Source organism: Canis lupus, chromosome 20 (genome assembly GCF_048164855.1).
Source record: "Canis lupus baileyi chromosome 20, mCanLup2.hap1, whole genome shotgun sequence".
Lineage (NCBI taxonomy): Eukaryota > Metazoa > Chordata > Mammalia > Carnivora > Canidae > Canis > Canis lupus.
Window position 1 is genome coordinate 25,528,257 of NC_132857.1, and position 137,320 is coordinate 25,665,576.

At 41.0% G+C, this 137,320-nt stretch overlaps 1 protein-coding gene across 11 annotated transcripts; it reads left to right on the plus strand.

Moving 5' to 3' along the window:
- Nucleotides 1–17,115: 17,115 nt before the first annotated feature.
- On the plus strand, nt 17,116–98,812 carry LOC140611785 (cryptic protein-like). Of its 11 annotated transcripts, none has more exons than XM_072788668.1 (16): nt 17,116–17,215; nt 22,082–22,304; nt 26,056–26,316; nt 30,162–30,296; nt 31,606–31,729; nt 32,393–32,471; nt 33,293–33,409; nt 61,807–61,915; nt 63,059–63,234; nt 89,147–89,236; nt 89,619–89,772; nt 90,099–90,151; nt 90,237–90,386; nt 91,131–91,248; nt 91,462–91,571; nt 98,471–98,812. In XM_072788668.1, the coding sequence occupies exons 9-16, from the start codon at nt 63,222–63,224 to the stop codon at nt 98,602–98,604; spliced, it is 822 nt and encodes a 273-aa protein (XP_072644769.1). In that variant the 5' UTR covers nt 17,116–17,215; nt 22,082–22,304; nt 26,056–26,316; nt 30,162–30,296; nt 31,606–31,729; nt 32,393–32,471; nt 33,293–33,409; nt 61,807–61,915; nt 63,059–63,221; the 3' UTR covers nt 98,605–98,812. The 11 variants fall into 11 exon arrangements, 8 of the variants coding, with proteins under 8 accessions (XP_072644769.1, XP_072644770.1, XP_072644775.1 ...); XM_072788669.1 differs by having other exon boundaries at nt 63,135–63,234; XM_072788674.1 differs by lacking the exon at nt 89,147–89,236.
- The last annotated feature ends 38,508 nt before the right edge of the window (nt 98,813–137,320 follow it).

Consider the following 137,320-nt stretch of genomic DNA (forward strand, 5'->3'; position numbering starts at 1 on the left):
AAACAACCCCCACCGAGCCCTGCACCAGGCAGGGGCACAGCAGCTCCCCCAACTGCTAACACCTGAAAATCAGCACAACAGGCCCCTCCCCCAGAACACCAGCTAGACGGACAACTTCCAGGAGAAGCCAAGGGACTTAAAGTACACAGAATCAGAAGATACTCCCCGGTGGTTCTTTTTTTGTTTGTTTGTTTTTGTTTTTGTTTTTGTTTTGTTTTGCTTTTTGATTTGTTTCCTTCCCCCACCCCCTTTTTTTTTTCTCCTTTCTTTTTCTTTCTCTTTTTCTTCTTTTTTTTTTTTTTCGTTTTTTTTTCTTTTTCTTCCCTTTTTTTTTCTCTTTCTCTTTTCTTTCCTTCTTTCTCTCCTCTCTTTTTCTCTTTTTCCCAATACAACTTGCTTTTGGCCACTCTGCACTGAGCAAAATGACTAGAAGGAAAACCTCACCTCAAAAGAAAGAATCAGAAACAGTCCTCTCTCCCACAGAGTTACAAAATCTGGATTACAATTCAATGTCAGAAAGCCAATTCAGAAGCACTATTATACAGCTACTGGTGGCTCTAGAAAAAAGCATAAAGGACTCAAGAGACTTCATGACTGCAGAATTTAGAGCTAATCAGGCAGAAATTAAAAATCAATTGAATGAGATGCAATCCAAACTAGAAGTCCTAACGACGAGGGTTAACGAGGTGGAAGAACGAGTGAGTGACCTAGAAGACAAGTTGATAGCAAAGAGGGAAACTGAGGAAAAAAGAGACAAACAATTAAAAGACCATGAAGATAGATTAAGGGAAATAAACGACAGCCTGAGGAAGAAAAACCTACGTTTAATTGGGGTTCCCGAGGGCGCCGAAAAGGACAGAGGGCCAGAATATGTATTTGAACAAATTCTAGCTGAAAACTTTCCTAATCTGGGAAGGGAAACAGGCATTCAGATCCAGGAAATAGAGAGATCCCCCCCTAAAATCAATAAAAACCGTTCAACACCTCGACATTTAATTGTGAAGCTTGCAAATTCCAAAGATAAGGAGAAGATCCTTAAAGCAGCAAGAGACAAGAAATCCCTGACTTTTATGGGGAGGAGTATTAGGGTAACAGCAGACCTCTCCACAGAGACCTGGCAGGCCAGAAAGGGCTGGCAGGATATATTCAGGGTCCTAAATGAGAAGAACATGCAACCAAGAATACTTTATCCAGCAAGGCTCTCATTCAAAATGGAAGGAGAGATAAAGAGCTTCCAAGACAGGCAGCAACTAAAAGAATATGTGACCTCCAAACCAGCTCTGCAAGAAATTTTAAGGGGGCCTCTTAAAATTCCCCTTTAAGAAGAAGTTCAGTGGAACAGTCCACAAAAACAAGGACTGAATAGATATCATGATGACACTAAACTCATATCTCTCAATAGTAACTCTGAATGTGAACGGGCTTAATGACCCCATCAAAAGGCGCAGGGTTTCAGACTGGATAAAAAAGCAGGACCCATCTATTTGCTGTCTACAAGAGACTCATTTTAGACAGAAGGACACCTACAGCCTGAAAATAAAAGGTTGGAGAACCATTTACCATTCGAATGGTCCTCAAAAGAAAGCAGGGGTAGCCATCCTTATATCAGATAAACTAAAATTTACCCCAAAGACTGTAGTGAGAGATGAAGAGGGACACTATATCATACTTAAAGGATCTATTCAACAAGAGGACTTAACAATCCTCAATATATATGCTCCGAATGTGGGAGCTGCCAAATATATAAATCAATTATTAACCAAAGTGAAGAAATACTTAGATAATAATACACTTATACTTGGTGACTTCAATCTAGCTCTTTCTATACTCGATAGGTCTTCTAAGCAAAACATCTCCAAAGAAACGAGAGCTTTAAATGATACACTGGACCAGATGGATTTCACAGATATCTACAGAACTTTACATCCAAACTCAACTGAATACACATTCTTCTCAAGGGCACATGGAACTTTCTCCAGAATAGACCACATATTGGGTCACAAATCGGGTCTGAACCGATACCAAAAGATTGGGATTGTCCCCTGCATATTCTCGGACCATAATGCCTTGAAATTAGAACTAAATCACAACAAGAAGTTTGGAAGGACCTCAAACACATGGAGGTTAAGGACCATCCTGCTAAAAGATAAAAGGGTCAACCAGGAAATGAAGGAAGAATTAAAAAGATTCATGGAAACTAATGAGAATGAAGATACAACCGTTCAAAATCTTTGGGATGCAGCAAAAGCAGTCCTAAGGGGGAAATACATCGCAATACAAGCATCCATTCAAAAACTGGAAAGAACTCAAATACAAAAGCTAACCTTACACATAAAGGAGCTAGAGAAAAAACAGCAAATAGATCCTACACCCAAGAGAAGAAGGGAGTTAATAAAGATTCGAGCAGAACTCAACGAAATCGAGACCAGAAGAACTGTGGAACAGATCAACAGAACCAGGAGTTGGTTCTTTGAAAGAATTAATAAGATAGATAAACCATTAGCCAGCCTTATTAAAAAGAAGAGAGAGAAGACTCAAATTAATAAAATCATGAATGAGAAAGGAGAGATCACTACCAACACCAAGGAAATACAAACGATTTTAAAAACATATTATGAACAGCTATACGCCAATAAATTAGGCAATCTAGAAGAAATGGACGCATTCCTGGAAAGCCACAAACTACCAAAACTGGAACAGGAAGAAATAGAAAACCTGAACAGGCCAATAACCAGGGAGGAAATTGAAGCAGTCATCAAAAACCTCCCAAGACACAAGAGTCCAGGGCCAGATGGCTTCCCAGGAGAATTTTATCAAACGTTTAAAGAAGAAATCATACCTATTCTCCTAAAGCTGTTTGGAAAGATAGAAAGAGATGGAGTACTTCCAAATTCGTTCTATGAAGCCAGCATCACCTTAATTCCAAAGCCAGACAAAGACCCCACCAAAAAGGAGAATTACAGACCAATATCCCTGATGAACATGGATGCAAAAATTCTCAACAAGATACTGGCCAATAGGATCCAACAGTACATTAAGAAAATTATTCATCATGACCAAGTAGGATTTATCCCTGGGACACAAGGCTGGTTCAACACCCGTAAAACAATCAATGTGATTCATCATATCAGCAAGAGAAAAACCAAGAACCATATGATCCTCTCATTGGATGCAGAGAAAGCATTTGACAAAATACAGCATCCATTCCTGATCAAAACTCTTCAGAGTGTAGGGATAGAGGGAACATTCCTCGACATCTTAAAAGCCATCTACCAAAAGCCCACAGCAAATATCATTCTCAATGGGGAAGCACTGGGAGCCTTTCCCCTAAGATCAGGAACAAGACAGGGATGTCCACTCTCACCACTGCTATTCAACATAGTACTGGAAGTCCTAGCCTCAGCAATCAGACAACAAAAAGACATTAAAGGCATTCAAATTGGCAAAGAAGAAGTCAAACTCTCTCTCTTCGCCGATGACATGATACTCTACATAGAAAACCCAAAAGTCTCCACCCCAAGATTGCTAGAACTCATACAGCAATTCGGTAGCGTGGCAGGATACAAAATCAATGCCCAGAAGTCAGTGGCATTTCTATACACTAACAATGAGACTGAAGAAAGAGAAATTAAGGAGTCAATCCCATTTACAATTGCACCCAAAAGCATAAGATACCTAGGAATAAACCTCACCAAAGATGTAAAGGATCTATACCCTCAAAACTATAGAACACTTCTGAAAGAAATTGAGGAAGACACAAAGAGATGGAAAAATATTCCATGCTCATGGATTGGCAGAATTAATATTGTGAAAATGTCAATGTTACCCAGGGCAATATACATGTTTAATGCAATCCCTATCAAAATACCATGGACTTTCTTCAGAGAGTTAGAACAAATTATTTTAAGATTTGTGTGGAATCAGAAAAGACCCCGAATAGCCAGGGGAATTTTAAAAAAGAAAACCATATCTGGGGGCATCACAATGCCAGATTTCAGGTTGTACTACAAAGCTGTGGTCATCAAGACAGTGTGGTACTGGCACAAAAACAGACACATAGATCAGTGGAACAGAATAGAGAATCCAGAAGTGGACCCTGAACTTTATGGGCAACTAATATTCGATAAAGGAGGAAAGACTATCCATTGGAAGAAAGACAGTCTCTTCAATAAATGGTGCTGGGAAAATTGGACATCCACATGCAGAAGAATGAAACTAGACCACTCTCTTTCACCATACACAAAGATAAACTCAAAATGGATGAAAGATCTAAATGTGAGACAAGATTCCATCAAAATCCTAGAGAAGAACACAGGCAACACCCTTTTTGAACTCGGCCATAGTAACTTCTTGCAAGATACATCCACAAAGGCAAAAGAAACAAAAGCAAAAATGAACTATTGGGACTTCATCAAGATAAGAAGCTTTTGCACAGCAAAGGATACAGTCAACAAAACTCAAAGACAACCTACAGAATGGGAGAAGATATTTGCAAATGACATATCAGATAAAGGGCTAGTTTCCAAGATCTATAAAGAACTTATTAAACTCAACACCAAAGAAACAAACAATCCAATCATGAAATGGGCAAAAGACATGAACAGAAATCTCACAGAGGAAGACATAGACATGGCCAACATGCATATGAGAAAATGCTCTGCATCACTTGCCATCAGGGAAATACAAATCAAAACTACAATGAGATACCACCTCACACCAGTGAGAATGGGGAAAATTAACAAGGCAGGAAACAACAAATGTTGGAGAGGATGCGGAGAAAAGGGAACCCTCTTACACTGTTGGTGGGAATGTGAACTGGTGCAGCCACTCTGGAAAACTGTGTGGAGGTTCCTCAAACAGTTAAAAATATACCTGCCCTACGACCCAGCAATTGCACTGTTGGGGATTTACCCCAAAGATACAAATGCAATGAAACGCCGGGACACCTGCACCCCGATGTTTCTAGCAGCAATGGCCACTATAGCCAAACTGTGGAAGGAGCCTCGGTGTCCAACGAAAGATGAATGGATAAAGAAGATGTGGTTTATGTATACAATGGAATATTACTCAGCTATTAGAAATGACAAATACCCACCATTTGCTTCAACGTGGATGGAACTGGAGGGTATTATGCTGAGTGAAGTAAGTCAGTCGGAGAAGGACAAACATTATATGTTCTCATTCATTTGGGGAATATAAATAATAGTGAAAGGGAAAATAAGGGAAGGGAGAAGAAATGTGTGGGAAATATCAGAAGGGGAGACAGAACGTAAAGACTGCTAACTCTGGGAAACGAACTAGGGGTGGTAGAAGGGGAGGAGGGCGGGGGGTGGGAGTGAATGGGTGACGGGCACTGGGTGTTATTCTGTATGTTAGTAAATTGAACACCAATAAAAAAAAAAAAAAAACAAATAAAGGAAGATAGTGGAAAAAAAAATGAATATGGCTTAATAATTTTCTTCTAAGAATGAGAAACTGAGTAAACTTGAGTAATGCTTCTTTTTTTTTTTTTTTTTTTTTTGAGCCACGGAGAAAGAGAGAGCGTGATAACTGGAGGTGGAGAGGAAAGGGGGAAGAGAATCTTTACAGATTCCATATGCAATACAAATCTATGGCCAAAGCTACCTCTCATGGAAATGAGAATATGATCTAGTGCAAAATCAAGAGTTGGACACTTGAATGACTGAATCAACCAGGTGTCCCTAGAAGAGTGATATTTGAATCCATGATTGACTTTCCATAATACCTTCAATTGGGCCATTTATTCGATGTCTTTTTGCTTTCCCAGATGAAATATTCTGGCTCACCTGAGTAGGTACATAGATTTACAGCTTTGGCTATGTGTTTCTTTTGGAGGCTCTGGAATATAGACTCATTGAAATGGACTGAAATAGAATGATATGTTGACAGCTTAATGTCAGAACACCAAAAGAAGGACTGATAACCTTACTGAGCTCAAAAGTTTGATCCCATTCCTAATTGTTTTCCTAGCAGAGCCACCTGATTCAGGGAATCTGATTCACTGGGGCTTTACATAGGACACAGAATTGCTCTATACCTAAAATATCCAAGAGAGAATGTAAATTGATGCAGTTACTAGGACATAAAATATGGAATTCCCTCAAAAAAATTAAAAAATCAACTTCTGTATACATCAATATAATGACTTTTGGTAAACACATCCCAAAATTGAAATCTGAACTTTAGACAGATATCTGTGCATGTTCCTCTGTGCTAATCACAAAAGGTAATATTACAGAAAGAAACTCATGTCTACTAATGATCAAATGGATAAAGAAAATGGAGTCTATGCATGCAGTGGGATATTATTCTGCTTCATGGAAGGAAATCTTAACATTGTTGACAACATGGATGGCCCTGGAAGCCATTATGTTAAATGAAATAAACCAGGAGTTGTATGACAAATACTGCATGGTGTCATGTGTATTTGGAATCTCAAATACTCAAAGACAAAGAAGGAGAAATTCAAACAGTCCCTTGGGGAAAGAAATATAGAGAAAAAGTTGGGGATAGGAAATTAAACATGTTCAGGAAGGCCTCTTTACCACATAGATCTCTTGATTAAACAAGGGCTCACACTATTTCTGAAAGTCATTGGGATAATATTTCCAAAGGTGTGGTGCCTAAATTGAACAAGAGCAGCTCTAGCAGAAACTGTGTGAGCAAAACCTTCTATTAGCTGAAAAATAGAGAATGATGGAAAAACAGATTCATTAAGAGCATGATGTGGGTGACTTACCAAGTGTTAACAAACTGATGGCTGGTGGGTCCCAGAGGAAGAATGGAAGTGTTTCGGTTTGAAGAAGGTTCTCATAACACCTGACATGTCCCTGAGGCACCTGAGTTCACACCAAATACCCCTGAGCCTTGATCTCTGTCGGTCTCTCCATCAAATCCTCCTGCACTAGGTTCACTGTGGGAGATATCAATATCCTGGGGGAGGTCTGTGAGCAAAAAGAAGGTGAAATCTAACTCAGGTTCCACCTCACATGCTGACCAAAACCACCATGCACCTACCCAAATAAAGCCTCTTAGAATGGCCAGACAAGCTGTTGCCAGCCTCCCCAGCATTCACAACTGTTGCCAGCCTGTTGCCAGCCTCCCCAGCATTCACACTACCAGCTCTCTCCCATAGAGTTCTTCTGGGGACCAGCTGACAACTCTCAGTGACCAAGACCAGTGAGTGGTCTGCCCATCTTCCAGACTGATTCAGAATCCATGACATTCCAAACCATCTGTCACATGGCAGCTCTGCCTGCAGATGGCTTCCCTTCAACTGAAGAACTCTTGATGAGCACTTACTATAAATTAATTAGGAAAGTGGTTACTTGGCTGTAGATTAGGTGGTTTAATGGATAAAATATAAGCCACACAAGGTTCCACTGTCTGTGGGTCTCAGTATCTTCATAAGCAGCTAAGAATAAGGACTGCCAGGTAGTGGCCATTGGCTGAGCTTGCTCTAAGTGGGCCCCTTTCATGTTCCTTCCTTTTCTCTCCTATTCCAGCCTCTACAGACTTCTCATCCTTCTTTTGACCCTACTGTGTCAGGGTTTTAAGTCCAATTCTTTGAACAGGACCCTTCCTGGAGGTCTGTGTGTCTCAGGAAATTTAACATCTGACTCTGTCTCAGTACATCAACTCAGGTTCTGGAATCCAGTCCTGTATTGGACCCACACACGATTAGGAATAGAAGTGCCCACTCATATTGGGCCATATTTAAGCAGCTCGCAAACCCAAGCAAAGAATTCCCCCTTGCCATCATCTAAAGACCAAATAAACCATGGCACTTAGTAAATGTACTCATGTGTCAGTTCATATTTCAGGTGACCACATTGCTTTCCTAAAACAAAATTAGGATCTTATATAAAGGAAGAAGAAGTCATAGAGGAAGGGGTCAGAATTTCTTATAAACTCCATTAGATTATAAAACCACCTTTTTAATTTATACGTGGATATATCCTGAAAATGCACTACTTCCAAAAAGGCAGTATCTTACTACAGTCATGCAAAATTAAAAAAATACAAAGCAAACTAATTAAATAATCAGGCATAAAAATTCTAGGCAGACTAGGAAATGGCTTTCCATTTCATTCATGAGTAAAGAGAGGTGCTCTTGAAATAGCAATTCTTTCATCTCCTGCAGTCAACTGAGCTAAAATCAAAACTGCAGACTTTACTTATAAACATATATAAAAATGGAAATGGAGCCCTTACGTGGACCACAAGACACTCATAGAACATTTGCAAAGGTCTTTATTACAAAAAGGAGACAAGAGGAGCATTGGAAGGGCCTGCAGGTGACACATCTTGGTGTACCACACCCCAATTGAAGTACCCAGGTCATCTGTAAACAGTGAAAACAAAATAAATACTAAAGAAAAGATACGTCTTCCTGGCAAAAGAACACCAACACTTAGAAAAATCCTCCATTTCAAAGAAATGAAGGTGTTACAAGGAAAGAGGAAGCACTCAGATTCCTCTGTTGGCTTATGGATTTAAGATAAATTATCTAGAAATAAACAGTCATTCCCATCCAATTTCTGGTAAATCCTGGTACTCCTAGTTGTTTCTGAATGCTATCCGTGTTTCTCATGCTCATCTTTGGAGTAGATATATCCTGTAAGTTGTAGGTATCAAATAGCACACAGATTTTCCTTGAATCACCCCTGTGTCACCATACCCTGTGACCCCTGAACTGAAACAACTATTCTATGATTCTGTGTGTCTCCTGCCCTGCAGATTTACTTTGGAGAGACTTTGCAAATTTAATTGTATTATTGAATGTACACCACGAGGACAATGACTTGAGGTCCCATGGGTCTATTCATAACTGATATATATCTGCTCTGCATATGATTTTGCCTCCTCCATTGAAGGGAACACATAACTTTCACAAGGATTTGGCAGTGTACCTGACATTCCCAGGCTACAAATCACATCTACATAAGTAAAAGAATCAGAGCACAAAGCACAACATAGAAATGATAAGAGCCATCCAACATAACAATTACCTAAACTTCCCCAATAACTTATGATGTGGAAAATAAGGATCAGACTTGTAATTAAAAGCCTTTTAAATAAGATTTCATATACCTTCCACTTGTGCTAGTACCATTTTTGTATTGTTAGGAAAGGCACCAAATGAAGAAAGATAGTGATTTGTTCAAGACCTCAGGATCATCAACAATTTACTTTTTCTTCCTGGTAGGTCCTCACCAGGATGCTGAACTGTTATCAATTCTTCCAAAGCTACTTGCTTCGCTATACTGAATATTTGGTCTCGTTTCTCCATTTGTCTTTGGATCAGAGGGTTAATCCATTTCCCTCTCTCCAGAACAGCACAAAGGTGTTCCTGGACAATCATGGCCTAGGAGTTTACCGAAGGCCCCTTTGGTTTTCCCCTGGGCCTAGTCAAGACTTAAAATAATTTAAGGTTCCCTTGTAATTCAGTTGTTTTCATGTTTAAAGATCTTATTTATTTATCCATGAGAGAGACAGAGACATTGACATAGGCAAAAGGAGAGGCTGGGTCCCTCTAGGTAGCCTAATGTGGGATCCCGTGATCATGAACTAAGCTAAAGGCAGATGCTCAACCAGTGAACTACTGAGCCACCCAGGCAATCCTGTCATTCTTTTCTTATACAATAAGTGGACCTTCATCTGCTTTGTCCAGAGAACAAGAAAAAAAAAAGTAATAAGGATCCACATATTTGCTCCCAAACAACACAGAAAGAAATATAGACATTCAAAGGAAATTACAGTTTTGCTAAATAATTCATTAATCGTGACATAACTTATTTAAAGAGAGGAAATTATTTTTAGACCCATTAAAATAGGCAAAATTTCAAAAACTTGTGAGTTCCCTTCGTGCAAACTGACAGTAGCAAGGACGGCTATCCAGTACATTCACTTCAGTACATACTGATTCTTTTTCTAAAAGAGTTTATTTTTTTTATTATGACAGTCACAGGGTGAGAGAGAGAGAGAGAGACAGCCAGAAACACAGGCAGTGGGAGTAGTGGGCTCCATGCCGGGAGCCCAATGCGAGACTCAGGTATCCCAGGTGTCCAGGATTACACCCTGGACTGAAGGCAGCACTAACCCGCTGAGCCACCTGGGCTGTCCCATAGTGGTTCTTTTATTGTAAATTAGGAGTTGGAAGATACATAAGTCTAGGAATTTCAGCACTCAGACTTGAAGACACTACCTTACTACATGCAAATATGGTATCATTTTAAAGAACTCTTAGGATATTACCCACATTTTTCACCACCAAGTTAAGGCAAATGTTCTGCAAATAGTCCTAGCAGCCTCTCCCTACTCCTCAACAGGAGATGTTTCTGAAGGAAGAGACAAATATCAAAAACTACCCTGACACATCACTGAAAGGGAACTTGTCATGCCTATTTAAAACAAAGCAATAAAATTCTTGGAAATTCCACCTTTAATTACATTTTTAAAAAATTCAGAATTAGGGGAGGGGCAAGATGGCGGAAGAGTAGGGTCTCCAAATCACCTGTCTCCACCAAATTACCTAGAAAACCTTCCAATCATCCTGAAAATCTATGAATTCGGCCTGAGAATTAAAGAGAGACCAGCTGGAATGCTACAGTGAGAAGAGTTCGCGCTTCTATCAAGGTAGGAAGACGGGGAAAAAGAAGTAAAGAAACAAAGGCCTCCAAGGGGGAGGGGCCCCGCGAGGAGCCGGGCTGAGGCCGGGGCGAGTGTCCCCAGGACAGGAGAGCCCCGTCCCGGAGGAGCAGGAGCTGCACCAACCTTCCCGGGCGGAAGGGGGCTCCCGGGGAGGTGGAGCAGGACCCAGGAGGGCGAGGATGCCCTCGGGTTCCCTGAGACAGTAACAGCAACTGCGCGCCCAGGAGAGTGCGCCGAGCTCCCTAAGGGCTGCAGCGCGCACGGCGGGACCCGGCGGGACCAGGAGCAGCTCGGAGGGGCTCGGGGGCGGCTCCGCGGAGGGGGCTGCGGGGCCCCGGGAGCAGCTCGGAGGGGCTCGGGCAGAGGAAGAGGCTCCGTGCGGAGGGGGCTGCGCGGTTCCAGGAGCAGCTCGGGGGGGCTCGGGCGGCAGCTCCGCGGAGGGGGTTGCGTGGCCCGGGAGCGCGAATCCAACAGCGTGGACGCCCGGACACAGCCCAGGATCCCGCCTCCCCGGGACAGGCAGAGGCCAGGAGGGCCCAGGACAGCGAGGACGCTCCTGCCCCGAGCTGAGCAGATCAGCGGCCCCGCCCCGGAGCCTCCAGGCCCTGCAGACAAGAGTTCCTGCCGGAGCTGAATCCAGGTTTCCAGAGCTGGCCCCGCCACTGGGGCTGATCCTCCTGCGGCCTCACGGGGTAAACAACCCCCACTGAGCCCTGCACCAGGCAGGGGCACAGCAGCTCCCCCAAGTGCTCACACCTGAAAATCAGCACAGCAGGCCCCTCCCCCAGAACACCAGCTAGACTGACAACTTCCAGGAGAAGCCAAGGGACTTTTAAGGATCAGAAGATACTCCCCGGTGGTTCCTTTTTTTTTTTGTTTTTGTTTTTGTTTTGTTTTGTTTTGTTTTGCTTTTTGATTTGTTTCCTTCCCCCACCCCCTTTTTTTTCTCCTTTCTTTTTCTTTCTCTTTTTCTTCTTTTTTTTTTCCGTTTTTTTTTCTTCCCCTTTTTTTCTCTTTCTCTTTTCTTTCCTTCTTTCTCTCCTCTCTTTTTCTCTTTTTCCCAATACAACTTGCTTTTGGCCACTCTGCACTGAGCAAAATGACTAGAAGGAAAACCTCACCTCAAAAGAAAGAATCAGAAACAGTCCTCTCTCCCACAGAGTTACAAAATCTGGATTACAATTCAATGTCAGAAAGCCAATTCAGAAGCACTATTATACAGCTACTGGTGGCTCTAGAAAAAAGTATAAAGGACTCAAGAGACTTCATGACTGCAGAATTTAGAGCTAATCAGGCAGAAATTAAAAATCAATTGAATGAGATGCAATCCAAACTAGAAGTCCTAACGACGAGGGTTAACGAGGTGGAAGAACGAGTGAGTGACCTAGAAGACAAGTTGATAGCAAAGAGGGAAACTGAGGAAAAAAGAGACAAACAATTAAAAGACCATGAGGATAGATTAAGGGAAATAAACGACAGCCTGAGAAAGAAAAACCTACGTTTAATTGGCGTTCCCGAGGGTGCCGAAAGGGACAGAGGGCCAGAATATGTATTTGAACAAATTCTAGCTGAAAACTTTCCTAATCTGGGAAGGGAAACAGGCATTCAGATCCAGGAAATAGAGAGATCCCCCCCTAAAATCAATAAAAACCGTTCAACACCTCGACATTTAATTGTGAAGCTTGCAAATTCCAAAGATAAGGAGAAGATCCTTAAAGCAGCAAGAGACAAGAAATCCCTGACTTTTATGGGGAGGAGTATTAGGGTAACAGCTGACCTCTCCACAGAGACCTGGCAGGCCAGAAAGGGCTGGCAGGATATATTCAGCGTCCTAAATGAGAAGAACATGCAACCAAGAATCCTTTATCCAGCAAGGCTCTCATTCAAAATGGAAGGAGAGATAAAGAGCTTCCAAGACAGGCAGCAACTAAAAGAATATGTGACCTCCAAACCAGCTCTGCAAGAAATTTTAAGGGGGCCTCTTAAAATTCCCCTTTAAGAAGAAGTTCAGTGGAACAGTCCACAAAAACAAGGACTGAATAGATATCATGATGACACTAAACTCATATCTCTCAATAGCAACTCTGAACGTGAATGGCCTTAATGACCCCATCAAAAGGTGCAGGGTTTCAGACTGGATAAAAAAGCAGGACCCATCTATTTGCTGTCTACAAGAGACTCATTTTAGACAGAAGGACACCTACAGCCTGAAAATAAAAGGTTGGAGAACCATTTACCATTCGAATGGTCCTCAAAAGAAAGCAGGGGTAGCCATCCTTATATCAGATAAACTAAAATTTACCCCAAAGACTGTAGTGAGAGATGAAGAGGGACACTATATCATACTTAAAGGATCTATTCAACAAGAGGACTTAACAATCCTCAATATATATGCTCCGAATGTGGGAGCTGCCAAATATATCAATCAATTATTAACCAAAGTGAAGAAATACTTAGATAATAATACACTTATACTTGGTGACTTCAATCTAGCTCTTTCTATACTCAATAGGTCTTCTAAGCACAACATCTCCAAAGAAACGAGAGCTTTAAATGATACACTGGACCAGATGGATTTCACAGATATCTACAGAACTTTACATCCAAACTCAACTGAATACACATTCTTCTCAAGCGCACATGGAACTTTCTCCAGAATAGACCACATATTGGGTCACAAATCGGGTCTGAACCGATACCAAAAGATTGGGATTGTCCCCTGCATATTCTCAGACCATAATGCCTTGAAATTAGAACTAAATCACAACAAGAAGTTTGGAAGGACCTCAAACACGAGGAGGTTAAGGACCATCCTGCTAAAAGATAAAAGGGTCAACCAGGAAATTAAGGAAGAATTAAAAAGATTCATGGAAACTAATGAGAATGAAGATACAACTGTTCAAAATCTTTGGGATGCAGCAAAAGCAGTCCTAAGGGGGAAATACATCGCAATACAAGCATGCATTCAAAAACTGGAAAGAACTCAAATACAAAAGCTAACCTTACACATAAAGGAGCTAGAGAAAAAACAGCAAATAGATCCTACACCCAGGAGAAGAAGGGAGTTAATAAAGATTAGAGCAGAACACAACCAAATCGAGACCAGAAGAACTGTGGAACAGATCAACAGAACCAGGAGTTGGTTCTTTGAAAGAATTAATAAGATAGATAAACCATTAGCCAGCCTTATTAAAAAGAAGAGAGAGAAGACTCAAATTAATAAAATCATGAATGAGAAAGGAGAGATCACTACCAACACCAAGGAAATACAAACGATTTTAAAAACATATTATGAACAGCTATACGCCAATAAATTAGGCAATCTAGAAGAAATGGACGCATTCCTGGAAAGCCACAAACTACCAAAACTGGAACAGGAAGAAATAGAAAACCTGAACAGGCCAATAACCAGGGAGGAAATTGAAGCAGTCATCAAAAACCTCCCAAGACACAAGAGTCCAGGGCCAGATGGCTTCCCAGGGGAATTTTATCAAACGTTTAAAGAAGAAACCATACCTATTCTCCTAAAGCTGTTTGGAAAGATAGAAAGAGATGGAGTACTTCCAAATTCGTTCTATGAGGCCAGCATCACCTTAATTCCAAAACCAGACAAAGACCCCACCAAAAAGGAGAATTACAGACCAATATCCCTGATGAACATGGATGCAAAAATTCTCAACAAGATACTGGCCAATAGGATCCAACAGTACATTAAGAAAATTATTCACCATGACCAAGTAGGATTTATCCCTGGGACACAAGGCTGGTTCAACACCCGTAAAACAATCAATGTGATTCATCATATCAGCAAGAGAAAAAGCAAGAACCATATGATCCTCTCATTGGATGCAGAGAAAGCATTTGACAAAATACAGCATCCATTCCTGATCAAAACTCTTCAGAGTGTAGGGATAGAGGGAACATTCCTCGACATCTTAAAAGCCATCTACCAAAAGCCCACAGCAAATATCATTCTCAATGGGGAAGCACTGGGAGCCTTTCCCCTAAGATCAGGAACAAGACAGGGATGTCCACTCTCACCACTGCTGTTCAACATAGTACTGGAAGTCCTAGCCTCAGCAATCAGACAACAAAAAGACATTAAAGGCATTCAAATTGGCAAAGAAGAAGTCAAACTCTCCCTCTTCGCTGATGACATGATACTCTACATAGAAAACCCAAAAGTCTCCACCCCAAGATTGCTAGAACTCATACAGCAATTCGGTAGCGTGGCAGGATACAAAATCAATGCCCAGAAGTCAGTGGCATTTCTATACACTAACAATGAGACTGAAGAAAGAGAAATTAAGGAGTCAATCCCATTTACAATTGCACCCAAAAGCATAAGATACCTAGGAATAAACCTAACCAAAGATGTAAAGGATCTATACCCTCAAAACTATAGAACACTTCTGAAAGAAATTGAGGAAGACACAAAGAGATGGAAAAATATTCCATGCTCATGGATTGGCAGAATTAATATTGTGAAAATGTCAATGTTACCCAGGGCAATATACACGTTTAATCCAATCCCTATCAAAATACCATGGACTTTCTTCAGAGAGTTAGAACAAATTATTTTAAGATTTGTGTGGAATCAGAAAAGACCCCGAATAGCCAGGGGAATTTTAAAAAAGAAAACCATATCTGGGGGCATCACAATGCCAGATTTCAGGTTGTACTACAAAGCTGTGGTCATCAAGACAGTGTGGTACTGGCACAAAAACAGACACATAGATCAGTGGAACAGAATAGAGAATCCAGAAGTGGACCCTGAACTTTATGGGCAACTAATATTCGATAAAGGAGGAAAGACTATCCATTGGTAGAAAGACAGTCTCTTCAATAAATGGTGCTGGGAAAATTGGACATCCACATGCAGAAGAATGAAACTAGACCACTCTCTTGCACCATACACAAAGATAAACTCAAAATGGATGAAATATCTAAATGTGAGACAAGATTCCATCAAAATCCTAGAGAAGAACACAGGCAACACCCTTTTTGAGCTCGGCCACAGTAACTTCTTGCAAGATACATCCACGAAGGCAAAAGAAACAAAAGCAAAAATGAACTATTGGGACTTCATCAAGATAAGAAGCTTTTGCACAGCAAAGGATACAGTCAACAAAACTCAAAGACAACCTACAGAATGGGAGAAGATATTTGCAAATGACGTATCAGATAAAGGGCTAGTTTCCAAGATCTATAAAGAACTTATCAAACTCAACACCAAAGAAACAAACATGATTCCAATCATGAAATGGGCAAAAGACATGAACAGAAATCTCACAGAGGAAGACATAGACATGGCCAACATGCACATGAGAAAATGCTCTGCATCACTTGCCATCAGGGAAATACAAATCAAAACCACAATGAGATACCACCTCACACCAGTGAGAATGGGGAAAATTAACAAGGCAGGAAACAACAAATGTTGGAGAGGATGCGGAGAAAAGGGAACCCTCATACACTGTTGGTGGGAATGTGAACTTGTGCAGCCAGCTGGAAAACTGTGTGGAGGTTCCTCAAACAGTTAAAAATAGACCTGCCCTACGACCCAGCAATTGCACTGTTGGGGATTTACCCCAAAGATACAAATGCAATGAAACGCCGGGACCCCTGCACCCCGATGTTTATAGCAGCAATGGCCACGATAGCCAAACTGTGGAAGGAGCCTCGGTGTCCAACGAAAGATGAATGGATAAAGAAGATGTGGTTTATGTATACAATGGAATATTACTCAGCTATTAGAAATGACAAATACCCACCATTTGCTTCAAGGTGGATGGAACTGGAGGGTATTATGCTGAGTGATTTAAGCCAGTCAAAGAAGGACAAACATTATATGTTCTCATTCATTTGGGGAATATAAATAATAGTGAAAGGGAAAATAAGGGAAGGGGGAAGAAATGTGTGGGAAATATCAGAAAGGGAGACAGAACGTAAAGACTGCTAACTCTGGGAAACGAACTAGGGGTGGTAGAAGGGGAGGAGGGCGGGGGGTGGGAGTGAATGGGTGACGGGCACTGGGGGTTATTCTGTATGTTAGTAAATTGAACACCAATAAAAAATAAATTAAAAAAAATTTCAGAATTAGACAAAATAATAAGGCTCTCAACCTCCTCAGAGATCTTTTGAAACAGTCAGTCTTTGGAAAAGGCAGTTGATACAAGACTTCTAAGATAGGCAAATGATGATAGATAGTGGGCAGCTTCCACCCAAGATAATGTCCAAGATTCTTATCTAAATCTTTCTCCGTTTTCTATCCACTCAGTAAAAATAATTCTTCTCTTTCCACAGATCCCTTTTGGCCCTTCACCCAGATCTCCCCTTTCACTCCTTATCTTCTCTTATACTTTTTATGCTAATTATAATCATTGTTAGGTCAGAACATAGCCAAACAGGTGCCATGACTCCCTGTCTTTCTGACTGCTGGACATGTCATCCACTAGGGAAACTCGTGGTAAATCCCTCAGGGAAGTGTGGATTTCATCTAATGAAATGAATCACCAACGCTGGAATTTCCAACTTATATGTGAGTTCCCAAATAAGACCACAATTTTTTTTTAAGGCACAGTACTCAGGGGAATTACCCATTATGCCAAAGATTGGAAAAATATTCCCATGTGTGAAGATTGCACAAATCGGAAAGCCTGTATACCAGCGACCTCCAATTTTGGTAATTGGTCACATGTTACTGATGATACAATATATGTCCGACATGGAATATGGATCCATCAAATCCTATTGTCATGAATAGTGACGGACTGTCACATTGCCCTAGATTTCTTAATGGGTGCGTAGTGTCATATCTATCATTGTTAACACCTTCTCTTCTGGGACCAATAAAATCACAGGGCAGAACAGGATGTGCAGTGCCATAGGAATAACCTGTCTAGCTTTCAGGTTGATTTTTTTTCAGGCTGATTTTCATGGCTTCCAGGAACAAATATATTGGTCTAGGTTGAGAAAATGCAGTTCCCCAGTATGAGGTAAATTTTCTTCATTCTTAACTTTTCTTTTTGTTTGTTTAATTTCATAATGGTCATAGCCCTGATCCTTTGTCTTCTATATGGAGACTTAACAGTTTTAATAGAGATGTTCTCACATGACATGAATGGTCAAGAAGATCTTATACTTCAGTTGAATATGAAGAAGACTAGACCATGTGCAGCAGCAAAGCATGGGATCTCTTGTTTTCTCTGAATATGTCAACCCCTCGCAAGTGAGAAAAGGACCATCAGGGACTGTGAATGGAAGTCACAAATTGGCAATGGACTGACTACAGATAAACTTGGACTCTGTTGTGAAGTTATCAGCAACCCTCCAAGGATACCAGCAGATAATCTAGATTTTCCTACTAGTAGAAATTCATAACAGTACCTTGAGCAAGCATCCTAAAGAGGCAACCAATAATTCCTCTCATTATTTTCCTAGTCAGAGTATTATTTGTCCCTTAGACAGTCCTTGACTGTTCTATCTTGACAACAAACAACCACCATTAAAATAGCCCAACCTGTGACATGGGATGCCCTGAAGGAAGGGTGTACAAGAAATTTTACACTGGGGAGCTGAGAAGTGGCACCATACTCCCATGATACAGGGGAGAGGGCCTGAAAAGATGAGGCATTAAGAAAAAAGACGATTTGGAATTGGGGTGAGTGGTGGAAGGAGAGGGAGGGAGAGCAAGAGATGGATGATAAGAAGGTCAAACACCATTTTTGCTATTTAGGTTCCTAGTGTGGATGAGACAGAGAAGCGATCTGGTCAGTCCCAAATTTTCCAGACTGTGTATGTAGAACACAATATTTACCAGAGCTGTTTGAAATTTGGTGACAACTGCAAGTCCAGAGTCCTAATACACTTAGGATGTATCATGCTCTGTACTCAGTTAGCTACTTAAGACCCCACAGGATACTTGACAGATTGTAAGTGAAACTCCACTTTTTGGGACAACATTCCTAAAGTTCAAAGAGATCTGTTATCTCCTTGGGGATGTGGGCCAAGGAATTCTGTATCTTGCGATAACAAAGGACATACTATACAAATGATTCAATTGAAGATTCCGTGGAGATTCATTCAGTTAGTTGATTCAAGATTAATTATTCAAGGGGTACCTGGATGGCTTTGTCAGTTAAGTGTTTATTGATTTTTACTCAGGTCATGATCTACGGGTCTTGAAATCCAGTCCTATGTCGGACTCCGTATTGGCTATGGCAGCTGCTAAGATGTTCTCTTTTTCCTTCTACCCTTCCTCTTTTCCTTCTCTCTCTTCCTGTCTTAAACATAATAAAATGAATTATTATCCTAGTTTACTCAGTATGGCATAATTAAGAGCAACAGAACAAGGCATCTTATTTTTGTTTCATGTGTGTATATTTTAATTTTATGACGATTCATTAGTTTATAACCACACTAGTAAAATTTAATTTCCAACTCATATTTGATCTCATTCCATGATAGATATTTTGCAGCCACCATTTGAGTATTAGTTGGTTGTTAAATCTTAGCAAAAATTGAGGCCATTACTTTCTAGTGAATATAATTTATTATTTAGAATAACTCAGAATACTTGAACAAGTAGTATAAACCGTATCCCTATATCCCTATTCCCTGGCACAGATTTGCCACAATTATTAAAACTTGCATCATTGTGGAACATTTGTCATGAAGAAGAAATCAGTGGAGTGATTTTGTTTTTCATTGAAGCCTACCATTTCTATGAAGGTCAGCTCTGTATTGTGCCAATAGTGCAGGGTTTGACAAATGAATATCATTCATGCACCATGTGCATTGTAGTTTCACTGCCTTAATTCCCATTATTCAACTATTCATGCTGTTGCACTTTCTGTAGAAATCTTAGCAACCATTTAGCTTTTGTCATCCATATAGATCTTTTTTCAGAAATGGAGCCATAAAAAGTGTTGTTGTTTTTGAAGTCCCTACATTTTTCAATTTTATCTATTATTTAACATTCATCCATGTCTTTTTGTGGCTTAATAGGTCAAATATTTTTATATTAATATTTTTAGAGGGATAGACTGCAATGTATGGGGAAAGCAGAGGAAGAGAGAGAGAGGATCTTAAGCAGGCTCCAGGCACAGCACATGGCTGTCACGAAGCCTGATCTCATGAACCAGAGGTCATGAACCTGAGGCATAATCAAGAGTCAGAAGCTTAACACACTGAAACACATAGGCTCTCTAGGAGCTTAATTGCTTTTTATTACAGAATAGTATTTCTTTGTATGGTTTAAATTGAAGTTTCTTTTTCATTCCTTTAAGAGTGACTGCTTAGCTGTCTCTAGTTTCAGTAATCCTAAATAAAGCTGAATTTATTTGCAAAACATACTGGAATACCTTGGGGGAAAGCCAGTTTCAGGGGATCCCTGGGTGGCTCAGCAGTTTGGCTCCTGCCTTTGGCCCAGGGCATGAACCTGGAGTCCCGGGATCAAGTCCCACATCAGGCCCCCAGAATGGAGCCTGCTTCTCCCTCCTCCTGTGTCTCTGCCTCTTTCTCTCTCCCTGGGAGTCTTTCATAAATATAAATAAATAAATATTTTTTTTAAAAAAAATGAAAGAAAGCCAGTTTCATAGGCTAACCTCCTGAATCAGTTTGGATTAGGTCCATTAAAAATCTAATTTTCAAAGGGATGTAAGATTGTGGAGTATAATTCCTGTCAGCTTGTCCCCTAAATTTACCTACATAACATAAGCCATCCCAAACAACATTGAATTCAAGCTGAGATATAAGCAAGAACGGCTGTCTCTGCAAATAAAAAGTTGAAAACATGCATGGTGGAGTATGGAGAAATAAAACATAAGTGATATATGGGAGAATAATGGGCAGGTTGGGGGTGGGTTCATGTGTTAGCCAGCTGCAGGATAGTTAAAGAACACTGAAGTTCAAAATATGGAACTTTAGAAATCTGCTCCTCAATAGACTTCCCTGGCTGAAAGAGCTCATTGGTAAAAAGGAAAGGAACCACAGGTAATTGAGTGGGGTCTCAATTTCCTGGAGGCCAGAAGGACTGGGTGCCTGAGCCAACAGAGTTCCCATGTATTGGTTCAGGGCAATTGGTTTAGATCAGCAAGAGTTGGAGCATGCTTAGCTTGTGGTGCCGTCAACCAGGTTCCCAGGCTGGGCCTGAACTGCAGTCCATGTTGGGTCCATACAAGGGACTGGAACACAGCCTACATCTTCCTCTTAGGCAGAGCAGGTATCCATTGGGCTGATTGAATGTTCACTTACGGTGCCCAGCAAGCACAGAAAGGGACAAAACTTCCCTTCATCCAGGAAGAGGAGGTGAGAAGAGTGGCTAAGACTCTGAGGAAACCTAAACATTGCTCATTTCAGTGTCCCCCCCGCCAGATACCCTAGGGGACAATTGGGGTAGGCAGGCACCATCGGAGACTGCAGGTTTGTTAATCACCACATCACACATCTCCAGGCCTGGAGATGGAGGTGTGGCCTTCTTTCCACTCAGACCGAAAAAAGGCATAAGGGGTTTTAAGGAACAAACAGCTTATAATGTGCCTGGCCTCCTGACAAGGTTAGGGCAACACCACCCAGGCAGAGACCCTTGAGAATCTGTGCAGCAGGACCTTCCTTGGGGCATCATTTGGAAGAACAGGTGACCAGAACATTTCCTGATGGAAATAACAGAAAACTCCAGCCAGGGGGAACATTGCATAGCAACTCAAGGTTTTCCATTCTTGATTCGTTTGTTTATTGTTTGTTTGTTTGTTTGTTTGTTTTTTCAAGATAAAATTGTCCTTTATTTTTTAGTTTATTACAATCTCACCTATTTTCTTGTTTTATCAACTCTTCTTTTTAAAACTTTAATGACATATTTTAATATCACCTGAGAAATAAGCAGAGCATACGAGCAGGCATTTTTTGGAAGAGGACGATATGTGGTCAAAAGGCATGTGAAACAATGTCCTCCCTCACTTGTAAACAGTAAAATAAAAATCAAAACCACCATGAGGGCAGCGCCTGTGGCTCAGCAGTTTAGCACTGCCTTCAGCTCAGGGTGTGTGATTCTGGAGACTCAGGATACAGTCTCATGTTGGGCTCCCTCTGTGGAGCCTCCTTCTCCCTCTGCCTGTGTCTGTGCTCTCCCGATCTCTCTTGTGTCTCTCATAAACAAACAAAAACAAACAAATGATAATAAATAAATAAATAAATAAATAAATAAATAAAATCTTAAAAAAAAAAAAAACACAATGAGGCACCAAATCACACTGGTGAGAATGGCTAAATTTACAGCTAACGATGACAAGGATGACACTGATGGGAATGAAACTTGAAACAGCCACTCTGGAAAATAGTTTGGAGGGTCCTACAAAAGCTTCTGATACAAAGTAATTGCTCTGAAATACCTCCCTTGTCTCCCCAGATACACCCCCGTCTAGACAGCAGAAGTTGGTTGCTGTGCAGCTGCATTCACTATGAAAGGACTATGATGTCACACATTGCCAAGGTGACAAGAAATATACCTGTGCCTCTCTTTCCAAATGACACCCTTGAGCTTAGTAGATCAAAGTTGATATTGAGGGAGTTCTCCGCTCTCTACCTAACTTATTTGAAAATGGGCAAACTCAATTGTTACTGCTGTGAAGGTATGTTCATAAAGATCTTCTGAATGCTCTTTGTTACTAACTGGATACTTAACTGTTTCTCAAACTTTTTTTCTCATTGTTTGAAGTTTCCTCTCCCTGTATTGTCATGGGGACTTTACCTATGTGTTTTCATTTGTTCTAGTCCCTCATTTCTATTTTTGATTATTCTACCAAACTAGTTGCCTTGAAAATTTGGCCTCCATTTAAAAAAAAATGTCTTACTCACTATTATATCTTGCATCCCTCATTTGTCACTACAAAGATCCTCACAGGGGGAAATATGGTTATGTTTATTTTCAGGATTTGTTAGTGTCCAAATTTATATATTCAATTTATTCATTTTAATAATTCAGTGTGAATCCAGAAAGGTTGATATGGAGGATATTTGTCATTGTTTTATCAATGGTTCACAATGTCTTCCTTACTGTTTCTCCCAAATTGGGGATCAAATTCTGTATTTGCAGGGACATGTTGCTACCTTCATCTGAATGGTTGCCCAAAAGTCACTCTGTGAATATGTGTGTCTATGTTTCAATGTATGTCCTCTAATACACATTTCCTTTTACACTTTGGGCATTATCCAAAATAAGACTTTATAGAGATATCAATTTTATCCTAACCCTAATCAAATAATTCCTCCCCTCTTCAGGTGTAAGCATGGTGAGAGTATAGTGATAGTTTTCTCGATTATGCTGCAAATAGTCAGTCTTTCTATTTGCACTGAAGATTGGATAATTGGTTAATAAATTAATGATTAATTAAGAGATAAACATGTAAACATTTATTAGTCATACTAAAAAATAGGTGATGTACACATATGAGTAGAGAAAGGACATCTTACAGAAGTGGAGAATGGCAAGTATTTACATTTGGAAGGCCAGTAGAAAACAGGAGAGTTCATTAGAGTGGTTTTTATGTAAAGTATTACGCAGTTCTCCTGAACTGCCCTCCAGAACTCTGTCCAAAGCTAAGCTATGGTTTATTCTAGGACATGTCAAGGTCTCAGGCACAGTTTTGAAGCACGTATATGTGAGTGAGGAATAAATAATGCATAATGACATTGTTTCATAGGTTTTAAAACACAGGACTTGATACTAGTGAGTCTACTTTCCTGCAACTACTATTCATCACATTTGATGTGCTGATCATGACTCAAGAATTGGAACGTTCTACAGGATAGTCATGTATATTTTGATCAAGGGTCCCAAGAGTATATTTGGGGAGGTAGCAAACAATTTCCCTTTCTTTATTTTTTGAGACCTTAATTCTGTCAATAATACATTGTTTTAAGGTAAAATACTTGTATTTAGGCAAAGCCACTTTGCGTAAAAGACAATAGTCTGGGAAGTCATATTCTTAGATTTTAATCCAGCTCTGGAAGTTGTGAAATGTGAGATCTCAGACATGATATTTAGCTTCTACTTAGACTTCGTGATCACTATCCATACATTTATTCATTCAATGCTCATCAAACACATATGTAATGTTTTGTTGACTCCATCCTCCTCAGGTGGATAAATAGAGGCACAGTAATGAGTTTCATGAACTCTGAATTCAGGAGCTAGGATATGAATCCAAGCTTGTAGTGTGAAATCTCATACTTTTATTATTGAATTACATTGCAGTGATTACTCAGTCATAGGATTATTGGTTACTGTGTAAAGGAGCTTTAGCTTCTGTGTGTATATCAGGAACAACCTGTGCCAAGGGAAATCCCAAAATTTTCACCATTATGAGGTCATTTCAGTAGTTATATAGCTCAGGGAAGCTCTTGAGCTGTAGTGGGAGAGATCTTTCCATAGTCACTAATAGGAACGTGCACAGAAGCCTGGTCAGTCCTAAGTCACAGATCTGGTCAGTTCAAAGCATTATTATGGTCCGTTTAAAGCTATGATAGTGTCAATTCAAGCCATGGTTTGGTTTGCAGATTCTGAGGGTTTGGAGGCACCATTAGAAACCCTGGTCAGGAAGAGAAGTCTGTCATTGTTGAGCTGTCCCTCAGCACATGACCTCAATCTGCTCAGAATTGAGGAGTTTCTTTCATGATGGCTTTGTCTGTATGGTGAGGCTAGTAATGCTGAAATCCTGTAAGCCTACTCCTGGGACAATGAAAGATAGACAAAAGGGCCAGTTTATGGTTAGCTTGCTATCATCACACCTTTGCCATTCACTTGTACAGGTGAGATACAATGCTGATCAATGCCTGGCCAATCAGTGTCATGGCACGGTCTGACTTCAGGATGTGGCCCAAAAATACTAAGAATTGGAATCAGAATGGCGAGTGCCTGGATGGCTCATTGATGAAGAATGCGACTCTTGATCTAGAGTCATGTGCCCTTGTCTATGTTGGGCATGGTGCCTTATTAAGAAAAAAAACAGTATCGGACACATATGGTAATATGTCTGAAAATACATTCAACCTGAGACCTAAAACATGCCTGAATGACATGAATTAACAATAACTGTTCATCATGGCTGGTTAGTTTAAGGGAAGCTGCGTCTTGGCAGAGCCCTCATGGGACAGTATGCTTGGAAGCTCCTGGGTTCTGAATCACCTTGTGAGCAGTCCACTTGTAATTGGGGCTAGTCCCCTGGTGTCCAGGAAGGCTCCACTTGAGACAACTGGCAGTATGAATGCTTGAGGAGGTTGACCACATTTTGGGTTCCCATTGCCATTCCAGAGCTTGACTTGGGGACAACTGCTTTGTGTTTTTGGTCAGGGATTGAAACCAGGATTGGATGATTTAGATAGGATTTGTACTTTACTATTCGCTCAGGCCATCTCCATGTTATGAAATGTCATGCACAGAGAACTTAGGGCAGGAGGATTTGAGAAAGAGACTGAGGCAGCCCTTGGTTCAGGCGTGCAGAGCATGATCTTTGGGACCTTAGGCAATTCACAGACCTCTCTCCACTGCGATCCAACTCACGTCATGTCTCAGTCCCCTTATTCATCAGTTATGTAACTCTTGGCATAATCAACATCATGTCTTGTGCTCTCAAAGACTGTGTTGTTCTGTCTTTCTATATTGTCTCACCTAAAGAAAGGTATGTCCCCACATAGTGTCTGCTAGCTATTTTCTTGTTTTCTGACATTAAGTGCATTTGATATCATCTAATCTCTTCATGATTTTCAAACATATAATACAGTGTTGCTTATCACAGGCCCTTGTCTGCAGATGGAATTTCAGAACACATTGAATTTGTATCACTGAAACTTTGGACCCTACCTGCAACATTTCCCCCTTTGTCCCTCCTTCAGGCTCCTACTCTTTTCTCTTATGCCGTGTATTGGCTTTCCTAGGTTAGGAACATAAGTATCATTCAGTATTTGTCTCACACTACCTGCTTATTCCTCTTAATATAAGGGCCTCCAGGCCCATCCATGTTATCATTATTATTGTGATTTCCTTCCTTTTAAAGTGGGATAATATTTACCACTTTAGTGGGAAAGTGTGATAAGAAATAATATTTCCTTGTGGAGATAGACTAATTTTTTTATCCTTTTGTTCATCAATGGAAGTGAAATCCTTTCTTTTTTTCTTGGGTGTTGTGAATGATGTTGCAGATCATGTGCAGATAACTCTGTGACAGTCAGATTTCAACTCTTTGAGACATATTTGCCAAAACTCAGATTACTAGATTATATAACAGATCTTTTTAAATATTAGAGGGGGGACTCCATGTTTTTTCATCGTGGCTTTATCTGTTTATTTTTTTATTATTATTATTTTTTACTTTATCTGTTTAGACTCTCAGTTGGATACTTTAAGAATATGGCTTCTCTGAAGATTTTCTGCACCCCACTGTGACTCAGGTTTCTCTGCAAGGCAAATGACCAGTATTGGAATCAAATTTTGAATTTTGATAATCTTATCACTCTTTTTGGATGGTCTTCTCACATAAAGATATCAACAGCTCTTACTATGGTCATCCATTTCCCAGGATCTAGAGTTAAAAACCAAAACCCAAAACTATTTATGAAACCAGCTGGATACATCTGAACTGAGAAGTAAGCAAAAATATTTCAAGTTTTCAGAAACAGAAAAATTCACCCATAAAAGACATCAATGGAAGATACAATGAAAATTCATTCATTAAATTGACTCAAGAAATATTGTCATTGGGGCATCTAGGTGTTTATGTCAGTTAAATTTCCTCCTCCTGGTTTTCACCTCTGGTCATGATCTCAAGGTCATCATATTAACCCATATTCAGCATGGAGCCTGCTTGGTATTCTCTCTTCCTTTCCCTCTGCCCCTCTCCTCCTTACACTTTCTCTTTTGCTTTCTTTACAGAAAAAAAGAACCATTATGCAATTTTGCTCAGGGTGCTATTATAAAGACAAATATACCAAGCCATATTCTTTATATTTTTTGTTTGAAAATCTTAATTTAAATGGTCAGTCATTAGTTTATACCCAAAATAGTAAAGAACTCTATGTTGGTCAGACATAATGGTAGGTGTTGTGAAGCTAACATTTGCATACTTAATCCGTGTTAAATGTTTGCAAATAAACCTCTTATTGTATTTTAATAAATAGACCGTGTTACTGACATTGCGGTTAGGGTGATGTCATAATGCAGCATATAATATTAAAATAACCCTATCACCCTATGCCTTGGCACATAATCTCCACAATTATTCACACCTACACCTGTGTGGAGCATTTATCACATTTAACAAACTGGTGTAAAGATATTATCAACATTGACCACTCATATTAAGGACTGCTCTGCATTAGGGAATGTTTTGACACATGCATAGTAGTATGTAACTCAGGATCCTGGGAACATGACCTGAGCCAAAGGTAGTTGCTGATCCAAAGGAGCCACCCTCCTGACCACATATTACTGATTTTAATTCAGGTGAAGATGACCCACTAGGTTACATTAGTTTTAGGTGTACCTCCTGTAATTGTCACTTATGTTTATTGAAAATGCACTCACCCCAAACATAGATACCATGTGTCCCCATAGAGCACTATTACCATTCCACTGATCATATTCCTTTCACCCTCTCTCTTTTTTAATGGACGTGGAAGTCTGTCCCCTGTACTCTTCTTCACAACTATGACTATTTGTAAATTATATAAATTCAGTTTTTAAATCTCTCACATACTGGATGATTTTGTAACAATAGATTAGAGAATAAATACAATAGACTAATAGACTAAATAGAACAGAAAAAAATTTCCCTATGGGGCATTCGATACTGGGACTCCAGGATCACACCCTGAATCAAAGATAGATGCTCAACTGCTGAGCAACCCCGGCATCCCTTGCTCTTTTTTTTTTTTTTTTAGTTTTATAAAGCTTATTTCTGACACTACACTACAGGTAAGTACCGTGCTACTAGTTCAACACAGCAGCCCATTTTATCTTTCTTGTCTGGGACCTCAGTTGTCCAGTTTTTTTTTTTTTTAGTTGTCCAGTTTTGTACTGCACTCACTGATGTGCTACCAGAATGGAAAGTCTACCAACTGCTCTCACAGTCATCAATTGCACCTGATGTGGACTTTGTGAGGTCCACAAAGTGTGTTTTGTGTGTGACAATCCGTGTGTTTCCCATTCTGCACACAAGGAAACTTAGGTCCATGAAATGGAGTAAGGACTGACATATCTGAGGTTACAGAGCCAGGGAGGACACAAAAGCAGAAGGAAAAACACACAAGGAGCTCAGATGCGACCACCAGCATGATGCATTTGGAGAATTGCATGTTGTTGTGGAAAGACTTGAATATTGGGGTATGGGGTACTGGGGTGGTCTAGGGAGATGTGGAGCCCAGTAAGAAAGGCAGCACCACGTGGTGGTTAAGATCACAGTCTCTGGTCAGACATACACATAACTGAACCTCATCCCTGCTACTTCCTCACTGTGTAACCTTCATCTTGACCCTTATAATTCCTGGCCTTTTTGCTTGTATATAAATGGGGATAACAATGATCACACTAACCTGTTGTGAGGATGAGATGGACACCAAGTTACTTGGTGTCATTCCCAAAATTTAGAAAATGCTCCAGAAATAGGAGCCTCTAGAATGTGGACCCCCCAATTCTGAATGGCCTAGCACAACCATTGAGTTGAGGCTGTGCTGGGTCACCTGACTACATCTGCTCCAATAAACTGCAGCCAGAGGGCAGAGGTTACTTGCTTCTATGGTCATTGCTGTTCCCAAGACTGATGGAGGGAGTCTCCCTGGAATGAGTCCATAGCTCCTGGTGTCTCCCTACGGAGGCCAAGAGAGCACATGAGAAAAATATTTCTTTCCAGGGATCCGTTTGAGCCCCATATGTCCTTGATGATTGGTCTTGGACACTCTACCACATCCACTCTCTCCACGCTGGATTATATGCAAGGGCATTCTTGTGAATTATGTGAAAGAAAAAGAACAGAGGCTTTGTTTATAAAACACGCAGAAGACAGACGAGGGTTACAGGAGGAAAACAAGGGGGAAGCAGAAGAACCGTAGGTGTCAGGGGGAATCCACCTGTTCCAGGTTTGCAGAGAAATGGGCCCAGAGCCTCCTTCTCAAGTTACATTAGATCCATGGGTTCTCACACTCGCCAAACCTGGGGCAAAACCTCAGGGAAGGCAGTGTGAGTGGAATGCTGTGTGTCTGACCATATGTGGTGGGAGGAGTGGGTCTATTGTAGCAGCACCCTGGGATCCCCAAGCAGAGTTCCCAGGGCTAGGCTGGATTTTGGGCATCTCCCCAGATATTCCATCGAGGACCTGGTGAGCAACATACACCTGAACCTGAGGAAGAAGGCCAAGGGATGGGGCACAGAGGAAGGAGACTTTCTCTATATGAGGTCAAGCAAGGCAGAAGTTAAGACAGGCTCATGTCCTCCTTACAATGATGCAAGGACAAGAATGTTTTCCCTCCTGATTTCAGGCCAGGATGGTCTCCAGTGACAACCAGGATATGATGCTCTGACTGGTTCCCATGGCAGTGAGGATGAACATGGCAGGATAGGCCAGGTTGGAAATACAGAAGCATCGCTCTTCAGGCTCTGTGGTGGAATTCACACTGCAAAGGGTGGACTTCTATCTGGCTCATTTGCCTCCCCCTCCTCCCTGTCCCTCAGAGGCTTGGTTCTCCAATATTCTGAAGAAATGCAGACATGGGAGATGAGTGGTGCTAGAAGCATGAGTGGGGTACAAGCTGCAGAAACCTGGGCAACAGCTATCTTTCAAGCAACCTGCCCTTTCCTTATTTAATTTCATAATATACCCATGAGAGATACAGAGAGAGACAGAAACATAAGCAGAGGGAGAAGTAGGCTCCACTGGGGAGCCCGCTGCAGGACTCAATCCCAGGACCCCAGGAGCACCCCCTGAGTGGAAAGTATATGTGTCACTAGCCACCCAGACATACCACCAGCTGCCCTTTCAGGTCAGATTTGCTTCCCAGCAAAATCCCCAGTGTTATAGATCTGGAACCTGAAGGAAGTGAGCTTATTGATGGATATTTCTATGTCCAGCCTAGGCCTGGGCAGGTGGTTGGGGAGAGACCCTGACAGCTAGCTAGGCTCTTCCTCATGGTGTTCAGTGTGGATGCACAACTGCTAGGCTAGACGCAGGGACATAGTAGTGCATAAGCTCAGCCTTGCCTTTGATGGCACTGGGTCCTCTACTCCCCAATAATGGGACTCTCCCCAGATAGGCCTCCAGGATTCTGACTTAAGGTAAGGGCCCTGAGACCTCCAAACACAAAGTTATTGTTAGTTAACACTGGGTCCTCTGGTCGCCATGCAGGCGCTTGGGTGAGAGGGTCCCGGGTGTTCAGACCCAAGCCTCCTGGAGGCCATGTATAGTGCTCATGACCCTACCCTTCTCTGCTCTAATGCACAGTGCTCCAAAGGCACAGCTCACATCTGGGGCAGATCTGCCAAACAGAGAAAACAAGAGCCACCCCAAATCAATAGTCTCCTCTCCAAGAATCCATACTGGTGACATCTGGTGTACTTCCCCATGGCTTATTTTTAGGTGTGTTCCCGCTTCTCCATACCATTAAACCATTAGGGAGAGAGTCCTTAAGCATTCTGGAGCTCAAAGGGTTCTCTCAACAACTGGATTGAGAAAAGCAAAGGACAGTTTGGGAGAAGATACATTGTCCTGAAAATAGCTCAGTGTTAAGTTTTGGAGACTTAAAGAGGTGACTTGGTGCAATCAGAAAAAAAGTAAAGAAATTAAACTTTGTGAGTAGTTATTTTTTGGAAGATGGACTGCTGCTCATACACATGGGTGGTATACACTAGTGTGTTTCCAGCTATTTGAAGGAATATTCCTATAGTGATATTATGGAGGTCACTGATACATATCCAATTAATTTTGTAAATGTCTTAATTCCACACCAATGCTTCATTGCTATTTGTTGGAACTCCTTCAGTCAAAATTCCTGTAATCTTGCCACATAGATGGAAATGTGACTGGCCCAGGAAAACTGGTTTAAATATTTTATTTTTTTAATTATTTATTTTTAAACATTTTATAACCATTCATGAGACACACACACACGCACAGAGAAAGAGAGAGGCAGAGACACAGGCAGTGGGAGAAGCAGGCTCCATGCAGGGAGCCTGAAGTGGGACTCAACCCAGGTCCAGGATCATGCCCTGGGCTGAAGGCAGGCACCATTCTACTGATCCACCCAGGCATCCAATGTTTAAAAGATGTTAATTTTTTTATTTTTTTTTTAATTTTTATTTATTTATGATAATCACAGTCACACACACACACAGAGAGAGAGAGAGAGAGAGAGAGGCAGAGACACAGGCAGAGGGAGAAGCAGGTTTCATGCATCAACGTGGGATTCGATCCCGGGTTCCAGGATCATGCCCTGGGCCAAAGGCAGGCGCCAAACTGCTGCGCCACCCAGGGATCCCTGTTTAAAAGATTTTAGAAATGCCTTTGTGGGTTTTATTAAAATAACTTGATATTAGTGATATCTGTAAAGAATTTGAGTAAGAAGAATCATTTTCTAAATGTGAAAAGTATAACAGCAATAACTGTATTTTACATGATATGCAATGTAAATATATCATTGCATCTAAATGAATAAATATCATGGTACACATTTGATTTTACTAAAGGTTTATATTATTAAGACTAGCGACAAAATCTATACCTACTTGATGGAAAAGTATTTTTTGTTACAGCACTGGAAGCTGGACTTAGATTTGGGATTAGCATATATTGGGGTATTAAGAAGTCTGGAGTATATGGTACCAATCCTTTAATAATCTACTTTGTAAGCTTAGCATATTTTAATTATAGTACTGTTTATATCCACAAGATCCTTGAAGTGCACTGGAAGTGCTGTCAGAAAGGAATTTACATGAAAATGCGGATGCTCTTCTCTCACTGATGATGATCTGAAGATGCAGTACTTGCTTCTGCTTCTGGAATACCCCTTGTGTGTATGTACATATGCTTCATGCTTTCCACAACTCTCACTCACCCATCAGAACCTGGGGGTGGTGGTGTGCCTGAATCCCTGCCCTTGGTGGCAGTCAAGGACAGCGGAGAAAACTGGTTTGTTCTGGATTATTTCACCCAAAGGTGGAGGGGGTGGGGCTGTGCACAGGGGCACCAGGGAAGGCAGGACAATGGGGAAAGATGGAAGTGACAGTATGATGAGTATCCTGCAGAGCCAGAAACCCAAGGACCTGGAGTCAGGGGGACACAGGCCTAGCTGCGGATGAGTTGCCTGGAGCCTGGAGATGCCCTGGTTGTGTGTTGTATTGAGGCCACTACTTCATTGGTAACGTGATTGTGAAGACTTGGGGGCTGTGGTGGAGGCAGTGTCCTTAGCTGGACACAGCACAGATGGAGCAGAACATGAAGGATGGGCATCTGAGCCCATGGAGCAGGAGACCCAGCTTCAATGAGGCCAGAGAGGAGGGAGAATGTCACTCCTCCATTGGCACTGAGTCCTGGATCCCATCAAGGGGATCATGCCTGACCTCCCATGCACATATGGGTCACTTCCCTGACATCTCTGCCAACATTTGTCCCTGTGTTTAGAACTTTCTATACCAAATGTCCCTGTGACGCTGTCACTTATTCTTTCCTTCCACTAGATGCTGCTCTACAGCCACTGCAACAACCCGCATTTCTGATTCCTCAGTCCCAGTGTGGACAAGGAAGAGAGAAGATCTGGTGAGCCCTCCTCAATCTCCAGAAGGCAAATGGGGATCCGAGTGTTTACCTGGGCCCTTTGACATTGAGGTGACAGTATTAAGCAGCTATAGCTTGTGGAACACTCCGCGTGTGTCAGGCTCCTTTTGCCAAGTAGCTTTTCTCTCTCTTTTAAAAAGATTTTATTTATTTACTTCAGAGAGAAGATTGTGTGCACAAGTGTAGGCTCTGTGGGGAGGTAAAGGCAGAGATGGATGGAGGGGGAGAGGGAAAGAATTTCCAGCTGACTCCTTGGTGACCAGAGAGTCTGACTCAGGGTGCAATTTCAGTACCCTGAGATCCTGACCTAAGCTGAAACCAAGAGTTCAACAATCAACCAGCAGAAGCACCCAGGCACTCCTTCATGAATTAGTCTCTTAACTGACCCCAGGATTCTTGAAGTTTGTTCTCACCCTACATGCTGAGAAATAGAATCTCCGAGAGATGACGTGACCTCTCCAGAGTCACACAGCATATAGGTAGAGAAGCTGTGATTCGAATTGAGGTCCCCAGATTCCAAATGTCACAGGCTTAACAACTCTCCTGACCCACTGCCTAAGGCAGTTGCTAATTATTGTGTTTCTATGATGTGCTGGAGAATACAGAGATAAATAAGACAGACTCACACTCTAAATGGTTTGTGCTGTGTCCACTCTCCTGGGAAACCTGTCCTCATTTCTCTCCAGGATCTAGCACACAGCTTGGAACAGAGTAAGGCCTCAGTTACTATGGAAAAAATGATTTGCACTTATGTCAGAGACTTTTTTATTTTTAATAAGATTTTATTTATTTATTCATGCAAGACACACAGAAAGAGACAGAGGGAGAAGCAGTCATCCTGAGGGAAGCCGGATGTGGGACTGGATCCCAAGACTCCCAGGATCATGACCTGAGCTGGAGCTAGATGCTCAACCAGTGAGGTACTCAGACAACCCTATCAGATTTTCTGTGGTTCATACCCGAGATTGTAGAACACAGAGGATGTCCTGGGACCTCATATTTCTCCTATCCAGGCATCTTTTTGAGTCCTTTCTTTTGGGCGGTTGGCTGAACCCCACTGTGCCATCCCAATGGTCCCTTCTGGTCCTGGAGTATTACTCTATATAAAATGGTGGTTTAGGATGATTTTTTCCAGTGGCACATGCTTATTCATTTTCTCCATGTTCCTAGGTTTATTTGGCACCTTAAACCTTGTGCAGAATATGTTAAGTTGTCTAGATGCCTTCCCCTGAAAAATACATTTACACCTACCTTTTGCATCCAGTTTCCAAGCCTTCCTAAACCTGAAATTAAGTGTCTGTGCTGCAGAGGATTCTTGGAGGCTGAAGACCTCTCAAACCAACAGAATCACTTCCTAATGGGAGGGGGAGGGTTATTCAATCAGAAAAGTCATAAATTGCTGCCATGTGCTATGCATCACACCAGGTGCTGGGGACCACAGGGGACAGCTGCAGCATCCAGGTGAGTTAGGAGGCCACTCAGGGAAGTAGGAGTAACCCCTGGGCTCTCAGACCACAGCTTCAGACTGGGCTATGGGGCTTCTGTAGATTCCCACCTCCCTGGGGGTGCCTGGGCTTTTCTCCCTCCTGGCGTCTCAATTAGAGTCTACTGTAACAGGCTTATCCAAGATAAGCAGGATGACTCCTAGTAAGGTTCCTTAGTGCTTCTGCTCCAGAGTATATCCTACAGCCATGCAAACTCAGCTGTTGTCTGTTACAAGTTCAAAGCAACCCTCATCCTAACTCCCTCAGCAGATTGTCAGAAACCTCTTCCTCTCCTTTTTGCTGCTAATAACAATAATAACAGCTAATAATAACAAAAAGTTTAGTCATTCATTGGGCACATATATATGGAGCACTGTGGGTCCCCTGGGCCTGCGGGGTGAACAAGATCACATGTTTGGCTGAGACATGGGGTGGCCCCCCCACGATGAGATAATGCCTGGCTGCCAAGTACCAATCCTCATTTTTTAGGGTCTGAATATTCCCCAATTTTTTAGACTGCTTTAAGGAAAAAATATAAACTTCAAAAACAAGTTTTGCTTCTAAAGTGGCAATCTGCAGAATTAAGAAAACTTTGAAATATTGATGGCATCACAAAACTCAGAAAATAACATTTTTGGTATTGACTTCCATCTGTGTACCACCTCTTCCTGAATTTCTTATTTACTTATTTTGCTGGCATGGTCTTTGATCACTTCTCCATAGGACATAAATGTTTCATTTAACAGAGAACGAGCAGTGTCTGGGAGGTGTTAGGGAGCAGAAGAGGGGGAGGGAGGGGAACAAGCAGACTCCCTCCTAACACAAAGCCTAACATAGGGCTTCAACAATGACCCTGAGATCATGACCTGAGCAGAAATCAAGAGTCAGATGTTTAACCTACCTAAGCACCCCACGGGAGTGCTTTTTCTAATATAATCCTTTTTCAAAAAGAAATATTTATTCATTTATTTATTTATTTATTTGTTTGTTTGTTTGTTTATTTATTTATTTATGAGAGACACACAGAGAGAGAGAGAGGCAGAGACACCGGCAGAGGGAGAAGGAGGCTCCTCGCAGGGCTCCTGATGTTGAATTTGATCCTGGATTTGGGATCATGCCCTTAACCCAAAAGCAGATGCCCAACCTCTGAGCCACCCAGGCATCTCTCTAATATGTTCTATTCAACAAGTAAAATAGACATCAGTCTTCCTTCTAACAGAAAAGAGTGAAATTGGTTCTTTCTTAGCCATAGTTTAGAAAGGGATGTGTCACATGTCCTCAGTGGTGACACTATCTAACTTTTTGAGATTGTTGTCATATGTGGGACAGATACTGAACTTCTGTCAGTAATATCCATAATCTGAATATTTTTAGTTTTCTTTGTGAACTGATTAAATTTTAATACTCTGTAGGAAGGTCAGTCATTAATTAGTTTTTCAATGGAGACAGAACGTAAAGACTGCTAACTCTGGGAAACGAACTAGGGGTGGTAGAAGGGGAGGAGGGCGGGGGGTGGGAGTGAATGGGTGACGGGCACTGGGGGTTATTCTGTATGTTAGTAAATTGAACACCAATAAAAAATAAATTAAAAAAAAAGAGTTTTGTAAAGAGTTTTCCATTGACTTGATTTTGTGTGAAACCAGGTGGAAACTCTTTCTATTGTTCAAGATCTTTAATATTTACTTCCTTTCTTAATTTTATTCATTTACAAATAAAGTTCAGTAAGTTTCAGAATGGATTTTATTTATGTATTTATTTGTTTGTTTATTTATTATCTATTTATTTATTTGAGGGAGAGAATGGAAAGGGATGGAAAGAGAGAGAGAACATAGCTGGGGGGAGAGTTAGAAGGAGAAGTAGACTACCCATGAAGAGGGAGCACAACATGGAGCAAATCCTGAACATGGGATCATGCCCTGTCCCCAAGGAGTTCAATTAAGTGTTTCCACTAGTAACCTACAAATCAAATATGATCATCATTAATAGTACTTATTGTGAATTTATTATTTGGATGTAAACCTACTGTAAAACATCAATAGATGTTTTAATCAATTGATGATATTTTAATCAATAGATTTATTACCTAGAATAAAAGTGATCTTTACTACTATTAATGATTTTAGAAAGCCAGATGGAACATAGTGTTTGAGATAATGTCTCACAAAGTCAGTGAAAGGACATCTGGAGGAAATTGTTTGTCCCTAAGGATGTGTCTCTCCAGTCCACTCAGGATGGTTACTACAACATTCCTCAACAAAGCAGGAGTAAATGTTGTTGAGAGAAAGTACCCCATCACAATCTGTAACAAGCTTCGCTGTCTCCAATGGCAAACATCCTCTTAAATAAGGTTATTCTTGGTAAGAGACAACCACTCAGCACTCTTCCCAAATAGACATTGACTGATTTTCATCAGAATCTGTGTGCAAAGCAACCAAGAAAGCGACATTCATTCCTTGGTCAAAAATACTCAAGCTCACTTTGACAATATTTATCAAATCTTCTTCTGTGATGTTCTTGATAAACACTTTCTTTAAGAATGGATCATAGGAAGAAGCCTGGGTGACTCAGCGGTTGAGCCTCTTCCTTTGAATTGGGGCATGATCCAGGGTCTGGGGATCAAGTCCCATTTCCGGCTCCTTGCAGGGAGCCTGCTTCTCCCTCTCCCTGTGTCTCTGTTTCTCTGTGTGTCTGTTAAATAAATAAATAAATAAATAAATAAATAAATAAGCAAGATGGCGGAAGAGTAGGGTCCCCAAATCACCTGTCTCCACCAAATAAACTAGAAAACTTTCAAATCATCCTGAAAAATCTACAAATTCGACCTGAGATTTAAAGATAGACCAGCTGGAACGCTACAGTGAGAAGAGTTCACGCTTCTATCAAGGTAGGAACACAGGGAAAAAGAAATAAAGAAACAAAAGGCCTCCAAGGGGGAGGGGCCCTGCTAGGAGCTGGGCTAAGGCCGGGGTGAGTGTCCCCAGGACAGGAAAGCCCCATCCTGGAGAAGCAGGAGCTGCACCAGCCTTCTGGGGCAGAAAGGCGCCCGCAGGGAGTTAGAGCAGGAACGGGGAGGGCGGGGATGCCCTCGGGCTCCCTGGGACACTAACAGACACCTGTGCGCCCAGGAGGGTGCACCATACCCCAAGGCCGAGCTCCCTAAAAGACTGCAGCATGCACGGTGGGACCCGGGAGCAGCTCAGAGGGGCTCTGGCGGTGGCTCTGCGGAAGAGGCTGTGAGGCCGGAAGCAGCTCGGAGGCGGCTCCTCCAAAGGAAGAGGCTCCATGCGGTGGGAGCTGCGCAGCTCCAGGAGCAGCTCGGAGGGGCAAGGGCGGCGGCTCTGCGCAGACGGGGCTGTGTGGCCTGGAGCAGCTCGGAGGCGTTCCGGCAGAGGAAGAGGCTCCATGAAGAGGGGCCTGCATCGCTCCAGGAGCAGCTCAGAGGGGCTCGGGTGGCAGTTCCGTGGAGGGGGCTGCATGGCCGGAGCACGAATCCAACAGCACAGGCCGGGGAGCCCAGGGCGCCGGGGACAAAAACTGGGATCCGGCATCCCCACAACAGGCAGAGGCTGGAAGGGCCCAGGACAGCAAGGACGCTTCTGCCCCAAGCTGAGCAGAGCAGAGGCCCCGCCCCCCGGAGCCTCCAGGTGCTGCAGGTGGAGTGCTTCAGAGTTCCTGTGGGGGCTGAATCCAGGTTTCCAGAGCTGCCGCTGCCACCATGGTTGTTCCTCCTAGGGCCTCACAGAGTAAACAACACCTACTGAGCCCTGCACCAGACAGAGGGAAGAGCAGCTCCCCCAAGTGCTGACACCTGAAAATCATCACAACATGCCCCTACCTCAGAAGACCATCTAGACGGACAAGTTCCAGGGGAAGTCAAGGGACTTAAAGTGTACAGAATTAGAAGATACTCCCCCATGTTTTTTTTTCTCGCTTTTTGATTTCTGTTTGCTTCTCCCATGCTTTTATTCCTTTCATTCTTTTTCTTTCTCTTTTTCTTCTCTTATTTTCTTTTTTTCTTCCTTTTTTCTTTTTTCATTTTCTCTTTTCTATCCTTTTTTCTCTTTTTCTCCTTTTCCCAATACAACTTGTTTTTTGGCCATTCTGCATTGAGCAAAATGACTAGAAGGAAAACCTCACCTCAAACGAAAGAATCAGAAACAGTCCTCTCTCACACTCAGTTACAAAATCTGGATTACAATTCAATGTCAGAAAGCCAATTCAGAAGCACTATCATACAGCTACTGGTGGCTCTAGAAAAAAGCATAAAGGACTCAAGAGACTTCATGACTGCAGAATTTAGATCCAATCAGGCAGAAATTAAAAATCAATTGAATGAGATGCAATCCAAACTAGAAGTCCTAACGATGAGGGTTAACGAGGTGGAAGAATGAGTGAGTGACATAGAAGACAAGTTGATGGCAAAGAGGGAAACTGAGGAAAAAAGAGACAGACAATTAAAAGACCATAAGGTTAGATTAAGGGAAATAAACAACAGCCTGAGGAAGAAAAACCTACATTTAATTGGGGTTGCCGACAGCGCCAAAAGGGACAGAGGGCCGAAATAAGTATTTAAATAAATCATAGCTGAAAACTTTCCTAATCTGGGAAGGGAAACAGGCATTCAGATGCACGAAATAGAGAGATCCCCCATAAAATCAATAAAAAACGTTCAACACCTCAACATCTAATAGTGAAGTTTGCAAATGCCAAAAATAAAGAGAAGATCCTTAAAGCAGCAAGACACAAAAAATCCCTGACTTTTATGGGGAGGAGTATTAGGGTAACAGCAGACCTATCCACAGAGACCTGGCAGGCCAGAAAGGGCTGGCAGGATATATTCAGGGTCCTAAATGACAAAAACATGCAACCAAGAATACTTTATCCAGCAAGGCTCTCATTCAAAATGGAAGGAGAGATAAAGAGCTTCCAAGACAGGCAGCAACTAAAAGAATATGTGACCTCCAAACCAGCTCTGCAAGAAATTTTAAGGGGGACTCTTAAAATTCCCCTTAAAGAAGAAGTTCAGTGGAACAATCCACAAAAACACGGACTGAATAGATATCATGATGACACTAAACTCATATCTGTCAATAGTAACTCTGAACGTGAATGGGCTTAATGACCCCATCAAAAGGCGCAGGGTTTCAGACTGGATAAAAAAGCAGGACCAATCTATTTGCTGTCTACAAGAGACTCATTTTAGACAGAAGTACACCTACAGCCTGAAAATAAAAGGTTGGAGAACAATTTACTATTCAAATGGTCCTCAAAAGAAAGCAGGGGTAGCCATCCTTATATCAGATAAACTAAAATTTACCCCAAAGACTGTAGTGACAGATGAAGAGGAACAGTATCTCATACTTAAAGGATCTATCCAACAAGAGGACTTATAATTCTCAACATATATGCGCCGAATGTGGGAGCTGCCAAATATTTAAACCAATTAATAACCAAAGTGAAGAAATACTTAGATAATAATACACTTATATTGGTGACTTCAATCTAGCTCTTTCTACCTTCTATAGGTCTTCTAAGCACAACATCTCCAAAGAAACAAGAGCTTTAAATGATACACTGGACCAGATGGATTTCACATATATCTACAGAACTTTACATCCAAACTCAACTGAATACACATTATTCTCCAGTGCACACGGAATATTTTCCAGAATAGACCACATAATGGAGAACAAATTGGGTCTGAACAGATACCAAAACATTGGGATCGTCCCCTGCATATTCTCAGACCATAATGCCTTGAAATTAGAACTAAATCACAACGGGATCCCTGGGTGGCGCAGCGGTTTGGCGCCTGCCTTTGGCCCAGGGCGCGATCCTGGAGACCCGGGATCGAATCCCACATCGGGCTCCCGGCGTATGGAGCCTGCTTCTCCCTCTGCCTGTGTCTCTGCCTCTCTCTCTCTCTCTCTCTCTCTGTAACTATCATAAATAAATAAAAATTTTAAAAAAAAATTTAAAAAAAAGAACTAAATCACAACAAGAAGTTTGGAAGGACCTCAAACACGTGGAGGTTAAGGACCATCCTGCTAAAAGATGAAATGGTCAACCAGGAAATTAAGGAAGAATTAAAAAGATTCATGGAAACTAATGAGAATGAAGATACAACCGTTCCAAATCTTTGGGATACAACCAAAGCAGTCCTAAGGCGGAAATAATCGCAATAAAAGCATCCATTCAAAAACTGGAAAAAACTCAAATACAAAAGCTAACCTTACACATAAAGGAGCTAGAGAAAAAACAGTAGATGGACCCTACATCCAGTAGAAGAAGAGAGTTAATTAAAATTCAAGCAGAACTCAATGAAATCAAGACCAGGAGAACTGTGGAACAGATCAACAGAACCAGGAGTTCGTTCCTTGAAAGAATTAACAAGACAGATAAACCATTAGCCAACGTTATTAAAAAGAAGAGAGAGAAGACTCATATTAATAAAATCATGAATGAGAAAGGAGAGATCACTACCAACACCAAGGATACAAAGGATTTTAAAAACCTATTATGAACAGCTATACGCCAATAAATTAGGCAATCTAGAAGAAATGGACGCATTCCTGGAAAGCCACAAACTACCAAAATTCGAAAGGAAGAAATAGAAAACATGAAGAGGCCAGTAACCAGGGAGGAAATTGAAGCAGTCATCAAAAACCTCCCAAGACACAAGAGTCCAGTGCCAGATGGCTTCCCAGGGGAATTCTATACAGTGTTTAAAGAAGAAATCATACCTATTCTACTAAAGCTGTTTGGAAAGATAGAAAGAGATGGAGTACTTCCAAATTCGTTCTATGAGACTAGCATCACCTTAATTCCAAAACCAGACAAAGACCCCACCAAAAAGGAGAATTACAGACCAATATCCCTGATGAACATGGACGCGAAAATTCTCAACAACATACTAGCCAATAGGATCCAACAGTACATTAAGAAAATTATTCACCAAGACCAGGTAGGATTTATCCCTGGGACACAAGGCTGGTTCAACACTCGTAAAACACTCAATGTGATTCATCATAAAAGCAAAAGAAAAACGAAGAACCATAGGATCCTCTCATTAGATGCAGAGAAAACATTTGACAAAATACACCATCCATTCTTGATCAAAGATAGAGGGAACTTTCCTCGACATCTTAAAAGCCATCTACATAAAGCCCACAGCAAATATCATTCTCAATGAGGAAGCACTGGGAGCCTTTCCCCTAAGATCAGGAACAAGACAGGGATGTCAACTCTCACCACTGCTATTCAACATAGAATTGGAAGTCCTACCCTCAGCAATCAGGCAACAAAAAGATATTAAAAGCATTCAAATTGGCAAAGAAGAAGTCAAACTCACCCTCTTCGCCGATGACATAATACTCTACATAGAAAACCCAAAAGCCTCCACCCCAAGATTGATAGAACTCATAACAGCAATTTGGTAGTGTGGCAGGATACAAAATCAATGCCCAGAAATCTGTGGCATTTCTGTACATTAACAATGAGAGTGAAGAAAGAGAAATTAAGGAGTCAATCCCATTTACAATTGCAACCAAAAGCATAAAATACCTAGCAATAAACCTAACCAAAGAGGTAAAGGATCTATACCCTAAAAACTATAAAACACTTCGGAAAGAAATTGAGGAAGACACAGAGATGGAAAAATATTCTATGCTCATGGATTGGCAGAATTAATATTGTGGAAATGTCAATGTTATCCAGGGCAATTTACACGGTTAATGCAATCCCTATCAAAATACCATGGACTTTCTTCAGAGAGTTAGAACAAATTATTTTAAGATTTTGTGGAACCAAAAAAGACCCCGAATAGCTAGGGGAATTTTATTTTTTTATTTTTTTATTTTTTTAACATTTTATTTTATTTTATTTTTTATTTTTTATTTTTTTAAATTTATTTTTTATTGGTGTTCAATTTACTAACATACAGAATAACCCCCAGTGCCCGTCACCCATTCACTCCCACCCCCCGCCCTCCTCCCCTTCTACCACCCCTAGTTCGTCTCCCAGAGTTAGCAGTCTTTACGTTCTGTCTCCCTTTCTGATATTTCCCACACATTTCTTCTCCCTTCCCTTATATTCCCTTTCACTATTATTTATATTCCCCAAATGAATGAGAACATATAATGTTTGTCCTTCTCCGACTGACTTACTTCACTCAGCATAATACCCTCCAGTTCCATCCACGTTGAAGCAAATGGTGGGTATTTGTCATTTCTAATAGCTGAGTAATATTCCATTGTATACATAAACCACATCTTCTTTATCCATTCATCTTTCGTTGGACACCGAGGCTCCTTCCACAGTTTGGCTATCGTGGCCATTGCTGCTATAAACATCGGGGTGCAGGTGTCCCGGCGTTTCATTGCATTTGTATCTTTGGGGTAAATCCCCAACAGGGCAATTGCTGGGTCGTAAGGCAGGTCTATTTTTAACTGTTTGAGGAACCTCCACACAGTTTTCCAGAGTGGCTGCGCCAGTTCACATTCCCACCAACAGCGTATGAGGGTTCCCTTTTCTCCGCATCCTCTCCAACATTTGTGGTTTCCTGCCTTGTTAATTTTCCCCATTCTCACTGGTGTGAGGGGGGATCTCATTGTGGTTTTGATTTGTATTTCCCTGATGGCAAGTGATGCAGAGCATTTTCTCATGTGCTTGTTGGCCATGTCTATGTCTTCCTCTGTGAGATTTCTGTTCATGTCTTTTGCCCATTTCATGATTGGATTGTTTATTTCTTTGGTGTTGAGTTTAATAAGTTCTTTATAGATCTTGGAAACTAGCCCTTTATCTGATATGTCATTTGCAAATATCTTCTCCCATTCTGTAGGTTGTCTTTGAGTTTTGTTGACTGTATCCTTTGCTGTGCAAAAGCTTCTTATCTTGATGAAGTCCCAATAGTTCATTTTTGCTTTTGTTTCTTTTGCCTTCGTGGATGTATCTTGCAAGAAGTTACTATGGCCAGTTCAAAAAGGGTGTTGCCTGTGTTCTTCTCTAGGATTTTGATGGAATCTTGTCTCACATTTAGATCTTTCATCCATGTTGAGTTTATCTTTGTGTATGGTGAAAGAGAGTGGTCTAGTTTCATTCTTCTGCAGGTGGATGTCCAATTTTCCCAGCACCATTTATTGAAGAGACTGTCTTTCTACCAATGGATAGTCTTTCCTCCTTTATCGAATATTAGTTGCCCATAAAGTTCAGGGTCCACTTCTGGATTCTCTATTCTGTTCCACTGATCTATGTGTCTGTTTTTGTGCCAGTACCACACTGTCTTGATGACCATAGCTTTGTAGTACAACCTGAAATCTGGCATTGTGATGCCCCTAGATAAGGTTTTCTTTTTTAAAATTCCCCTGGCTATTCGGGGTCTTTTCTGATTCCACACAAATCTTAAAATAATTTGTTCTAACTCTCTAAGAAAGTCCATAGTATTTTGATAGGGATTGGATTAAACGTGTATATTGCCCTGGGTAACATTGACATTTTCACAATATTAATTCTGCCAATCCATGAGCATGGAATATTTTTCCATCTCCTTGTGTCTTCCTCAATTTCTTTCAGAAGTGTTCTATAGTTTTGAGGGTATAGATCCTTTACATCTTTGGTTAGGTTTATTCCTAGGTATCTTATGCTTTTGGGTGCAATTGTAAATGGGATTGACTCCTTAATTTCTCTTTCTTCAGTCTCATTGTTAGTGTATAGAAATGCCACTGACTTCTGGGCATTGATTTTGTATCCTGCCACGCTGCCAAATTGCTGTATGAGTTCTAGCAATCTTGGGGTGGAGACTTTTGGGTTTTCTATGTAGAGTATCATGTCATCGGCGAAGAGGGAGAGTTTGACTTCTTCTTTGCCAATTTGAATGCCTTTAATGTCTTTTTGTTGTCTGATTGCTGAGGCTAGGACTTCCAATATTATGTTGAATAGCAGTGGTGAGAGTGGACATCCCTGTCTTGTTCCTGATCTTAGGGGAAAGGCTCCCAGTGCTTCCCCATTGAGAATGATATTTGCTGTGGGCTTTTCATAGATGGCTTTTAAGATGTCGAGGAATGTTCCCTCTATCCCTACACTCTGAAGAGTTTTGATCAGAAATGGATGCTGTATTTTGTCCGATGCTTTCTCTGCATCTAATGAGAGGATCATATGGTTCTTGGTTTTTCTCTTGCTGATATGATGAATCACATTGATTGTTTTACGGGTGTTGAACCAGCCTTGTGTCCCAGGGATAAATCCTACTTGGTCATGGTGAATAATTTTCTTAATGTACTGTTGGATCCTATTGGCCAGTATCTTGTTGAGAATTTTTGCATCCATGTTCATCAGGGATATTGGTCTGTAATTCTCCTTTTTGGTGGGGTCTTTGTCTGGTTTTGGAATTAAGGTGATGCTGGCCTCATAGAACAAATTTGGAAGTACTCCATCTCTTTCTATCTTTCCAAACAGCTTTAGTAGAATAGGTATGGTTTGTTCTTTAAACGTTTGATAAAATTCCCCTGGGAAGCCATCTGGCCCTGGACTCTTGTGTCTTGGGAGGTTTTTGATGACTGCTTCAATTTCCTCCCTGGTTATTGGCCTGTTCATGTTTTCTATTTCTTCCTGTTCCAGTTTTGGTAGTTTGTGGCTTTCCAGGAATGCGTCCATTTCTTCTAGATTGTCTAATTTATTGGCATATAGCTGTTCATAATATGTTTTTAAAAATCGTTTGTATTTCCTTGGTGTTGGTAGTGATCTCTCCTTTCTCATTCATGATTTTATTAATTTGAGTCTTCTCTCTCTTCTTTTTAATAAGGCTGGCCAATGGTTTATCTATCTTATTAATTCTTTCAAAGTACCAACTCCTGGTTCTGTTGATCTGTTCCACAGTTCTTCTGGTCTCGATTTCATTGAGTTCTGCTCAAATCTTTATTAACTCCCTTCTTCTCTTGGGTGTAGGATCTATTTGCTGTTTTTTCTCTAGCTCCTTTATGTGTAAGGTTAGCTTTTGTATTTGAGTTCTTTCCAGTTTCTGAATGGATGCTTGTATTGCGATGTATTTCCCCCTTAGGACTGCTTTTGCTGCATCCCAAAGATTTTGGATGGTTGTATCTTCATTCTCATTAGTTTCCATGAATCTTTTTAATTCTTCCTTAATTTCCTGGTTGACCCTTTCATCTTTTAGCAGGATGGTCCTTAACCTCCACGTGTTTGAGGTCCTTCCAAACTTCTTGTTGTGATTTAGTTCTAATTTCAAGGCATTATGGTCTGAGAATATGCAGGGGACGATCCCAATCTTTTGGTATCAGTTCAGACCCGATTTGTGACCCAATATGTGGTCTATTCTGGAGAAAGTTCCATGTGCACTTGAGAAGAATGTGTATTCAGTTGAGTTTGGATGTAAAGTTCTGTAGATATCTGTGAAATCCATCTGGTCCAGTGTATCATTTAAAGCTCTCGTTTCTTTGGAGATGTTGTGCTTAGAAGACCTATCGAGTATAGAAAGAGCTAGAAGAAGTCACCAAGTATAAGTGTATTATTATCTAAGTATTTCTTCACTTTGGTTAATAATTGATTTATATATTTGGCAGCTCCCACATTCGGGGCATATATATTGAGGATTGTTAAGTCCTCTTGCTGAATAGATCCTTTAAGTATGATATAGTGTCCCTCTTCATCTCTCACTACAGTCTTTTGGGTAAATTTTAGTTTATCTGATATAAGGATACCTACCCCTGCTTTCTTTTGAGGACCATTCGAATGGTAAATGGTTCTCCAACCTTTTATTTTCAGGCTGTAGGTGTCCTTCTGTCTAAAATGAGTCTCTTGTAGACAGCAAATAGATGGGTCCTGCTTTTTTATCCAGTCTGAAACCCTGCGCCTTTTGATGGGGTCATTAAGCCCGTTCACATTCAGAGTTACTATTGAGAGATATGAATTTAGTGTCATCATGATAACTATTCAGTCCTTGTTTTTGCGGAATGTTCCACTGAACTTCTTCTTTAAGGGGAATTTTAGGACTCCCCCTTAAAATTTCTTGCAGAGCTGGTTTGGAGGTCACATATTCTTTTAGTTGCTGCCTGTCTTGGAAGCTCTTTATCTCTCCTTCTATTCTGAATGAGAGCCTTGCTGGAGAAAGTATTCTTGGTTGCATGTTCTTCTCATTTAGGACCCTGAATATATCCTGCCAGCCCTTTCTGGCCTGCCAGGTCTCTGTGGAGAGGTCAGCTGTTACCCTAATACTCCTCCCCATAAAAGTCTTGGATTTCTTGTCTCTTGCTGCTTTAAGGATCTTCTCTTTATCTTTGGAATTTGCAAGCTTCACTATTAAATGTCGAGGTGTTGAACGGTTTTTATTGATTTTAGGGGGGGATCTCTCTATTTCCTGGATCTGAATGCCTGTTTTCCTTCCCAGATTAGGAAAGTTTTCAGCTAGAATTTGTTCAAATACATATTCTGGCCCTCTGGCCCTTTCGGCACCCTCGGGAACACCAATTAAACGTAGGTTTTTCTTCCTCAGGCTGTCGTTTATTTCCCTTAATCTATCTTCATGGTCTTTTAATTGTTTGTCTATTTTTTCCTCAGTTTCCCTCTTTGCTATCAACTTGTCTTCTATGTCACTCGTTCTTCCACCTCGTTAACCCTCGTCGTTAGGACTTCTAGTTTGGATTGCATCTCATTCAATTGATTTTTAATTTCTGCCTGATTAGCTCTAAATTCTGCAGTCATGAAGTCTCTTGAGTCCTTTATGCTTTTTTCTAGAGCCACCAGTAGCTGTATAATAGTGCTTCTGAATTGGCTTTCTGACATTGAATTGTAATCCAGATTTTGTAACTCTGTGGGAGAGAGGACTGTTTCTGATTCTTTCTTTTGAGGTGAGGTTTTCCTTCTAGTCATTTTGCTCAGTGCAGAGTGGCCAAAAGCAAGTTGTATTGGGAAAAGGAGAAAAAGAGAGGAGAGAAAGAAGGAAAGAAAAGAGAAAGAGAAAAAAAAGGAAAAAAAGAAAAACGAAAAAAAAAAGAAAAAGAAAGAAAAAGAAAGAAAGAAGAAAAAGGGGGGTGGGGGAAGGAAACAAATCAAAAAGTAAAAAAAAAAAAAAAAAAAGAACCACGGGGGAGTATCTTCTGATTCTGCGTACTTTAAGTCCCTTGGCTTCCCCTGGAAGTTGTCAGTCCGTCTAGCTGGTCTTCTGGGGGAGGGGCCTGCTGTGCTGATTTTCAGGTGTTAGCAGTTGGGGGGGCTGCTGTGCCCCCTGCCTGGTGCAGGGCTCAGTGGGGGTTGTTTACCCCGTGAGGCCCCAGGAGCAACAGCCCTAGTGGCGGGGCCAGCTCTGGAAACCTGGATTCAGCCCCCGCAGGAACTCCGGAGCTCTCGGTCTGCAGGGCCTGGAGGCTCCGGGGCGGGGCTGCTGCTCTGCTCAGCTCGGGGCAGGAGCGTCCTTGCTGTCCTGGGCCCTCCCGGCCTCTGCCTGTCCCGGGGGGAGGCCGGATCCTGGGCTGTGTCCGGGCGCCCACGCTGTTGGATTCGCGCTCCCGGGCCGCGCAACCCCCTCCGCGGAGCCGCCGCCCGAGCCCCTCCGAGCTGCTCCCGCCCCGCAGCCCCCTCCGCCGAGCCTCCCCCGAGCCCTCCGAGCCGCTCCCACCCCGCAGCCCCCTCCGCGGAGCCGCCCCCGAGCCCCGAGCTGCTCCCGCCCCGCAGCCCCCTCCGCCGAGCCCCCCCGCCCCCCGAGCCGCTCGGGGTCCCGCCGTGCGTGCTGCAGCCCTTAGGGAGCTCGGCGCACTCTCCCGGGGCGCAGGTGCCTGTTAGTGTCCCCGGGAGCCCGAGGGCACCCCCGCCCTCCTGGGTCCTGCTCCACCTCCCTGGAGCCCCTTTCCACCCGGGAAGGTTGGTGCAGCTCCTGCTTCTCCGGGACGGGGCTCTCCTGTCCTGGGGACACTCGCCCCGGCCTCAGCCCGGCTCCTCGCGTGGCCCCTCCCCCTTGGAGGCCTTTGTGTCTTTATTTCTTTTTTCCCCGTCTTCCTACCTTGATAGAAGCGCGAACTCTTCTCACTGTAGCATTCCAGGTGTTCTCTCTTTAATTCTCAGGCCGAATTCATAGATTTTCAGGATAATTTGAAGGTTTTCTAGGTAATTTGGTGGAGACAGGTGATTTGGAGACCCTACTCTTCCGCCCTCTTGCCCCTCCCCCCTCATTCTTTGTTTTAAGCAAGGATTTGTAAGTAGTGGTCTATGAGAAATTATATCTCACAATACACATCCCTAAATCTGCTCCACAAAAAATACAAAAGGTAATTTCTCACACTGAAGGAAAATTTTCTACTTGAAGTATAGTCTGTATGTAGGAAATAAAAGTAAAAATGTTTGTGTGTATATGTGTGTGTAATATACATGCTAACTATTTATGCATTTTTGAATATAGATATATAAATGAATATAAATATATATAAACATTAAAAGGGTAAATGAAAATTGACTTTTAAAAATAAAAATTAGTGTGGTTGCAGACATGTAGAATTAAAACATATGAGGGTAATGATAATAAGGCAGAGTGACAAATCAATCTCGTGAGTCTTAAGACTGAGAGGTTAGAAGTATGAAAACTGCTATCAGCCACACAACTCTAAGTAGAGGGTATATGTATTGAATCTGTAGCTTGACTGCCAATTAAATTGAAAAAAATATGTATAATCTGTGTACACTAACCTAGAAATAGATATAAATTTCTACATATATGTGTAACTATATATGTTAGCACAGGAGAAGTAAAACATTAAAAATATTTCATCAAAAAAAAAGAAATAAAGCTAAATCTAAAAGGTATAGTCATCAAACAATATGATCTAGATATCACTAAAGACAACAGAGAAGAGAATGGAATAATTAAAAATAATTCATGAGAACAAAAGCACAAAGAGTGATAAAGTAACAAATAGAAGAATGCTGACACAAAACAGCAAGAGTTGAATTATGATTATGCACCAATGATTCATGAAATATAAGTAGACTAAAAAAAAAGCAAATTTCAGCAAATAAGGCAGACTGAAATAAAATGAAAGATGGAATTCCATGCTGTTGACAAGTAGCACATGCAGACTGAAAATAAAAAGTTGAAAATAAAAGGTTGGAAAAATGAACACCTTGCAGAGACAAACCAAAGAAAGCAGTGGTGCTCTATTACTATAAGACAAAGCTGACTCCAAGTGAAGAATTACTACCTGAGACAAAGTGGAATATTTATTAATTAAGAGGGTCAGGGCAGCGAGATAATACAAAAATCCTATATTTATATGCACATATAAACATGACCTCAAAATAAAAGGAAGAAACAGACAAATCCCATACTGGAGTTATACACATAACTCTTTAACTGCTAGAATAAGAAGGAAAACCCAGTCGCAATACGGAGACTAGAACAACATGACTACCAAACAGAACAAATATATCCAACAGTACACACAACTCAGAATATACATCCCATGGCATTTCAGACAAAATGATCACCAGAATAGACTGTATGGTGGATGAGGAACCAAGTGTCAACAAATAGTAAAGACTGAACTCACACTGACTGTGCCCTCTGAAAAGTGTGGATTTCAATGTGAAATCAATGACATGGAGAGAACTGAGATTCCCTTTCCTACTTGGACTGAAGCAACACACTTCTACATGAGCCATGGGTCAAAACACACATCACAGAAAATTTCAGAAAGAATTCTGGACTGACTAGTAATAAAAATAGAATTTTGCATGGGATGTAGGTTAGATGGATAAAGAAAGTTTCATGTGTCTATATTAGAAAAGAAGAAATGCTGAAAATCAATTAAGGAAGCTTCTCCTATAAGAAGCCAGAGAAGAATAGTAATTGGGCACCTGGGGGGCTCAGATAGTTGAGCATCTGCCTTTGGCTCAGGTCATGATCCTTGGGTCCTGGGATTGAGTTCTGCATCAGGGTCTCTGCTCAGCAGGGGGGCCTGCTTCTCCCTCTCTCTCTGCCTTTCCCTCAGCTTATGCTCTCTCTCTCTCTGTATCACACACACTCTCCCCCTCTTAAATAAATAAATAAATAAATAGTAAATAGAACAAAAGAAAGTAGAAGCAACTACAGTACAAATATTAAAGCAGAACTTCATTAAAAGAAAGCAGATGCATGCTAGAGAAAATCAGTAAAGCTAAAAGTTGGTGGTCTGATAAACTTAGATTAATGTGATAAAAAAAAATAAGATTCGGCAACAGAAATGGTAAGCACTGGAAATATAATGATAGAGACCTATGAAGTGCTGGGACAGGAAGCTCTGCCCAGATTGTCAGCATCACGTACAACTGCACGGTAGAAAGCAGCTACCTCACTCAGTGTGTCTGGTGTTGCTTCTTAGGGATTCCCCTGGCCTTTCCCTTTTGGCCACCAGATGGCAAAACATATCCAGACGTCACTGCCACTGCCACTCCAGCCTTGAACACTTCTGTCAGGAACCTGTTCTGGCCACTTTGATGCTTCCAAAACCCAGATGCATGCTCCCACTTTTACCAGAAAAGTGAGGAGCTTCCTTCCTTAAGTAGCTTATTCTCCACTGAAATTCCATCAGGCAGATCTGCCTGGTGGAGCTTGTGCCTCTGCTGTAATTCTGTATTCTTTAGAGTTCTCTTTTATCCTTGTGATAGCAAAGCACCTTTCTTTTTCAGGTAATAATTCATCCTAGTAAATTGGCCCTGTCTCTTACAGAAATGGTTCAATATTCACAAATCAAACAATATAATATATTACATTATTAAAAGAAAGGATAAGAAGCATATGACCCTCTCACAAAAAGCATTTAACAGAATATAGTAGCATTACTTGATTAAAAAAAACCTCAACAAAGAGGGATAGATGGAACATACCTCAACTTTAGAAAGGCCATATATAGAAGACCCACAACTAATATTGCCTTCAATGGGGAAAAATCGAGAGTCTTTCTCCTATGGTCAAGAAAAGTCAGGGATGTCCAGTCTCACAATTACTACTGAACACAGTATTGGAAGTCCCAGCCTCAGCAGTCAGACAACACAAAGAAATCAAAGGCATCTAAAATGTTGAGGAAGTAGTCAAAATCTCACTATTCGCAGAGAACTTGGTACTCCATATAAAACCTGAAAGACTCCACCAAAACCAGTTACTACTAATATATGAAACCAGTAAAGTTGCAGGATATAAAATCAATGTATTAAAATCTGTTGCATTTCTATCACCAATAATGAACATCAAAAAAGAAATCAAGGATTTGATCCCATTTGCAATTATATAAAAAAATAGGATTCGTAGGAATAAAACCAACCAAGTTGATAAAAGATCTGTACTCTGAAAACTATAGAACACTTTTGGAAGAGACAAGGAAGACACAAAGAAATGGAAGGATATTGCATGCTCATGGATTGGAAAAACAAACATCATTAAAATGCTTATACTACCCAAAGCAATCTATACATTCAATGCAATCCCTATCAAAATAGCACGGGCATTTTTACAGACCTGGTAAAAATAATCCTAAAATTTTTGTGGAACCAGAAGAGATCCTAAATGATGAACATAATGTTGAAAGAGAAAAGCAAAGCTGGAGGCATCACAATTATGAACTTCAAGCTGGATTACAGAGCTGTGACTATCAAGACAGTATGGTACTGGCACAAAATCAGACATGTAGATCAATGGAACAGAATACAGAACCCAGAAATGAACACTCAATGAAATGGTCAACTAATCTTGATAAAGCAGAAAAGAATATCCAATGGAAAGAAGACAGTCACTTCAACAAATGGTATTATAAAAATTGGACAGCCACATGGAAAAAAATTAACCTGGACTACTTTTTTATACCCTACACAATAATAAACTCAAAATAAATGAAAGACCTAAATTTGAGACAGGAAACCATCAGAATCCTAGAGGAGAACAGAGAAATATCTTTGTGCAAACTGCAGCAACTTCTTACTAGATACATTGTGGGAGGCAAGGTAATCAAAAGCAAAAATGAACTATTGGGACTTCATCAAGATAAAAATCTTCTGCACAGTGAAGGAAACAATCAAGAGAACTAACAGGCAGCATGTGGAATGGGAGAAGATAGTCGTAAATGATATATTGAATAAACATTTAGTATCCAAAATCTATAAAGAACTTAACAAACTCAACACTCAGAAGAACAATCCAGTCAGAAATGGGCAGAAGACATGAATAGATACTTTTGCAAAGACAACATCCAAAAAAGATGTCATGGAAAAAACACTCAACATCACTCATCATCAGGGGAATAAAATCAAAGCCACGAAGAGATACCACCTCGCACCTGTCAGAATGGTTCAAATGAAAAAAAAAAAAGAAAAGAATGGCTCAAATGAATAACACAGAAACAAGAGGTGTTGGAGAGATGTGGAGAAAGCAGAACCTCTTACACAATTGGTGGCAATGCAAACTGGTGCAGCCATTCTGGAAAACAGTATGGAGGTTCCTCAAAACGTTAAAAATAGAAGTACCCTAAGATCCAGCAGTTGCACAACTATGTAATTACACAAAGGATACAGAAATAGATTTAAAGTGGTCCATACACCTCAATATATATAGTAGCATTATCAACTATAGCCCATCTAAAGAGAGAACCCAAATGCCCATTGACTGATGGAGTGAGAAGGTATAATATACACACACATACACACACACAACAGATTACTTACTACTCAGCTATCAAAAAGAAAGAAATAATGCCATTTGCAACTACACGGATGGAGGTAGAGTATATAATGCTAAGTTAAATAAGTCAGAGAATATATAGTCAGAGAACAATACCTACTGATTTTACATATTTTTGGAATTTAAGAATCAAAATATATGAACATATGGGTGGGGGAGAAGGGGAGAGGGAAATAAAACACAAGAGGCTCTTAACCATAAAGAATAGAGGGCTGATGGACAGAGGTGGGTGGGGGGATAGGCTAGATGGGTGAAAGATGTTGAGGTGGACACTTATTGTGATAAACACTGGCTGTTGTATGTAAGTGATGAATCATTGAATTCTACTCCAGAAACCAGTTGTTTACTGTATACTCACTAGGTAAAATGTAAATTAAATAAACAAATAAATTAATCAAAAATAGGCCCTGTTCCAGTCACTGGTGGGGTCTGCATCCTGAGTAGACCCTGACTGATACACTTTGTCAACACATTTCATATTGAACTGCAGTCTGGGATTTGATCTTTCTGTCTTACGTAAAAGTAACAATTATCAATGCTCTACAAAAGTGGGTAAAAGTAATTGATTGTGAAGAAGCAAAAGGGATATTTCTGGAGTGATGGAAATGTTCTATGTCTTGATTAGGGCAGTTGTTACTGAAAAGGGAATTACAAAAGTCTCTAGAATTTTGGAATTTCTTTCCTGACAAAATAAAGAATCTCCATGAAACACACCACATCCCAACTTTAACTTAATGTTGGTCATACATCCAAATAGGAACAGAAAAATTGTAAACTTTTAGGAGGAAATTGGACATCATCTTATAATATATGTTATATACATTTGATATCTATTCTGTTTGCTGTATTCAATATCAAGTATATATTTGATGAATTTGTTTAATACATTACATAAAGGAGATATTATATATACTAGTATCTATTTATAAATCAAGTGTATGGGAATTTTCATATACATCAATAAAATGCATATCAATGTTTCATATTTAAATAATATACATATTTACATATCACTTATAGTATGTATATTTTTGTTAAATCTACTACAAATCAAAAGACAGAGAGATTTCCTAAACCTCCCTAATTAAAACAAACATCCTGGTGGGACACCTGGCTGGCTTAGTAGAGCATGCCAATCTTGACCTTGGGGTCAAGAGTTCAAGATCCATGTTGGGCATTGAGCTTACTTAAAAATAAAAAAAAGTGGTGCCTAGGGGGCTCAGTCAGTTAGGCATCTGCCTTCAGCTCAGGTCATGATCCCAGTGATGTAAGAATGAGTTAGGGGCAGGTGTGGTTAGACAGGGAAAGATAAGGGAAAGGCCCAGAGTTGGGCTCCCATAAATCCCAAGGACACCAAATGGTCCAGAGTTAGGTTCCTACCCATCCCAAGGAAACAGAGATAAGACAGTAAAAACAGAGAAAGAAGTAAACATAGTTCTCTCACAGTGCTAAACTCCCTAACTTTGAAGTGTTACAGAGTATCTCCCTTTGATGGCTACCAGACAATCCCAGAGATTCACTAATCTCAATCACTGAGACAGCGTAAAGAAATCCCAAGGCCTTGGGCTCTCTGGTTAGGTTTCCAATAAAAGGCCAGCCAAAAAGCCCTCAGTGGCAACCCTGTCAGGACCCCTCTCACTTCTGAGAGCTTTCTCTGTATCCTTGCTTAATAAACTTCTACTGCTTTACTCATTTTCCTGTGTCCACGAGATTCATTCTTCAACTCTGTGAGACAAGAACCAAATTCTCTAGTATCACAAGGGTCCTGGGATTGAGCCCTTCATTGGGCTCCCTGTGCAGCAAGGAGCCTACTTCTCCTTTTGCCTCTGCTGCTCCCCTTCCCCCTACTCCTGCTCTCTCTCTCTCTCTCTCTCTCTCTCTCTCTCTGAAATAAATAAATAAAATATTTAAAACAACAAAAACAACGTGATATGAAAATGAGCAAGTGAGCCCTGCACTCTGTCTGTGGTCAGCAGGCCCAGCAGCATGGGCAGCTAAGAAGGCAAGACTGCTTATTTGCTCTAGGAGGGGAGGAACCTCCCAGACTCAGGATCAGCCCCCAGTAGTGGTAAAACCAGATGAGGTGCAGCAGTGGCTTGGTGGCTCTTTGGGGATGTGATCCAGTTCTTTGAGAGAAGCAGCTTGAAGCTGGTAAGGATGAAGATTCTGTAGGTGCTCAAAATTATGCTTGCTGCAAATCACCATGATTTGCAGAGGAAGTCCTTCTGCTCAGTCACCACCAGCAAAACAAGCTCCAGCCCCATGGTGGCCATGGCTGGGAAGGTCCCATTGTGGTCTGCACCTCACCAGCCAGGACAGGACATACCTGCTAGGCTGAGGTTATATCTCCAGCACTAGCCAAGGAGACATCAGCAGGAACGTAAGCAGTGCCACTGACTCCATGGAGGCACCTGAGGGAGACCCAGCTGTGGATCCAGAGCAGTGAGCTGGTGGACTGGACAGAGGAGGGACACCAGAACATCCAACCAGGCCAAACTATCTCTGACAGTGAGAACTTTAGCGCAAACACTTGCTCTGCCAATCTGCCCAGACCACCACCCTGTCTACCTTTTGCTCCAGCTCAGTACAAAAGGATTAAGCCACAAAGCTTATGTGCCTTTCAGTCTCCTAAGAAAGCAAGAAATGGCTTTCTATACCAAAGTGACAGACAACAATGGGGGTGTCTCTGAAAGTATGTAATGTGACCTCCTTTCCTAAAGGGCAGGCAGTCACTTAAATTCACCTTGCAGTGCAAAATAAAAAATAAAATAAGCAAAGAATATGCATTGTCCTTCATAGAAGAAAATGTACAAATGGTAGTAAATGGTGTGGGGAACACAAGCAAAAAGGAAATGTAGATAAAATTACATTTTCTTATGACCTACAGGCTATTGACAAATACTTGAGACAGGCTGACTGTAACATTCTTGAGAAAACTCCCAACTGTCTTAATGTTAATGCATTGCTTAAAGGTAGAACAACTTTAGCTTGAAAATAGCAAGGCTTCCAGGATTCTGAGAGTCTTCTTTAGTATATGACAGTCCTTTTGTAAGCTTCCCTTTGTCTTTACCTCCCCCAATTCCAAAGTCTATACCAGCCATTCCTCATAACCCCAGGGAAGTTCTTGCTGCCCAAGGGTCCTGTCCCCCTGCTTTAATAAAACCACCTTTTTGCAACAAAGACAGCTCCTTGGCCATAAGGTCAGAACCCCAGCACTCCAAACCACATCAGTAAACAGAGGCATAGCGCTCAACATGATTAGTTGTCAGGGAAACACAAAGCAAAACTACAATAAGGGGCAGATACACAAACCTAAAGGGCTGAAATTTGAAAAAGACATCCACAATGGGTCAGAAAGGATCTGACACAACCAAAAGACTCATAAGTTACTTGTGGGAGTGTAACATGGTACACTCGCTGACATTATCTCATAAAAGTAAATTAACACTGTCCTTTAAGCCAGTAACTCCACCCCTCAGTACTTACTCAAGAGAAATAAAACAAGTGTCCATAAGCAGAGTTTTATCAAAATGTTTTTAACTACTTTTTCATAGCAGTTTCATACTGGAAACAATTCAGATATCCATCAGGAGGAGAATGGCTAAGCATACACAAGTAGTTATCTTTAAGAAAGGATACTACTCAGCAGCAAAAGAATCAAAGTTTCATCAAAGTGATAAAATTGATAGATCTCAAGAATACCATGTTATTTGGAAAAAATGAGACACTGAATAGTAGCTAAAGTGTAATTTCCCCTCTTGCCGTTGGATTATCTTTGCGTTTGGTCAGGAAAACAGTGGGGTAAATTGTGGATCTATTTCTGGACTCTACTCTGTTCTTTGTATTAATTCTGAAGCCATTTCCACCACGCTACCTTGATTGCTATTGTTTTTTTACAGATCTTGAAATCAAGTTATGTGATTTTCCAACTTTGTTCTTTTAAACAGTGTTTGGACCTTTCTAGGTCATTCAGCAATGCAGTTATTTTTTGTTTTGTTTTGTTTGTTTGTTTTAAGATTTTGTTTATTTATTTGAGAGACATACAGAGCAACAGGCATTGTGAAGTTTGGACTTAGATCTGGCAAGATTTTCCACTAGATCACTGGAGACCTGGCCTCAGGAAAGAGGTGGCTGTTCTCTCTGGAGGCAGGATATAGATAGCCTTAAAGTATCAAAAGCCTTGGCAATCTCCCAGGAAAAATGCCTGTGAGTTCTCAGAATCCCAGACCTGGGCATTTTCTTCTCCCAACACATCCTGCCCTGCTGTTGGAGCAACTGATTATGTACTTTGTGGTTGAGGGAAGTAAAAATAAGGGAAGTTTCAAAAGGATTTTCATATGTTAAAGAAGACTCACAGGATCCTGGAGGCCTTGCTCGTTTCTTTCTTTTTTTTTTTTTTTAACTTCTTTTTATTTGCCAACATATAGCTTAACACCCTGTGCTCATCCCATCAAGTGCCCCCCTCAGTGCCTGTCACCCAGTACCCCACCCCCCCACCCACCTCCCTTTCCACCACCCTTGTTCGTTTCCCAGAGTTAGGAGTCTCATGTTCTGTCACCTTCTCTGATATTTCCCACTCATTTTCTCTCCTTTCCCCTTTATTCCCTTTCACTAGTTTCAAACTAAGGTTGTTTTTCCCTCTCTCAAAGCATTAACATTAAGATATTTGTGAGCTTCCTGGGGAAAGGCTATATACTTTGCCTCCCCCAAGTATTTGTCAATGGGCTACACATTATAAGAACATTAAATATTATCTACATTTACTTCTGCCTTTGTATCCCACATCCTTTCCCCTGAACAATTTTTTTTTCAATTTTCCCCTTAAATCTTTAAGGTTACTGAAGGTGGGAGGTCTCACCTTCTGTAACTTCTTCCTGCTGAATAGGGGGGTAGAGATGTCCCTATGTACTGGTCAACATTGGTCAGTTGAGGAATTTATATATATGAGTCACAAAAGGCAGAGGCATCCAATCCAAGGGAAACAACATATATGAATCTCTTTGAGTAAGAAAGGATCATCTATAACTAGAAGTTATGGCAGTGAGGAGTCTTGGTACCAGGTAGGGATGTGGAGGCTGAGAAAATTAAGGCCATTCCACCTCAAGTTCAGCGTTAGCACAAGTACAGCCATCTCAGACCCCTGTGCTTAATGCCCACGGCAGGAAGCCCCATATCAGAATGAGAACAGAGCTTAAGAAATTCCTCCACTCCTTCTGGAAATCCCCTAGACCAGCCCATAAAAACCCAACTGAAACCCACCTGGGGTCCAAGTCCCTGCTCCGCTGTGTCCGGTATACTTGGACCCAAGCTTGAGCTTGTTAATAAACCCTCATGTACTTGCATTGGTGTCAGCTCCTTGGTGGTTTCTCAGATTCACAATCTTGGGCACAACAGGGAGACACAAAAAAGACAACAAAAGAAGGTTAGTATTATGATAAGAAAGAGAAGACTACTTCAATAAATGGTGCTGGGAAAATTGGACATCCACATGCAGAAGAATGAAACTAGACCACTCTCTTGCACCATACACAAAGATAAACTCAAAATGGATGAAAGATCTAAATATGAGACAAGATTCCATCAAAATCCTAGAGGAGAACACAGTCAACACCCTTTTTGAACTCGGCCACAGTAACTTCTTGCAAGATACATCCACGAAGGCAAAAGAAACAAAAGCAAAAATGAACTATTGGGACTTCATCAAGATAAGAAGCTTTTGCACAGCAAAGGATACAGTCAACAAAACTCAAAGACAACCTACAGAATGGGAGAAGATATTTGCAAATGACATATCAGATAAAGGGCTAGTTTCCAAGATCTATAAAGAACTTATTAAACTTAACACCAAAGAGACAAACAATCTAATCATGAAATGGGCAAAAGACATGAACAGAAATCTCACAGAGGAAGACATAGACATGGCCAACATGCCATGAGAAAATGCTCCACATCCCCTGTCATTAGGGAAATACAAATCAAAACCACAATGAGATACCACCTCACACCAGTGAGAATGGGGAAAATTAACAAGGCAGGAAACCACACATGTTGGAGAGGATGCGGAGAAAAGGGAACCCTCTTACACTGTTGGTGGGAATGTGAACTGGTGCAGCCACTCTGGAAAACTGTGTAGAGGTTCCTCAAAGAGTTAAAAATAGACCTGCCCTACGACCCAGCAATTGCACTGTTGGGGATTTACCCCAAAGATTCAGATGCAATGAAACGCCGGGACACCTGCACCCCGATGTTTCTAGCAGCAATGTCCACAATAGCCAAACTGTGGAAGGAGCCTCGGTGTCCATCGAAAGATGAATGGATAAAGAAGATGTGGTTTATGTATACAATGGAATATTACTCAGCTATTAGAAACGACAAATACCCACCATTTGCTTCAACGTGGATGGAACTGGAGGGTATTATGCTGAGTGAAGTAAGTCAATCGGAGAAGGACAGTCTATGTTCTCATTCATTTGGGGAATATAAATAATAGTGAAAGGGAATATAAGGGAAGGGAGAAGAAAAAGACTCCTAACTCTGGGAAACGAACTAGGGGTGGTGGAAGGGGAGGAGGGCGGGGGGTGGGGGTGAATGGGTGATGGGCACTGAGGGGGGCACTTGACGGGATGAGCACTGGGTGTTATTCTGTATGTTGGTAAATTGAACACCAATAAAAAATTAATTTATTTAAAAAAAAAGAAAGAGAAGACTAAATAAAAAGATCTTTGATAGTTAACTAAAATTTTCCTTCAGTTCTTTATTGTCCTTTGAGGTGAAAGTTGAGGTCTTCCCACAGGTTCACAGGAATAGAAAGACATGTGAGTTTCCATATTGATTTCCTGTGAAGGAGATAACAGGTTTTCTTCTAGATATAAGAGCCCATGAAGAGTGCCCCTTTATATTTATTGCAGTGGGAGTACATAAAATGACCCGGTAGGGGCTGTTTCTGTTTTGGAGTTAAATTCCCTGGTGCATTAGACTTACCATCTTTTAAATAAACCATGTCTCTGGGGTTCATATAGGGTGGGTTGCTAGAGACCGTCAGATCAGGGTTAGGAGGGATATGGTTTGCATATTCATTTAGAGATTTGTTAATTAATATGGCCTCAAGTGATTAATTTAAAGAGCACTATAAGATGAGAATAAAAAATAAAAAATAAAAAAATGAAAAAAATAAAGACCACTATAGTCTCCATCTATTGATAGGTCTACAATTTGAAAAAGGAGTTTAAACTTTTTCCATTTAGTAACTCAAAGGAGCTTAACCTTATTGGTTGTTTTGGGGCAATCCTCATTCTGAGAAGCCCTATTAGCAAAAGAGTAATCCAGTTTTCTTGAGTCTCAATCTCTAGTTTGGGCAGATGCCACTTTAAGGTGTGGTTAACGTTTTCCACCTTTCCAGAGGATTGTGGATACCAGACCTAATGTAAAGGGTAACTTTTAAGGCCCAACCTATTTGGTGAGTTATTTGTGCAATAAAAGAAGGTCTGTTATCATTTTGTAGAAACCAAGAGAGTCCAAATCTAGCGACAATTTCCCTTAGCAATGTTTTTGTCACCTCAGTAGCTTTTACTGTTTTACAAGGGAACCAGTAGAAGTGTTTTCATAAGTATTTACTTACATCCTTTACATGATTGCATTTGCATGAAATCTAATTGCCAGCCCTCCCTAGGATATGTCCCCTGCCTTTGGATTGCCCTTAAAAGAGCAAGAGGGGGGCCAAGAGGGAAGAGTGGGACGAGTAGCACCTTCTAGATTTGGTGTGCTCAATGAATAATAGCGCATGACTGACAGAACTGTTTTATGGTAGTGGTTAAGTTAATCCCATCATAGGTGTTTTTAGCCATTTGTTCCAGGGCCTTTTTAACCCAAATGAGTACCCTGATGTATCCCTGAACTAGTTTCCATTGGTTGACTCTGGGTATAAAGACTTTTCCTCTATCATTTATAAGCTAGTCCTGCACATTTCTTTTTGAAAATCACTGTTCCTGGATTACTCAGGTTTCTTGATCTGAATAAACTGGACATATATCTTTTCTTGGTGACAGGACTGCTATGAGACTCAGTATTTACAGGCTTTGAGCAGCCTCCTTGGCTGTTATTCCCTTTAGATTCCATGGTGTCATCCTTTGGATGTTCCCTGAGGTGAATTATAGCCAACTCTCTGGGTTTGTTAACAGCTTCTAAGAGAGCTATTATTTCAGGTCCATATTTAATGGGAGAGTTATGACTTGATAACAGCCCCCTCTCTTTCCAGATTGCCTCATGCATGTGTGGAACCTGGAAGGCATATGTAGAGTCAGTATAGATATTGATTCTGAAGCCCTCTGCCAACTAAAAAGCATGAATGAGTGTCATTAACTATGCTTTTTGGGTAGATGTATTTCCTGGAAGAACTTTGGCCTCAATAGTCTGAGTTAGACTGATTTGCATACCCAGCTTTTCTTTTTTTTTCTTATTTATTTATTTATGTATTTATTTGGGTGCAGAGAGAGAGGGACAAGCAGATTCCATGCTGAGCACAGAGCTCAATCTAAGGACCCTGAGATCATGACCTGAGCAGAAATCAAGGGTCAGACACTTAACTGAGGCACCCAAGCACCTCATGTACCAAGATTTTCTTATCGCCTTTCCTACAAAACTATTGCCACCAGCAAACCAACTGTTATCTGCATTATCAATAGGAGAATCTTTTCAGTCTGATCAGCTAGAAAAAACAAAACCAATAACCTCTGATCAGCTATGTTCTATTGAAGTACAATAGTCAGGTCCAGGCATATGAGTAGCTGAATTTAAAGTCTGACAGGTCTTAAGGACCACTTTAGGTATGCCTAAAAGCATAGCCTGGTATTTAGTAAGTCAGCCCTCTGTCATTCATTGATAAACTTTAGATGTTTGGTTTTTTTTGTTTTTTTTTTTTTTAGATTTTATTTATTTATTCATGAAAGACACAGAGAGAGGCAGAGATGCAGGCAGAGGGAGAAGCAGGCTTCATTCAGGGAGCCTGATGTGGGACTTGATCTCAAGACCCTGGGCTCACACCATGAGCTGAAGGCAGATGCTCAACTACTGAGCCACTCAGGCATTCCTAACCTTTAGTTTCTTTTTTTTTTTTTTTATTTTTAACCTTTAGTTTCTGTAACACTTTGGACCTGGTATGAGGTCATCACAGTTCAGGACTGCTCCATAGTAAGTTTTGAAGCTTCCTCTAGCAGAAGGGCAATCACAGCCACTGATTGCAGGTAAGTGGTCACCGTTGTGCTACACTATCAATTGGCTTAGAAATATAGCCCACTGATCTTGTTTTATTTCCTAATTTTTGGGTAAGAAGTCCCAGCTCTTGGCCGTGTTTCTCTGCTACACATAAAGTAAAAGGTTTTCCAAAATTTGGTAGAGCCACATCTGGAACTGATAGGAACTTATATTTTAATGTTCTGGAGGTCTTCTGGGGGCTTAGTCCTGAGTAAAGGCTCTTCATTAAGAGGTTTAATTGAATCATACAGTAGCTTGGCTAAGAGCCCAATTCCTGGAATTCATAGAGGGCAGAAGCCTGCCATGACTAGGAAAGTGTGGAATTGTTTCTTAGTAGTTGGAGGCTCAAGATAGCCTTTTCCTATCAGTATATAGAGAATGGTGACCTTTTGTTAGTTAATATCCCAAATAGTGTACTTCCTGGTTAGATATTGGTGTCTTTTTAGGGAAGACATGATACCCTCTGTCTGCCAAGAAATTAAGCTAAGGTCTTAGAATTTTTATCAGATGTTTTCTTTGTAGGACTACAAATTAAAATATCATCCCCTTTTTGAATTATAGTTCCTTGAAGCAGTGATATCACAGAGGTCTTTGCTAAAAGCAGCCCCAGTAAGTGAGGACTTGCCCAGTTATTAGTAATGTGGAAAACAAGGCAAAGAAAGAATTAAATTTCCTTACTACTTACAACCCATTGGCAAGTCCTTGAAATAGGCAAGGTGACATTCCTCTAGGAACTAAGCTGCCTCAATGTTAATATGTTAAGGGCAAAAGGCAATCTTAGCTTTTTTTTTTTTTTTTTTTTTTTAAGGCAATCTTAGCTTAACATTACCCCAGCCTCCAGGATCGTATAAGTCTTCTTTAACATAAAAATTCCTTTGGAAACTTCCTTTATCTCTACTCCCCACCTAGATATGTGTTAGCAATCACCCTCCAAGCATATGGCCCACTGATAAACATCTGAAAGTCTCATGACTGAGTTTTTACTAAACGGTAATAAATGACCTTTCCCTAAAAATAGCTAGGTCCCCGAGGATCCTGCAAACCTTGTTTCCAAAATACCTTAGAGGCTTGTACTGTTCCTAACTTCCTCCCAACTTGAAAGTCACAACCCCAATTCAGCTTTTTCTGCACAGGTGTCCTGTGCCTGTGCTTTAAAAATACCAAATTTTTGCAATGAAGATATTTGAAGAATTATTTCCTGACCTTCAGCTCTGAACACCAACAACACCATTCCAAAAACTACATCATTTGGCATCCAGGGTGGAGCTTTAACTCTTTTCTTCTGGACTCTAAGCCATGGTGAAAACTGGTGAGTACTTTCTTACCTCTCCTCATTACTTTCATTCCAGGGGCTTTTCAAAGAGTAGTCTTATTGCATGCCAATTGCTCAGGCTGCCATCCTCTAGCCCATGACTACTCTTTGAGGAGAAAAATGCCTGTCTTCTGACTGGTAGTACTCTGGCTGGAATGGTAATAAGACCCAGAAACCTGAAACCCTCTCTTTATTCCTGTCCTTATACAAAGCTGTCTGTCTTGGGCATAAGACAGCTGCCTAACTACCATGGCTGCCAATCTTGAGACTGCTGTTTGAGATTTCCTCCTCATTTGTCTAATGTGATCCCCTCCACATCTCTGTTCTTGCTGCTTCTGGCCTTGAGACATCCAGTGGGAGCTGGCCAAAACCAGTACTCAGTTGAGTTAAAACCCAACCAGGGAACATTTCCTAAGGAATCTGGGTGTAAAGACCACAGATATTGGAATATCACTTAGATCACGATGGATTTTTATCTTTACTGTTGGTCAATGTCCTCTACTAAGGACATGTCCTCTTAAGTTACAAAATTGGGCACTTTCCTCTTGTAAAACTTTTCAAATGTTTTCCATGAGTTATAAACAGTGGGTTCTTCATGGCCTTCATGGTACAGCCTTCACTAGAAGGCAAGCCAAGGTGCAGTGGGGCCTTCACAGCAGGGTAAACTTGGTCCATATGTCGGCATGCATCATAGTATAGAATGCATTTGGGAAGTGAGAGGAGGGCAGACCTCCCTCCTATAGGGCCTTTACAGAAAGTGGTGATCATAGCAATTTCATTTGAGGGATGCCTCAGGTCACTGTGACACCACTCTGACATATCATGCACAAGGGATGGCACCTGGGAGTCAAGGGGTGGGGCTGATTTTCTTGGTAATGCATCAGAGCTTCTTTTTCAATCCCCAAGGATTGAAAGACATTCCCTTGGGATGTCTTTTAACCCATCAGAAACAATTTGCATTGCAAGGTTTACGGAAAAAGAAAATAATCTGTAATACTGCATGGCCTCAGTACTCTAGGAGATGAGAAAAACTGGCCCACTAATGAGACACTCACTTTCAATAGGACTTATAAGATCTCTATTGAAAGAAATAACGTAATGGACAGAAACCCCATGTTCAGGCTTCTGGGTTCTAGATCCAGACCCTGACCTAAGGGCCTCTTGAGTTTGGCCACTAATCAGACCAACAAACCTCCTCCTGATATATTGGATAATGATCATCTAAACAGGTTTCATCCTAGTGAATCTAAGTTGTCAAAGGAATAACAAGCCTCTTCAAATGAAGAGGACACTTATTCTGTCACTTCTCCTTCTAAGCCTGAAGGCCCTTATATGCCCAGCTCAGCTGGGTACTCTAGGAGCAGGACTCCTTATATCCTTGGAACTCCTCCTATATTAGGATTATATTCTCTTAGAGAGGTGGCTAAGGGAGAAATGGGCACTATTCAAGTCCATGCCCTGTTCTCCATGTCAGACTTGGGTCAAATAAAACAACAATTAGGATTACATTCTGAAAACCCTTCTCAATTTATTGAGAGTTTTCAACAAATATCCATTAAGTTTGATGATGTTTGATCCATTGTGTTTGTTTGATATATATCATACTAACTCACTGCTGCACCCCTGAGGAAAGAAACTGTATCTGGGTCAGTGCCCAAACTCTTGGTGCCCAAGAGTTTGATGATGAATTGTCAACAAGGACATAGAACATTATGTGGAGGGGGGTGCTGTTGTCCCAAATACTGAACCACATTGTAACTATCAGGAGGATAGGGAAGAAAGAAACGAGATCATATGATTACCTGCCTGATACATGGAATGAAATAAAGCTTTACTAAACCTATACATTTTAACAAAATTCAGGAAAGAACTGATGAAAATCCTGCTCTATTTCAAAGTTGCTTTAGTAGAAATTGTCCACAAGTATACAAACCTGGACCCGAGTATGCCTTAGGGAATAACTATTTTTAAATATGCAGCACTGCTCCTAGCCCATAGGAGCATCTCTGAGAGGTATTTCCCATTAAAAACCACAGGTGTCCTCCCCCACCCAAAGGTACTGCCCAACTTCTTATCTTCCCTCTCTGCCAAGAGTAAATGGAGTGAGCACAAAAAGGCAAACAAAAGTGACTATACTTACTATTGGGGAAGGGAGAGGTTAGCAAAGTGGTTGTGACAAATAGGGGTGCCATGATTGCCAAAGGGCCAGGTGTGACCTTGCCCCAGAGGTACCCCATGTTGCCAGGGGGACCCTGCTCTGGGACATTAAAAAAAGGCAGGTCTTCAAGGCTGCTTCCTCCTTTAGAACTGCCCAAGGTTCAGATCAAAAGGGGATGGGGTCCAGGAAGGCTCTACAACCCCAGGAGGCAGTCACATCCACTACCAATGGAAATTTCTTAGTATAAGTAGCATCTGAAATTCAATTTTAACTGGCTGTCCTATATTTCATCTGGCCCCCTTGTCGTTCTTTTGGAGGCCGAGAAAATTAAGGCCATTCCACTTTAAGTTTATTGTTAGCAGAAGTACAGCCATCCCAGGCCTCTGTGAATAAGAGCTGAAATTTACATTACTTCAGTTACAGGAAAAAAAAACCCCAAAAAACAGTTTACAGCTTAATGCCCTAGAAAGCCCCATATTAGAATGAGAACAGAGCCCAAGCCAGTGGCAAGAAGCCCTATATTAGAATGAGAACAGAGCTTAACGCCCATGGCAGAAAGTCCCATATTAGAATGAGAACAGAGCTCAATGCCCTTGAAAGCCCCATATCAGAATCTAAACAGAACTTGAGAAATTCCTCCACCCCTTCTGGAGTTCCCCTAGACCAGCCCTTAAAACTAAGCTGAAACCCACCTCGGGGTCCAAGTCCCTGCTCCGCTGTGTCAGGTATTCTTGGACCCAAGCTCGAGCTTGTAAATAAACCCTTGTGTGTTTGCATCAGTGTCGGTTCCTTGGTGGTTTCTCGGTTACGTAATCTTGGGCACAACAATTCTGTATTCTTTTTCCCTAATTGAAATTGTTGGCAAACAGACAACAAAGAAAAGGTAGGTTCTCTGGCAGCATACTAATGAATTCCAGCTCTCTAATCACCAATACTAAAGTTATCATCAAAAAAACACAAAGGACTACTATACTGCAATCCTATGCATAAAAATTGAACCTTTTGGATCCCTGGGTGGCGCAGCGGTTTGGCGCCTGCCTTTGGCCCAGGGCGCGATCCTGGAGACCCAGGATCGAATCCCACATCGGGCTCCCGGTGCATGGAGCCTGCTTCTCCCTCTGCCTGTGTCTCTGCCTCTCTCTCTCTCTCTGTGACTATCATAAATAAATAAAAATTAAAAAAAAAAAAATTGAACCTTTTGAAAGCTCTCAGATGAATAATTTGTAATGTAAAATTCTTTCTTAAATCAGATTCTTTCATTTTACGCTAAAAATCACACTGTATATTTAATAATATACAATATTACAATATACAAGAGAACAAACAAATTACACTCTACTTAAAAAAGTGATGCAGGATGATTGAGCTAAATGGTTGGGGTTTTTTTTTTTTTTAAGATTTTATTTATTTATTCATTAGAGATACACACACACACACACACACACACAGAGGCAGAGACATAGGCAGAGGGAGAAGAAGGCTCCGTGCAGGGAACCCAATCTGGGACTCTATCCTGGAACTCCAGGATCACACCATGAGCTGAAGCAGACGCTCAAACACTGAGCTACCCAGATATCCCAAGCACAATCGTTAAGAAAGAATTCCTGAGATGTTTCATGGTGCAAAAGGTGCTTTTATTGTAGCAGGGTGGACAGGACCTGTGGACAGACAGACCTGCACTGTGATTGTGAGGTGTGACTGATTATATATTTTTAAGTTGAAGCAAGGTAGAGATAACAGAAGTCTCTAAAGGGGTTTCTGTTTGTCAAAGAAGACTTACAGGATGCTGGAGTTCTGGCTATTGTCAAGATGAGGTTGGTTTTTGTCTCCAGCAAAGCATTGCAACATTAAGGCAGCTGTGAGGTACATGAGGAAGGGTCACATTCTGCAAGTCTCAGGTGGGCTGCCGGTTATAAGGAAATTTAATTTTATCTACAGTTCTCTTGCCTTTGTTCTTTTCATCAGAAGGGAGATTACTCATTGCTAAAATTGTGGGAGTAGAAAGCACCCAGAGGCTATGTTTCAGCCACAAGCCCTAAAACTAATCTAATCTTAGCATTTACTACTAATGGGTGGTGTGAACAGAGCCAAACAATTTTCTTCCTTTGAGTTTCAATTTCATCCTCTCTAAAACAGGGGAACTATCACCTGTTCTGAATTCCTTAGGAGTGCAAGGTGCTGTTTTCAGCAGGGTTTAAAGTCAAGAATACCAAACTGGTAATCAGGAGCTAATTTTAGGTCCAGCTACAAGACTATACAGACATGATTCTGAACCCATTACAACTTCTCTGGAGTTCAAGCTTTTCAGTTGTAAAAAAAAAAAAAAAAAAAAAAAAAAAAAAAAGCCAGTTGAATGGATAGATCATCAAGCCCCCACTACTTTCTTCACAGGCCAGGTGATAGCAAATTCACTTAAGATCTGTGAATTCACTTAAGATCTGTTTGCCCCTCAGCTTCCTCTTTTGTTAAATAAGAGAAAGATCTCACTACACAGGACTGATATAAATCAAATTAGAAATTGCATGTGAAAGCATTTGAAAGCTCTAAGATTTTCTGATCTATATCCTTAATTTTCATTCCAACAGAGATGGAGATGTAGGTCTGGGGTAAGGAGCAATGACTTCATTTCTACATACAATTTTACAATGAGGACAGGGCAAGGATAAGGGGGGAAAGGTGCTCCCAGAGTACAAGCCCATAGGCTGATGAGTTAATGGGATCTGGAAAAAGGCTGGATACATGCACCCAGGACTCAAAGGCCTAGGCCAAAGCAGACACTGCAGAATGCTTCATGAAGTCCCCCTGATGCCCACAGGCCAGGTCCAAGGACGCCGAAGGAGTCTTGCAGAACCAGCCAAGAGAGTTATTTCTGGCTTCACACAGGATGGAAATCAAAAGTGAGCCAGCAGGAGGTGAAAGCAGTTTATTGAAAATAGAGAGCAGGTAATAGACAGCTGAATGACCAGGAGACTCAGAAAGGAAAAGACCAAGAGTGTCGTCTTTGTACAGGGTCTGGAGTTTTTATTGAGGACAGTAGTCTGAAATGTGTCTTCTCAGGCAAGCAAGAACCAATTAGAACAAAGGCATAGGCCCATGTGTTATTTCTTGGAGCCAAGGGGCCTTGGCCTCCAGATATCTAGCTCCTCTTTTCTGGAATATGTATATGATAGCTTCCTCTGGTCATTCTCACCTAGTACTTCCTTAGATGTTATTTATTCTACAGAATCATTAACTGCTTGTCCATTATTAGGAAAACACAGGCTACTTGCATTACAAGGCATATGTAAAGTGGGATGGTGGTGCAGGTCCTGGCAAGAACAGAAGCAGGAAAAGAAGCAAAGGCAAAATAATGCTTCTTTTCTCCCAGGGTTCATTTGATTTCCCTGTCTCATCTCCACTCAAAATAAGGGTAATGTCATAACTCTTGCATAAGTTACATCCCAGCCATCTAAGCAAAAGGAAAGAAAGGAACACAAGCTCCACAAAGGTGTTTCATCCTTTGCCACAAGCACAGAACTTAGTAACTGGGCTTTCATGTATAAGCTTGTCCTTGTAACTACTCTGCAATCTTTTTAGCAGCCCCAAGCAGAGCTCTCCTGAAGTCTTTGAGTTGATTTAACTATATAAGGCTGTTGAGAAAGCTAAGAGCTCCTAGACAGCACTTGAAATAAAACTATGGCCAAGAGAAATGCAGTGAAAATTGGTGCCGGCAGCTGCTTGGGTGGCTCAGTGGTTGAGCATCTGCCTTAGCTCAGGTCATGATCCTGGAGTTCTGGGATCCAGACCCACATTGGGCTCCCAGCAGGGAGCCTACTTCTCCCTCTGCCTGTGTCTCTGCCTATCTCCCTGTATCTCTCATGAATAAATAAATAAAATCTTAAAAAAAAGTGGTGCCAAGAATTTATAATGAATGACAAGACCATGATGTTTAACATCCCATCCAAATCGTTCCCTCTCTCCTTAACAAACTCTGTTTTATTATTTTCCAGTCACTGATTTCCTTCTGTATTTTATTACACAAAAAATATCTCACCTCATAAATTACTTGTATTATATACCTTTTTGAGTGGGTAATTTGAATATAATTTGTGCATGTGTATTTTTTTAGCTTTTATAATTTACCTTAAAATTGCTGGAGAAAACCTGGAGGGTTGAAACCAATGTTGGGTGTTATTCCTCTCAGTAAATACAAATGATAATGCCATCTGGGGTTTCAATCTCATATCATAGATGCTGCTCAGGCTCCCCTAAGGAACCTTTTCCCACGCTGAGCAAGCAGAGACCCCAAAAGACTGATATCAGTTAAACAGCAGGAAATAAAGCTAAATGGCAGTTGCCAAAATCTTGCCAGTTTGACATAAACGAGACACCAATATTCTATCTCAAATCATTTAGACAAATGAATTGAATCAGAAGTTTACCCTTTAAAAAAAAGTTTATCCTTTTAATATTCTACCTTAGGGAAGACTCTTGCAGCTCAAACTGATCATGCAATGAAGATTTGCTATAAAAATCAGTGTCGTGAAGAATAATGTTCAGCACATTTTTATTTCACCAGGCTTCTCTAATACCACCTGCACTGCACTCTTCAAAGCAGTGTTACAACATAGGTGGAGCGCTCTACAAATAAATGAGTTCAGGCATGCAAAAGCCCAGGCAGCCAGGTTCCAGCAGTAGATGCAGGAAAAGGCTGAGCTGGACATTTCCAGTGGTGGACATTTTGCATCTTTAGTAATATGCAGAAGGATGAATAGGTTCACTCCTGAATAGTAAAAAGGATAAAAGGAATTCTAAGGAGTAAGAAGCTTAGAAGATGAATTGTCAGTTTTTTTTTTTTACAACTATTGTAACAGAGTTTATTTCATCAAAATGACAAACATAGCAGGATCCTGCGTGCTCATATTCAAGTAAGATGAAGTATATCATTCTTAAAGTGATAGACTGATACATATTAAAATTTTTTAAATGACGGACTGAACCAAGTTAATGATTTAATTTTTTTTTTACAATTTCAAAATACTTTAATGTCTTTTATCCACATAACAGTTTTATGCTGTAGCAGCTATTGTTACCCTTGTTTTACACTTGAAAAGGAAAACACAAGAAGGTTAAGAGACTTGACTTGCATAATTAGCCAGTAACAGGCTCAGCTGAAATGAGGATCCAGACTTTCCGTAGTCTGACAGCTCAATACCTTTCTTTGAGCCTTTTCTTCCTTCTTTTTGAACTTCTTTTCTCAAGGCCAGTTGTTTAAGTAACAGCTGTCTTGATTAATGGTGCCAAGTTAGTAATATCTTTTCTATTGATATTTAAATAGGTTTAGGTTTTTTATATTGGGGGTACTTTATCTTCTACTTTGTAAAAATATCGATTAGTAAGATTGATTGAAAACATGAGATGTCACTGTATGGCACATGCTCTGTTAGAAATTGAAACTTCCACCTTTTCCAATTTCTTATTTGCATTCAAGATTATGATAAACCTGTCACAGGAAAAAATAACTAATTTATAGTCTGTGTTCTACAGATTTTCTACTAATTTAGACAAGTCACACCTTCATCCAAATGCCTACTATCTAGAAGTATTAAAAAGGATATGCAAAATGTATTGACATACAGAGGGATGTAAAAGCTCATATAATCCTTCAAATATGGTTAGTAAAAGACATGCACACACACACACACATGCCTCTGTCATAAGGGCTCCATGCAGCAGTAACTTTATTTTCTAACAGAGTTGAACTACTCAGTCATCAAAATGAATCTTGATAAAGATAGAAATGCCTTAATGTATATATTCAGCATTCCATTGAATATTCAATTTTCAGCTGGGAGTCTGCTTGAAAATTCTCTCCCTCTGCCCCTCTGCTCATGTGCTCTCATGTACTCTCTCTATATAAATAAATATATAAATCTTTTTTTAAAAAGGAAATATACTGGACTTAGGGCATTTGTGTTCTGATACTAAAAGTACAAATGCAATTGTCTAGCATCTAAATTTTCAGCCACTTTTATGTTAAAATGTCATTTGAAAGTTCTCAATTTTTGAACTCTAAAATTATACATGGAAACTAAACCCACGTGTGCACAGTATCTAGGCATATCACTTAGTAATGTGCTTGTACATGAAGAGGCCCTTGAAGGAAATTTCATCTCTTCCTGAGTTAGATTCCACATGACATTAAACCCCAGAACTTTTGCTTTGCTGCATTAATGCTAACACTGAAGTTCAGTAAAGCTTGGTAGATAAGGCTCTAGGTGGGACGGACTTAGGCTTCAACCCCAGAGATACTTCTTTCTAAGAATAAGACCTCAGGTATATTACTTACTTGCTCTATAAAATGGAGGTAAAAAAAAAAGATAAAAAAATTAAAATAAATAAAAAAATAAAATGGAGATAATAACATTAAACCTCCCAGGGTTTAAGGAAATAAAGGAAAATACAGATAAAGTGACAGCACAGCATCTATTATAATCAGATTCTAGTATGCCCAGACTCCATGAATAATACATGATAGGCACTGTTTGTAAGTTAGTTGAACATTATTAAATGGAGTATATTTTAAAAAGTGATTTTTTTGGTAAAAATAAAAATACTTGATTCAATGGGATTAAGTCATTAAGCATAACTTAAATGGTAGCTGCAGCTGCTTCTTAAGCTCTTAAATTAAAAGCACTAATTTTCCTATGAAAACACTTGTATAAAAAAAGAGTTGTTTTAATGTTAGCACTTAAATTACAACTGAAGGGATCCCTGGGTGGCGCAGCGGTTTAGCGCCTGCCTTTGGCCCAGGGCACAATCCTGGAGACCTGGGATCGAATCCCACATTGGGCTCCAGGTGCATGGAGCCTGCTTCTGTCTCTGCCCCTCTCTCTCTCTCTGTGTGACTATCATAAATAAATAAAAATTTAAAAAAAGAGGTCTAGAGTTTATTTTAAAAAAAATAAAAATAAAAAAAATAAATTACAACTGAAAAAACATCGACTCCCAAGACCAATACTACACTTCCGTATGACATCATTTTCTGAATAACATAAAGATTAAGAGCTGATCATTTGAATCAGAATTAAGATGGTGGAGGGCTATGGGGTCCCTAATTTTGTCTGGTCCCTGGGTTTCAGCTAAATAGTTATCAAATCATTCTGAATACCTGAAAAATCTATCAGAGATCTGAGAAAAGAATTTCTGAAATTCCACAAGTAGAAAAGTGACCACTGTTTGCAAATTAGGAGGTACGGAGAGGAGAATCCAGGGCAATATATAAAAAAATAAGCTAAAAAGGTGAGGAGCTTCTTTAACCTGACTACAGGAAAGTATTATAAGCAGTGGAGCACAAAATCAAAACTTTTAGAACTTTGCTACAGGGCACCTGAGTGGCTCAGTCAATTAAGTGTCTGCCTTTGACTCAGGTCATGATCCCAGGGTCCTGGGATGAATTCTCACATGGGACTCCTTAATCAGTGGGGAGCCTGCTTCTCCTTCTCCCTCTGCCTGCTGCTCCCCCTGCTTGTGCACATTCTTTCAGTCAAATAAATAAATCTAAAAAAAGAAAAGTAAAAAAGAAGAAGAAGGAGGAGGAGGAGGAGGAGGAGGAGGAGGAGGAGGAGAAGACTTCTACAGTTAGGGACATCCCTGGCATAAAGGTGCTCAGGTGGTGATGTGGGGAGGAATCCCACGTGGGACAACATTGTCTTAGGATCCTAGGGGTCACAGAAAGAACAGTGGTGCCTGAGTGTGGCAGAGTTCCCAAGCATCAGAGAAGAGAAGCTGGCTGAAAACAGTGAGTGTAGATATTAGCTTTCTGCTCAATGTTGCCATAAACCAGAAAACACTGCATGGTCATGCAGTGATTCACCAGGCTCAGCAAAATGCAGAAGTACAGCAAGAGCCACCTCCCTCCCCTAGGAGGAAGGGCTCTGGGCCACTAGGCAAGAGTCCATAAAGTTTGGAACCTTGAAACTAGGTCATGTGCCTGAGATAAAAATGCTTGGTCACAGGCTGGGTAAACACAGAGTTAGGATGGAAACCAAGGAGACAAGAGTGATTGATTGCTTTTCTGTGGCTCACTGAAGAGTAGAGGGTGCAAACTTTCAGCTCTGGGGCTAGAGATCTGGGTACCATCACTTTCATTCCCCTCTTCCCCTGTCACTGGTGTTGAAAGTATTCAGGTAGCAAAATAGCTCCACATAGTGTAAGCTGGAGCCACTGACACTAAGCCCTGGCAAGGGGGTGGGGGTGCAATGATAGCTGGGCAAGGCCTCATGAGAATCAGGGCAACAACCCCCACCCCCACCCCAGGAGACCAGCAGGAACAACCAGCTAGCATCAAGTTCACTGATTATAGAGAATTTAAAATTCCAGCTCTTGGGGAAAACAGTATGTAGTATTCTTTTTTTTTTTTTTTTTTTTTTACTATTATTATTATTTAGTCTTTCAGGGTTTTTTCCCAGCTATTTTCTTATTTTTCATTCTTTTTTAATTTTAATTTTTATATTTTCATTATATATATTTAAAATTTTTGGTTTCCTTTCATTGTATATTATATATAGAATATGTATATATATAATATAATAAATATATATTATGTGTATATATATAATACATATATGTGTGTGTTTTTCTTCCTTTCTTACTTTGGGATCTAATTTCCTTTAACAAACAGATCAAACTACACACAGGGCAGTAGGGTCAGAGGTGCAGGCAGAGGGGAGAAAACCATTTTTCAGTGTGAGCCACAACAGGATTAAACCTCTGTGAGTGTTCCAAGCATCTACTTTTCTGGGACTGGCTGAGCCCAGCACAGAGACTCTATTGCTCTGAGCCACAATAGGCTTGAATTCTGTGCATGTGTCAAGCAGTCACTTTTCTCAGCTGGCTAGGTCATTGCAAAGACTAGAGCATATCACTGATATGATTGATAGACACCACTTTTTGCTGTCTGTCACAAGATTCAAGCCTCTGTGATGACTTTTCTGGGACAAAGCAGATTAGGGGACTAAATCAACTGCAGATGGCTGATAGCCTGGCTCCAGCTTTTCAGTGAGCATTACAATAAACTCTAGCTTCTGTGCATGCACTGCAGAAAGGCTTTTTGGGGGATGAGATGGTGCTGGGCACACCTTGAGCCTCCCCGTCTGGGGACAAGAGGGTATGCACATTAGACTGTTCAAAATTAGAGTTTTCAGGGGTACCTAGGTCGCTCAGTCAGTAAAGCATCTGCCTTCCACTTGCATCATGATTTTATGGTCATAGAATCCAGCCCCACATCAGGCTCCCTGCTCAATGGTGAATCTGCTTCTCTTCCTCCCTCTGCCCCTTCTGCCCCTCTCGTAAACGAATGAATAATTTTTTTTGTTTAGAATTTGTTTCTTTTATTTTTGTTATTGGAGTTCAATTTGCCAAAATATAGCATAACACCCAGTGCTCATTCCGCCAAGTGCCCCCGTCAGGCCAATCACCCAGTCACCCCCACCCCACCCCCCCACCCACCTCCCCTACCACTACCCCTTGTTCATTTCCCAGAGTTAGGAGTCTCTCATGTTTTGTCACCCTCAGTGATATTTTCACTCATTATCTCTCCTTTCCCTTATTTCCCTTTCCCTAATTTTTATATTCCCCAAATGAATGAGACCATATAATGTTTGGCCTTTTCCAATTGACTTATTTCTCTCAGCATAATACCCTCCATTTCCATCCACATCGAAGCAAAAGGTGGGTATTTGTCATTTCTAATGGCTGAGTAATATTCCATTGTATACATAGACCACATCTTTACCCATTCATCTTTCTTTTTTTTAGTTTTTAAAATTTTAAAATAAATTTATTTTTTATTGGTGTTCAATTTGCCAACATATAGAATAACACCCATCAAGTGCCCCCCTCAGTGCCCGTCACCCAGTCACCCACACCCCCTGCCCACATCCCCTTCCACCACCCCTAGTTCGTTTCCCAGAGTTAGGAGTCTCTCATGTTCTGTCTCCCTTTCTGGTATTTCCCACTCATTTTTTCTCCTTTCCCCTTTATTCCCTTTCACTATTTTTTATATTCCCCAAATGAATGAGATCAAATAATGTTTGCCCTTCTCCGATTGACTTATTTCACTCAGCATAATACCCTCCAGTTCCATCCACGTTGAAGCAAATGGTGGGTATTTGTCATTTCTAAAGACTGAGTAATATTCCATTGTATACATAAACCACATCTTCTTTATCCATTCATCTTTCGATGGATACCGAGGCTCCTAAAGTTGAGGGTCCACTTCTGGATTCTCTATTCTCTTCCATTTATCTATGTGTCTGTTTTTGTGCCAGTACCACACTGTCTTGATGACCACAGCTTTGTAGTACAACCTGAAATTTGGCACTGTGATGCCCCCAGCTATTGTTTCCTTTTTTAATATTCCCCTGGCTATTCGGCATCTTTTCTGATTCCACAAAAACCTAAAGATTATTTGTTCCAACTCTCTGAAGAAAGTTCATGGTATTTTGATAGGGATTGCATTAAATGTGTAAATTGCCCTGGGTAGCATTGACATTTTCACAATATTAATTCTTCCAGTCCATTAGCATGGAATATTTTTCCATCTCTTTGTGTCTTCCTCAATTTCTTTCAGAAGTGTTCTATAGTTTTTAGGGTATAGGTCCTTTACCTCTTTGGTTAGGTTCACTCCTAGGTATCTTATGCTTTTGGGTACAATTGTAAATGGGATTGACTCCTTAATTTCTCTTTCTTCAGTCTCATTGTTAATGTATAGAAATGCCACTGATTTCTGGGCATTGATTTTGTAGCCTGACACACTTCCCAATTGCTTTATGAGTTCTAGCAATCTTGGTGTGGAGGCTTTTGGGTTTTCTATGTACAGTGTCATGTCATCTGCAAACAGGGAGAGATTGACTTCTCCTTTGCCAATTTGAATACCTTTTATTTCTCTTTGTTGCCTGATTGCTGAGGCTCGGACTTCTAGTATTATGTTGAATAGCAGTGGTGAGAGTGGATATCCCTGTCTTGTTCCTGATCTTAGGGGAAAGGCTCCCAGTGTTTCCCCACTGAGAATGATATTTACTGTGGGCTTTTCATAGATGGCTTTTAGATGCTGAAGAATGTTCCCTCTGTCCCTACACTCTGAAGAGTTTTGATCAGGAATGGATGCTGTATTTTGTCAAATGCTTCTCTGCATCTAATGAGAGGATCATATGGTTCTTGTTTTTTCTCTTGCTGATATGATCAGTCACATTGATTGCTTTATGAGTGTTGAACCAGCCTTGCATCTCAGGGATAAATCCCACTTGGTCATAGTGAATAATCTTCTTAATGTATTGTTGGATCCTATTGGCTGGTATCTTGTTGAGAATTTTTGCATCTCTGTTCATCAGGAATATTGGTCTATAATTCTCCTTTTTGGTGGGGTCTTTGTCTGGTTTTGGAATCAAGGTGATGCTGGCCTCATAGAATGAGTTTGGAAGTACTCCATCTGTTTCTACCTTTCCAAACAGCTTTAGGAGAATAGGTATGGTTTCTTCTTTAAACGTTTGATAGAATTCCCCTGGGAAGCCATCTGGCCCTGGACTTTTGTGTCTTGGGAGGTTTTTGATGACTGCTTCAATTTCCTCCCTGGTTTTTGGCCTGTTCAGGTTTTCTATTTCATCCTGTTGCAGTTTTGGTAATTTGTGATTTTCCAGAAATGCGTCCATTTCTTTTAGATTGCCTAATTTATTGGTGTAAAGGTGCTCATAATAAGTTTTTAAGATCGTTTTTATTTCCTTGGCATTGGTGGTGATCTCTCCTTTCTCATTCATGATTTTATTAATTTGAGTCTTCTCTCCTTTTTCATAAGGCTGGCTAATGGTTTATCTATCTTATTAATTCTTTCAAAGAATCAACTCCTGGTTTTGTTGATCTGTTCCACAGTTCTTCTGGTCTCGATTTCGTTGAGTTTTGCTCGAATCTTTTATTTTTCTTCTTATTCTTGGTGTAGGATCTGTTTGCTGGTTTTTCTCCAGCTCCTTTAGGTGCAAGGTTAGCTTTTGTATTTGAGTTCTTTCCAGGTTTTGAATGGATGCTTGCATTGTGAAGTATTTCCCCCTCAGGACTGCTTTTGCTGTATCCCAAAGATTTTGAAGGGTTGTATCTTCATTCTCATTAGCTTCCATGAAACTTTTTAATTCTTCCCTAATTTCCTGGTTGACCCTTTCATCTTTTAGCAGGATGGTCCTTAACCTCCACGTGTTTGAGGTCCTTCCAAACTTCTTCTTGTGATTTACTTCTAGTTTCAAAGCATTATGGTCTGAAAATATGCAGGGGTTGATCCCAATCTTTTAGTATGGGCTAAGACCTGATTTGTGACCCAGTATGTGGTCTATTCTGGAGAAAGTTCCACGTGCACTTGAGAAGAATGTGTATTCAGTTGTGTTTGGATGTAAAGTTCTGTAGATATCTGTGAAATCCATCAGGTCCAGTCTATCATTTAAAGCTCTTGTTTATTTGGAGATATTGTGCTTAGAAAATCTGTCAATTGTAGAAAGTGCTACATTCAAGTATCCAAGTATAAGCGTATTATTATCTAAGTATGTCTTAACTTTGGTTATTAATTGATTGATACACTTGGCAGCTCCCACACTCAGGGCATAAATATTCATGATTGTTAGGTCCTCTTGTTGGATAGATCCTTTAAGTATGATATAGTGTCCCTCTTCATCTCTTACTACAGTCTTTGGGATAAACTTTCTGATATAAGGATGTCTACCCCTGCTTTCTTTTGAGGACCATTTGAATAGTAAATGGTTCTCCAACCTTTTATTTTCAGGCTGTAAGTGTCCTTACGTCTGAAATGAGTCTCTTGTAGACAGTAAATAGATGGGTCTTGATTTTTTATCCAGTCTGAAACTCTGCACCTTTTGATGGGGTCATTAAGCCCCTCAAGTTCAGAGTTACTATTGAAAGATATGAATTTAGTGTCATCATACCTATTTAGTCCCTGTTTTTGTAGATTGTTTTCTTGGACTTCCTCTTTCTTTTACAGAGTCTCCCTTAATATTTCTTGCAGAGCTGCCTTGGTGGTCATATATTCTTTCAGTTTCTGCCTATCTTGGAAGCTCTTCCTCTCTCCTTCTATTCTGAATGAGAACTTTGCTGGATATTCTTGGCTGCACGTTCTTCTCATTTAGGACCCTGAAAATATCCTTCCAGCCCTTCGGCCTGCCTGGTCTCATGAGAGGTCTGCTGTTAATTTAATATTTCTCCCCATATAAGTTAGGGATCTCTTGTCTCTTGCTGCTTTAAGGATTTTCTCTTCATCTTTAGAATTTGCAAGTTTCACTATTAAATGTTGAGACGTTGAATGTTTTTTATTGAATTTACGGGGGACTTCTCTGTCTCCTGGATCTGAATGCCTGTTTCCATCTCCAAATTAGGTAAGTTTTCAACTATGATTTCTTCAAATATTCTTTCTGGCCCTCTGTCCATCTTGGCATCCTCTGGAATGCCAATTGTATGTAGATTTTTCCTTCTGAGGCTGTCATTTATTTCCCTTAACCTTTCCTCTTGGTCTTTTCATTGTTTTTCTCTTTTTCCTCAGCTTCCTTCCTTGCCTCCAACTTGTCTTCTATGTCACTCACTCTTTCTTCTACCTCATTAACCCTCGTCGTTAGGACCTCCAGTTGGATTAAATCTCATTTAATTGATTTTTAATTTCAGCCAGAGTAGATCTAAATTCTGCAGTCATGAAGTCTCTTGAATCCTTTATGCTTTTTTTCCAGAGCCACCAGTAGCTTTATAATTGTGCTTCCAAATCTTAGCTTTCTTTTGATGTCCATTAGCATGATACATGGTTCTCCATCCCCACACGTTCAATCTGGAGGTGATATGGATATAAAATGAGTCTCTTATAGATGAAAAATGGATGGGTCTTGCTTTTTTATCGAATATGATATCCTGTGCATTTTGATTTAGCCCATTTACATTCACAGTAAATATTGAAATTTATGAATTCAGTGCCATTATATTACCTGTAAAGTAACTGTTTCTGTATATTTTCTTTTCCTTTATGATTTATGTTACTTTTGGGCTCTCTCTTTGCTTAAAGGATCCCTTTAATTTTTCTTGTAGGGCTGGTTGAGTGATCACAAATTCTTTTAGTGTCTGTTTGTCCTGGAAGCTTTTTATCTCTTTTCATTTTTACAGTGTTGCTGGATAAAGTATTCTTTGCTGCATAGTTTTCCCTCCTGAGGCATTTGAAATCTTCTTGAACTTTACTCAAAATTTTCTGTTTTGGAACCCCTGTTTTTAATTCTACTAAAATGCATTCCTTTTTAAAAAGATTTATTTATTTAATTTTAAATAGCTAGCACTCATGTGAGAGCAAATGGGAGGCAGATCAGAGTGAGAGAATTCCCAAGTAGATTCCCCACCATGTGAGGAGCATATCTCAGGGCTTCAATCTCACAACACATGAGATCATTACCAGAGCTGAAACAAGTCAGATGTTTAACCAACTGAGTCAGGTGCCTGTAAAATGTATTCTTTTTTAAGATTTTATTTTTATCTAATCTCTACACCCAACATTGGGCTTGAAACAATCAAACCAAGATTAAGAGTTACATGCTTTACCGTCTGAGCCAGCCAGACACCCCTAAAATGCATTCTTGGTAGGTCTGGAACCTAGGAAGCCCACTTTCATTAACATCTCATTTGGGGTTACATCTTGGTACCACTTTTAGGGTCTCCAGTCTGGCCTCCAGCAGGTGGAGGTTCCTCCCATGCTTCATTCAAAGCCATACAACATTCTTCTACTGTCAGAAGGACATTTAGTAAGGTTTGGATATCTGCCTGAGTGGGATGGTTAGTAGCAACTATCAAGGAAATAAGCCTTCCATGCTGAGTGGTTCATGAGACTTTTTTCCCATTAAATAGATCTCATGTGGTGAGTCGAGAATGGACTCAAACCATTCCTATAGATTTGCCATTAGCAGTTAATCCTCCAATAACGTATTGGCACAAAGGATATTGCAATATTGGCAAGCAAGGTTGCAAACCCACACCAAAAGGGGGACACTGATGAGTATGCAAAAGGGAGATCATTCCTGAGCTTTCTTCTGAGGGTCCCTGGTTAGAGTCCCTTGTTTCCTATACAGGATGGATTTGTTCCATCTTGGGTGGGGGGAGCAGGTGGAGGAGCTAGCAGTGGAGTATTAGCTTCTGCACTATTTTCTAGTTCCCTGGATGGGGGCGGTTATCATATCAATAATTATTTTTGCATTATCCCCTTTGTCAGAATCAGGGAGGATAGGTCGAATCTTTATGGACTGTTATACTATAAGCTTACATGATTTCTGGGCAGGTTCATTTTATACAAAATCTTGTACATAAAGTATTTCATCTCATTTTCTGTTCTTATAAAACAGGATTATAATTTCATGTTCCATTTGTCAGTCACTTTTCTGTCATTCAATGCATATTGCAGCTGACCCACATTACAAAAATATATCATATTTTTCTTTTTCATAGACTCATAACTAAAAGTAGACCAATTTTGGAGTAAGCAGCCCAACAGTCTACAATCTGGAATCAAATCAGCATTTCTCATGGCACAAACAAGACAAATGCACAGTAACACACAAAGACAATTAGGGCCCTGTGAGAGGAAAGAAATCAAATAAGGATAGTTGTACAACTTTATCCATTTCGTAAAATGTGAGAGTCCCTCTTACAAATAGTCTATCAGGAAAATTCCCTGAAAGGACTAAAAGCAAAATGAGAGGAAAACACAGTTGCTGGTATGCACACTAGAAGCTTACTCTTCAGCTGCAGAATTCCTCGCAGTGGCCAGAGGTTTCTCTGCCTAGTGGTGGCTTGACTTTGAAGGTGGCAAATCCTGGGCAGAGAGACAGCTGAGAGAACTCCCTTGGATTCAATCTGCAGTCCAAACAGCCACAGGGAACCCCCCAAGTCACACCATTGCTCAGGGCCTTTCTGCCATAGAATAAATCTTCCTGGCTGGCTCGCATGATTGCTACCAAACCCTAAAATCAGATTCATGTATGTGCAAGAAGTCAGTCTCTGAATCACTGGGTTTGAAGCAGAGAAAGCTTTATTATCAGAAGGGCAGCCCGATGAGAAGGCAGTGGGTTGGTTCTGAAATCTGCCTTGATTTCATTAGGTCTGACGTTAGGTGAGTTAGCTGTTTTGTTTGGGGGCTTTGATCATAGTAGCTGCCCCCTTGTGTCCTCCACAGGTCTCTGCTTTTGGCCCCAACCATCCCTACATGGTCTAGACTCTACAGTCAGACAGGCTAGCTTTAGTGTACTTTGCTTCCTACCAACCTCCAGCCCTCAGGTTTTCAGAACCTCTAGTCCCTTTGAAATAGGATTTTCCCCAGCTCAGCAGGATGTGTTTCTTTAGCTAGAGGCTACCAGCACTATTCTACTGATGCAGTGATGGGAAGATTATTTCAGTGAGAGCCCTTGCGACCTGGTGCCAGGTAATACTCAAAGCACCTGTAGGAGTGAAGTCCCCTAGGTGTCTCTCATTAGAAATTTCCTGGATGCTTTCAGGTTAGAAAGACTGACAATTTCCTATGAGATCTGGCTTCAGAGGAACAGGCAATTTCTTTTTACAGCGGGTTGCAATTTGGCATCCCTGTGAGATTCATAGAAGTCCTCATTAGAGGCCCTGTCTCCAAAAAGCACTGGGAACAGATACTGAGTGATAGCATCTCAAGCATGCTTAGTTGGTTCCTGCCCACTTACCCCCAGGCATCAGGCCTAGTTGGCCTGTTACATAAGACTGGCAATTGCTTGCCACACCACCTTCCTGGGGCAGTGTTTCTCTACATTAATCCAGTGATTAAGAGGTTTGAATGCTATTTACAGTCATACCCTATAGGATGTCTTATCCTTATTGGACTGTTTGTTTAGCAATCAACCCCAAGCTGTCTCCCATCCCAGGAAACATGTTCAGACCCAGAATGGCTATTCAGATCCCATGAGATCTGCACCAGTTATTAACTATACTGTTTTGGGTGTATGGACCTTTGCCCTATGTGTACCCTGCTGGACCCTGTATCTGGCCCAAATTAACATACATGGCATTTACCTGGGGGTTGAGCCTGGAGAGCTTGACATTTCCTTTGGATTAGTCAATGCCTGTGCACTTTGTTACCTAAGTACTTTGGGCCTTTAGATGTTTCAGAATTCTCCATAAAGCAGGTATTCTTCCTGGATCTAGGGGTTCTGTGCACTGTGCTGCAGTGGGAGAATGGAAACTTTTTTTTATTTAGACCACTTGTAGCCTCGTGCCAGTGGGATAATCAGGGATTCTGGGGGAGGTCAGGTCTCACATGTGTCTCTTATGAGTGGTCAATATGGCCATACTTGAGATGGCAAAGCTAAGCAGTTCCATGAGACCTGACTTCAGGGAACAAGGAACTGTGTTTTGGAACAAAGCACACATTGCCACCACTGAGTCCCCCAGAAGTCCCTAATAGGGACTAGTCTCAGACCTGGGGACCCATCCCAGGGTGTCTGAACAAAGAATCAGTAAGGCTTAGGCATTCCCAGTCTGCTCCTGGGAATCTGCCACAAGCATTTTGCACAAATAGCCTATTAGAATAAGCCTGCCCTCATCTACCAGGACATCTTCCTGGTACAGGCTTTCCCTATACTGTGCCATTGATGAAAGAGTTCGAATGATGATTATTCACGTTAAACCCCCAATAGACCTTGCTGTCTTTACCCTGTCTGGGAGCCTATAATCATGATGTCTAGGTGTTTCCAATCCCACTGGGCTCTAGTGACCCTGGAAATTCATCTGAAATCTCAAGAGATCTGGCATCAAGGGAATTAGCTATCCTGTTTTAGAGTAGGATGACCTCTAGCAGCCTCATGTGTCCCCACAAGCTCAGGCTTGTAGGCTGGAATATCCCTACATATTTCTGATGGGGAACTATATCAGGGAGCCTGGCTGCAGGTGAGAAGGGCCAGTGCATGCTCACTTTGTTCCCTGTGTACTTCCTGTCATCAGATTTCCAGGACCTCTAGTCCCAGAGAAATAGGCTCTATTTCATCTCAACTGGATATCTTCCTGTAGCTGGTGTTACCAGCACTGCACTCCTGATGCAGAAAGTGGAAAGATGTTTGAATGAGATCCCTGGCACTCAAGGGATACTCAAGGTGTCAGAGGATACTTAAGTCACATGAGAGTGAGGTCCCCCAGGTATCTCTCATCAGTGAACTTCCATTTGTCCTGTTAGAAAAGGCCTGGGCTTTCTCACCATGCCATCTTCCCAGGGCAGTGTTTCTCTGCATTGAGGAAGAGACTTGAATGGTGGTTACCCTCATAACCCATAGGGTCCTCATGTCCTTATTGGACTAAGGACTTACTTGTTTGGTTTTCATGATTCCAAGCTGTGTCCATCCCACATAGCCCTGGTCATGCCTGGCTATCAAGATCCCAGAAGATCTGGTTGTGTGATCCCAGGAGACCCTCAGACCTGCTTTGGAGCATGATGGACACTTTGGGCCTTTTTGTATCCCACCAGTCCCCACCCATTGCCCAAATTATGCCTGCATGGCTCTGACCTAGGGGCCAAGACCATGGAGGCTGTCTTCCATTTCTGATGGGCCTATGCATGGGCAAGTCCTGCCCTGTGCAACTTCTGCCCTTAGACTTCCTAGATTCTAGACCTAAGGGCCTTTCTGACAATCATGATTTCAAATTGTCTCCCATCTCTTGTAGCCCTGGTTAGGTGTGGAGTATTAATCAAGATCCCAAGAGATCTGGCATCAGAGGAATTAGCTACTCTGTTTTAGAGCCCTTTTAGATGGGCCCTTTTAGCCCTGTGTGTACCCAGCAGTCCCCACCTGTGGCCCAAATTATGCTTCCATGTCCTGATTCATGGACCAAACCCAGGAGCCTGGCTGCCCCTTCAGATTGCCCAACATATGCACATTGCTATGCATGCACTTCCTACCCTCAGGCACCGTGGACTTCTAAGCTGCTGTTTACAGAGGCTGCCCCAGCTCAGCAGGCATCTTTCTGGAGTGAGGGGTTACTTACTTGCACTGCACTTGTGGTGCAGTGAGGGAAAGTTCATCTACTGCTGTGGAGAGTGGTTTGGCAATTCCTCTAAAAGTTAAAAATAGAATTACCTACCACACATCCCAACAATTTCATTCATAGGTATATTCTTAGAAGAATTAAAAATAAGGACCAAAGTGAGATATTTATATACCAGTGTTCATTACTATAGTATTCACAGTAGCCAAAATCAACCCAAGTGTCCATCAACAGGAGAATGGTTAAGTAAAATGTGGCATATATGCAAACAATGGAATATCACTCAGTTATGAAAAGAAGTGAAGTTCTGATACATGCTACAACATGGATGAACCTGAATATGTTAATTATCCAGAAATAAAGGGTCAAATATTGTGTGATTCTACTCATATGAAATATTTAGAATTTGCAAAATAATAGAGACAAGGTAGATTAGAGGTTATCTGGGGCTAGGTAGGCAATCAGTGGGGAGTTATTGCTTAATGGGTACAGAGTTTCTTCTGGGGTAATGAAAATGCTTTGAAGTAGTAGTGATGCAAAGACAGTATTGTTGCTAAAATTAATACCACTGAATCATACACTTAGGTATGGTAAAATGGCAATTTTTGCTATAGACTGAATTGTGCCCCCTCCATTCATATGTTGGAACTGTAACACCCCATGTGATGGTATTTGGGAGATAGCTTTTGGGAGGTTTAGATCAGAGAATGAGGGCTGGGCCCTCAAGATGGGATTAGTGCCCTAATCAAGGAAGAGACCTTGCTTCCAGACCAAAGAGCTTGCTTCCTGCCCCACTTTTCTGCCATGGGAGGACACGGTGAGATGGCAGCTGCTTGCAAGCCAGGAAGAGAAACATAACCAGGAACCAATTCTGCCAGCACCTTGATATTGGACCTCTCAGCTCTCAGCCTCCAGAACTCTGAGAAATAAACGTCTGTTGTTTAAGCCACTCAGTCTGTTGTATTTTGTTATAGCAGCCTGAGCTAAGACATTTCATGTTATACACATTTTACCACAACAAAATCAATTGTATTCCTAAATACAAGCATCAAAGAGAGGAATTAAATAACAAAAAATACCATTTACAATGATATTAAAATATATAAACCACTTAAGATGAATCTTTAAAAATGGCAGTTATCCCATGCTCAGCAATCTTCATATACTGCACATGCACCCTGCAGCCTTCTTCCCATAATACCTGTATATTTTCCAAAGATTGAACTGCCACAAGCTGTAAAGCTCAGTTGCCTCATACTTTACATGGGGATAATAAAAGACTTGAATGAAAAAGCTAATAGTCATTATTTCTGAACAATGACAATATGAGTGATTTTAATTTTCTTTCATGTTTTCTTGTAGTTCTTAAATTGACTGACTGAAAGAAATCTATTCGAAGCCACTCCCCCACCCCGACCCCAGCCACACTTAGACAAAACTCACAAGTGTCTGGACTTGGCCCTAACTTTTTTTTCTAGGTCACGGTGCCCTGCATTCTCAGAAAGTAGACCCAAACTACAAAACATATTCTTCTCTAGCCTGACCATAACCCACATCCAGGACAGAGTCCCTTGAAAAACCTGCCACTTCCTGCTCTATCTGGCCAAGAATCAACCCTCTCCCTTCACCCCATGGGTGCAGCTGCAACCCTCTCACATCCTTAAAAATCTCCTAAAAGGCCCAGCCAGACAAAACTCAAGGCTGACATTTCTCCTGATGCCTGGCTCCTCCCCCGCCTTGGAGAGTAAATAAACTCTGTCCTGCTTGTAGCTTTACTCTTTGTGCAATTTTTTTGTGCCCATGTCACCCACTTTAACACTAACATCAGAATAGTTTTTTAGAGAGAAATGATATTGGTTGTTTAATATATTTAGAATTTATTCTTTTCTCTTAATTCCCACTTAATCTGTATTCTAGGTCTTCATACTTCCTGCATGAGCATCCAATAGGTTCCACATTGTCTGGCCTTTCTATGTTGTAGTTCCTCCTGCACCCACAGCTCCTCCTCCTGCCCTTCCACCCCTCCTAAAGACTCTGGTGTTCTCTGTTGTCATTCCCATGAGACCTCCCTCACTCTAGCAGTCTGTGCGCTCAACACTGCCCCCCACAAAGCCCATGTCCTGTAGCTGTCCGGTAACTGTCCTGTGTGGGTACTTTCTGCTTTCTAAACCCCTCTGTTACCTGCACAACTAGGGCAGTGATTCTTCACCTAGTTTTTTCCACTGTGCCCAATCAGAAGGCCTCAGGCCCTGTCTGGGGCAGCAGCATTCTGTCATGGCTGCAAGCAGTAGCTTAGCTTTCACAGCCTGGTACAAGTACTCAACTCTTGAAACCTCACTTTTCTCGCCAATAAAATGGAGAAATTAATGTCTATGTCATAAGAATAGATGACAACAAAATAAAACAATCTGCGTAACTCAGTGGGAATAGTATGCTTGGCCTACATTAAACAATAATTTTAAAGCAACTTGAATCAAACAAGAGTTTAGATCAGATGAGCCTGGGTTCAAGCCTCTCCACACAGCTGTTTGTTAGTCACGTACCCCCAAGCCAGTTTCTTAACTTCATAGATCTCAGTTTCCTCACTGAAAATGGGTGTAAGTATGATAATCCATTTATTCGTTTATTCATATGAACAACACCAGATTGTGTGGTAGCTACATTAGGCACTGTGTTGAAAGGTAGGAATGCAGAGACAAGAAAGGAGCACTTCCATCACCGGGGGCACATAGCCACCTAGAAAACAGACAGCAGAATCATAGTCCTGGCTACATATTGAAGTCCCCTGAGAAGATTAAAAAATCCTGATGCTGGGCTCTGCCCAGGAATTCTGAGAGGAGGTCTTGAGGTCTGGCTTTAGCATAGGTTCAGAGCTTCCCCGTCGACCCCAGTAAGTAGTACACATCTACAACTGCTGCTTTAGTCACTCTCAGAGAATTTCTTCACACCTAATTTGCTGCAGGACATTTCTCTCAGAGATTGTTTGATGTACTGAGGACACAGAGGTGGGGTGGTCTCCAATCCTGGGACAGGGTGTCCCAATTCCCACACACTTTATGTCAGCTCAAAGTGAGTCAGAAGTTCCACTGGAGGTCTGCTGGCTGGGTTGGCTCCAATCTCATCAATTTACAACTGATAACAAGAAGGAGTCTTACCCAGAGCTAATGATGTGCTGCCCCTCACTAGGCTTTCAGCTGTTCCCAGGCAGCCTCTTCCAGCTGGGCCTTATTAATCAAGCATCCCGGGCTCCTCTGCCGTGAAATGCAAAACTCATTTTAATAATACCTGTAAGTAAATAAGAGTAAGTGACAGGAAGCTGAGAAATAGCTATCAGCAGCTTTCTACCGGTAGGCCATCAGCCCTTTCCCCCTGGAGCTGACTTTAGGTCCTAAGCAAATATGGGGCATTTCATTCCTAATATGGGCATTTCATTCTTATTTCTAGACAGTAAGTCCCATCTTGCCGGCAAGACATTTCCTTTCCTTTTCCTACAGTTTCCTTATAAAGTGCTTATTTTCAAAATCTTATTTGACATAGAAAATATGATTTCTGAGAGTTGCTTTCAAAAACTCCAGAAAAAAAAATGGGGGTGGGATACAGAATAAATAAGACTGGCAAAGGTTGATGTTTAATCGATGAACCCCAGTTTACTGAATCATTATCCTGGCTTTGGTGTATGTTCAAAAAATGCCCACAATACAAAATTTAATGAAAGAAGCTATGGGGGAAAATTAGATTTTAGATACTACTCTTATAATTTTAATGTTTCAGAAAGGTTTGGATTTGTTATCATATAAACTCATGTTTTAAATCTTCTTATTCAAATATAATCCCTTAGATTATAGTTTTATTTTAGTGTACAAGCTATTTTGCCCAAAAAGTTTCCATTGATTTAAAGTAATAAATTATTCTTACTTTTACATATAACTCAATTATGTAGTTACTAAGTAATAACAATTAAGTTTAAAAGTATATTTGTCATGACTCCAGTTACACATGTTTCCATGAAGGTGTGAGGTGTCTTCTTCCACATAGTTCCCCCAGCCAGGTCTGCTGGTTCTGACGTGGTCCTGGCAGCTCACACAAATAGTCCTTGGGAAGCTCACTAATTTCCTGTTGCTTTATATAATAGCCTTTTTAATAAACCTCACATTTAAAGGTCTAAAAATTAATCAGTATCAAAGACGATTTCATCCTTGGAGGAAGCATGTTATTTTTAGAAAGCCATTTTTATACTAAAATCACAACGATTTACCCCAGAGCTTATTTTTATTTATTTATTTATTTTGCCCCAGAGTTTAAAGTATCCTCTTCAACGATTATAAAAGGGTCCCAGTCCTTATTTTGGCAATCACTCCCTTCTTGGATTTAGAGCTTAACATCAGACCACCAATGGGGCAGTCACCTCTGCATTCAGTGGTCTTCACAAACTAAGCACATTGTAGACTTCTCATAAAATCTGTTCATTACATATTGAAGATGTAACTGCCCCAAGAGACTTAGACTAAGCCTCTGTTGCCTCTCCTTTTACATAGGGGATAATAAAACACTTTCCCAGAGGCATGCTGTAGTAAATGGGTAATGTAGATGGTATATTCACCACCGTGCTGGACACAGAGAAAAGGCTTAGTCTGTGGAGGTATCAATACATCCTCAGAAAGCAGGTGTTGAAATGTCTCCCTTTATATTCATGATTCCCAGTCAAGACTTTTGGGACCCATGCCTGCTGGTTATGTTCCACACGATGGCTCCCTCCCTTCTCTATCTGGGCCCTTACCATCAAGCACAAAGGTATGAAATATAAAATTTCCATTTTCCTGTGAACATTTTTTCATGCTGGGATTTTAATTTTGGGTTTTTTTTTTTTTCCAGTGAGGAAAAGACTTGTTGCCTTAGCCACCAATGTTTGACATCAGGGTTGACCACTCCTGCTGCTTTCAGCACGGTTAACACTACTGAGAGAATCAGGCCTAGTCTCCAGCCCCTCCCCCCCCCAGGTCCCATTGAGAGGACAGCCTGGAGGCTCAGCATGGGCCTGCCTGTCACAGCAGGTCACTGCCTAATGGGCTTCCACAGCAGAACCCAGAGATCTCACTGCTATTTCTCACAGCCTAGGGAACAGGTAGGAAATATCTGTATCTTCTTTCCTTATCCATCTTATGTCTTAATACAGTTATTCCAGGACCTGGAGTAAAGATACTTTTAAACACAAAACCCAGTAAGACTGGACTTCCTTGGAAACTGGTCTCAGCTAATGTATTGATTAGAGAAGGAGCTTCTCACACCAGACTTGCCAGTGTGAAAATGACCTGGAGCTACCCTGTCAGGTAAGAACACAGATCATCCAGATCTGAGAGTCAAGAGGGGGCATTTAAAAGCTTCTAGAATAAGCTGCAATGCATGCACAATTGTTCCATCCCATTAAGGGACACAAAGACTTCGTTGGTCTCAAAATCTTTCTAAGTCATGACAACATTGACATGTTAACATTAACATATCTACAAGTTGCAAAATGATGACATAATATTATACATTAAATACTGCATATACTTACATTTATATGATTATATGATTGCTTTACATTTTAAACACGTAATTTTCTACCTATGCTTTTAATATTTTAAACTTCAATAATTTTCTTTAAATATTCTAGGCTTCTGTTTTTTGTCAGTTTGGCATTATGGAACATACACTTGGGAAACAACAGTAAGAAGCATTTTATTTATACTGTCTTTTTATCACATATTTATTTCTTAATCATTAAGTCTCATATTTTCAATGTTTTTAAAAGGTCACAGAGAAGAAATCAACAATGCTACAACCCAGAAGCTCCAGCAGAAAACACTCAACTGGACCCTGAATAATTTGGGGGAGGTGAATGGGAACGGAGATGGCTGGAGGCCCCAGGATACACGTCCCTACTTCCATGCTTTCCAAGATCGTAAGCCGTGATATCGCCCAGAATACCTTTGTGGTCATCTCCATCAGTGGCTTCTCAGTCTAGATCTGAGAAAAACCTGGAGTAAACTAAGGATAAAATGAGAAATCCAACACAGCACATTTTATCATATTCAGATGATGCACTATAAAGTGGAAAATATTTCCTAGTGAGGTGTTCTTTTGCTCTGAAACAGGTTTTACTATTTCATTGGTAAAATGTTGCATTTGCTCATGTCTAGCGAACTGTGATTAGATATATTCAAAACAACTACTCCATCTCAAGATAATAGCAGACTTTTGCTTGGCTTATTGCAGACTCTCAGGCTCCAGACCCCAGTCCCTGGCGCGGGGAGGAGTCCCTCTGGCGGGAAGGAGGGGTTGGGGGTTTTCTATAGCCATCGAACCCGTGGGTGGTCCCCGCCCTGGAGGCCTGTTTTTAATCATTGTCAGGGCAACTCGCAGCTTGACTTTAACATGTGAAGGGAAGGGAAAGAGAAAATCATACTTACAGTCGGGGCAGGGTTTCTCGCCGGGGACCTCGAACTGGTTCCTGACCCTCTGGTACCCCTGGCAGTTTGTTTTTAATCCTTAAATTAAGAAGTAGGGTTTACCTGAGCAAACATACTTGGCAGGGGGTTAAATTTTATTGCCTCTCCGAGGCAATCTCGTGAGGCCCTCCCGGGGATACACTAACGCTGAGGGCCAGACGGTCGGCGGACACTGATGCCCAGGTGTCCCCCCGCAGTAGGTGCCTCCTCGCCGCCGCGCTGCTGCAGGAACGGCGGCACCTGCGTGCTGGGCAGCTTCTGCGTATGCCCCGACCCCTTCACCGGCCGCTACTGCGAGCACGACCAGAGGCACAGGTGGGCGCTTGCACCAGCTGACTGCATGGCCCGGGGGGGGGGGGGGGGGGGGGAGCGCACGGAGCGGAGCGCACGGGGGACAGGAGGGACAGGAGGCGCACGGGCGGGGGAGGGACGGAGCGCACGGGGGACAGGAGGCGCGGGGCGTGGAGCTGAATGGGCGTGGGGAGCGCACGCGCGAGGGCAGCGCTGACGACGCGTCTGTCTCATCAGCGAATGCGGCGCACTAATGCACGGAGCCTGGACGTTCCGCGGCTGCCGCCTCTGCAGGTGTGTCTTCGCAGCCCTGCACTGCCTCCCTCGCCAGACACCTGGCAGCTGCGGTAAGGAGACCCACGTCCTGTGCACACAGTCCACGCACGCGGGCTATTGCTCCTTTGTATCTACCAATTTGTAGAGATCTAGCTGTGCCAGGCGACACAGAAATGAGCAAACTTAGAAAAGTCACATTCGTTGTGAATCACATGGCATATTGTCATTATTATTTAAAAATATTCCTAAGTTTACTCTGCCCTAATTGCTTGGTTTAAATCTGATTTCCGAACACTGCCCTTTCAGTAAGCAGAATTTGGGGGAGCACACAAGCTGGTAAGCAGAGCCAAGCCTGCCAGACAGTTTACCCGATGAAATCTCCAGTTGATGTCCCTACACCACACCAACACCATCTCCTTAACTGTGAAATAAGGAGGACACTGGAGCAGGACAGGAACAGGCATGGATGGCCAGGCGCCATTAGAGCCAAACAGACATTGCTCCAGAGAAGGAAGATACCTTGTAACCACAGCCCAGGTCTGCCACGCATATTAAAAGCCAGGAGGGTGTGAGGAATCTACCAGGTAAAACACTCCTTTGTAAGAATTCTGAGCAGTGAGCAAACTCAGTGCAAATGTTTCACTTGTAAAACTCAGTAAGGAATTGCCTGGGTCAGAAAACAGATAAAACACTCTGCTGTTGACCTTGGACAGGCCTAGGGGCACAGGGAAACAAGGCACAGCATTTCAATCCCACTTCCTGCCTCCTCTCACCTCTTCAGCATGCTCCAACCAGACTCCAGTGAGGAGCACACTTAATGAATGCTAAGCTTCCAATCCTCCTCCTGCTCCCTCTTCTGCAGCCTTGGGTAAGATTAGCTATCAAAGGATCCTTAATGAAGGTAAAGCCCATTAACCTCGCTTCCAGCCCCTCCCTCTCATCTAGCTGGGCGTGGTGTGGGCAATGCCAGTAGGGAGAGTGTGATTATAGTACAGTATTGCAAAATGTTGCATCTTTTTGTCTTTCTGCCTACCACATTTCCCAAATCTTTCCCTCTCCTTCCATTTGCTGGGCTTATGCCCCTGATTCACTAGCTGCTCCTTTTGTGCCCCAGAGAAAGGAGGATGCAAATTAGGGAACAGGTATTGGGATTTCAAGTGGGACTTGTGTGGTCCTACAGGTGAAGTCATTTCCTCATGCCATTGGTGCTCCCAGCTGTAATGTGGGGAAAGGGCCATCTGTGATCATGTCCAGTCTCCTATGCAAGTCCAGCTTGGGTTCAGAAGCAGCAGGGCAGAGACTAGATTCCAGACTACCGGCTTATTATTTTTATATCCTTGGAAACATTCAAGTCTGGGAATGCTATCTTCCAAGGACAGTGACAATGGCTCCTAAATGTAGCTTCTGCTCATCACAGTTGAACAAAATAGTCATTTCAGAGTAATTTTTCAGGTGCCAAAAGGACAGTAACACTTTTGTACTGTTTGATCCATTGATCCTTCCTCAGGGCATGACTGCAGTGGCCGTGCTGACAGTGGTTATGATGACATGAGAGATGATGAAGATAATGATGATGGCTCTCAGTATATTTCAGGCACTTTATACACTTTATTCCATTTAATTCTCTTAAGCCCATAAAATAGGTATTATTATACTTTTTATATTTGAGGAAACTGAGGCTTACAGGAGTTAATTCCTAATAGCTAATAAACAGGGTCTGATATTTTTTCTTTTTTTTTTAAGATTTTATTTATTTATTCAAGAGAGACACAGAGAGAGGCAGAAACATAGGCAGAGGGAGAAGCAGGCTCCCCATGGGGAACGCAATGTAGGACTCGATCCCAGGACTGTGGGATCATGACCCGAGCCAAAGGCAGATGCTCAACCGCTGAGCCACCCAGGTGTCCCTGATATTTTTTTCTTAAGAGATAATCACAAAAGGCTAATTGTTAATTTAGAAATAATATATTTTGTAACATTAATTATTTAGAAATACTGTAAATAAACATACCATAGCATATTTATATAATTAATATTATTCTATGAATATTAACAATATTAATCTATGAATAAAACTGCTACCGTATTGAGATATAATCTGCAGATAACATTATATTAGTTTCAGGTGTATAACATAGTGATTTGTTACTTGTGTATATTGTGAAATGATCACCACACTAAGTCTAGTTAACATCCATCACCTCACATAGTTGTTATTTTCTTGTGATGAGAACTTTAAGATCTACTCTCTTAACAACTTTCAAATATAATTTTATTAACTATAGTGACTACTATACATTACATCCCCATAAGTAATTTTACAACTGGAAATCTGTACCTTTTGATCTTTGATCCTCACCCACTTTGCCCACCTACCAGCCTAGATTGGCAATCACCAAATTTCTTGTATCTATGAGTTGTTTTTTTTTTAAGATTCCACATAGAAGTAAGAGCATATGGTATTTGTCTTTCTCTGTTTGATTTATTTAACATAACACCCTCAAGGTCCATCCATGTTGTCACAAATAGCAAGATTTCCTTCTTTTATATGGCTGAAAAATATTCCATTGTGTGTGTTTGTGTTATCTACATGTCATATATTTTCTTTTATCTACATTTATATCATATTTATATCATCATATTTATACATATTTACATCATATTTTCTCTGTCCATCCATCAGCATACACTTAGATTGCTTCCATATTTTGGCTATTGTAAATATGCAATGAAAACAAAAGTACCTATATATTTTTGAGTTAATATGGTTGTTTCCTTTTGAAAAACCCCCAGAGGTGGAATTGCTGGATCATATGGAGCTCTATTTTTAATTTTTTAAAGAACCTCCATACCGGTTTCCATAATGGCTGTACCAATTTACATTCCCACCCAGCAGTGCAGAGGGTTCATGATGTGAATCTTAACTACTGTGCCATTTCTCTACTCTTTCTATAAGAATAATTATCAATATAAACTAAAGAAGATAATTTTGACAGTGTTATTTAGAATATTGAAAATATAGCCATATTATTTTTTATTAAGATTTTACTTATTTATTCATGAGAGACACAGAGACAGAGAGAGACACAGGCAGAGGGAGAAGCAGGCTCCATGCAGGGAACCCGATGCAGGACTTGATCTCGGGACTCCAGGAATCTGCCCTGAGCATGAAGGCAGACGCTCAACTGCTGAGCCACCCAGGTGTCCTAAATATGGCCATATTCTAAATCTAACAGCAAAGTAATAGGTAATTGAATGTTTTAAATCCTTTAATAGGATGTTATGAGGATTTTGAAGAACATATGGAAAATTATGTTTATAATATAATTATAATGATGTAAAACGATACATCTGGATGGAAGAATCACAAATAGATAACAACACATTACAAAATCATGACCCTCTTGGCACCTCCAGGGACCTGAGGGCCAAAAGATCTCCAAGGGCTCTTCTTGCTCTGATGTTCTTTGGGTCCAAGAATGACAGGTTTTCATAATCCCAAATATAATGTCTTTTCAAGGGCCTGTTTTTCCATTCTTACTCAGAAGAACACTGCAAGTTTCCCAGTTTTCTTTTGTAAAATGAGGATAACCTATGCTCTATCCTCACATAGATGTTGAAGGATAAAATAATCTTGTTAGTGTGAGCTATTTTGCCATTTTTCTGCTCCATGACCTAAAATAATGTTTTGTGAATAATAATTCTGAATATTGAATGGATGATTTTTGACCAATTATTTTATTTTATTTTATTTTTATTTTATTTTTTGTTATTTTTTTTCTTTGACCAATTAATTCCAAATACAGCTCCAAAGAAGAAATTGCTCCATATAAGCAATTATCTGTTATTATATTGCAATTAAAAGAAACCATTTTTAGTATTCTAAAACCAATTTGCTTGAGGCAGGCAACTGTCATTATCTCTACCATTTTCTTCATTTACATTTGTTAATTTTGCATTTAAAGAGACAGTGTAGCATAATGGAAAAATCATGAAGATCCCTCCAAAATACGTGTTCAAATCCCAAAATATACTTTTTATAATATTTATGATCTTTATGAAATGTTGAATAATTTGTGTTTCAGTCTCTGCAACTGCAAAATTAGAGCTGAATATTTACCCCATTGATTTAAGATGAAAAGGCACTGTACCTGTTACATATTATGCACATAATAAATTCTTACTTTATTATTATCACCATCAACAGTATTCAAGTCAATATAATGAGATTTTAAAAATTGTTTTTTGATCTATCATTTATATACTGATGTGTGTTTTTCAGGTTGTGAACAACATTCACTAATTTAGGGGCATTAAGTAAATAAGGGTTTAAAAAAAAAAAAAAAACAAGCTTCCATCTAGCAGGGTCTTTGCTTAGTGTTGAGCTGGGCCAAAAACTCATTATATTAAGAGGGTAATTCTTCCCACACATAGCCCCAACGAATTACTTCATTAGCCTCAAGAACCAGTTTGGTGCTCTAAAATTTTAGGTTTAAGTTCTGACACAGTGAAGTAGCAAACTCAAGTACCTTCAGGGGTAAACAGATAATGTGAATGTCAGGTTGGGGTCAGATCAAGCCTCTTCTCATGCTTTGAACTCAGTTTTTAAAAAGTACATTTCTGGCACCAACCAACCCAAACAAGCAAACAAACATTTTAGGGCCAGAACCATCCTGAAGGCCAATGGGAGAGATGGCCCTCCAGGGTCCTGGCCCCGGGTCAGCTCCAAGTGTGCAGTGTTGGAAAGAGAGACCCTTTGTTCTGCCTTCTGGGGACATTCTCCCATTGCCATTTCAATGGGTAAGATTCTCTGGGTGTCATGGCAGGAGAGGAAGCCATCTGGCTCCCAGAGGTATCTGCAAATTGCAAATTTTAGGAGTGCTGGATCTGGACCTCAATTCAAATATGACATTAGCCTCATTCAGGGTGGTCTCCAGACTTTTTTTTTAATTTCCCACTCCACTCCAGTAAAAATACTTGAGTATATTCCCCATTCAGTGGTAGTGAGACAGTTGCCATGCTGAGCATGTACAAACTTGAATTTACTTATATCTTCTTTTTCACATATGCACAGGATTAATACACATGATAGAAATCTTTGCTATGTCTAACCAAGTCTAAAAAAGGCCTTTTGATAAGTATATAATAAAAATCCTAGATTATAGTCAGTCATCCACAGATAGCAGAGTTTCCCTCTTGGTATGATGTGAAATAATGGCTATAGAACAGTTGATTCAGTAGATTCTAATAAGTACAGTAAATATTAGTAAAGCTTAGTTTTAAATTTTCCTATAAATATATAGTTCTAGTATTTTCTCTCTAAGCTCAGTGGATGACCTGGGGCCTCGTGAGAGGGACATCACATGGTGCTCACAGCCCCAATTTGGTGAACCCTGCTTGCAGGACTGACTTGGTCTAGCCAAATTCACAAAGCTGACTAAAACAAAGGCCTTTGAATTTCTATACAAGAAATAACTGCCAACAGGGTCTTAATCCTTTCCTGTAGGCAGCCTATTTCCTTCCACTAGGGGAGAGTCAACACAGAAGCTCAGTATGGGCTGATGCCTTTCTCACTTGAATAGCTTCTTATGCTGTGAGCACCTGTTTTATTTAGCATCAGCTTTTCTGGAACATTCTCTGAGCCCAGAAGTTAAGTTTCCTGTTTTCTGAGGTTTTGGCACTCTGGAACAACCCTTTCCCAAGGTAAGGTGGTATGTAAAAGTGGTACCCAGGCCTAGAGTAGGCCAGACCTCAGTCTTATCCTGAATCTAGTCTCTTGGATGGTCCCACCATAGCCCACCTGTGAACAGGTATAGAATGGGTACCTGTTGCAGTTGCTTGTCATCATTACTTGTTAACTTCCACTGTTTCATGCTCACCATAGGTTCTCACATTCAGAGGACATCTCCTGAAGGTATTGTAGAGGGCAGGACCAGGCAGTCCAGTCTGGGGTGGGGTCAGGGGGAAGAAGGTGGGAAGTACACCAGGTTGGCCTCTGCCAGGCAGTCCTAGAGAGAAGTTCTCCGTAGTGCCTTTTCTCATCTGCATGCTTACCTGCCAAGCCAACCCCACACATAGGCCCAGATTTGCTTGTGAGAATGCTTTAGTGGAGTTGGCACCCTTGCCCGTGGGGCTTGGCAGCTTCACATAGTCATTATTCAGGAGGGACTTTAGCTGAGAGCCTGGGTTCTGCTACCCCAGGGACTCCCAGCCAACACCTTTGGGGTGGAGTCCCAACCATACAGAAAGCTGGACTCACAGACCCTTAGGACTAGAGTGAGACCCTACTGTTGAGGAACCACACTGTGGCAGCAAAGAAAGTGAGCACCTTGGGGTGCTGCACCAACCCCCAGAATGCTATGAAGCTGTTCATTTTTGTAACTTCCTCTGTAGAAGTAGTAGCCATTGCTTTAGGGATGGGTGCTTTCCTCCTGTTTAATAGGTAGTCCCTAATCAAGGAAATGGTATAAGGACTAATTTGGGGAAAAGTTGGACCTTCTTTGCAACACATAGATGCAAGTTGTTTTATTTTATTGTATTTCAAATCAGATCTATTTGCCCCTGATTGCTAAATGACTTGGTGTGGAATTCTCTGAAAAATCACCTTTGGTCAGCTCACAAGTAAATGAGAGAGCTGAAGGGCTGTTTCTTTCTTAAGCCCTAAAAACAATAAATTCTCTTTCAGTTCTCTAAGTTCCACAAAAATCCCATATAAAAGCTAAAGGAAGGCACAGCTTCCTTGAACAGCCACTCCCACAGTGGAGCTTCCTTCTGCTGCCAGGTGAGCCCACTGTTGGCATGGTGGGGCTGTGCTTTGGAAGGGCTCTGCAGCAGAGCCCCAGCAGCAAAGTCTAATGAGGAGGTTCCAGCAGAATAGGGCCTTTATCAGAGCAGGTGCAGACATCTCTATTTCAGTTTCTTAAAGACAGTCTGTAACAATGTGTCTTACACACTTGGGATTTTTTTTCAGACCTGGAAGATCTTCTTGCTGCACGCTCTGATGGACTAAGCGCACAACTAAGCTCACAACGCATGCTGAGTGTTCTCTTCCTCCTTCCCTGCTTGCTCTTACAAACTATCCTGAGTGAAGGGGGAGACTGCTAACTAAACCGTAGAGGACTTAATCTGCAGTTCCACACTGGCAGAACCTTGGCGTCACCAGCACAGCTTGAGTAAGCATGGTCCTCTATGGGAAAACCAGGACTTGTGCATCATCTCATTTTCTGTTGTAGGTAATAGATTTCCTACATTTCCTATAAACTGAAGCATGAGATGAATATTTTTATTGTTCAATAAATATCCTCATGAAAGAGATTTTCTTGATTCTCTAAGTCTTATTTCAAGGGTCTGCCACTTAGACGCCTTGTGAGTAAACACTTGTGCTGGGGCCTATTCAACTCTAAATTATCTCTGATTTTGGAGTAAACTGAGCATGTGGCCCCTCCCAAATGACAACTATTCCTTGAGCACCCCTTCATCCTCCACACACATGGATAAACCATGGATAGGGCAATGCTTCACTGTTCGACTCCCCCACTACTCTCTAAGTCCTTGGGAGGCAGACATAGCACCACATGTGGTGTACTCTGGGTCTGGCAAAGAGCTGCAGCCTAAAAAATGCTTCATTGATAAGGAAGACAAGAAAGGGGAGGGAGGGTGAGAAGGTGGGAGCCAAGACTTGAGTCTGACAGCCTGTCAACCCACCTCCTTTTCTGTAGCTTCCTCTACTAACCAGCTCCTTTGTGACATGCTTTCCAGGGCAATTAGCACTTACTGGGATTATTACCAATCTACTTAAAAGGGGAAGATTTTACAGAGCAGAACCCATTCTAAAGGCAAGGCAGAGAGAGAATTTAGCAAAAAGGGTTACATTTGCTCAGGTTCTAGGCTAGCCCTCCTCTCTTGGAGTCCAGTCATCTGACAGCCAGCCAGGCAAGCACAGCTTACCTGCAATAGTCCAGCCACCAAATCTTGTTACTTACTCAAACTTGCACATGCTGTGCCTTTCTTTTTGTCCCCAAATCTGCCTTGCTCTGTTGAGCCTGGGAACAGTTTACATATAGTGATTGCGTAGGGAGATGAACACATGAGAGGAGGGTGATAGGTTTCTTGAAGCCTTGGCTGGGGGAGCTTTGAAACAACCCCAAGGGATATATTCTTCTGAACAATGAGATGCCATCCAGAATCTGGTATGATGGGATATATCAGTTTAGATCAAGACAGACGTTACCATCTAGTCTCCATTAAGTTTCTATAATCAATGTGTAAACAAGGAATAGAGGGTGGAAAAGGTAGTTAATGATTAATCATACATGGGGCTGAGAGGAGATTAAAACATAAGTAAGGAACATAACAGAAAACGACATAAAGCTAAGTTAATAAGGTAATTCATACAATTATGGTACTGCTTATGCTTTCAAAACAGGTCCAGCAAGCATCCAGCCTCAATCTGAACCCCAATCTGAAATTTGTGAAAAAATAAAGGGACTGAAGGGCCCATCTTGAATCAGTTGCATAGCACTTGGGAGTCAGGCATTACTAAGCTGGATCTGTCCACTACATTAGCTATCTAATAATCACAGCCCTGTTTGAGCAGTTACTTCAACTAGAACTCAGATGAGTGAAAACAAGAATATTACATTATTCAGGTAAATAAACAAGAATAAAATTGAAGCAAGAAAAGGACTCTGGAATAGATAAAACAGTCTGTATTAAAATATTAATTGATCAAGATATTGATACTTTATAAGACTTATGGATTTCATTTAAAATGTTCACACCTGGGGGTGGGGCAAGACGGAGGAGGAGTAGGGCCCCCAAGTCACCTGTCCCCACCAACTTATCTAGATAACTTTCAAATCATCCTGAAAACTTTTGAATTTCACCTAATTTAAAGAGAGAACAGAAAGGGGAGGGGCAAGATGGCTGAAGAGTAGGGTCCCCAAGTCACCTGTCCCCACCAAATTACCTAGATAACCTTCAAATCATCCTGAAAATCTACGAATTCGGCCTGAGATTTAAAGAGAGAACAGCTGGAATGCTACAGTGAGAATAGTTCGCGCTTCTATCGAGTTAGAAAGACGGGGAAAAAGAAATAAAGAAACAAAAGGCCTCCAAGAGGGGGGGCCGCGAGGAGCCGGGCTGAGGCCAGGGCGAGTGTCCCCAGGACAGGAGAGCCCCGTCCCGGAGACGCAGGAGCTGCACCAACCTTCCCGGGCGGAAAGGGGCTCGCAGGGAGTTAGAGCAGGACCCCAAGAGGCCGAGGATGCCCTCAAGCTCCCTGGGACACTAACAGACACCTGCGCCCCAGGGGAGTGCTCCGAGCTCCCTAAGGGCTGCAACGCGTGGTGGTACCCGGAGCAGCTCGGAGGGGCTCGGGCGGAGGAAGAGGCTCCGCGGAGGGGGCTTTGGGGCGGGAGCATGAATCCAACAGCGCAGGCTCCAGAGCACAGGGCGCTGGGACACAGCCCAGGATCCGGGCTCCTCCCTGGACAGGCAGAGGCCAGGAGAGCCCAGGACAGCAAGGACGCTCCTGCCCAAACTGAGGAGATCAGCGGCCCTGCCCCCAGAGCATCCAGGCCCCTGCAGACTGAGACCTCTGTAGTTACTGCAGGAGCTGACTCCAGGGCTCCAGAGCTGGCCCCGCCACTGCGGTTGTTCCTCTTGTGGCCTCACAGGATAAACAACCCCCACTGAACCTCACAGTGGCCTCACCAGATAAGCAGCTTAAACATTACTCACTGAGCCCTGCACCAGGCAGGGGCTGAGCAGCTCCCCCAAGTGCTAACACCTGAAAATCAGCACAACAGGCCGCTCCCCCAGAAGACCAGCTAGAGGGACAGGGGAAAAACAAATTATTGACCAAGCAGCACTGGAAAGTACCAGGGGAAGTCAAGGGACTTACATTATACAGAATCAGAGGATACTCCCCCTTGTTTTTTTTTTCTTTTTTTCTTTTTTTAATTTTTGTTTGCTTCCCCCACCCTTTTTTTCTTTTCTTTTATTCTTTTTTATTTTTTTATTCCTTTTTTCTTTATTTGTTATTCTTTCCTTCTTTCTCTTCTCTCTTTTTCTCCTTTTCCGAATACAACTTGTTTTTGGCCACTCTGCACTGAGCAAAATGACTAGAAGGAAAACATCACCTCAAAAGAAAGAATCAGAAACAGTGCTCTATCCCACAGAGTTACAAAATTTGGATTACAATTCAATGTCAGAAAGCCAATTCAGAAGCACTATTATAAACCTACTGGTGGCGCTAGAAAAAAGCATAAAGGACTCAAGAGACTTCATGATTGCAGAATTTAGATCTAATCAGGCAGAAATTAAAAATCAATTGAATGAGATGCAATCCAAACTAGAAGTCCTAACGACGAGGGATAATGAGGTGGAAGAACGAGTGACATAGAAGACAAGTTGATGGAAAAGAGGAAACTGAGGAAAAAAGAGACAGACAATTAAAAGACCATGAGGATAGATTAAGGGAAATAAACGACAGCCTCAGGAAGAAAAACCTATGTTTAATTGGGGTTCCCGAGGGCGCCAAAATGGACAGAGGTCCAGAATATGTATTTGGACAAATCATAGCTGAAAACTTTCCTAATCTGGGAAGGGAAACAGGCATTCAGATCCAGGAAATACAGAGATACCCCCCTAAAATCATTACAAACTGTTCAACAGCTTGACATTTAATAGTTAAGCTTGCAAATTCCAAAGATAAAGAGAAGATCCTTAAAGCAGCAAGAGACAAGAAATCCCTAACTTTTATGGGGATGAGTATTAGGGAAACAGCAGACCTCTCCACAGAGACCTGGCAGGCCAGAAAGGGCTGGCAGGATATATTCAGGATCCAAAATGAGAAAAACATGCAACCAAGAATATTTTATCCAGCAAGGCTCTCATTCAGAATGAAAGGAGAGATAAAGACCTTCCAAGGGAGGCAGGAACTGAAAGAATATGTGACCTCCAAACCAGCTCTGCAAGAAATTTTAAGGGGGAGTCCTAAAATTCCCGTTTAAGAAGAAGTCCAATGGAACAATCCACAAAATAGGGACTGAATAGATATCATGATGACACTAAACTGATATCTTTCAATAGTAACTCTGAATGTGAACGGGCTTAATGACCCCATCAAAAGGTACAGGGTGTCAGACTGGATAAAAAAGCAGGACCCATCTATTTGCTGTCTACAAGAGACTCATCTAAGACAGAAGGAACCTACAGCCTGAAAATAAAAGGTTGGAGAACCATTTACCATTCAAATGTTCCTCAAAAGAAAGCAGGGGTAGCCATCCTTATATCAGATAAACTAAAATTTACCGCAAAGACTGTAGTGAGAGATGAAGAGGGACACTATATCATACTTAAAGGATCTATCCAACAAGAGGACTTAGCAATCCTCAATATATATGTCCCGAATGTGGGAGCTGCCAAATATTTAAACAAATTAATAACCAAAATAAAGACATACTTAGATAATGATACACTTATACTTGGGGACTTAAATCTACCGCTTTCTACAGTCGATAAGTTTTCTTTTTTTTTTAATTTTTATTTATTTATGATAGTCACACAGAGAGAGAGACAGAGAGGCAGAGACATAGGCAGAGGGAGAAGTAGGCTCCATGCACCAGGAGCCCGATATGGGATTCGATCCCGGGTCTCCAGGATCGTGCCTTGGGCCAAAGGCAGGCGCTAAACTGCTGCGCCACCCAGGGATCCCTCTATAAGTTTTCTAAACACAACATCTCCAAAGAAACAAGAGCTTTAAATGATACACTGGACCAGATGGGTTTCACAGATATCTACAGAACTTTACATCCAAACTCAACTGAATACACATTCTCTCAAGTGCACATGGAACTTTCTCCAGGATAGACCACATACTGGGTCACAAATCGGGTCTGAACCGATACCAAAAGATTGGGATCGTCCCCTGCATATTCTCAGACCATAATGCCTTGAAAGTAGAACTAAATCACAACAAGAAGTTTGGAAGGACCTCAAACACGTGGAGGTTAAGGACCATCCTGCCACAAGATGAAAAGGTCAACCAGGAAATTAAGGAAGAATTAAAAAGATTCATGGAAACTGATGAGAATGAAGATACAACCCTTCAAAATCTTTGGGATACACCAAAGCAGTCCTGAGGGGGAAACACATCTCAATACAAGCATCCATCCAAAAACTGTAAAGAACTCAAATACAAAGGTAACCTTACACCTAAAGGAGCTACAGAAATAGCAGCAAATAGATCCTACACCCAGCAGAAGAAGAAAGTTAATAAAGATTTGAGCACAACTCAACAAAATCGAGACCAGAAGAACTGTGGAACAGATCAACAAAACCAGGAGTTGGTTCTTTGAAAGAATTAATAAGATAGATAAACCATTAGCCAACCTGATTAAAAAGAAGAGAGAGAAGACTCAAATTAATAAAATCATGAATGAGAAAGGAGAGATCACTACCAACACCAAGGAAATACAAATGAATAAATTACGCAATCTAGAAGAAATGGATGCATTTCTGGAAAAGCACAAACTACCAAAACTGGAACAGGAAGAAATAGGAAACCTGAACAGGCCAATAACCAGGGAGGAAATTGAAGCAGTCATCAAAAACCTCCCAAGACACAAAAGTCCAGGGCCAGATGGCTTCCCTGGGGAATTCTATCAAACGTTTAAAGAAGAAAACATACCTATTTTACTAAAGCTGTTTGGAAAGATAGAAAGAGATGGAGTACTTCCAAATTCATTCTATGAGGCCAGCATCACCTTAATTACAAAACCAGACAAAGACCCCACCAAAAAGAATTATAGACCAATATCCCTGATGAACATGGATGCAAAAATTCTCAACAAGGTACTAGCCAATAGGATCCAACAATACATTAAGAAGCTTATTCACTATGACCAAGTGGGATTCATCCCCGGGATGCAAGGCTGGTTCAACACTCATAAAGCAATCAATGTGACTGATCATATCAGCAAGAGAAAAAAACAAGAACCGTATGATCCTCTCAATAGATGCAGAGAAAGCATTTGACAAAATACAGCATCCATTCCTAATCAAAACTCTTCAGAGTATAGGGACAGAGGGAACATTTCTCAACATGTTAAAAGCCATCTATGAAAATCCCACAGTAAATATCATTCTCAGTGGGGAAACACTGGGAGCCTTTCCCCTAAGATCAGGAACACGACAGGGATGTCCACTCTTACCACTGCTATTCAACATAGTACTAGAAGTCTAGCCTCAGCAATCAGACAACAAAAAGACATCAAAGGCATTCAAATTGGCAAAGAAGAAGTCAAACTCTCCCTCTTCACCAATGACATGATACTCTACATAGAAAACCCAAAAGCCTCCACCCCAAGATTGCTAGAACTCCTACAGCAATTTGGCAGCGTGGCAGGATACAAAATCAATGCCCAGAAGTCAGTGGCATTTCTATACACTTAACAATGAGACTGAAGAAAGAGAAATTAAGGAGTCAATCCCATTTACAGTTGCACCCAAAAGCATAAGATACCTAGGAGTAAACCTAACCAAGGAGGTAAAGGTCAATACCCTAAAAACTATAGAACACTTCTGAAAGAAATTGAGGAAGACACAAAGAGATGGAAAAATATTCCATGCTCATGGATTGGCAGAATTAATATTGTGAAAATGTCAATGTTATCCAGGGCATTTTCACATTTAATGCAATCCCTGTCAAAATAGCATGGACTTTCTTCAGAGAGTTAGAACAGATTATTTTAAGATTTGTGTGGAATCAGAAAAGACCCCGAATAGCCAGGGGAATTTTAAAAAAGAAAACCATATCTGGGGGCATCACAATGCCAGATTTCAGGTTGTACTACAAAGCTGTGGTCATCAAGACAGTGTGGTACTGGCACAAAAACAGACACAGAGATCAATGGAACAGAGTAGAGAACTCAGAAGTGGACCCTGAACTTTATGGTCAACTAATATTCGATAAAGGAGGAAAGACTATCCATTGGAAGAAAGACAGTCTCTTCAATAAATGGTGCTGGGAAAATTGGACATCCACATGCAGAAGAATGAAACTAAACCAGTCTCTTGCACCATACACAAAGATAAACTCAAAATGGATGAAAGATCTAAATGTGAGACAAGATTCCATCAAAATCCTAGAGGAGAACACAGGCAACACCCTTTTTGAACTCGGTCACAGTAACTTCTTGTAAGATACATCCACAAAGGCAAAAGAAACAAAAGCAAAAATGAACTATTGGGACTTCATCAAGATAAGAAGCTTTTGCACAGCAAAGGTTACAGTCAACAAAACTCAAAGTCAACCTACAGAATGGGAGAAGATATTTGCAAATGACGTATCAGATAAAGGGATAGTATCCAACATCTATAAAGAACTTGTTAAACTCAACAGGAAAGAAACAAACAATCCAATCATGAAATGGGCAAAAGAAATGAACAGAAATCTCACAGAGGAAGACATAGACATGGCCAACAAGCACATGAGAAAATGCTCTGCGTGACTTACCTTCAGGGAAATACAAATCAAAACCACAATGAGATACCACCTTACACCAGTGAGAATGGAGAAAATTAACAAGGTAAGAAACCACAAATGTTGGAGAGGATGAGGAGAAAAGGGAACCCTCTTACACTGTTGGTGGGAATGTGAACTGCTACAGCCACTCTGGAAAACTGTGTGGAGGTTCCTCAAAGAGTTAAATATAGACCTGCCCTACGACCCAGCCATTGCACTGTTGGGGATTTACCCCAAAGATACAGATGCAATGAAACGCTGGGACACCTGTACCCCGATGTTTCTAGCAGCAATGTCCACAATAGCCAAATTGTGGAAGGAGCCTTGGTGTTCACCGAAAGATGAATGGATAAAGAAGATGTGGTTTATGTATACAATGGAATATTACTCAGCCATTAGAAATGACAAATACCCACCATTTGCTTCGACGTGGATGGAACTGGATGGTATTATGCTGAGTGAAATAAGTCAATTGGAGAAGGACAAATATTATATGGTCTCATTCATTTGGGGATTATAGATAATAGTGAAAGGGAATAGAGGGGATGGGAGAAGAAATGGGTAGGAAATATCAGAAAGGGAGACAGAACATGGAAGACTCCTAACTCTGGGAAACGAACTAGGGGTGGTAGAAGGGAGGGGGGCGGGGGGTGTGGGTGACTGGGTGTACGGCACTGAGGGAGGCACTTGACAGGATGAGTACTGGGTGTTATTCTTTATGTTGGCAAATTGAACACCCATAAAAATAAATTTATTATTAAAAAAATAAAGAGAGAACATTTGGTACGCTACAGAGAGGAGTTTATGCTTCTAACAAGGTAGGAAGGTTGAAAAAAAAAATCAAAATAAAAATGAATCAAGTGGGGGAGGGACCCCAGAAGAGATGGGATAAGGCCGGCCATGCAAGCCTCCTGGACAGGAAAGCCCTGTCCCAGAGAAGCAGGAATTTAAAAAATCGGCACCAGATTCTTCCCAGAGGGAAAGGGGCTTAGCAGGGAACTCAGGCAGAACCACAGGAGGGTGGGTGGAGCCTCCAGTCTCCAGGAGTCACAAACAGAGGAAGTGTGCCCCAGGGGAGAGCTTGGTAAAGGGCTACAGCAGGCACCCGACAGGGCCACAGGAGAAGCTCAGGCGGTTGCTCTGCCGGCCTGAAGGATCTGCCCCTGCTGCCTTTGGGAGCTGAGGCCTCGGGAGCGCAATTCCAGCTGCACAGGGCCCGGATCCCAGGACACAAGGGGACACAGCTTGTGATCCTGTGCTACCTCTGGGACAAGCAGAGGCAGGGAGGGCACAGGACTATGAAGACCCTCCTGCCACCCGGTGCCCCCACGCTGTACAGATCAGCACCCCAAGCCCCCGGAGCATCCAGGTCAGTGTGGACTGTGATAGTTACTGCGGGAGCTGACTCCAGAGCTGGAGAGCTGGCCACTGCCAGTGTGGTTGTTCCTACTGGTGTCACCCTGTGCTTGGGATGGAGTGCAGCCGCCAGGGAACAGGGGCCTACAGGATAAATTGCTCCCACTGAGCATGGCACCTGGCGGGGCGGGGCAGCTCCCCCATGTATGCACACCTGAGAATCAGCACAGCAGGCCACTCCCTCAGAAGACCAGCTGGAAAGACCGGGGAAGAGCAAGTTCTTAACCCAGCAGTGCTGGAAAGCTCCAGGGGAAGTCAAGGGATTTACAGTATATAGAACCAGAGGATACACCTCTTTTTTTTTTTTTTTCTGAACTTTCTTTTTCTTTCTTTTTCTTTTCTTTCCCCCCTCCCTTTTCCCAGTACAACTCGTTTTTAGCCACTTTCCCCTGAGGAAAATGACTGGAAAAAAGAACTCACACAAAAGAAAGAATCAGAAACTACTCTCTCCCACAGAGTTACAGAATTTGGATTACAATTCAACGTCAGAAAGCCAATTCAGAAGCACAATTATAAAGCTACTGGTGGATCTGGAAAAAAGCATAAGGGATTCAAGAGACTTCAGACTGCAGAATTTAGATCTAATCAGGCCAAAATTAAAAATCAATTATATGAGAGCAATCCAAACTGGAGGGCCTAAAAACGGGGGTTAATGACGTAGAAGAAAGAGTGAGTGACATAGAAGACAAGTTGGTGGCAAGGAAGGAAGCTGAGGAAAAAAGAGAAAAACAATTAAAAGACCATGAGGAAAGGTTAAGGGAAATAAATGATAACCTCAGAAGGACAAATCTACATACAATTAGGCTTCCAGAGGACCCCAAAAGGGACAGAGGACCAGAAAGCATATTTGAATAAATCATAGCTGAGAACTTCCTTAATTTGGGGATGGAAACAGGCATTCAGATCCAGGAGGTAGAGAGGTCCCCAAATAAAATCAATAAAAACTGTTCAACACCTCGAGATTTAATAGTGAAACTTGAAAATTCCAAAGATGAAGAGAAATTCCTTAAAACAGTAAGACACAACAGATTCCTAACCTATATGGGGAGAAATACTAGATTAATAGCAGACCTCTCCATGAGACCAGGTAGGCCAGAAAGGGCTGGCAGGATATACTCAGGGCCCTAAAAGAGAAGACATGCAGTCAAGAATGCTTTATCCAGCAAGGCTCTCATTCAGAATAGAAGGAGAGATAAAGAGCTTCCAAGATAGGCAGAAAGTGAAAGAATATATGACCACCAAACGAGCTCTGCAAGAAATAGTGAAGGGGACTCTGTAAAAGAAAGAGGAAGCCCAAAGAAATAATCCACAAAAACAGGGACTGATTAGGTATTATGATGACACTAAATTCATATCATTCAATAGTAACTCTGAACTTGAATGGGCTTAATGATCCCATAAAAAGACGCAGGGTTTCAGACTGGATAAAAAAGCAAGACCCATCTATTTGCTGTCTACAAGAGACTCATTGTAGATCTAAGGACATCTACAGCCTGAAATTGACAGGTTGGAGAACCATTTACTATTCAAATGGTCCTCAAAAGAAAGTTAGGGTAGCAATCCTCATATAAAATAAATTAAGTTTATCCCAAAGACTGTAGTAAGAGATGAAGAGAGACAATATATCATACTTAAAGGATCTATCCAACAAGAAGACCTAACAATCATGAATATTTATGCCCCTAATGGGGGAACTGCCAAGTATATCAATCAATTAAGAACCAAAGTAAAGACATACTTAGATAATACTGCACTAATACTGGGAGACTACAACATGGCACTTTCTGCAAATGACAGATCTAAGCACAATATCCCCAAAGAAACAAGAGATTTATTTATTATTATTTTTTTAAATAATAAATTTATTTTTTATTGGTGTTCAATTTGCCAACATACAGAATAAAACCCAGTGCTCATCCCGTCAAGTGCCCCCCTCAGTGCCCGTCACACATTCACCCCCACCCCCTGCCCTCCTCCCCTTCCACCACCCCTAGTTCATTTCCCCGAGTTAGGAGTCTTTATGTTCTGTCTCCCTTTCTGATATTTCCTACCCATTTCTTCTTCCTTCCCTTCTATTCCTTTTCACTATTATTTATATTCCCCAAATGAATGAGACCATATAATGTTTGTCCTTCTCTGATTGACTTATTTCACTCAGCATAATACCATCCAGTTCCATCCACGTTGAAGCAAATGGTGGGTATTTGTCATTTCTAATGGCTGAGTAATATTCCATTGTATACATAAACCACATTTTCTTTATCCATTCATCTTTGGATGGACACCGAGGCTCCTTCCACAATTTGGCTATTGTGGACATTGCTGCTATAAACATCGGGTGCAAGTGTCCTGGCGACAAACAAGAGATTTAAATGATACAGTGGACTAGATGGATTTTACAGATATTTACAGAACTTTACATCCAAACGCAACTGAATACACATTTTTCTCAAGAGCACATGGAACTTTCTCCAGAATAGACCACATACTGGGTCACAAATCAGGTTTTGATGGATACCAAAAGATTGGGATCGTACTCTGCATATTTTCAGACCATAATGCTTTGAAGCTTGAACTCAATCACAAGAAGAAATTTGGAAGAAACTAAAACATGCGGAGGTTAAAGACCATCCTCCTAAAAGATGAATAGGTCAACCAGGAAATTAGAGAAGGATTAAAAAGATTCAAGGAAACTAATGAGAATGATGGTACAATCATTCAAATCTTTGGGATACAGCAAAAGCAGTCCTGAGAGGGAAATACTTTGCAATACAAACAATTGGAAAAAACTCAAATACACAAGCTAACCTTGCACCTAAAAGAACTGGAGAAGGAAGAGCAAATAAAACCCACACCCAGCAGAAGAACAGAAGTAATAAAGATTTGAGCAGAAATAAATGAAATAGGGACCAGAAGAACTGTAGAACAAATTAAATAAAGCCAGGAGTTGGTTCTTTAAAGAATTAATAAGATAGATAAACCATTAGCCAGCCTTATTAAAAACAATAGAGAACTACTCAAATTAAGAAAATCATGAATGAAAAAGGAGAGATCACAATCAATACCAAGGAAATACAATGATTTTAAACACATAGTAGGAGCAGCTATACGCCAATAAATTAGGAAATCTAGAAGAAATGGACGCATTTCTGGAAAACCACAAATTACCAAAACTGGAACAGGAAAAAATAGAAAACCTTAACAGGCCAATAACCATGGAAGAAAATTAAGCACTCACCAAAAACCTCCCAAGACACAAAATTCCAGGGCCAGATGGCTTCCCAGGGGAATTCTATCAAATGTTTAAAGAAACATACCTATTCTACTAAAGCTGTTCTGAAAGATAGAAAGGGATGGAATACTTCCAAACTCTTCTTATGAGGCCAGCATCACCTTAATTCCCAAACTAGAGAAAGACCCCATGAAAAAGGAGGATTATAGACCAATGTTCCTGATGAACACAGATGAAAAATTCTCAACAAGATACTAGCCATTAGGATCCAACAATACATTAAGAAGATTATTCACCATGACCAAGTGGGATTTATCCCCGAGATGCAAGGCTGGTTCAACACTCATAAAGCAATCAATGTGACTGATCATATCAGCAAGAGAAAAAACAAGAACCATATGATCCTCTCAATAGATGCAGAGAAAGCATTTGACAAAATACAGCATCCATTCCTGATCAAAAACTCTTCAGAGTGTAGGGACAGAGGGAACATTCTTCAGCATCTAAAAGCCATCTATGAAAAGCCCACAGTAAATATCATTCTTAGTGGGGAAACACTGGGAGCCTTTCCCCTAAGCTCAGGAACATGACAGGGATGTCCACTCTCACCACTGCTATTCCACATAGTACTAGAAGTCCTACCATCAGCAATCAGGCAACAAAGAGAAATAAAATCAATCAATGCCCAGAAATCAGTGGCATTTCTATACACTAACAATGAGACTGAAGAAAGAGAAATTAAGGAGTCAATCCCATTTACAATTGTACCCAAAAGCATAAGATACCTAGGAGTAAACCTAACCAAAGAGTTAAAGGACCTATACCCTAAAAACTACAGAAGACTTCTGAAAGAAATTGAGGAAGACACAAAGAGATGGAAAAATATTCCATGCTCATGGATTGGAAGACTTAATATTGTGAAAATGTCAATGTTACCCAGGGCAATTTACACGTTTAATGCAATCCCTATCAAAATACCATGGAGTTTCTTCTTAGAGTTGGAACAAATCATCTTAAGATTTTTTGTGGAATCATAAAAGACCCTGAATACCCAGGGGAATATTGAAAAAACCACAGCCAGGGGTATCACCATGCCAGATTTCAAGTTGTACTACAAAGCTGTGGTCATCAAGACAGTGTGGTACTGGCACAAAAACAGACACATAGATCAATGGAACAGAGTAGAGAACCCAGAAGTGGACCCTGAACTTTATGGTCAACTAATATTCGATAAAGGAGGAAAGACTATCCATTGGAAGAAAGAGAGTGTCTTCAATAAATGGTGCTGGGAAAATTGGACATCCACATGCAGAAGAATGAAACTAAACCAGTCTCTTGCACCATACACAAAGATAAACTCAAAATGGATGAAAGATCTAAATGTGAGACAAGATTCCATCAAAATCCTAGAGGAGAACACAGGCAACACCCATTTTGAACTTGGCCACAGTAACTTCTTGCAAGATACGTCCACGAAGGCAAAAGAAACAAAAGGAAAAATGAACTATTGGGACTTCATCAAGATAAGAAGCTTTTGCATAGCAAAGGATACAGTCAACAAACAGAATGGGAGAAGTTAGTTGCAAATGACATATCAGATAAATGGCTAGTTTCCAAGATCTATAAAGAACTTGTTAAACTCAACAGGAAAGAAACAAACAATCCAATCATGAAATGGGCAAAAGACATGAACAGAAATCTCACAGAGGAAGACATAGACATGGCCAACAAGCACATGAGAAAATGCTCTGCGTGACTTACCTTCAGGGAAATACAAATCAAAACCACAATGAGATACCACCTCACACCAGTGAGAATGGGGAAAATTAACAAGGCAGGAAACCACAAATGTTGGAGAGGATGAGGAGAAAAGGGAACCCTCTTACACTGTTGGTGGGAATGTGAACTGGTGCAGCCACTCTGGAAAACTGTGTGGAGGTTCCTCAAAGAGTTAAAAATAGAAAAAATAGACCTGCCCTATGACCCAGCAATTGCACTGTTGGGGATTTACCCCAAAGATTCAGATGCAATGAAACGCTGGGACACCTGCACCCGATGTTTCTAGCAGCAATGTCCACAATAGCCAAAATGTGGAAGGAGCCTCGGTGTCCATTGAAAGATGAATGGATAAAGAAAATGTGGTTTATGTATACAATGGAATATTACTCAGCCAATAGAAACGGCAAATACCCACCATTTGCTTCAACGTGGATGGAACCGGAGGGTATTATGCTGAGTGAAGTAAGTCAATCGGAGAAGGACAAACAGTGTATGTTTTCATTCATTTGGGGAATATAAATAATAGTGAAAGGGAATATAAGGGAAGGGAGAAGAAATGTGTGGCAAGTATCAGAAAGGGAGACAGAACATGGAAGACTCCTAACTCTGGGAAATGAACTAGGGGTGGTGGAAGGGGAGGAGGGCGGGGGTGGGGGTGAATTGGTGGCGGGCACTGAGGGGGACACTTGACGGGATGAGCACTGGGTGTTATTCTGTATTTTGGTAAATTGAACACCAATAAAAAATTAATTTATTAAAAAAGAAGATTTTTTGTGGAATCATAAAAGACCCTGAATAGCCAGGGGAATATTGAAAAAGAAAACCACAACCAGGGGCATCACCATGCCAGGTTTCAAGTTGTACTACAAAGCTGTGGTCATCAAGACAATGTGGTACTGTCCGAGAAACAACCACAGAGATCAATGGAACAGGATAGAGAACCCAGAAATGGGCCCTCATTTCTATGGTCAACTAATGTTTGACAAAGCAGGAACGAGTATCCACTGGAAAAAGGACAGTCTCTTCAATAAATGGTGCTGGGAAAATTGGACAGCTACGTATAGAAGAATGAAACTAGACCACTTTCTTACACCATACACAGAGATAAACTCAAAATGGATGAAAGATCTAAATTTGAGACAAGAATCCATCAAAATCCTAGAGGAGAACACAGGCAACACCCTTTTTGTACCTGGTCACAATAACTTCTTGCAAGGTACATCTATGAAAGCAAGGGAAACAAAAGCAAAAATGAACTTTTGGGATTTCATCAAGATAAAAAGCTTCCACACAGCAAAAGAAACAGTCAACAAAACTAAAAGACAACCTACAGAATGGGAGAAAATATTTGCAAATGACATATCAGGTAAAGGGCTAGTATCCAAGATATATAATGAACTGATTAAACTTAACAGCAGAGAAACAAAAAATCCAATCATGAAATTGGCAAACAACATGAACAGAAATTTCACAGAGGAAGATATAGACATGGACCACCAGCAGGTGAGAAAATGCTCCTCATCACTGGCCATCAGTGAAATACAAATCAAAACCACAATGAGATGCCACCTCACAGCAGTGAGAATGGTGAAAATTAACAATACAGGAAACAACAAATGTTGGCAAGTATGTGGAGAAAGGGGAACCCTCTTGCACTGTTGCTGGGAATGGGAACTGGTGCAGCCACTCTGGAAAACTGTGTGAAGGTTCCTCAAAGAGTTAAAAATAGAACTACTCTACCACCCAGCAATTGCAGTGCTAGGGATATACCCCAAAGATACAGATGCAGTGAAATGGCAGGACACCTGCACCCCAATGTTTATAGCAGCAATGTCCACGATAGCCAAACTGTGGGAGAAGCCTCAGTGTCCATTGAAAGACGAATGGATAAAGAAGATGTGGTATTGTATATAATAGAATATTACTCAGCCATTAGAAATGACAAATACCCACCATTTGCGTTAATGTGGATATAACTGGAGAGTATTATGCTGAGTGAAGTAAGTCAATTGAAGAAGGACAAACATTATATGGTCTCATTCATTCATGGGATATAAAAATAGTGAAACGGAATAAAGGGGAAAGGAAAGAAAATGAGTGGGAAATATCAGTGAGGGTGACAGAACATGACAGACACCTAACTCTGGAAAAGGAACAAGAGGTAGTGGAAAGGGAGGTGAGTGGAGGAATGGGGTGACTGGGTGATGGGCACTGAGGGGGGTACTTGATGGGATGAGCACTGGGTGTTATGCTATATGTTGGTAAATCAAACTCCAATTAAAAAATATACAAAAAAATAAAAAAAATAAAATGTTCATTGCTGAATTCAATGGAAAAGCCATCCTATTACATCATGTGCCCATGTGATGATGTTTATAAAGCTGGATGTACTGGAGTACGTTTGTGGACAGAAAAGTGCTCTGAGACCATTGCCACAGTGCTCAACTGTCAAATGCTCCATGAAGGATGGTTTAGACTCTGCCTAGATAATTGACACAGCACCTCTATGTGAATGGAGAGTTCTTGTTGTGAGCACTGAAATGAGAAGTCATGCTGAATTAAATAGGCTACTACTTTAGTGCTATTCATAGCATACACACAAACACTCAAATGTAACAATTCAAGAAAATCTTTTGAGGTCCACTATAACCTGTTCTCCTTGGCCCAGCCCTTCAAGCAGGAAATGCCAGAGAGAAGTGAAACAATACAAAGTTTCCCAGTAACTACAGAAGTCCATCAGGATGGGGGAAGGGCACACTGGGAACCAGACCATAGAAGCATGTCCGGAAGGTTCACTTTGAAAGCACCCACTTCAAATAGATGGTATTTCTATTGACTTTTTCAGCTTTTTAAATCCACTTTATTTCATAAGCCTATGTAATACAATTAATTCAAAAATTTATAGTATAGTTTATTGGCATTTTCAACCATTGGCTATGAAAATATGAGTTAAACGCAATATTCAAATGAATGTTAAGACAGTAGAGTTCAGAAAAATGTTGATTTGTCCTCCTATCTCGGATCTTTTTATTTTTTAAAAATATAAATTGTTTATATTTAAGGCATACAATGTGATGTATCAAGTTAGTTAACACATCTATCATCCCACATAGTTATCTTTTTTCTAGATAAGAACAGTAAGAGCTCTTAGCAAATTTCAGGTACACAATAAGGTGTTTGTAACTGTGGTCACCATGCTGTACATTTGATCCCAGAACTTCTCATAACTGAAAGTGTAGACCCTTTGACTAACATATTTCCATTTCATATGCCCACCACCCTTGGCTGACAACCACATTTCTACTCTTTTCTTTAAGTTCAACTAATTTAGATTCACCATATAAGTGAAATTATGCAGAGTTTCTGTTCTGTGCCTGGTTTATTTCACTTAGCATAATATCCTCTAGGTTCATCCATATGGTCCAAGATGGCAGCATTTCCTTAATTTTAACACTGAATAATGTTCTGCTGTATATATGTGTACTTATATATGTGCATATGAGATATATAAATATATCTGAGAATATATATTAATACATATTCATATATATCCATACATATTCATATATATATATATCCATTCATTTATTGACAGATACATAGATTGTTTCCACATCCTGTCCATTGTGGATAATGTTACAATGATCAAGGGATTGCTGGTATCTCTTCAAGACACTGTTTTTATTTCCTTCACATGTATACTCAGAAGTAGAATTCCTAGCTCATAAGGTAGTTTCATTTTTTAAAAATTATTTATTTATTTATTCATGAGAGACACACAGAGAGAGGCAGAGACACAAGCAGAGGAAGAGGCAGGCTCCCTGAGGAGAACCCAATATGGGATTCCACCCTGGGACTCCAGGATCACACCTTGAGCTGAAGGCAGGCACTCATCCACTGAGCTACCCAGGCATCCCAGGTAGTTTCATTTTTAATTTTTTGAGGAACTTCCCTAGTGTTTTCCATGATGGTTGTACCAACAGTATACAAGTATTCCCCTTTCTTCAAATCCTCATGAATACTTGTTATCTATCTCTTGTCTTTGGCATAATAGCCAACCTAACAGGTTGGATATGTCATTGTGGTTTTGATTTACATTTCCCTCATGATTAGTAACATTGAGTCCATATTCATATACCTGTGGATCATTTGTACGTCTTCTTTGGGAAAATGTCAGTTTCAGGTCAGTAAAAAGGTTGATTTGCACTATGGTTCACGAAAAAGTAAATACTGAAGTTTTGAGACAGAGGTGCCTGGGTGGCTGTCATCTAAGCATCTCCTATTGGCCCAGGTCTGATCCCGGGGTTCTGGGACTGAGCCCCCCAATGCATGGGGTTCTCTGCTCAGCAGGGAGTCAGCTCCTCCCTCTCCTTCTGCCCCTCCCTGCCTCCACTAATACTCTCTCTCTCTCTCTCAAATAAATAAATAAAATCTTAAAAAAAGAATTAGTTAAAAAAAATAAAGTTATGAGAAATAAATATTTCTATGCAATTGTGATTTTTGATAGCAAAGTTGTGTTTAAATAGTTTCAAGTACATTCTGAGCAGTACCTTCTATTTTTTTTTTTAAGATTTTATTTATTTATTCATAGAGACAGAGAGAGGGAGAGGCAGAGACACAGGCCGAGGAAGAAGCAGGCATCATACAGAGAGCCTGACGTGGGACTCGATTCAGGGTCTCCAGGATCACGCTCTGGTCTGCAGGCGGCGCTAAACCGCTGCGCCACTGGGGCTGCCCTGAGCAGTACCTTCTATTGCACCTCAGTTATTACAGAAACAAGTGATGAACTTTGAAAACTTATCCTCAGAACTTGATGAATATGTTTATACTATGTGTAGAATATTTATAAAATGCTTTTTATATTTTTTACCCTTTTACACCAATAGGAAGTATGCTGAAAAACATAGGCAGACAAAAAGACACATTGTCTTATTTTCAATGGCCTCATTTAGGAAATTGAACTGAGAGGACTGTCCCACATTTGAGAGAGTCTAATTGTGGTAAAAAGGAAAAGCAAAATGTGTTCATTATTGGTATGAATATGTAAGATATAAACACTCATTTGCATTTTAAGTAGAAAATTGGATCCTACTAATAGAATGATTCCTGATTATAAATAAGAAAACCAGGGATGCCTGAGTGAGTCAGCAGTTGAGTGTCTGCCTCTAGCTCAGGGCTGGTTCCTGGGATCCAGGATTGAGTCCCACATTAGACTCCTTTCAGGGAGACTGCTTCTTTCTCTGCCTATGTCTCTGCCTCTCTCTTTGCAGCTCTCATGACTAAATAAATAAAAAGTTTAAAATAAATAAATAAACCAAATTAACCATTTTGTCTCCTTCCCTCCCTCCCTCCTTCCCTCCCTCCCTCCCTAAGAAACCTATACCTACCTAACTTTGAAAAGAACATAAATTATCATCCAGTAATTGTGAAAAGTAAGCCACCAACTTTTATAGTGCAACTTTTGTAGTGCAACTTTTGTAGTTGAGAATTTGAGGATAAAAGGTATTTTCCTTGTAAATAGCTCTCCAGGTATCCAGAGAGATCATTAAAAAACAGATACTTCCCAGGACACAAAAGAGGATTCTGGGCTCATGGTTGGAAACTTCACATAAATGTGTCCCATGTCTTATCTGTACCCTGCATTGAGTAAGGCACATAGAGATAGCCTTCCTAGACCAGTATCTCAGAGCTGCCCCATCCCAGGGATGAGCCTTTTCACACTCCTGGTTTTGCTCACCCTACAGCCCATGAGGAGACCTCGTCTTGGAAAAAGCAATAACAAGCTCTCACCACGCTGGATTGTTTATAGAAGATATTCTTTCCTTGCCAGCCTTCCTTCTAACTCAGTGTACCCTGGCATATCCTAGAAAGGTAGGATCTGTTACCACAAGGCCATGTGGACTCTTGCTGAGGGAGCCACTTGAGGATATTGAGAAAAGGAACAGGGAAAGCCACAAGGATTTATACCAGTCATACAGTTTCAATTTCCTGACCTTTCAGAGCTTTTAAGCCATTCCTGCATTAGAGTTTACTTCAGAGCCAAAGTGAATGCCTGCCAGGCCTGAGCCCTCTTGTACCTTTCAGCCACATCATAATCCCTTCACACCAGCCTGGAATCAATTGATTTCTTGGCTGGGAGCATATAAAAGCAGCTCTGAATGTATTTCCAATTTTTGAGGTCTGCAAAAGTCACTCTGGCACAAGTAGCTTTATATCACACAGGCAATATATTTATTGGTCCTGTGACTGGCCTTTCTATTAAATTTATCTTTGAATATTTAAAATTAAATTCTATAAGCTTTATATACACAGACTTTTGTCATTTCACCTGGGCTGTCTACTATTGGAAAGGAAAACAAGGAGCAGTATCTGCTCCACTTAGAACTGCTGGGCACTCCACTGATCTTCTGACCAGCAACTGGACCCCAACTAGATTATGAAAATTTGTAGCCATAGAGATGGCTGAGTCCCAGCAGCTTATATTGCCAAGCTGAATGAGAGTATGCTTGGAAATGTCTGCAGCACTTCCACTGGTATTTATATACTGGCATGCAGGTAAATGTTCAATAACCTGCCCTCCAGAAAGAAATCTATCTACAAATATATACATATATTGCTCTTTATAATATTTATTTTATATTTTTACAAATCTGTTATATATTATAAATGAACATATCTATCAGTTTATCATAAGTAAGATAGATAAGAGTTTGTTATATATAAAATATAGATAACTCAGAATTTATACATAAAAATAATAATACATATAATATTCTCTTGTAAGTTCCATGTAGCCAATTAGCTTTTATTGATTTTTTTACCAAATTTTGCATCTGTATGCAGCATATGGTTGTGATTCAACCATAATTTGACAAATGGTGCTGCATCCTAGTTCACTCTTTCTCCAATAAATTTATTGTCATTATATCTGATTGTGATCTACTGTGAAACTATTTCTTTTTTTTTTAAATTTTTATTTATTTATGATAGTCACAGAGAAAGAGAGGCAGAGACATAGGCAGAGGGAGAAGCAGGCTCCATGCAGGGAGCCTGATGTGGGACTCGATCCTGGGTCTCCAGGATCACGCCCTGGGCCAAAGGCAGGCGCCAAACTGCTGCGCCACCCAGGGATCCCCTGTGAAACTATTTCTAATGCTCATACAAATGATGTTAATTAACTGAAGCCTCTTTGAACTTTGGTACTACATGAGAGCTTCACTTGCTTGTTGACATGAGTGATTTCTTTGCTGTTTTAAAGTGTGGTTGGGATTTGTTTTACTTCAGCATGGTAAGACATACAGACAGACACACAGGACTGTCACAAACAAAGAAGTTTATGTTTGCAGATCCCTAGAAATAGGAGGCATGAAACACCACACAGAGCCACACAGGGAAGCACCAATGTCATTCAGAAGACAGATGGAGCAAGGGAAAAGTGTAGGCAGAAGTCTTAAATGTGGTTTGCAAGGAAAGGAATGAGCAAGGCAAGGTAAGAAGGGTTAGGATTGGCTAGTTTGAATAATTTCAGGAGACTCTTGGGTTTAGAGGCTGTCCTGGTCCAGTTTTCTGGGACATTTTTCCATTGCCTCCTCTGCCTCCTAACTGACCCTGTGTTTTCCCACATAGGCATGGTGTGCCCTGTCCTCTGGAGACTTGTGAGTACAACAAACTATCTTTTCAATGGCCTTGCCATACCTAAATAATAATAGAGCTGCATTTTAAGACACTAGGGAAGAGCTATTCATACATTAGAACTATAATGGACTGAAGAACTGCTTAAGCATTGGCATTGGGTCATCACTGTGAAAGCTCCTACATATGCTGATGTGTTGGCTGAACTTCCACAAAGGCCAGTCCTACAGGTATGGCCCAAAGGTCAAGACAAGGCTGGTTAGGAATGAGCATCCACTTGGACCCCAGGCATTGTCTTTAGGGAAGCCTGGTGCTGCTTGGGACTCTGGAGTTTATTATATACTGAGGGATACTTCAGTGAACCTAGGGGTGGGGGGGCATGTCATCACCACTAAAGAAAATGCATGAAAACCATTATTTTAGAATCTCTGTTACTGAGTCAATAAAAACTTCATCTGATAATAAACCTCACCTTGGCTTCTACATTTCCCTCATGGCATTTGATTAATCCTGATAAAAGAAAAGCCACCCTAACTGTCTCTGTGTGTGACGTGAGGGAACGGAGGCTTGAGGACTCAGCAGGGACACGGCCAGCATATGAGAAACTGGGCACTGAAGTTGTGGTGCTTGATTCCAGAGCCCATGCACTTTCTCTTACATCTCTACTCCCTGGAAGGGATTATAAATTTCTGCTATGAGTTTGGCATCAACTGTGACTTTAGTCCTTGCTCTTGGACTTCCTGTGTGGAGTGCCTGCCAGGCCCAAGGCATCAGTAACCCAGTCCTTGCCCATTCAAGTACTTTTAGCATCAAATGGGTGTTTTTCTCATTGACGCTTCACTCCTTTCCCTTTCCTCACTCCCAAACTCTTTCGATTACAGGCAGTTTCAGAGTTAATCCTCCCACAATCTTAAAAGTTTGGAGTTCTGGAGCAGGGCTCCTTCCTGTTGTAGTCAGGTCCTTGGAACAGCTCTGGTGGGAATCTGAGAAAGGAGGAGACTTCAGATGGAGCTAGGGGAACTTCACTCCAAATTTCACCCATTGGGATCTAATATTTCACTTCAGATAATGTTGTCAAAAATGAAAATGCCATTCCCTTGTGGAAAATCTGTCTTCCTCACTTGTGCCAGCCATGGTTTCTGTGTGATAAGCAAAAGACACTAGAATATTAAAAAGAAGCAAAAGATCTTCTTCAGGGGCAGAGCATTAAGATGGGCACCTGGCTTCCTTCCCAAGAGGGTAAAAGAATAGGCCATGTATTACAAAGTGGAGGAGGAAAAGCTTAGCAATGGGAGAGAGAGAAGGAACCACCTAGGTTCCTGTCGAATTGACCAGTTCAAATAGGCTCTTGCTCTCTTATGTGGACCTTTGGAAAGAAACAAACCTAGGTTGTCATTTTGAATAAATATAAATATAAAATGAGACAAATTATGGTTTGAACTTTCCTTTTAGATCATGTATATGTATGAAATATGTTACATTTGAATGGACTTTGTTCGCCCCATCAGTGCCAATATTTTTTTTCCCACAAAATAAAAAGCTGAGACTGCTTCATTTAAAAATGACACTCACCTCAGAAAGTCCTAGAAATCCATAATTTCCACAGTATAGTTTCCATGACATCAACAGGGAGGACCTCAGGATTAAGAGACAGCTACCTGGTGGGCTCCGTGGGTGAGTGCCCCACTCAGTGCCTAGGGCTGGGCCTTATGAGGAAAAAGATTTCTGAGGGTAGAAGGAAGACGACTAGGCACATCAGACCATGAGATAGATGAAGGGTCCAGCATTTCAAGATCAGAAGAATCAGGAGGGCACCATCTTCTGAACCCAGCTATGACTGATGGACCATCTGTTCACCAATATTTGTGCTCCTCTGAGTAGGGATGAGGCAAGATATGTTTCTGTGGCTGTCATGAGCACCATATGGAGGTCTCCCCACAAGACTTCTGTAGAGCTTCCTTCTGTTCTCTTGTCTTGTCCAACTACCTGTGTGACATGGGACTTTCCTGACTAGCAGTCTCACTGACAGAAGTTGGTGAGAGGCCAAGTGAAGTCAGGTCTACAATGATTGGCCCAGAAACATTTACACTGAAGGGCAATTTAAAGGGCTAGGGCAGGTGCTTATAGCATGTTCTAGTACAGTGGAAGTGGTGAGGGCACTGACTTCAGTGCAGGGTAAGCCCAGCAGAGATGGGAGCACATCCTAGGGCTCAGGTGGTTCTTGCTGCTTCCTTTATGGCCTGCAGGGCATCTGTTGGAGTTTCTCTAAAAGGCCTTTGGAATTCTCAGGCCCAGACTCTCCCTTTGTGTGTCATCCCACTCACAGGGACAGGAACCCTGGCTATGAGCAAGTCCTACAAGGGCAGAAACCATGCCAATCTCATCACCAGTGCTCAGCCCTGGACAAAGTCAGGTGAATACACTCCTGGACTGCGATCCCATTCAGGTGTGAAAAGAATCCCTTCTCAACTTGTTCAGGCCTGTTGGGTTCCAGATGAAGCAGGTGTCTGCCCATACTCTCATCAAGGGTGGGCTTCTGAAGTCAGTGGAGGATTTTTCTGCTTTGATTGTGTCTAGTACAGTCTCTGTAAGACCATGCTCTTCACCTCTGTTTTCAAGTGACCCTCTGCTGGGAACTATTCCAGGACCTGAATATTGATCTAACTCTTTCAGTGTTCCCATGGCACCTGTGTATGTGCCTAAGCCAGTGAACCACTCTACAAGGAAAACCAGGGGATCTTCTTCATCACTGGAACTCTAGAGCTGCACTATTCAGCATGGTAGCCACTTGCCAGATGAGCCTGCTTATATTTCAATGAGCCCTATTTCAAGTATCCATCAATTCTCTGTGCCAGCAGCCACCATGTTGGACAGTGCAGAGGGAATATATCCACCTTCACAGAGGCTATCTTGGGCAGCTGCTTTGAGTCCAGCATAGGGTCACTGGCCTTATACTTCATCCAATCCAAAGTTTCAGAAACAGAGAGTAGCAACTGGCATGTGATTTACTTCTTCTTTCTGTCTCTTTTGAATTCTCTCTTTTAGTCATAAGCTCTTCTTTGTAGTCCTTCCCCATTCCCTCTTTCAAGATTTTCAACCTGAAGGACCTGGGCTCATCTAGTCAGTTGAAGTCATTGGATCTTCTGTGCCTATAAAATCTGCCTGCAGCCCCTAACCCCTGCCCAGTTTCTTAGCACTGCCCTGGTTTCTGAATGCCAAGCTGTGCCCTGATGTGTTGAGCAGCCCTGAATGCCAAGGTAGTGGGGCTGTGAGTCAGAAGACCTGGGCCCACCCTGCTGGAGTGGCCACAATAGTGCTGCCTGTTCCCTGGACACTCCCTACACAGGAAATTTTCTGCCTTGGACATGCATGATTGTTTTTCTTTCTTCCAGTTGTCAATTCTGTTCCAGCAGGAGTCTGGTTCCAGAGATTCTCTTGTCATGGACTCAAGAGAAGGGATTGAGGAAGTAAAGGACATGATAAAGTAGGAGAAATGTGCATGTGGAACAGGTGAGATGAAGCAGAGAAAGCAAATAAGTTCACAAACTTTTATGCTTTTGTATGTTTTTATTAGCACTGCATAAGAATTTTTTTTTAAATCAAAAGGCACAGGCAAAGTCTGATGGTTGTGCTAGAAAGAAAAAATCCTTATTAGGGCAAAGGGAAGCACTCCAGGAAGCTGCCGACTTTTGAAGTGTAGATCTCATAATGGGACTGTCTTGAGTGGAGGAGGTGGGGAAGAAAAGGTCTGAAAGAAATGGAAACCTTTCCATTCTAGTTCCAGAGAGACCTGAGACAACCGGCTACTTAACTGGCCCAGGTCTGTGGGACTCAGACTTTCATCCCTGGAGATCTATAGCCTTCCCCTTTCCTTTGCATTATTTCACTGCCCAGGGGACCTGACCCTTGAAAACTGCTCTGCCCATCACGTAGGTTAAATGGCTCTGTGCACAGAGCAGCCAACAGACCTCCATTGTGCATCTGACCTCTGGGGATTTTAGGGGTCAAGGTTATGTTCCCAGGGCTTAAAACACACTCATATATCCACACTGGTGAGACCCTCTTCTATCCATCTCTGTGACCCCTGTGGATTCCTGTTTGTGCTATAGAATCTGGAACTGGTGACCAGAGTCCTCAGCCTGAGCTTCAGAGGGGCTGGAGCTTGCCCACTGCTGGGGGGGCTTCCATCAGCCACTCCTTGACTCCTTGAACACTCCTCTCTCCCAAGTCAGCTTATGTATTGCCAGTTATTTAGTTCCTGAATTGTGTGGACTTAGAATTAGTTTTGGCGAATACTCTTTTATATTTTTTATATTAGTTTTAAACTCTTTTATATTTTTTAAAATTTAACATCAATTAATTAACACATAGTGTATATATTAAGCAGTTTTAATTTTTATTCACTTATAAGCAAATAATATTTACTACCAGCTGTTTTAAAAATATGTATACATAAAATAAAAAGCATCCCAAACCAAGAAAGTTAAATTATTATGAGGCAATTACCCTAATGACTGCTACTAAGATCATTCTCCCTCTCATACTCTTAGTCATGCAAAGTCATTATAGATTTGGTGCTTACCATCTGTCCTTACATTCTTTGTAGGCATTTCATTATCCTAAGTTTGGTCATTCCTCTTCAAAGTGTCATGAGAACAACATTCCCTGAGGTCTTGCATGATGACTTGAATGCCAAGATTTTTAATCTATGTAAATCAATTTTTCTAGCTATAAGTATCTGTGGCTCACAGTTTCTTCCCTCAGTGTCTTTAACTACATTACTTAATTTTTTTCTGACACAAAATATGGCACTCAGAAATGTTGATGAAATTCTAATTTCCTTTCCTTTGTCATTTGCTCTTTTTTCTAGATACCCTAGGATCTCCTTTTTCTTTAAATTTTCATTTTTACATTTTAATTTGAATTTAATTTTTCTTTCCAATGATTTTGCTAGACTATGTCTTGCCATTTGTTGTTCTGAATCAGTGCCCAGTATGCTCTGTTAATATACAGTTTGAAAAGCATTTCTTTATTTCCAGGAAAATTTCTCAATTATAACTTTTAACTTTTTTGTGTTTTTGCTTTGGTTTTCTTGTAAGCACTCCAGTTATTTATCTTCTCTGCTTATCCTCACATTTTGATGTTTTCCCTCAAATCTTGTAATCTCTTGCTTAGTTTCTTTTTTAGCATTTTCCTTTTCTTGTCTTCTATTTCTCATACAGCAGTGTCTGCCACCTTGCTCTTACTACTTTACATTTCATTTATGATGTTGATTTTTCAATATGCTTCTTCTTCCCTGAGGTCTGTCCTTTCATTACTGAGTTTTCTAAGTCTAATTTATGATGTCATTTAATATTTGTATCATTTTCTTAATGCCTTTTACTTCATTAAAAAAAACCACATTACAGTTGATGAAGTATGTCAACAAAAAAAAATGTTTTCGTTTTGTGTAGTGGCATTATTCTGAAGTTATTTCCCTTTTCTCCTACAGTCCATGGGATTGTATGGGATTCAACACTGTCACTAAATTTGTTTTCTTGGATATATAGAAAGCAGTATGACTTAAATAGACTTTCCAGCCTCACAAAGCTATTTTTGTTCTCCTATTGTTGCTGTGAAATGCTCAAAACCATGGCAACTTGCTTCTGGAGATTTTCTAGCTGTGTTCCCCTACCCCTTGTTTGTAAGGGTTCTGCTTTCTTGCTACTTCTATTGCAACCGTCCTTCTCTATTTACTGTAGCAAGCAGTTTGTACAACTTAGAAGGGACAACTGCCTTTGTCTTCCTGAAATTTATAGCCACTTCTTTACATAGTTACCTATTTTCAGATTCATTTGACTTTAAAGTTATTTTCAATTATACGCATGTTTTTGAATTATTTCATTTTAGAATTACTTTTAAACTTATTTTTAATAATAAGTATTTTATTCTTATAATTATTATTTTTTAGTTTTTTATTTATTTTAGTCATTGATTTTCTTTTATTTTTGTTATTTATATTTGAGTCTTTTGATAATAAAGTTGTCAATTTTCACTTCATTTCATTTATTTTATTTTAAAAATCAGAATAGATTAACTTATTTAGCAATCTTCTGTGCTAGGTTTTTTTTTGGGTATGGGGGGAGGATCCCAGCTCAAAGAAGCTTGCAATCTTAGGCAAACTCTTAAAATGTTAAAAGTATACAAATGGAGTTCTATTAAGATGACACTTCCTGATGAAACTGATGAAGATTTCATGTAAAAGGTAATACTAGACTCTCCAAAAGAGAAGAAAGGGAAGGACATTTGATGCATGTGCAAAGCCTGAGTGTTACCATTTCATTATTTTTTAGTTGTCTATTTTAGAAGGATATGGTTTTTATTTTTATTATGGCAATTTATTTTTAGTGCTTAAGTAGCTAGCTTTTTTTTTTTTTTTTTTTTTAATTCTAGTTCTCTAGATTCCTAGTCATGTAGGTTCAGAATCATGTACTTCATCAGCAAATGGCTTTTTTGAGTATCAGGCACACGTGCCAGGCTCCCCTTTGGATCTTGTGTATGTCACAGAGCCTCCAAGTATTATCTTAAACACTAGTCCATACCACATAAAAAAACATTGTTTTGGGAAAAACCTCTAAAATGAAAGAACTCTTTTAATTTTTACTTATTTTTAACAATGTGAATGCACATAAAAAAGTCAACCACATAATGCCATAAATCTAATTAGTCAGCATCTTGAAAACAGACATGCAAGCTAATTATGTGGGTCACAGACAAAAATGTTAGCCTTCTACATATGAATGAGCTCTTGTTCCAGGAGTTGAGAAATGTACTCACAGACTGCGCAAGGGTGGTTTGCTGCTCACTGCCAGCAGACTATCAGTGCTAGAAGTCCTTGAAGCAGAGCCACAGCTATATTTGAAACACCTTCTTAAGACATCTCTCTTTATTAAAGGATGAGAGCTACATCATACAAGGCCCCTGCAAAACTTGATCTCCACAGAAGCCCTGTCCCAGAATCTTTCAATAAAGGTTGCCTGGATTCATGGATGACAGAGCATGTGACATGTAGCTGAGTGCTGGACCAGGGTGACTATGTCTCATGGGCAACTGTAAGCATATCATTCGCCTTGGTCTAAGTCACTTATAGGCTAATGGGAATTCACATAATTAAGCTCTGGGCTTGTCCTACACTTGCTTTTCAGATGGTGGGCAGAGGGCCTTGATTGCCTCAAGAGTAGGTGTAATCAGAGACAAGGGTATCAAATCCTTGACTTTTCTTTGGAGAGAGAATGTAGGAAAAGAGAGAAAAACAGGGGATTCGTAGCCAAGGCATCAGGTAGCATGTGTCAGGGGAGGAGTAATGATGGCCAGATTTTCACCCAGGTAGAGTCTTGCAAAGTAGCAGGAGAAGGACTGTGGTACAGAATTCGCTGTCAAATGTGCAGTCCATTGACTATGGGATTAGTCTTTCCCTGATCATCAAGGAAGACAGCAAGTGGGCAGGCCCAGCTTCATGGGCATGTGGCACAGTAATTTTTATCTTTGAACTTGTGTTTTGTAACACAGTATGTGCACAGGGACAGGAGAAGAGGTGCTCCAGGTGGACACCTGGCAGGCCATGGGAAGTGTGCAAAGGAGTAGTTGGCCTGATCCAATTAGATTCAAGCTCCTTTGGGGGGATGGTTTTTGAAGTCAATGTTTGAGATTTGATCTCACCCAGGAGGGCTTTTCTTAGCTTTTTTTCTTGCCCTGGTTCTCTCCAGTAAACCATCTGGCCTTCAGTTTAACTTTTATCTCTAATAATTCTGCCTGTCTTTGTCTTTGATGAGTCTGTCTTCCAGAGTAGGCTGGATGGTAGAAAGGGCCCAGTCTCTTAGCCACACTTGCCAGGAATTTTACCTCTCCAACAGGTAGCTGAGGTCAGGATGAGAAAGCCTGGTATCCTGCCTCTCCCAAGAGGATGCAGTAACCCTCTAACTGGGGACAGGGAGCTCTGTGTCCTTGGCTGCAGCTATCTGAAGTAGACTTTGTTTCATGCTGAGCTGGGAATGGGAAAGGGAGGAAGTAGGTTGTGATTCAAATGTCACAGACTTTTATTAGTCTTACTAAGTTTTTGCAGGTTTTCTTGAATTTTCTTTCATTTGCTAGATGTCCATAGGACCATTTCTGGACACTTTAATTTTTAAAAAATAATCTTTATCACTTTCACTTTTCAGAATTGGTCTAGAGAGCCATGCTGGAAGTGGTACTTTTAGATGGTAGTTTTGTGGTCATCTGTTGTTCAGGAAATAATAATAGATACAGGGATATGAGTAGAGATATTTAAAAGCTAACAGACACAAGGAAATGAGTAGAGGTATATGTAATGTTTGACATTTACAAAGTCTGAAATCTTAGTCCATTTTTGCTTTCTCTTATATCTTCTGGTTCTTACATAATGAGTTGTGTTTCCTTTCATGGTTGGTTTTGTTTGACCATATGCTGCTTTTTATTCTTGGAAAACTAATTATAGTGATTTTCTTATACCAAGAATGAATGTACCCTCCTTTAGAGCAGCTCAGCATTTGTTTCGGCCAGGAGGCTGGAGCCCTATTGATCACAGACCACCTCAAACCACATTCACAGCTTGATGTGGGTTGACAGACCCCTAGCTAGTCAAACTACAAGGGCACATCTACCCATTCCTTTGCTTTATCCTTTCAACTTAGTGCCAATGTGGCCTTCCCTGCAGGTTTCTGGGCTTGAGGAGACCGGTGTATCTTATCCTGTTAGGACCCAAGTATAATAGGGGGAGCATTTCCCAGAAAAGTCTTGGGATGGATAATTTTATATGTCAAATTGGTTGGCTCACAGTGTCCAGGTATTTGGTCCAACATTATTTTAGATATTTCTGTAAGAGACTTTTTCTTGGATGTGATTAGTACTTAAATCAGGGGACTTTGAGTAAAGCACATGTACTTCCATAATGTAGGTGGGCCTCACCTAATCAGTCAAAAGCCTAACTAGAACAAAAGACTAACTGTCCCAGAAGAAGAAGGCTATTATGCCAGTAGACCACTCCAAACTTGAACTGCAACATTTTCTCTTCTTGCATCTCCAGCCTGACAACCTTTGGACTTTGTGTTAAAATACCTGTGAGGTTTTAACTTATGGAGGTGATTATGTACTGACCCAAAGAGGCAAATGCCATTGGGAAATTTACATTTCCCAAGAAGAGGGGGAATGCTACTTCACACAGGACCACATGATGAAACGTCAATTTGATCAGGAGACAGAAGCAGAGGTGAGGTGAAAGTATAGCCCAGAGCCTTTTCTGTGGTTTCCATGGACAAAGCAAATCAGAGCAGGGGAAACAGTTTAGGACTGACCAGCTTGAATAATGTCAACAGGTTCTAGGCTATAAAGATGGTTTCTAATTGTCTGGCATCTAGCTTTGCAGTGATTTAGAATGGCAGAAATATTGGTTTGGTGTGTGAGAGTGAGGTAAAGGAGGTGTACAGACTTGGGACTGCTTGGTTTGCATATGGTTGGGGGCCCCTTTCATATGCAAAAGGTATGTTCACATTTAGTTATTATCTCCAAGAATGGAACAGCTTCTCCCTGGCCAACCCCCACTAAGATGTCAAGTCACCATAAAATACATAAAGTATTGGTTAATATAGCCTTAAATTGCAATATCAGCTTTTCCTGGGTTTGAGCCTGCCAGCCCACCCTACAGATTTTGTATTGCTACTCTCCATAATCACAAGACAATTCCTTAAAATAAATCTCCCCCCTGCCCCTTCTCTGTAGATATATAGATAGATACAGACATATATATTTACCCACGGATATCCAATTGGTTCTCTGGAGAACTCTAATACAGCTTCCTTCCTGCGGCCTTTGCAGATGTCTGCTGAAGCCCAGTTAATGAGCTCAAAGAACATCCTTGCAGCAAAAACAACTTTGGTTATCAGATATTCTGATTATACTCTGATTGCAGGCTTTCTCTCAGAATTTGGCCTGGCAGATCTTTGCTCTCTTTCTACCTCTTCAATGACTTTATGATGATTTTTAAAAAGATTTTATTTTTTTGTGCATTTTTATTGAAATCTTAGTCAACATACAGTGTAATATTAGTTTCAGGTGTACCATATAGTGTTTCAGCACTTCAACACAACATCCTATGCTCATCACAAATGCCCTCTTTAATCCCCATTATCTATTTAACCCATGACCCACCTCTCCTCTGGTAACTATCTATAATGGTTTGCTTGTTCTCTATAATCTTGTCTTCTATAATTAAAAGTTGGCTTCTAGGTTTGCCTCTCTATATAAGATTTTATTTTTTTAAGTAATCTCTACACCTAATGTGGAGCTCATACTCACAACCCCAAGATCAAGAATTGTATACTCCACCAAACTGAGCCAGCTAGGTGCCCCAAGAAGATTTTTTTTAATGAATTAATGAAAACTTTACATTTCTTTTTCTAAGCATTTGAATGGAATCTAGTAATCTAAACCCCTATAGCAGTTATCTCCTGTCTGTCCCTCCTTGCAAACTCTCCACCCTGTCCCATTCCTTCTGTGGGGAGGAAGTAGAAAGTGGAAAGGCCTGACAGTCTCCTATGCTCTCTTGCTGCATGGATTCAGCCAGTGGGGAGCCTCAGCTGAAGATCTGAGTAAGGGACTAAAGTGGTCACAGAGTTTATTTCCCTGAAAATGCTATTTGTGAGGTTTCCTCAGTTAGCTATGTCCTTCAGCTGTAGGTCTCTGCTCCTCATTCTCCCTCCACTGCCCCTTAGGGCTGGCAGTAGTGGGGGTGGTGGGGACACTAAGGAAGGTGGTAAAGAGGATGGGGTAGTGACAAAAGCTCTGTTGCTGCTGCTTATGCCAGGCCTCTTCTTCTTATACCCCAATCATATCTTGGTAATTAGTTCTTTTTAAAGAAACTACACAAATTATCCTACCATAAGTGTGCCAGCTTCAAAGTCCATACTTTCTAATGTCCACACAAAGTAGTGATTGCACATCCCTTTTATCTGTGTTCATCCTATTATTCACCCAATCTATTTTGCCCTCTAATTCAACCATTATATTTTTCATATGCAATATTTTGACTTGGTTCTTTCTTGTGGTTTGTCTTCGGTCTTATTGCTAACAATATTTCCTATATATATAGGGATATTTATTGTGTTTATTAGTTTTTCAGAATCTATCTCTTCTAATAATTCTATTTCAAATAATACATAATATTCAGTCTGTTGTAATTCTTATGTGGCAGTCATATTTCTCAGGTGTATAGTTATTTTTGCATGTGTGCTCATATTCCCCATGGGTTAGCAGCTACTCTGTCACTGTTTGGTAATGTGCACCAGAGAATGACAGAAGTCCTGATGAGTTCAAGGAAAAGTGAAGGTAATCCCAGAGCAGAGGGCCCCAGGCACCAAAAAGCCAGTCTAAGCCTCTCCTCCATACTGCCACTTGCTAGGCAACTCCTACAGCCAGCGCTTCAACTTTAAAGCCCATACAAGAAATCATAGAGGAAGGACCAAGTCTCCTCAGGTTTCTCCCCCTGCACTTGGGGAAAGAAATAGGGGCATGTAGGGCATGTACTGAAGGTGGCTGTCAGGACCTACATACACACTAGTTGTCATGGCCACCCTCCAATATACTGGCACTTGAGAAAGATTAGGCAGCATTTGTCACAGGATATGGGATGGGAAAAGAATGGAACATGTAAAAAGCATTCTTCAAGCCTATCCTCTCATTGCCCTATCCTCTTCTCCCAGCTACAGATCACTTCAGGATAATCTTTAGTTTTTTCAGGTTTTCTCATTGATTCTACATTTTCCTCTCACCTCCCCTTGCTCATCAAGGGTTGATTTGGGGGTGTGAGCCAGCAGTCCACTGGGGGTTCCTGATGGCAAGTCAAACGTAGCCTGAGAAAGGAAGTCACACAGGGCGTTGAGGTACCTGAGAATGGTTTGCATTAGAAGGAAGACCCTCTGACCTCCTTTAAAAGACCTCCTTTAAAATAGTAGACCTCCTGTTCTACTATTTGCTACCCACATGACCTTAGAGAAGTTACTTAACCATGCTAGGCCTCAGGTCCAGATCTGTAAAAAGAGATCGAACATGGATAATAATACTGAGTATTGAGTCTGGCTGTGGATAACAGGAGAGTAGGCTGTAGTGGAGCTGTGATTTGGCAGATCTGCACAGTGAACTGGAAATGAATTTGCATCTACTGAGTGGGGCCCAAGACACTTCATGGAGGAGTAAATAGTCACACCATTCCATGCTCCACACAGAAATTGATGAACAAAACAAAAGTCACTGTGTGAGAGAAATCCAATACAGTCACCAATCTTGAGGGACAAGATTGGAAAGAGTTTGCACAGAACACCTGATTGGATTTTGGATGCAGTAAACAGCATTTTGGATACAGTAAACCAATGTATACAAATGGTTGCTGCAATGGTTGGGGACTGTTTCCTGATCACCAAGTATTTGGGTTGGGGGCAAGGGTTGTGAAACCTTTCTGAGCATTTTGCTAAATAGTTAAGGTTCTGTGATCCAGACATGTTTAAGTGGAGGAGGTTAGAGCTGTGGGTACTAGGGGAATAGACTAAGAGCTAATCCTAAAGTAGAGCTCTGAGGGCAGCTGACCTGAGACTTTAGACCTTAGCTTTGTGGCCAAGGCCCATCATAGTCTATTTCAAATACAGCCTTTCAAACAGAGGCTCTGTGACCTGTGGACTTGGTATATTCTTATTCATGCCCAACTCATGGCAAATCATCCACCTGTATGAGGACCTGTCCCCATTGCACTGGCCGTTAGTGGTCTGTGGTACCTAGGGCATGTCACTTTCTCCAAGGGGTGAGACTTTGGCCCTTAAGCCATGATAGCTCTCCTGGAAGACTCCCCAAGCTAGTGACTCAGCTCTGGATGGCCAAGAATCCCCTGAGTGTCCCTGTCCTTCCCCACCCCCAGTCCAGGGAGGAAAGAGAGCTTCTTGTGCTGAGGAGCTTGAAGAACAGTGGGGGTGGGAGTGGAAAGCATCTCTGACAGGTCAGAAACAGGAAGTGGGAAGCTTCTTTAATTATTTTTATTTGTCAGGCCTGGAGTAGGCCTCAGATGGATGGGAGAGCTCAGAGATTGACACATTTAAGAAGAAAGTAAGCCAGTTAGCACTAATGCAGACAAGTTTGTAGAGGGGAGACCATGGGGTCTGTCACAGAGTCCTTAGGGAAATCAGCAGCAGAAGGAAGGTCTGTGAAGACACAAAGCTTATACAGTTCTGGGCTTATACACTGAGCCAAGAGAAGAAAAGTCATTCAAAATAGGAGGTGTGTCCTGAGGAGAGCAAAAGAAGGATCAGGATTGGGTGAGGCACTCCACTTCTCATTGATCCACATGAAGAAGTAGGTGACCCTGGTGAAGATGCTGAAGCTTATAGGGTAGTGTCAGGCCAGGCTCCAGCTAGATAGCCCCATCAGAAACCAAGTACTACTGCTCAGCTTGCAGACCAAGGGGCCCCCAGAATCTCCCTGAGGAAAGAAACAGTAGGAGTAGGGGGACCAAGATAGAAGGGGACACATATGGTTTAGGCAGTGTGAAGACAGTGCCCTTGTCCTTCACGGAGTGGATATTAGGAAACCTCATGTCAAGGTGATGCCGTGAGTTGTTCTCATCAGAATCACCTGAAGGATTTGAAAAGTTCAGACACAGAGTTCCACTGCAGACCTCTTCAGTCAAAATCTCAAGGGTAGGAGGGGGGAAGATGGAGGAAGAATAGGGTCCTCAAGTCACGTGTCCCCACCAAATTACCTAGATAACTTTGAAATCATCCTGAAAACCTACGAATTTGGTCTGAGATTTAAAGAGAGAACAGCTGGAATGCTAGAGTGAGAATAGTTTGCGCTTGTATCAAGTACAACTTGTTTTGGGCCACTCTACACTGAGCAAAATGACTAGAAGGAAAAACTCACCTCAAAAGAAAGAATCAGAAACAGTCCTCTCTCCCACAGAGGTACAAAATTTGGATTACACTTCAAAGTCAGAAAGCCAATTCAGAAGCACAGTTATAAAGCTACTGGTGGCTCTAGAAGAAAGCATAAAGGATCCAAGAGACTTGATGACTGCAGAATCTAATCAGGCAGAAATTAAAAATCAATTAAATGAGATACAATCCAAACTAGAGTCCTAATGACAAGGGCTAATGAGGTAGAAGAATGAGTGAGTGACATAGATGACAAGTAGATGGCAAGAAGGGAAACTGAGGAAAAAAGAGAAAAACAAAGATCATGAGGATAGGTTAAGGGAAATAAATGACAGCCTCAGACGGAAATATCTACGTTTAATTGGGGTTCCCGAGGGCACCGAAAGAGACAGAGGTCCAGAAAATGTATTTGAACAAAACATAGCTGAGAACTTTCCTTAATCTGGAAAGGGAAACAGGCATTCAGATCCAGGAGATAGAGAGATCCCTCCGTAAATCAATAAAAACTGCTCAACACTTAGACATTTAATAGTGAAACTTGCAAATTCCAAAGATAAAGAGATGATCCTTCAACCAGCAAGAGATAAGAGATCCCTAACTTATATGGGGAGAACTATTAGATTAACAGCAGACGTCTTCACAGAGACCTGGCAGGCCAGAAAGAGCTGGCAGGATATATTCAGGGTCCTAAATGAGAAGAACATGCAGCTAAGAATACTTTATCCAGCAAGGCTTTCATTCAGAATAGAAGGAGAGAGAAAGAGCTTCCAAGATAGGCAGAAACTGAAAGAATATGTGACCACCAAGCCAGCTCTGCAAGAAATACTAAGGGGAATTCTGTAATAGAAAGAGGAAGTCTAAAGGGAACAATCCACAAAAACAGGGACTGAATAGGTATCATGATGACACTAAATTCAAAATTTCAATAGTAACTCTGAACATGAATGGGCTTAATGACCTCATCAAAAGATGCAGGGTTTCAGACTGGATAAAAAAGCAAGACCCATCTATTTGCTGTCTATAAGAGACTCATTTAGGACATAGGACACCTACAGCCTGTAAAAGAAAAGGTTGGAGAACCATTTACCATTCAAATGGTCTTCAAAAGAAAGCAGGGGTAGCCATCCTTATATCCGATAAATTAAAGTTTATCCCAAAGACTGTAGTAAGAGATGAAGAGGGACACTATATCATACTTAAAGGATCTATCCAACATAGGACCTAACAATGATGAATATTTATGCCCTGAATGTGGGAGCTGCCAAGGATATCAATCAATTAATAAACAAAGTTAAGACATACTTAGATAATAATACACTTATACTTGGGGACTTGAATGTAGCACTTCTACAATTGACAGATCTTCTAAGGACAAGATCTACAAAGAAACAAGAGCTTTAAATGATACACTGGACCAGATGGATTTCACAGATATTTACAGAACTTTATATCCAAACACAACTGAATACACAGTCTTCTCAAGTGCACAAGGAACTTCCTCCAGAATAGACCACATACTGGGTCACAAATCAGGTCTCAACTGATACCAAAAGATTGGGATCATCCCCTGTATATTTTCAGACCATAATGCTTTGAAACTAGAATTAAATCACAAGAAGAAGTTGGAAGGATTTCAGACACGTGGAGGTTAAGGACCATCCTGCTAAAAGATGAAAGGATCAACCAGGAAATTAAGGAAGAATTAAAAAGATTCATGGAAACTAATGAGAATGAAGATACAACCCTTCAAAATCTTTGGGAAACAGCAAAAGCAGTCCTGAGGGGGAAACACATTGCAATACAAGCGTCCATCCAAAAACTGGAAAGAATTATAGAATACAAAAGCTAACCTTGCACCTAAAGGAGCTGGAGAAAAACCAGCAAACAGATCCTACACCAAGAAGAAGAAGAGAGTTAATAAAGATTCAAGCAGAACTCAACGAAATCTAGACCAGAAGAACTGTGGAACAGGTCAACAAAACCAGGAGTTGATTCTTTGAAAGAACTAATAAGATAGATAAACCATTAGCCAGCCTTATTAAAAAGAAGAGAGAGAAGACTCAAATTAATAAAATCATGAATGAGAAAGGAGAGATCACCACCAATGCCAAGGAAATAAAAACGATCTTAAAAAATTATTATGAGCAGCTTTACGCCAATAAATTAGGCAATCTGGAAGAAATGGACGCATTTCTGGAAAACCACAAATTACCAAAACTGCAACAGGATGAAATAGAAAACCTGAACAGGCCAAAAACCAGGGAGGAAATTGAAGCAGTCATCAAAAACCTCCCAAGACACAAAAGTTCAGAGTGTAGGGATAGAGGAACATTCCTCAGTATCTTAAAAGCCATCTATGAAAAGCCCACAGCAAATATCATTCTCAATGGGAAAACACTGGGAGCCTTTCCCCTAAGATCAGGAACACAACAGGGATATCCACTCTCACCACTGTTATTCAACATAGTACTAGAAGTCCTAGTCTCAGCAATCAGGCAACAAACAGAAATGAAAGGCATTCAAATTGGCAAAGAAGAAGTCAAACTCTCCCTCTTTGCAGGTGACATGACACTGCACATAGAAAACCCAAAAGACTCCACCACAAGATTGCTAGAACTCATACAGCAATTCGGTAGTGTGGCAGGATACAAAATCAATGCCCAGAAATCAGTGGCATTTCTATACATTAATATGAAGACTGAAGAAAGAGAAATTAAGGAGTCAATCCTATTTACAATTTCACCCAAAAGTATAAGATGCCTAGGAATAAACCAAACCAAAGAGGTAAAGTATCTATACCCTAAAAACTACAGAACACTTCTGAAAGAAATTGCGGAAGACACAAAGAAATGGAAAAATATCCCATGCTCATGGGTTGGAAGAATTAATATTGTGAAAATGTCAATGCTACCCAGGGCAATTTACACATTTAATGCAATCCCTATCATTTTACCATGGACTTTCTTCATAGAGTTTGAACAAATCATCTTAAGATTTGTGTGTAATCAAAGAAGATCCCAAATAGCCAGGGGAATATTAAAAAAGAAAACCATAGCTGGAGGAATCGCAATGCCAGATTTCAGGTTGTACTACAAAGCTGTGGTCATCAAGGCAGTGTGGTGCTGGCACAGAAACAGACACATAGATCAGTGGAACAGAATAGAGAATCCAGAAGTGGAACCTTAACTTTATGGGCAACTAATATTCGATAATGGAGGAAAGACTATCCACTGGAAGAAAGACAGTCTCTTCAATAAATGGTGC

Bases quoted from the DNA above. Each gene is read 5' to 3' on its own strand.
- LOC140611785 (XM_072788668.1), top strand. The intron at 89,773-90,098 runs GTAAGAACACAG...TAAATATTCTAG, and splicing joins ACCTGGAGCTACCCTGTCAG to GCTTCTGTTTTTTGTCAGTT. The intron at 91,249-91,461 runs GTGGGCGCTTGC...CTGTCTCATCAG, and splicing joins GAGCACGACCAGAGGCACAG to CGAATGCGGCGCACTAATGC.